Below are 144179 nucleotides of genomic sequence, written 5' to 3'. Positions count from 1 at the left end.
TTGAGCTGGGTTAAATAGTTAAAATTTTTGATGGTCGATCGTCGATCGAATCTCAAAAGTTGCTCTATTTTTAAGGCCTTTTTGGTGACGGCTGGTAATGCTGTTGCGAATTGTCTCAGACCCCGAATAGAGTCCGCAGAGTATCGCAGATTAGCCATTGTCGCCAGTCACATTGTCGTCAGTCTTTCCTAATTGCGGCGGCCGCGAATGAGGCCTGGTCTGGCGCGGATGTGGGAAGAGCCGCGAGACGCCGGACGTGATGGGTGGAAGACTGTCCAAGTGAGCCGTCACTCGTTGAGTCTTCTCTCCCCGATTGGTCCAGAGGGGAATGTGTGGGGAATCAACGTATAAATTGTCTCCAAACACCACCTTCCTCCATTCACTTATTAATAATCAATTCCACTTCTATATCCTGGGGGGAAGGACATGAAAGAAAAAACACAAGTACCATAGTGCTCTCTGCTTCTGAATTTATTATAAAAGCCCCTCCCCCTAAAAAGTTACACAGGAACAAAAATTGTCTCTGGACAGCCGCACTGTGAACAAATTGTTGCCTTTATTAAAAGAAGGACAGCACTACAAGTCATAGCAAAATAAAACCCGACTTCTGACGCGTTTCGCACTGAAACTAGTGCTTAGTCATAGCGAGAGTCCCCTAAAAAGTTACACTTACAAGAAATAACAATAAAAACAGCAAGTATCAAATCACCAGCTCATTCACCGCCAATCTAGACCCACGGCGCTTCGCCTGACATCACAGATAGGGCTCCTCCCTTCTAAACGTGTGTCGGCCTCTCATTGGCCTTCGTCAGTAGATGGGTGGGTCAAATGAGGTGAAACCTTATATGCCTGCCTGTTGCCTAGGCAACCCTTCAGGCATCACCACAGTGTGTGAGGACACGCCTTCTTCCTGTGACTACAAAGCTCACATTCATAGAGCTGGAGAGCGTGTCACCCGAATCTGCAAACCAGCAGGGCGCTCTCACTCGATCACACCGCTGAGCTCCGTGGTGATGTCTCGTTACAATCTAATCTCCACATGAGTGTGCGATGTATCGCCATATACATACAATAAAAGTCTAAAATAAAATGAAAAGATGTTCATATGTATATCTTTATCTACCGGGACAAATTCTATCTTTATTAGGACCTTGTTGTCCATTCATTAAAAATTATTATAGAAAACATAAATATGTATGAATCAATCACATATATGAAAAATCAATTGTACACCGATCCTAAAAAATAATAATAATATATAAAACTACGGCTTGTCCAGGATTTGAACACGGGACCTCTCGCACCCCGAGCGAGAATCGTACCCCTAGATCAATGAGCCGAGTTACCCCTCCCACATTTCATGCGCTTATATCACTTTATAAACATATTACAATCATTAATAAAATCTAATGTGAATGTCGATCGGCGGTGAGTGAGCTGGTGATCTTATACTTGCTGTTTTTATAGTAAGTGTGACTTTTTAGGGGGGGCTTTTATAATAAATTCAGAAGCAGAGAGCACTATGGTACTTGTGTTTTTTCTTTCATGTCCTTCCCCGGGATATAGAAGTGGAATTGATTATTAACCACTTAAGAGGCGAATTGCTATGCACATATTTTATGAATAGACCCCTAAATGTCAGGAGACGTTTATATAAAGATGGGAAGTATGGAGCAGATAAATGAATAGACATCCTAGCAATGTTATTACCAGGCTGCAGCTAGGGGGAGCTCTAATGTGTGAGCACAGCAGAGTGATCCCATCTAGCTCACATTAACCCTTTCACTGTCAGATGTTTTTGCACATTTTAGACCTGAAGATTAGATAAAACCCCCAAACATATATTATCTGATAGCAGAGGCCCTGGAGAATAAAATGGTGGTGATTGTTAAGGTGTTCCTCGTACACAAATTTCCCCTTAATATCCGGGTTTATTTTCTCCTTTCCCCCATTTTCTATGGTGTGATCTTTTCTACAATACTTTGTTATAATAATGTAACATGTTGTGTATTGTATTGTATGACTCCGCCTCCACATTCCAGACAAGTCATTTTCCTGACCAATCGCATTTCTACCTTTTTACTATTTCCTGATTCTATGACTGTAATCTGTTTAAAAGTAAAAATTATAATAAAAAAATGTATTGAAGAGAAAAAAAAGTTGTGTGTGTCGGTGGAATGGGAAGAATTGCTGGTGGTGTTGTCACCTGTCACAGCCGTCACACCTGGTTTCCCGGCCAATGCACCAGATAAATGTTGCAGCAAAACGGCTCTTTGAGTTCTGGGAAACCAGGAATGGACTCCGGACACGGACTCCAGGAAAACAAACCTTTTATTTCACCAGGGAAAGGAGCGACTCACGCCAGGATGCCAAGTGGCCTCTTCTAGGCGTTTACAACATATAGATTTCCTCTTGTATAGACATTCCTTGGAACTTCGTAAAACATCTAAAAGCTTGTTAGCGAGTGACATCTGCGGCTTCTCAGTTATCTGTCTAATTTATAGGGAAGAGCCGAAACACCCCCGGTTCGGTTTGCGGCAGAACATGCGAACTGGCAGTAAAACACTGCGTGAAAAATCAAAAGTGCTAGTTTAAAAGGCTAATATGCAAGTTATTGTCATAAAAAGTGTTTGGGGCCCCAGGTCCTGTCCCAGGGGACATGTGTCAAAGCAAAAAAAGTTTTAAAAACAACAGTTTTTTCATGGAGCAGTGATTATAATAGTGCTTAAAGTGAAACAATAAAAGTTATATATTCCTTTCAATTTCGTACCTGGGGGGTGTCTATAGTATGCCTGTAAAGTGGCACATTTTTTTTCCCGTGTTTAGAACTGTCCCGCAGCAAAATGACATTCCTAAAGGAAAATAATTTGTTTAAAACTACTTGTGGCTGTAATGTAATGTTTAAAAGTAGGGGGCCGCCTGTATCTACTATGCGGACTGCACTATATACTCTGCCGAAAATTGGGCCATAGGTGTTGGTGGTACCCGAACATGGTAACCCCTCACAGTTACTCTTGGTGGGCGCTGGAACGGGCCCTGCTGTGAAATATTAGATCAAAAATTTTAATTGCACGCCCCTGTTAAACAGGGGCAGAAAGTTGGGTCTTTGGCCGCGGTGGTGGTGCCACAACACTGTAACCCCTCACAGACACTCTTGTTGAGCACAGGAACGAGTCCTGCTATGAAATATTAGATCAAAAATTGTTATTACATGCCTCTGTTAAACAGGGGCAGATAAATTGGGCCTTAGGTAGTGGTACCTTGAACCAAAAATATTCATAGAAGCTAGCATCATCAAGATTGAGGAGGAATAGGATAGTCACTCAGCATAATAGGATAGTCACTCAGCATAGGCAGTCTTCAAGGGATCCCACATCCATCGAACAATCAATTGGTTACATCCGCATCAGGTGCTTGGTAGCTGGTGATCCAAGACTGATTCATTTTTTTTTTTTTTACAAATATCTATTTTATTTTCAATTAAAAAAAGACAGTTCCATGTCAAACCAACAATAATGATATAACAATAGTGTACCGATAAACATAACATATATATACATCACATCAATAGGTATCCACAAAGTCCAAAGTAAAATATCATACTCATATCTTATACCTATGGAAAATAAACAACCCTCTCCTATCTTCCTGAGATTGGGAGTCATCATAACGCTGGATACACTAAACACATGGGTCGCCTGCCTTATATAATTCTTTCCCTATATATCCCCCTAAAAAAAAAACGGGAAAAAGAGCCCCCCCCCCTAACTAAAAACATATATAGTCATACATATACCCATATATATCTAACTCTGTCCGCCGGAAGGTACAAAGACCCCGCCTACTCCACCACCCTATATCCTTGTTCTATTCAGTTCTCCTACATATTTGTTGCATTGTCGCGAAGAGTTTTCCCTCGTCAGAAGCGAGAAAGGCATTCCAAGGACCCCAGGTCCCGGAATATCTCTCTTGCTGATGGTGGGAGGAGAGCACCAGATCTTCCAATCTACTAATCTCCCTCACTCTACAGACCCACATCTGTATTGTTGTTGGTAATGTTGATTTCCACTTTAGTGGTATACAAGCTTTTGCAGCATCTAGAAGATGACAAATAATTGATTCCTTGTATGCCTTCTCCGACAGGTCATTAACATGTAAGAGGCAAAATGCTGGCTCTTCCGGTATTGTTGAGTCTGTGAAGCGTTGAAGAATTTTTAGGATCTCCCCCCAAAAACTTTTCAGCCTTGGACAGTCCCAAAAGATGTGTAACATGGTACCTTTCTCTTTCTGACATCTCCAGCACCGATCTGTGGTGTCGGGGAAGATTTTTTTTTTAGTTTTTATGGTGTTTTGTACCATCTAGAAAAAATATTATAGTTAGTTTCCTGTGTTTTAGCACATCTTGATGTTTCATGTATAAATGTAATCATCCTTTGTTGCTGTTCCAGGCTAAAAGTCTTCTCTAGCTCCCGTTCCCAATCCCGAATACACTTCAGCGAATGTGTTTCCGACTGCATATTTAGTAACCCACTAACGAAAGTGTATGGGATATTGCTACTCTACCACTACAGAGCTTTTCAAATGTAGTAAGGGGTCGGATGAACCGTCCTGGTTCTGGGAGGGACCTGAGAAATTGGGTAATCTGTAAAATTTAAGTTTGAATCTATTCCTTTGTTCAGTCAGTTCTCCTATTGTCAGCCAGGTCCCATTATGAATAAAGCTGGTTGCATGAATGCATCCCATATTAACTAACTGTCGATAGTTATTTCTTCACATCCTGGCTGAAATAGGGGGTTGCCTAGTACCGGATATAAGGGAGAGGTCATGGGAGCTCTCCCCAAAGTGGGCAGCAATGCCGCGCAAAGCCTGATCGTGTTGCCCACCAGGCAGGGAACATGGGTCATTTTGGAGGCGTGGTGGCGGAACAAGCTCCAACAATACTGAACCCTATCCTGCATCCTTCCCAGCTGCCCACAGAGTTACCCAGTGTGCCCTGAAGAAATGGTAACGTCCCTGTCCATGCTGGACCATGAGTCAGCAGTAATATGTACCTTACTGCTGACCGCCCTGTCCAACGAGGCCCAGACATTGCCTTCCACGTGCTGGTAGAGAAACCGGAATGGTCTTCCGTGAAAAGAAATGGCATTTGGGAACCTGCCACTGAGGTACCGCACATTCCAAAAATTCATGAAAGGCGGCAGAGTCTACCAGCTGAAAAGGCAGCAGTTGCAGTGCTAGCAATTTAGCCAAGCTAGCATTCAACCGCTGGGCATGTGGATGGCTGGGAGCGAACTTCTTTCTACGGTTTAGCAACAGGGGTAGGGAAATTTGCCTGCTACAATCGGATAGTGGTGTACTGCTAGCAGATTGGCTGCAAGGACTTGGGACACTTATTGCTATACCTTCATTCCTCTCAGTGCAGGTTTCTGAGGACTGGAGGTATACTGGGGTTTGAGATCCCAACTGATGAGGAGCAAGGAGAGGTCCGCCTTTTTTTATGTTGGTCTTTTTAGTGCTGTTGCCAATGGACTGCATGGGAGGTCGACATATGTCTGGTCAAGCATGTGGTGCCCAGGCGGCTGCTGTTCTTGCCACTCTTGATCCACTTCAGACAAAGGTTTCAAACAGCAACGGTGCGATCTTCTGCACACGTGTCAAAAAAGCCCACACCAAAGAACTTTTCAAAATACACGGGGAGTCAGCAGCACCCTGCACTTGCGAAGCTCTGCGGTGTAATGCAATAGGGTGACTGCCCTAAAGCTGCCACCTGGAGGGCATCCTGCCTAATTGGAGATGTGCCCCCCCTTCCCCTCCTCCTCTCTTCTATCAGGGACCCAATTAGAGTCAGTGACCTCATCATCCCTTCCCTCCTCGTCACTGGAGAAAACTTGGCAGTATGCTGAATCTGGGGGAACATGACTGCCAGTTTCTTGTCCTTCTTGGGCACCCCCTCTCTCTAGGCTCATGTTACTCTCTTCCTTAACCTGGGTACCATCATCAGAGCCTTCAAAACGCTGCGCATCCTCCTGCAGCATGTACCCAACACTGTGGTTGAACAGTTCGGGGGACTCCTCCGTGCATGATGGTGGGGCTAGGGAAGGAGTGACTGATGACATGGAGCCAATGGAATAGGCCGCTTTGGCAGCTGCATTGGCAGACAAACTACCATGAGCCTGGGTGACAGAGGATGAGGACGGCTTTGTTATCCATTCCATCAACTTTTCTGCATGTTCTGGCTCAATAACAAGGCCAGCTGCCGAAAAAAGGACAAGCATGCCCCACGGCCACTTGCTGAAGAGGATGCACCGTGTCCATGACCAGCACTGTTGGCTGTAGACACAGAGCCTGCTTGCCCCCTTTTAGTGGCCAGTGAGCGTCTGCCTCTCCTTGGTGGCCTTCCGGACATGATGTCAATTTTGTTTAGCAAAACCACACTACACTGTATTGTGTACGGTGTACACCACCAGAAAAGTAGTAGCAACTGCACTAGGTGTGCACTGTATTGTGTACTGTGTACACTGCCTGAAGTATATTAGAAAAAGTACATCAGGAATGGCCTGCAGTCAGGTATAGGCTACACTGGATGCAGAGTGTATATATACACACGAGACTGACATATATATATATATATATATATTGAATACACTGCAGATAACTAACTGAATCACCTGCCTGCTCAATCTAAATCACACTATCTCTTTGTCCACGCCAACAACACACTACACAGGGTCGACGTGCATGCAGCCTTATATAGTGTGGGGTGTGGACTTAGTCCCACTGAGCCATGATGGGCCAAAGGCACCCTGCCTTTGGCCAATTATGGCTCTCTTAGCTGATGGCGCTGGGATTGGCCAAAGCATGCGATCTCACAGTGCATTATGAGGCGTTACGTGGCAGTCGAATTTACACCCCATAATGTTAATATTTTGACAAAACGGGCGAACACCAGATGTTCAAGTCGAACTCATGTGGCATATAAAGCTCACAACACCCTTCTGGAACTCGGCTGGAATACTCTCCTTCCATTCTATCAGGGCATATGTGCAGTCTTCTTCAAACTCATGTTTCAGGTCCAAGAGGTAGGACCCCTTTTCCGGAGCGACCTTCCTCATCAACTGCCGCGCCTCCCTGTCAAACCACTGGACTCCTGGTAATCTCAGAACTATGGTTTGCTCTGGTCGACTCCCATACTCCTGACTCCACTGTGCGGCTGTGGCTGAGTCCATGGTCTCTTGCACTCTGGACGCATCAACTGAGATGGGGTATCTCATGGGACCTCCAAATGTAGCGGTACCCCCATGGGGGCTGCTGATTGACTCTCTTATCTCTGACACCTTGGGTTCCATTGTAAAATACCACGTTAGTAATGAGAAACTCAGACAAAGTCACTGAACCACTCAAAGAATGTTTACTATGGTAAAAGATAACACAACAGAATGGTACGATTAAACACTGAATGAATACAGGTTATGATTGACAGAGGTATTTGTTCAATACAATGATATCATACACTTGTACCCAGTAACAACCTGATGAGGGTATATGTGAACAGGTACACAGGGAGATAGATTTTCAATACCTTTTCACACATGTATTGAATACCTTCCCACTGAGGCCTCAGCACACAGACCAATGCACTAAGAGAATGCACAACAGTGAATACAGTAATACAATACAAGTTCTAACTATATCTCACTAAATGGCTCCCCCTAGGTTGCAGCTCAGAGCACTTCTCCAATGTAGAGCAGTAAGCTTTGTAAAGGAATAAAGTGGTGAATGTTCCTCAAGTTCCAGTTTGTCTTCAGCTAGCTTATTTTATACTGCAGTGTTGAGTTGTGTAATTCTTTGTCATCCAAGAGAAACAGAGGGAAAGCAATGACTGTAGAAATGCGAGGCTATGGATTCCTTAGCTGAAGAACTATTCTCACTTGTAATTCCTTTAATATGTGAGTAATACAGTACTGACCTTACAGCATGGGGGAAAGGAAAGCAAGGCCCCAAAGTCTGGTTGTAAGATGCTCAGGTGCAGCAGATCCACAGCCGTGGAACTACAGGTCTCAGCAGCAGTCTGTAGGAAAGAAACTCACTCAGCAATACTGCAGTCACTACTTAGATAGGCAGGTGCCCTCTCACCACTGTGGATCCCAGCTGGCTGGCAGACTCCGTCCGGAATCCCCTGCTGGTGCTTCCGTCAGTGAAGATGGCTCTACCATGCCGTGCTGCCACTCCAGATGGGCAGGAAGGCAGATGGCCCCAAACACTCCGAAGTGCAGGCCGATCCACCCGCTCGATTAGCAGGGCCGTCCACAAAGATCCCTTTGGGGGCAGTCAATCCGACTCTCCGCTGTAGGCCGCAGTCTCTCACTCCTGGTCACACAGACCTCCTGCTGGCAATTGAATGGCGTCCAGAGAGGCCAAAAACAGGCCACGCCTGTCCTTTTATCTCTCTACCCAACAGGCTGTTCTGTAACTTGGCATTGTGGGTCTGTGACCTGGCATTGTGGTTCTAGTAGTTCCCAGACTGATTTAACAACATGAGTCACTTCCTCATCAAACTATATATCCCACAATGCATAACTGTTTGCTTCTTAAAAAGAAGGAAGGTTCTGATAGAGTTCAGCGGTCACTAGAGGGAGACAAACCCTTACTTAAGGAACAATAAACTACTCAACATAATAACTTTAGTAGCAACCCCTGGCTACAAATGTCTTAGGGGAGGGGGGGGGGGCATACAGTTTTTTGTGCTTCTTTTAATATTTTGTTTACATTAACTGGCCAACCAGCAAATCCCCTGTATACAGCTGAATAAGCCTGGTGGGTGTACATCACTGGGTATTCAGACACTTGTGGTAACCAACCTCCTATCAACCAACCTGAGCAGGAAGCTGCCACATTTAGAGGCGGTAGTAATACTGCAGCCAGAAGTTGTAATTGGCTGAACACATATTTAGTTCATCCATTCGCCATCCACCTAAACAAGCCAAATTCTGTTCAAACATGGGTTCCGTCCAAACCCAGAGCTCTAGTTTTAGTGGTCTGTTTATTGGTCTCTTACAGTGGTGACCAATGGGAGAAGGACCCTCTTACATCTGTGGTCAGTGTAGTGGTCCCTTACATTGATGACCAATGACAGAAGGACTCCCTTATATCAGTGATCAGTGGATAAGGACATTCTTACATCATCATCGGTGGGAAGACTGCCCTCCTTGATGTCAGTTGTTAGAGAGACAAAAATTGTTCATTGCTCAAGGAACCCCTAGAACCCTTTGGAGGAACCCTGGCTGAGAAAGGCTGGACTAGACAGTAATATATTTCTCTCCCCCTTGGTGGGAGTGGAGATGACCCCATCTATAAGGATATACAGTACATACACACACAGCACAAGGCCGTGTTCACATTACAATGTTTTTTGGGACTGCAGTTCCTCTGAGATCCACAAGGTGGTGATCTCACTTCTACCATAGAGAAAGGAAATCTCTATGGAAGACAGGAAGTGTTGTCAGCTTCAGTTCTGGGTGAGAGGTGAGTCGGGAGAACAAAGAGGGAAGACATTGCTAGAAGACGCAGCAGAGGAGGTAATAAGGTCGTATCTGCTATTTACACCCAGTAACCCCGTCATGTCCGTCCTCTTCCTCCATAGTCACTGTGACGTCTTTTATCTCCAGCAGATGATGATACACACATATATAGTGTGGAGACCTAGATTAACCCCTTCAGGGGAAAAACATTCCCCATAGAGAATTCTCTTCATTTTGTCGAGGGGTCTGTATTAGAGACCCCTTGACATTTTGGGGCGGGGGGTTCTATAGACAAAGGGTTAGATGCGCCCAGACGCTAAAACCCATTACAAATGCTAAAAGGAATGTTCCTTTATGTGTAATCCCACTGGGGGTGGGGGCTGTTCTTACATGATAGAATCCCTCATATTACCCCCCATACACCCCCATCCTAATATTGTACAACCAGTACAGTCCAGATTATTCTCTCTTATCAATTATTGGTCTACAGGTAACCTGTATACATCACATGACCAATGAGGATGGAGGAGGCCCGGAGTGACATGACTGAGAGGATACTAAACCTCACCCTGGAGATCATGTACCTGCTGACCGGAGAGGTGAGGAGGATTCTGGGAGGTCACATAACACCACTCTTATCTCTATTAATAAAACACAGACCTGACCGGAGAGGTGAGGAGGATTCTGGGAGGTCACATGACATCACTCTTATCTCTATTAATAATACAGACCTGACCGGAGAGGTGAGGAGGATTCTGGGAGGTCACATGACATCACTCTTATCTCTCTTAATAAAACACATACCTGACCGGAGAGGTGAGGAGGATTCTGGGAGGTCACATGACATCACTCTTATCTCTATTAATAATACACAGACCTGACCGGAGAGGTGAGGAGGATTCTGGGAGGTCACATGACATCACTCTTATCTCTATTAATAATACACAGACCTGACCGGAGAGGTGAGGAGGATTCTAGGAGGTCACATAACATCACTCATCTCTATTAATAATACACAGACCTGACCGGAGAGGTGAGGAGGATTCTGGGATTCTAACATGATATTCCTATTGGTTCCTCTATACAGAGATTTCCTCTTGTGAAGTCAGGTGATCACATGACCATCACAGTGCTTCCATGTGACTCCCTAAAACCTGAGAGACACAACATGGAGAAGATTCTAGAAGTCACCAAGAAGATGATGGAGCTGCTGACAGGAGAGGTGAGGAGGATTCTGGGACATTATCCAGTAACAGACAAGGGGTGTGTCTGGATGGTGACTGTATCATTGTGTGTGTCAGGTTCCTATAAGGTGTCAGGATGTCACTGTCTATTTCCCTATGTAGGAGTATTTAGAAGGACACAAGGATCTCTACAAGGACGTCATGATGGAGAATCAGCCGCCCCTCACATCACCGGGTAAGAGGAGACTTTATTGTAAAGGAGAGAGCAGTACGGAGGCTCCACCTAGATCCCCCATCATCTGATAAACACATAGAAACAATGTATTCAGTCAGTGTGTGTGTTTCCTACAGATGGATCCAGTAATGGGAACCCACCAGAGAGATGTCCCTGTCCTCAGGATTCCCGGGATTCCACACAGGAAGGTCACACCATCCCCCACCATCATCAGGTAGATGAGGAACAATCACTGATAGTATCATTAGGATCTGTACATTATCTGCATTGTTACCATTGATGTCATTTTTATTCTATATTCAGAGTGGAGACCTGAGAGATCCTAAAGTTGAGGTTAAAGAAGAGATAAAGGAGGAGGATGATGAGGATGGGGTGATGGAGGAAGAACACACCATCCCCCACCATCATCAGGTAGATGAGGAACAATTATTGGTGGTTATGATTTATACACAGCATGTTTATTACAATGAATGTTTTATTCTATATTCAGAGTGGAAACCTCGGGGATGATAATATTGTTGTTAAAGAAGGGTATAAAGAGGAGGAGTATCGAGTGATGGAGGAGTTTTCAGAAGGACACAAGGATATGATGGAGCCACCTAATACCAGGAACCCACCAGAGAGATGTCCCCGTCCTCTGTATTCCCGGGATTCCACACAGGAAGGTCACACCATCCCCCACTGTTACAAGGTTGGTGGGGCGGAGCATCTAGAACATGGACTGGTGGAGATAATGTGTGGATTTTGTATGTAAGTTTATATCTTACAGATGATATTCTCTCTCATTCTCTTGGTTTAGAGTGGAGATCCAATCGATATAGAATTTGAGGTGAAATCAGAAGAAGAAGAGACGTATGTGAGGGATGATCAGCAGTCTATGGAGGAGGATGGAATAACGGGGACATTTATAGAGGAGGACACTCCTACAGAGATCAGCACAGGTGGGTCATTAACACTAAATCCATTCCTCCACCCATACTGCTCACTGATTGGTCCAGAGTAGGGCGGGGACTGGGTGATATCAGCCTGTAATCCCCTGGTCACTTTCCTGAGCTGTGTTCCCCGTCCTGTATTCCTGTATTTCTCTCGGATAATCTTCCTTCTCTGTGCTGCAGACACAATTTATGTCTCTAGACTGGATTTATGGAGATTCTGGGGTTCAGCTGGCAGCAAAATGTTGATTTTCACCATAGGGTTTGCTTGACCTAGACACCTGGGGTATGTACCTTGGGTCTTCTGCCCCATGCCCGGGTCTAGTGAGATCTCTGACAGAACAGTTCTCCCGGGTTACTTGCTCTGTTATTTGCTGGCTGTGCCGGGTGGAGGAATATGTCTGTATAGTCTCACACCCAAGTCACTGAGTGCAGTCTCAGGAGATGGGAGGCAGCGGTGTGGAACCTCTGCAACTTGTCTCATGTAAATATTTAAGTTTCCACTGATCACTGAATACCAATATTTTGAGTCCTGACCCTTACACTGTATAATTTATATTGTACATTACATATTCATGACCCCTGCACTATATATTCTATGTTGTACATTACATACTCCTGACCCCTGCACAATATGTACTCTATGTTGTACATTACATCATTCTGATACTATATAGTCCTATCTGTTGTATCTTATACAATATGTTGTACATTACATAGTCCTGACTTCTGCTCTCTCCCCTCTACCCACTGCTATATATACTGTGAACTTTTGGGGTTGTTTGGCTCTGCAGGATTAAGTGCGTAAACCGGTAACGTTGAACAAGAAGGTTTTTTTTTTGTGACCAAATCAAAAACAACACTTTCTTCAGCACAAAGGGAAAAACATTAAAGTAAAAGTCCGCTTGTCTCCAGCATAAACAAAAAAGTCTGTTTTTCTTCAGCACAGTAAAAAATCAAAACAAAGGCACATACGGTTTTAGGCAGAACTTCCAGTCCTTGCTGACCCTTTACCAGCGTCTCAGCAGTACACAGCTTCTGCAGACAGGTGCACTCCCATACACCTCCACACCCTCTATCCCCTCTATCAGCACTTCCTGTCTTTTAAGCTGATTTCCTGGAAGTTCTTAACCCCCTGTGTGCTTGGCAGCCAGTGGTCAGGAGAGCAGGCTCTTTGCCTCCCGAACGTCACTTTAGAGCCTCCGAAATTCTGGGCCCCAAATGACATTTTAACAAGGGCAGAGAGGATTGTAGGCCAGTCCTCTCTGGAACAAATTTTATTGCCCAGAATTTCTCACCCCCTCTGGGTGACCTCTTGAACCCTATACTATTGCCTTATAGGGACCACACTCCAAATATTGGCCCAACATAGCGTCCGTCCAGGACCCAACCCTGGCGTCCTGTACATATCCCCCCCCTGCCTCAACGCGGAGGTGTTGGAGGCACCACTCGACATCATACAGTGGACTCGGGAGAGGGCATCGGCATTCTGATGCTGTCTTCCGGGTCTGTGCTCTACCATGAAGTTGAACTCCTGAAGAGACAGAAACCACCTTGTTACCCTGGAATTGGTGTGCTTGTTCTGTCTCATCCACGTAAGAGGAGCATGGTCTGATATTACGCGAAACCTCCTTCCTAGGAGGAAATACCGTAGGGAGTCTAAAGCCCACTTGACGGCAAGACATTCGCGTTCCACCACCGCATAGTTTTTCTCAGCTGTACTATAAAATCCTTCGCAAAATCCGGAGCTAAAAGCACCGGATCCTGGCACAGTGCTGTCTTAAGCATTTGAAAAGTTTTTTCGGCCTCGGCATTCCATTTGATCATCACCGACTTTCGGCCTTTGGTGAGGTCAGTCAGCGGTGCCACAATGGTGGCAAAGAAAATGCTCTGACCTGTTTCTTGGTTAGAGGGCAGGGGCAGCCCTTTATGGCCTCTACCTTGCTCATTTGGGGCTTCACTAGCCCTCTACCTACAATGTATCATAGATACTTTGCTTTCTCCACCCCAACCGCACACTTCTCCGGATTAATGGTGAACCCTGCCCTTCTCAAGGAGTCTACCACTGCCTGAACCTGGGGAAGATGGGACTCCCAATCCGTGCTGAAAATGACTATGTTATCTAGGTAAACGGAGGCATACCGTTGGTGTGGACGCAAAGTTTTGTCCATGGCTCTTTGGAATGTGGCGGGGGCGGAGTGTAGACCACACAGCACTCTCTTATACTGGAAGTGGCCTTCCGGGGTAGAGAAAGCTGTTTTCTCCCTGGCCTCCTTGGTCAGGGGAATCTGCCAATACCCTTTTGTGAGGTCCAGTGATGTACCTGGCAGGACCCAATCTCTCAATCAGCTCAACTTCCCGTGGCATGGGGTATGCATCGAACTTGGAGACTTAGTTAAGTTTTCTAAAGTCGTTGCAGAAGCGGAAGGTACCATTGGGTTTGGTCACCAACACGATCGCACTGGACCACTCGCTCTGTGACTCTTCGATGGCCCCAAGTTCAAGCATCCTTTTAACCTCTCCAGACACTGCCATTTTGAGGTTCTGGGATACAGTAGAATTTAAGCCGGATTTTTACCTTGGGCTTGGTCACAATGTTATGCCCGATGACGTTGGTGAGCCCAGGCAACCCTGAAAACATGTCCCTATTTCTTTGCAGAAACTCTTTTACTTGCTGGCTTTGGGGCCTAGTTAGGGTAGCTGCAACCTGCACCAGGTCGATCCCTACATGGTCCCCTGACTACCGCCACCACCGCGGACACCGGTTCTCTGTCTCTCCAGAGCTTCAACAAATTTATGTGATAAATTTGGTAGGGTTTTCTTTTCCCTGCCTGGTGTACCTTATAGTTTACCTCACCCACTTTCTCCACTACTTCAAACGGACCTTGCCACTTGGCCAAGAACTTGCTCTCCACTGGGACAGCTATCCTGTCTCCTCCTTGGAACAGTCTCACTTTAGTCGACCGGTTATATTCTCTTCTTTGGGCATCCTGAGCCTTCTGCATGTGCTCCCTCACCAGCGGCATCACCTTAGCCACCCTTTCTCGCATTTGAGAAATATGCTCTACCACGGTTTTATGCGGTGAGGACTCACTTTCCCATGTTTCTATTACTAGATCAAGCAACCCCCGGGGCCTTCGTCCATACACTAGGTCAAACGGTGAGAAACCTGTGGATGCTTGTGGAACCTCCCGGATATCGCACAACAGGGCAGGGAGCAACATATCCCAATCCTTCCCGTCTTTCTGGTCCACTCTTTTTAACATGGACTTTAGAGTTTTATTAAACCTCTCAACTAGGCCATCGGTCTGCGGGTGATAGACAGACGTCCTTAACTGCTTAATTTGAAACAGTTTGCACAAGTCCGCCATCACCTTTGACATAAAAGGGGTGGCCTAGTCCGTTAGTATTTCTTTGGGGAACCCAGTTTGTGAGATCATTTGAAATAACTCCCGGGCAATGGCTTTAGAGGAAATTTTTCTCAACGGTACTGCTTCTGGATATCTAGTTGCATAGTCTGGAATGACCAATATGTATTGGTGCCCCCTTGCTGACTTTGCCAGGGGTCCCACAAGATCCATAGCGATCCGCTCAAATGGGATCTCAATAATTGGCAAGGGGGTTTCTATAGCGGGGCACTGGGGCAGTTAACTGGCAAATGGGACAGGATGCACAATATCTTTTAACCTCGGCCTTCTCCCCTGGCCAGTAAAACCGGTCGGTTATCCTGCCTCTGTTTTCTCCACCCCCAGGTGTCCTCCCAGTGCGTCATTGTGGGCTAGATCAAGGAGCATCCGCCTATACGGTTGAGGAACCAGCAACTGCTCTATGGGTTCTCCTTGGCTTTCAGCCACTCGATAGACTAGGTCCCCCCTCAACGCAAAATGAGGAAACCTCTGATCTGCACCTGGTATTTGTGAAACCCCATCAATGACAGAAACCTGCTCTTGAGTGTTGACCAAGGTAGGATCCTGTAATTGGGCGGTGCCAAATGCACCCCTGGATACATCCAGGTCTGGATGCACTGGCCTTGAGGATGTTTCCCCTTCACCCTCCTTAACCGGGGAGAGCTCCTCGTCATCCTCCCCCCAGCATGACTTGTAACGGGGAGACTCCCCCCCCCCCCAAAAGGTCAACTTGGTTTTTGAGATCTGAAACAGGACCATTATTATCCAAACTAACATCCTCTGCAATGTCATTATCAACAACAGGTATCGCCACATTAGAGCGGTGTGTTGTGGAGGTTTTAGGCCCGGACACCCCAGACTCTGTCCCTTCCAAGCCCAGTGTCCCCAGTTCTCCTGGCAGCCCTGTCTGTACCTGGTTCCATAAATAGTGGACAGTCCCGCCCCACTATAATGTCATTTATTAAACTGTTTACCACTCCAACCTCCTGTGTAACTGAGGTATGGCCATAGGAAACAGTCACCGGGACCAAGGGGTACTCCTTGGTGTCCCCATGGATACATACTACCTGTAGAGTCTTAGTTACTGTACCAAGCCTCCCAAGTACCCTGGCATGTAACAGTGTTACCATGCTACTGGAGTCCAGTAGAGCCCTGGCAGGAAGGTGGTTCACCCACACTTCACACTCAAACTGTCCGAAAGCTAGATCAAGATGCGTGGCACACGCTCTTTGCACATAAAAAGAGCTTCTTCGGGCAGTCCCGCAATCCATAGGCTCCTCCTGAAGCGGGCACTGTGCCCGTGTAAGCCCAACGCCAACACTGTATGTCCCCCATCTTTGGCACAGGAACCGACCTCCGTGGTTCTATGGCAGATGGTGTACCATCACCACTCGTTCCACCATTTGTGGACCTGACAACTTTTTCTGGCTGCAGCCATTTTTTAGCTAACTGTATTAGTTCATGCATTTGGGACCTGGGTGGTTGGTCGGGTTTGTACCGCCAGCGATGCACCCTCTGAGCCCGGACGGCTGTGGTTACCCCCAGAATGGCCTAGATCTCTGCCTTCAGTCGCTCATAGTCGCTGATGTGCTCAGATGGGAGGTCAAAATAGGCCTTTTGCGGGTCACCGGTGAGGAAAGGGGAGATAATGCCAGCCTATTGGTCAGGGGGCCACCCCTCTCTCTCTGCCATCCTTTCAAAGGTAGTAAGAAAGGCCTCTACGTCATCGCTGGGTGTTAATTTTTGTAAAAAATGGCTGGCTCTCAGGGACACTTGGTTGCCAGCGGCAACGACTGCTTGCTCTCGTCCCTGAGCCAGCTGCTGTACCGCCACCTGCAAGGCAGCCACCTGAGCTTGAGTGGATTCCTGCTGGGCCGTAAACTGGGCGGCTAGCAGCCGTGTGTTTTCCTGCTGTGCAGCTATAGCCTGTGCCAGGGCCTGCTGCTGACTTTACCCAAGACATGCCATAAGCACACTGTCTCTTTAAATGTCAGTTTTTAGTTTTAAACGTTTTTTGCGCCTGCAAATGCACTTTGCCCGCATTCTCCACCAGTTGTGAACTTTGGAGGTTGTTTAGCTCTGTGGAATTAAGTGCGTAAACCGGTAACGTTGAACAAAAAGGGTTTTTATTTGTGACCAAATCAAAAACAACACTTTCATCAGAACACAGGGGAAAAACATTAAAGTAAAAGTCTGCTTGTCTCCAGCATAAATAAAAAAGACTGTTTTTCTTCAGCACAGTAATAAATCAAAACAAAGGCACATACGGTTTTAGGCAGAACTTCCAGTCCATGCTGACCCTTTACCAGCTTCTCAGCAGTACACAGCTTCTGCAGACAGGTGCACTCCCGTACGCCTCCACACCCTCTATCAGCACTTCCTGTCTTTTAAGCTGATTTCCTGGAAGTTCTTAACCCCCTGTGTGCTTGACAGCCAGTGGTCAGGAGAGGAAGCTCTTTCCCTCCCGAACGTCACTTTAGAGCCTCCGAAATCCTGGGCCCCAAATGACATTTTAACAAGGGCAGAGAGGATTGTAGGCCAGTCCTCTCTGGAACAACTTTTATTGCCCAGAATTTCTCACCCCCTCTGGGTGATTTCCTGAACCCTATACTATTGCCTTATAGGGACCACACTCCAAATATTGGCCCAACATAGCGTCCGTCCAGGACCCAACCCTGGCGTCCTGTACAATACACATAATATGTATTTTCTTTTGTTACACCCATTTCCTACCAGCTGGACATTTTATATCTGGTCATTTGATTGGAGCACAGACTTTTACACAGCGATAATAATGTGATAACATTTTCAATCTTTGGAACATTACACAGAAAGTGATAATGAGGGGGAGGAGCCAATAACCCAATGATGGTGGTCTTCAGGATCAGTCCAGTCTTCATCTTAGTTGTTCTCCCCCCATCCTCATTTTCTGACCTCTAGTGGGGCTCAGCCCCGCTGTTATTCGTGACTAAATCATGGACTAAATAAGGAAGTGCAGGACTTCTTGTGTTGGGAAGATAGCAATGAGTGATAGAGGGGGTGGGGACACTCGTTCTATAATCCCCTTATCACTGTCACTCCTATAAAAGACAGTTCTCGTTGTTTCCTCACTCTCTGACTAAGGTCCATGACTAAAGAAATGATCTGGTAGGAGATCAGAGGACCCATTTACTAGTTACCTTGAGGGGGGAATTGTAAGATCCTCAGAGACAAAGCTGCCTGATGTGGGCGGAGTCCTGGTTTAGGGGAACCAATCAGCTCATGTCTAGTAATAATCTTTGTATTTCTATTTTAGTAGATGGACGGGAGATGAGGAAAACCTCAGAGGATTGTCTCACTTTGTCTCCAGACTGTAAAGTAGAAGATGAGGACATCACACAGTATAGTCCAGGAGAAAACCCGACTACCTCAAATGTCCATCCGGCACCACACAGTGTAGATGGACCATCGTATTCCTCTTATCCTGAGGAACCTCAGACTGTGAGGGACGGTGCCGGACCATCGTATTCCTCTTATCCTGAGGAACCTCAGACTGTGCGGGACGGTGCCGGACCATCGTATTCCTCTTATCCTGAGGAACCTTAGACTGTGCGGGACGGTGCCGGACCATCGTATTCCTCTTATCCTGAGGAACCTCAGACTGTGCAGGACGGTGCTGGACCAACGTATTCCTCTTATCCTGAGGAACCTCAGACTGTGCGGGACGGTGCCGGACCATCGTATTCCTCTTATCCTGAGGAACCTCAGACTGTGCGGGACGGTGCCGGACCATCGTATTCCTCTTATCCTGAGGAACCTAAGACTGTGCGGGACGGTGCCGGACCATCGTATTCCTCTTATCCTGAGGAACCTCAGACTGTGCGGGACGGTGCCGGACCATCGTATTCCTCTTATCCTGAGGAACCTCAGACTGTGCGGGACGGTGCCGGACCATCGTATTCCTCTTATCCTGAGGAACCTCAGACTGTGCGGGACGGTGCCGGACCATCGTATTCCTCTTATCCTGAGGAACCTCAGACTGTGCGGGACGGTGCCGGACCATCGTATTCCTCTTATCCTGAGGAACCTCAGACTGTGCGGGACAGTGCCGTCCTTCCAACAGAGAAGATGTTTTCCTGTACTGAGTGTGGGATGTGTTTCCGTTTTAAATCTGATCTTAATGTGCATACAAGATCTCACACGGGGGAGAAGCCGTATTCCTGTCCTGAGTGCGGGAAATGTTTTTCAGTGAAGTCCAGTCTTTCCAAACATCAGAGATCTCACACGGGGGAGAAGCCGTATAACTGCCCTGAGTGCGGGAAATGTTTTTTAGAGAAGTACTATCTTTACACACATCAGAGATTTCACACGGAGGAGAAGCCTTTTTCCTGTTCTGAGTGCGGAAAATGTTTTTTAATGAAGTCCAGTCTTTCCAGACATCACAGATCTCACACGGGGGAGAAGCCATATTCCTGTCCAGAGTGCGGGAAAGGTTTTTCAGATAGTTCCGTTCTTTCCAAACATCAGAGATCTCACACGGGGGAGAAGCCGTATTCCTGTCCTGAGTGTGGGAAATGTTTTTCACAGATTTCCAGTCTTTACACACATCAGAGATCTCACACGGGGGAGAAGCCTTTTTCCTGTCCTGAGTGTGGGAAATGTTTTTCAGTGAAGTCCAATCTTTCCAAACATCAGAGATCTCACACTGGGGAAAAGCCGTATTCCTGTCCTGAGTGTGGGAAAAGTTTTTCAGTGAAGTCCAATCTTTCCGCACATTAGAGATCTCACACGGGGGAGAAGCCGTATTCCTGTCCTGAGTGTGGGAAAAGTTTTTCATTGAAGTCCGAGCTTTCCATACATCAGAGAATACACACGGGGGAGAAGCCTTATTCCTGTTCTGAGTGCGGAAAATGTTTTTCAACAAAGTCCAAGCTTTCCACACATCAGAGATCTCACACGGGGGTGAAGCCATATTCCTGTCCTGAGTGAGGGAATTGTTCCTCACTGAAGTCCTGTCTTCCTGTACATCAGGGGTCCCACACAACCCCTCGAGGTGTATTAGTGAGTGCGGGAAATGTCTTGTATATGAATATTGCTGGACATGTGGGGAAGAAGCACACCCTGATATACACCTCAGATATACTCCATGGCTGATCTTCATCATGTAAGAAACAGTTGATAAGGAGATCAGAGATCACCAAAGACATGGATGAAGTGTTGTACCGTGTTGCCCATTGATAGCAGGAGAAAAATTAAAAATGGAGTCATTACCTCTCATTGGCTGAGTATATTTTGAGGTGGAAGATTTCACAAACACTTAGAGGTTTTTTTTTTTTTAAATAGTTGATCGTTTATGACCGGCATTCACCCAGCTGTGATGAATATTGGATGTATTTTATTTCATACTCTGATTTCCTTGACTCCATCTAGTGACCATAATGCAGTATTGCACTAATTGAGGTATTTCAGGAAAAATACCCGATTATGGCCACTAGATGGAGCTGATGATCATAGGAAATCACTGTGTTGGATCACAGCCAGAAATTGTAACAGCTGGATGAATGATTGTCACATTAGTCCAATAAATTCTTTGAAAAACAGTCTTATTTCCCTTCATCAGACATGTCTTCATACTAATACCTGAGATCATACTCATACACTTATCAGTACAGTACACACTGAAGGATAGAACTTCAATAAGACAACACTATTAGACTAACCATTGAATTAAAACAAGAAATACTATGTTTGGGCTTTAAATGGCGCTAAGTATAATAGCAATTATCTCCAGCTAGTGGCAAATGTAGTATTTTCTATTTTAAATCAATGGAAATTATTCGACCAGCAAATAGCCAATTAAACTCCATTTTCCCCTCATTCACACAGAAGGAATGTACATGTATTTTCACCCGGAAAATTGCTGTACAATTATTTATGACTAGACCCCTAAATGTCAGGAGACGTTTATATAAAGATGGGAAGTATGGAGCAGATAAATGAATAGACCTCCTAGCAATGTTATTACCAGGCTGCAGCTAGGGGGAGCTCTAATGATTAGAGTGTGACAACAGCAGCGTGATCCCATCTAGCTCACATTAACCCTTTCACTGCCAGAGCTGGTTTCCCATTATTTTTGCACACATGGGAAAATGCAGATTTTGGGCCTGAAGATTAGATAAAACCCCCAAACATATATTTTCTGAAAGCAGAGGCCCTGGAGAATAAAATGGTGGTAATTGTTAAGGTGTTCCTCGTACACAAATGTCACCTTCATATCCGGGTTTATTTTCTCCTTTCCCCCATTTTCTATGGTGTGATCTTTTCTACAATACTTTGTTATAATAATGGAACACGTTGTGTATTGTATTGTACACAAATTAATAATGACTCCGCCTCCACATTCCAGACACGTCATTTTCCTGACCAATCGGATTTCTTCCTTTACTATTCCCTGATTTTATGACTGCAATCTTGTTATAAGTAACATTATAATAAAAAGTTTATTGAATGAAGAAAAATAAAGAGTGTGTGTGGGTGTAATGATGAAAATCTGTGATATGAAACATTTCTCATCGGTGACACTATAAAAGTCTTTACAGGTCATCAGTTTAGAGTTCGGGGTCATTATTCTCACCATCTGCAGAGATCTGCCTTGTTCTGCACTAGGGAAATGCACATCTGTGCAAGACACATAGATAACAATTGTTTTCTATGTCTGGTTCACACCCAAACCCGTGTGTGATGTGCGGGGCGGAGCTGTGTGGGGTTATGCAGCATGTCTGCAGTTTTCCGCACCTAAACTGAAGGAAACTGACAGCGCCGCTCTGCACTCCATGTGAGAGGAGAGTCGTGTGTCCCCACAGATAAGAGAGGACAGCAGGAGGAATCATGGTGGACAGGAGCATGTGATCAGTGCGGTGGGGGAAGGGGGGCAATTATAAGAACTGATCTCCTGTGCGTCTCTCCCTGCAGCTGCTGAAAGCTGCTTCTCCTCCTCTCCCTCCTGCCGGCTTTCAGTGACTGCAGGGAGAGAAGCCAAGGAGATCAGTTCTTGTAATTGCCCCCCTCTTCCCCCACCACACAGATCACATGTTCATGTCCTCTATTTCATTCTTCCTGCTTGCCCCCCCCCCATGTGCCCCCCAAGCTGTCTTTCCCCTCCCGCCAGCTGCTGCAAACACACAGGGGGATGTTTCAGGATGGAGAGTCGGGGAAGGGCCATTATTCTCCCTGGCGGTATGATTCTTTCAGATTTTAGGTGCTGAAAGCGGTACCATTATTTTGCATGGAAATTTGGCGTTTTAGATTGCAGGCCTGTATTTCTTAGGAATATCTCGCCTAAATCTGTCCAAACCAGAGTCTAGTAGACGTCTCGGGTATGATAACGTTTGAAACACAAAATCATAAATTATAATAATTTAATAATAACAATACTTTTTATCCAATACATTTTAGTAAATAGCATATTCAAAAACTCTGGCCCGGATTCTTAAAACACTTACGCTGACGTATCTTCTGATATGCCGCGTAAGTGCACGGATGCGCCGTCGTATCTCTGCGCATGATTCTTGAAACAAGAAGTCTCCTACGCCGTCGTATCTTGGGCGCATATTTACGCTGGCCGCAAGGGGCGCTTCCATTGATTTACGCGTTGAATATGTAAATGAGCGAGATACGCCGATTCACGAACGTACTCACGCCCGTCGCAGTAATCTACGCCATTTACGCAAGTTATTCCACATAAAGCAGGTGTAAGTCATGTTAGGGTATGGGCCACGTAACAGCCGCTGTATTTTACGTTGTTTACGTAAGTCGTACGTGAATGGGGCTGGGCATAGGTTAGGTTCACGTCGTAGGCATTGAGCCGTCGTATCTTAGGGAGTATATGCAACGTGATTCTGAGCATGCGCCATTCGCTCGGCCCTTCATTTGCATGGCGTCACGCTTCATTTTAATAGATCACGCCCACCTCCTTCCTACTTTGAATTTGGCGCCGTAACTTAGGGAGCAAGTGCATTGTGAATACTGTTCTTTCCTCTCTGTTACGTCGGCGTAGCGCATATGAGATGCGCTACGCCCGCTCAAATTTCCGCCGCTCTACCTGAATCCGGGCCTCTGATTTTTTTGTGGTCAAACAAGGGTGCAATATTAGTTGTCGTATTGCTTCAGTAAACGTCTCGGGTATGGAAAATTGTAAAACAAGGTACAGCACAAAGTCCAACGTCACAGTCGGGACAATAGAAACGCGTTTCTTTTCGGATTTTTCCTTCTGTGTCGTCGCGCTTGGAGCAGCAAACCACACACATCCTTGTGGGTGCCGTCTTCTTTTCAGTGGGTGGAATGTGGTCCATAAAGTGACGACCAGTCAGTCGTTCCGGGTTCACAACACCAGCAGCCCGACGTCCAGATCGGTTTACAGCCGTTGGCGTTTGGTGCTTTAGAAACATGAGTTCTTCAACCTTCCACACAAAGTCAGCATGGACCATAGGCCTGTCACTCTTTTCATCAGAATGAAGGCATTCCACAGGCACTGTTCCAGAAGATGCCTGGAGATTATTTTATAATAATTTTTTTGTTGCTTCCTCATGGCTGGATAAAAGGTCATGGCCTGGTCAGCTCTGTCCACACCTCCCATAGTGTTGTAATCCAACACAACCTGTGGCTTCATCACATCCTTTCCACCTTTGGTGTGTACCATTACGGTCGAGGTGTTATGAATGGTACTCATAAGGCACAAGTCTTTTTTGTCCCGCCACCTCAGTGCCATCATTTTTCTTTTCTGCCAGGCAATAATTTCTACTGCTCCAAGCTTTTTATTGGCAAAGGTTGGCGGCATGTCACGCCGGTTAGGCCTCACGGTCCCATATGTGTCCATCTTGTTCAGTAGAAGGAACTCATAGAGTTCTGGGGACGTATAAAAATTGTTTGTGGTGACACAGTAGCCCTGTTTCAGCAATGGCTCAACCAAAGTGGTTCCCATTCCAAAACCGCTGAATCGCTGGCAGAATTTAGCACCTTTCCCGGTGTATAGGACCAAATTCCAGATGTACCCAGAGCTGGATTTACACAGCATTAATGACTTGATGCCAAATTGAGCGCGCTTTGATGCGATATATTGTATCCAGCTAAGTCTACCTTTGTAGGCCATAATGCCACTGAAAATCGCGAATCGTCTCTTACTAACACTGAATCAGCTAAAACAGCCCAAAGGATGGCGTCATCCGCATGGAACTTCCCCTTTATAGTGCCGTTGTACGTGTTGTACATCACCACGCTTTTCTAGAGAATTTTTTTTCACGATCGTGTGTAGGCAATGCCGTTTTAATGATCGGGTTGAAAAAAACGTAGTTTTTTCTAGACCCTTAAAAACGTCATTTTTTAGAACCCGAAAAATGGTCGTGTGTACACGGCATAAGACTTTCATCAATAGTAATGTCTCTCTCCGGAACATAGGTCTGCTGAAAATTATTCAAAATAAGTTGGTAAATCTCCCACATTTTCTTCAGTTTTGGAGCTGGATGAGAACTCTCATCAAAAACTTCATTATTTGCAAAGTGCAAATTTTTCATTATGAGTGAAAATTTATATTCCGACATAACGGTGCCAAAAAAAAGGAGTGGCCAGTAATTTGTTGGTTGTCCAATACCATTTCTGCAGAGGTTTCCCCACCACTCCCTGTAAAATTATAAGGCCGAGAAACTTCCAGATGTTCTCTCTGGTTACCGGTTCCCATTTTCTGCTCCTTGAAAATCGCTGATGGGTAGCAGCTTGTTGCTCCTGGTAGCGATTCGTCTCCAAAACTATTTTGGCGATAACTTCATCACTCAAAAAGAGCTCGAGGTATGCCAAGGGGTCGTCATCCTCAACATCCACTTTGATCCCCGGTGCTCCTGTAAACGGAAATCTTGGGGGCGCTATGTGCTCCGTACCGCAATCAATCGAGCACCAAGTCCGCACATTGCTGGGCACAGTCACAGGATCATCGCTGAAATCACTTTCTGCGTCTGATGACGAACTTCCCCACGAGTCGCTGTCACTCAACTCCTCTGCAAGCGATTCTGTATCGCTGTCGCTGTTTTCCAGCAGGTCATATAGCGATTTTGAGGTGGAGGCGCGCTTTTTTGATGCCATGGTCACTGTGCAGTTTACAGTCACAAAGTACAGTAAAACTGCAGACAGGGGCACCGGAGAAAGCACTGGGGGGCAATCTGAGGTCACGTTTTTTATTGTAATCCAATAGGATTACATTGTATCAGTGTGTTTTCACTTTATACGTTTAGAATTTTCCGCCGTTCTGCCCCCCTGCGTAGCGACGCTCGCAGGGAAGGGAATCAGGGGAACACTCAACCTTTTTCCTGAGGAAAAGTCTCTGCCACAGGCCCTCCTGGAATGGACTCGGAGAAACCTCTGCCACAGACCCTCCTGGAATGGACTCAGGGAGACGCCTCTGCCACAGACCCTCCTGGAATGGACTCAGGGAGACACCTCTGCCACAGACCCTCCTGGAAAGGACTTGGAGAAACCTCTGCCACAGGCCCTCCTGGAATGGACTCGAAGAAACCTCTGCCACAGGCCCTCCTGGAATGGACTCGGAGAAACCTCTGCCACAGACCCTCCTGGAATGGACTCGGAGAAACCTCTGCCACAGGCCCTCCTGGAATGGACTCGGAGAAACCTCTGCCACAGGCCCTCCTGGAATGGACTCGGAGACACCTCTGCCACAGGCCCTCCTGGAATGGACTCAGGGAGAGACCTCTGCCACAGACCCTCCTGGAATGGACTCAGGGAGAGACCTCTGCCACAGAACCTCCTGGAATGGACTCGGGGAGACACCTCTGCCACAGACCCTCCTGGAATGGACTCAGGGGGACACCTCTGCCACAGACCCTCCTGGAATGGACTCAGGGAGAGACCTCTGCCACAGACCCTCCTGGAATGGACTCAGGGAGAGACCTCTGCCACAGACCCTCCTGGAATGGACTCAGGGAGAGACCTCTGCCACAGACCCTCCTGGAATGGACTCAGGGAGAGACCTCTGCCACAGACCCTCCTGGAATGGACTCAGGGAGAGACCTCTGCCACAGACCCTCCTGGAATGGACTCAGGGAGAGACCTCTGCCACAGACCCTCCTGGAAAGGACTCAGGGAGAGACCTCTGCCACAGACCCTCCTGGAAAGGACTCAGGGAGAGACCTCTGCCACAGGCCCTCACTGATTTGCTTACGGAGATGATCCTCCTTGAAAGAATTACGCCTGGATCTCCTTCTTCTAGTTGCCCAGGTACCGACTGACAGGTGATCAATCCTTCAGTGTCCGGCTACCTTGATCCCCGGTGGTTTGTTGAGATCCTTTTGGATCACCAGCCTCTCATTGGCTCTCCTCAGATGGACTCCCCACCGAACAGCTATACTGCTTGGGATCTTCAGAAATGGGAAACCAGTCGACCACTGGGCCCCCGCCGCTGCTCAAATGTTCCGGACCAACATGGTCCCGGAACCAGGAACACCATGTGTCACACGCGCCCCGGCCAGGTAGGCCATAATGCCGGGGCGCCATGAATTGGTCACCCTAAAGGTGGGTGCCACACTGGAAGAAGACCCAGAACCAATGGCGTCTGTCCCATAAATACCCTCTCCCAGCATGCCCAGGGAGGAAACTCCCTCCTGATTGGCTGCTGGGAAAGAGCACCCAAGTCTCGACTCCACTGCTGCCACCTATCATCCTGGGGTGGAACAACACCCCAGCAAGAACAGAATGAGCCCACAGCACAGCCAAGCTGAGACAGAGACCCTGAACATTGTAATTCGGATCAGAGTCATTAGCACTCCGATCTCCCTCTAAATTCCAATATCACCGGTACTTGGAAGTGACCAGGCGCTACACGAGAGATGTTACTAAATGTCCTGATCCTATCAGTGTTTCTATCATTTCCCTCTGCCAGCCGTGGAATCTGATCTCTCTGCCAGTCCCATCCTCTCTGTTTTCCCAGACTAGCATGACATTTGGTGACAGGTGTGGGGGGAGGGGGAGGGGTGCAGAGAGGAAATAAGACGGGGGATGGGGGTGTAAAGCAGCAGCTGTCCATGGCAGAGAGGAGGAGGGACAGAGAACAGCTGTACAAAGTTCCCGACTCCAAAGCTGTGCAAGTGAAGTGTGTACAACATTTACCAGCTGATAGGAGGAGAGTCTCTGACACCGAGAATCACAGCAAAAACACACACACACACACACACACTAAATATATATACACACACTAACATATACACACACACTAACATACACACACACTAATATACACACACTAACATACACACACACACACACTAAATATATACACACACTAAATATATACACTCACACTAACATACACACACTAACTTATACACACACACTAATATACACACACTAACATACACACACACACTAAATATATACACACACTAAATATATACACTCACACTAACATACACACACTAACTTATATACACACACTAACATACACAAACACTAACATATACACACAATAAATATATACATACATACACACACTAACAAATACACACACTAACATATACACACTAATATACACACACACTAACATACACACTAATATATACACACACACACTAACATATACACACACACTAAATATACACAAACACACACACTAAAATGTACACACTAATATATACACAATAATATACACACACTAAATATACACACACTAACTTATACACACTAATATATACACACTAATACACACTAAATATACACACACACTAAATACACACACACACACTACATATATATATATACACACACATATACACACACTAAATATACACACTATGGGCCAGATTCACAAAGAGATACGACGGTGTATATACAGATACACCATCGTATCTCTGACTTACACTGGTCCTATCTATGCGCCTGGTTCATAGAATCAGATACGCATAGATAGGGCTAAGATCTGACAGTGTTACACTGTGTTACACTGTCAGATCTTTTTTTCAATTTAAAAATGGCGCCGGGGGCGTTCCCGCTGATTTACCTTGAATAATATGTAAATCAGCGAGATACGCAAATTCACGAACGTACGCGGACCCGACGCAGTCTTCTTACGAAGTTTCCGTAGCGGCTTTCCCGTCATATACTTACCCCTTCTTCTATCAGGCGCAGCCAATGTTAAGTATAGCCGGCGTTCCCGCGTCGAATTTGAATTTTCCTACGTCGTTTGCGTACGCCGATTCACGAACACGCGCGTCGCAAGTCCCGCTCACGTCGCAACCACTGACGTCCTAGTGACGTCAGTGGGAGCAATGCACGCCGGGAAATTCCCCGGACGCCGCATGCGTATTTAAATCGGCGCGGGAACGCGCCTGATTTAAATATGACACTCCCCTAGCCGCGGAATTTGAATTCCGCCGGGGGATTTAGGATCCGCCGTCGCAAGTTTGGAGGTAAGTGGTTTGTGAATTAGCCACTTGCCTCCTAAACTTGCGGGAGCGGATCTTAATTCACGTAGATCGAGCGGATCTATAGATCCGCTGAGCTACGTGAATCTGGCCCTATATATATATATACACACATATACACACACTAATATATAAACACACACTAACATATGAACACACATTAGGAATCATGGAGACATGAAAACATGTATTAATAGACTCTGTGACATCATTGAACAGGTTCTCTCTCCCCCCCTCTCTCTCTCTGTCTCTCTCTCCCCCCCTCTCTCTCTCTGTCTCTCTCTCTCTCCTCTCTCTCTCTCTCTCTCCTCATTTCCTTCTTCCTACAGCAGAAGCACATGTCTACACCGCCATGGTAAGTCACATCTTCCTAATCTCTCTTTTTATGTCTTATCACTCTCTTTTACTTGCACTAAACTCTTATTTTTACTTTTTGCATTGTACAGTGCCTTGAAAAAGTATTCATACCCCTTGAAATTCCATATTTTGTCATGTTACAACCAAAAACTTACATTTTTTGGGAATTTTATGCGATAGACCAGTGGTCTCCAAACTGCAGCCCGAGGGCCAGATACAGCCCTTTGCTTGCCTTTATCCGGCCCTTGGGGCAATATCCCTCCCACTGATACAAGACCCTATTCTGCTATCTGACAACAATGGAGAACCATTTTTCCCACTGACACAACTAATGGGGCAATATTCCTTCCTATGATACCAGCAATGGGGCACTATCCCCCCCCCCTAATAATATCTGATGTTTACTCCCACTGATGAAAGGAAAATTTCCAAAGTCCGGGCCTCCAAGAGTCTGAAGGACAATAAACCGGCCCTTTGTTTAGAATGTTTGGAGACCCCTGCGATAGACCAACACAAAGTGGCACATAATTGTGAAGTGGAAGGAAAATGATAAATGGTTTTATTTAAATTTTTTTACAAATACAGTAAATATGTGAAAAAAGTGTGGGGGGTACATTTGTATGGCGCCCCCCCGGGGTCAATACTTTGTAGAACCCCCTTTCACTGCAATTACAGCTGCAAGTCTTGTTGGGTATGTCTCTACTAGGGATGAGCTGAACACCCCCCGGTTCGAAATTTGTGTAAACACTGCTAAAGTCTATGGGACACGAACATGAAAAATCTAAAGTGCTCATTTTAAAGGCTTATATGCAAGGTATTATCATAAAACGTGTTTGGGGACCCGGGTCCTGTCCCAGGGGACATGTATCAATGCAATTTTTTTTTTAATTGCCATTTTTTCTGGAGCAGTGATTTTAATAATGCTTAACGTGAAACAATAAAAGTGAAATATTCCTTTAAATACAGTGCCTGGGGGGGATCGCCCTAGTCTGCCTGTAAAATAGCGCATCTTTTCCATGTTTATAACAGCACTGCAGCAAGATGACATTTCTAAAGGAAAAAATGTCATTTAAAATTGCTTGTGGCTGTAATGTATTGTCGGATCCCGGTGTCTTGTCACATTCGGCTCCCCATCACAGAATGCTCCGGAAGTGATGTTCCGTTGCCGCCATCTTGCTCCACCCCACACTCCTGCACAGTAATGATAAATACTGTATTTAAGCATATAAGCTCAGTTTTGTGTTGAAAATAGCGGTTAAATCTTAAACTCCGGTGGGTGTAACAAGATGTCCGCTTGCCCCCTTCTCACTCAATCATTACTGTGCAGGAGTGTGGGGTGTAGCAAGATGGCGGCGACGGAATGTCACTTCCGGAGCAATCTGTGATGGGGAGCCGAATGTGACAAGACACCAGCAATTAGGGCCAAAACAACTAATCGATTAATCGACAACTATTCGATTATGAAATTAATCGATTACCATTTTCATAATCGATTAATCGGCCAGTAACATAATGGGGTTAAAAAAAAAAAAATTGGCCCTTTATAGTACAAAAAGAGTAAATCGCTACTGTAAATATTACTTTCACTGTCCCACAGTAAAACAATTAACCCCTTACAGTAGCGATTATTTGCTCTTTTTGTACTAATTTTATTTTTTTAACCCCATTATGTTACTAAACATCTCAGGCCGGGGTCACATCTCTGTTTTTTGGTGCTTTTTGCAGAAACACACTACAGTTCAGTTACATGTTTTCCTATGGGACACGTTCACATCCAGGATTTTTTTTCAGCTGCTGCGTATTTGGAAAGGGGTGGGGACTTTTAACGCAAAATGGTGCTATTTCGTTTTTTTGGTTCAATATACTTCAATGGAGAAGCTGAAGAAAAGCATGTAATGTGTTTTTGTGGCAATTTGTGTTTTTTAATCTGCCCAACAACAAATTGGCAAAAAAAATGCAAATCACCGCAAAATTACTTTTTTTCTTTTTTTTAAACGTAATTATTCGATTAATCGATTAATCGAAACAATAATCGGCCAACTAATCGATTATGAAAATAATCGTTAGTTGCAGCCCTACCGGCAATATACATAAAAATCATTGAAAAAATAACTGCATGGGTCTGGTATAGATATTAAGGGGAACTTAATGCCAAAATAAAAAAAATGGTGAGGGGGTCCCCCAAAATCTATACCAGGCTCTTCAGGTCTGGTATGGATTTTATAGGGGGAGCCCTGCGCCAAATAAAAAAAATGGTGTGGGTCCCCCCCAAAATCCATACCGGACCCTTATGCGAGCATGCAACCTGGCAGGCTGCAGGAAAAAAGGGGGGGGGGGAATGCCCCAAAACTGAACCATACCCGGCCACATGCCCTCAACATGGGGAGGGTGCTTTGAGGCCCCCCTAAAGCACCTTTTCCCCATGTTGATGGGGACAAGGGCTTTATCCCCACAACCCTTGCCCGGTGGTTGTGGGGGTCTGCGGGCGGGGGGCTTATTGAAATCTGGTAGCCCTCTCTAACAAGGGGGCCCCTAGGTCCCGCCACCCCCCATGTGAATTGTACCATTGTACCAAAAAAGTGTCAAAAACGTTAAAATGACAGCAGACAGTTTTTGACAATTCCTTTATTAAAAAAAGTGTCCCGTGATGTCCATCCATCCGACAATCGCAAGAAAAAAAACACAGAAAAACTCCACCTCCATGGGAGGCGTCCTGCCGACTGCTGTCTTTTCGCTTTGACAGCTGTTATATTAGGCAGTCTGAGAAAGGACAAGGTGGAGGAAGAAGCAGATTCTTTGGGACACAAAGAATCTTCAGAAGTAGATCACAGAACATAGATTGTGGCCTTCTAAAAGGGAAGAAAGATGAAAGTATTCTCCAGAAAAGTTTTGACTGCATGAGAGGACCCAATACGTCACGCTGGCGATTTCTAATGCTGCGTACACACGATCGGAAATCCCGACAAGAAAAGTCCGATGTGAGCTTTTGGTCGGAAATTCAGACTGTGTGTAGGCTCCAATGGAGTTTTTCTGTCGGAATTTCCGCCCAGAATAATTTGAGAGCTGCTTCTAAAATTTTCCGACGGGAAAGGTTCTTGTTGGAAATTCCAATCGTCTGTATGCAATTCTGACGGAGAAAAATCCTATGCATGCTCGGAATCAAGTCGACGCATGCTCAGAAGCATTGAACTTAATTTTTCTCGGCTCGCCGCAGTGTTGTATGTCACCGCATTCTTGAGGGTCGGAATTTGCTGTGACCGTGTGTATGCAAGACAAGTTTGAGCCGAAATTCCGTCGGAAAAAAATCCACAGTTTTCTTGTCGGAATTTCCGATCGTCTGTACGCAGCACAAGGATTGCTGTTCTGTGTTGTTTCCTGGATGGATAGATCATCTTCCATTCTGATCCCAAATACAAGAGTAGAGGTTCCATGCATTGGTGTTTACACCACAAGCCTTTGTGACTCACTGGCCCGGATTCAGGTAGCTTTGCGCAGAAATTACGGAGGCACAGGGCAACGATTTTGCCCTGCGCCCCCGCAAATTTGCGCCGATGCCCTCGATTCACGGAGCAGTAGCTCCGTAAATTGCGAGGGCGCGCCGGCAAAATTGCGAGGGCGCGCCTGCAAAATTGCCCGGCGTAAGCTCGTGCAATTTAAATGATCCCGCAGGGGGCGGGAATCATTTAAATTAGGCGCGTTCCCGCGCCGATCGTAAAGCGCATGCGCCGTCGGGAAACTTTCCCGACGTGCATTGCGGCAAATGACGTCGCAAGGACGTCATTTGCTTCAAAGTGAACATGAATGGCGTCCAGCGCTATTCACGAATCACTTACGCAAACGACGTGAAATTCAAATTTCACGTCGCGGGAACGACGGCTATACTTTAGCATTGGCTGCCCCTACTATTAGAAGGGGCAGCCTTACGCTAAAGACGCCGTACGGAAACTCCGTACCTTGCGTACGCAGGGCTCGCGCACCATTGTGAATCGGTGGTAGTATGCAATTTGCATACTATACACTGATCACAATGGGAGCGCCCCCTAGCGGGCATCGCAAGAATGCAGCCTAAAATCTGCGTGGCATAAGAGCCTTATGCCACGCAGATTTTAGGCTGCAGTCGGCGTTACGATGTTCCTGAATCAGGAGCATTCGTAACGCCGGAGCAAGTAAGCAATTGCGCTGCGTAACCTATGGTTACGCAGGCGCAATTGCTCTCTGAATCCGGGCCACTGAGCATAAGCCCATTAGAGTCCTCTTACTCCGGAAAGCCTTTACACAACCGGTGGTGGTTCTAATGTTGTTTTGTCACTCAACATTGTTGTCACGTGGAAATACCTTTCCTTGTTCAGAAGTTATTTTCTCTTCACTACTCCTTTATGGGCTTTTTTCACATCGTATCAGCCTCTATATGATAGTATATGGACTTCTAGAACATCAGATGTCCTGTGATATTCATGTCACTTTTCCATATATATATATATATATATTGATTGTAGTGGTCATCCACATTCTACTTCATTGGTTTTGCATATTTACTTAACTTTTATATATACCAATTTTCCGACAGCTGTTATATAGCCAAGGGCGGGGCCACCCAGTGACATAAATGGTTGACCCACCCCCTCATGATGTCAGAAGGGGGAGGGGTCACCCAGTTACATCACCAAGTGGCCCCCCGCCCTTGGCTAAATAACAGCTGTCATCGCAAAAAGTTTGACGATGGCTGGACATCACGGGATACTTTTTATTTATTTTTATTTTTTAATAAAGGTATTTTCAAAGACTTTTTGCTGTCATCTTTACTTTTTTGACAATTTTTTGCTGAATGGGTAGGGGTACCATTCACATAGGGGGGAGCCAGGATCTGGGGGCCCCCTTGTTAATGGGGGTTTCCAGATTCCGATTATCCCCCTGCCCACAGATCCCCACAACCAAAGGCTAGGGTTGTTGGGATGAGACCCATGTCCCCATTACCATGGGGACAAGGTGCTTTGGGGGGACCCCAAGTCACCCTCTCTATGTTGAGAGCATGTGGCCTGGTACAGTTCAGGAGGGGCGCTCGCTCGTCCCCCTCCCTTCCTGTCCTCCAGGCTGCTTGCTTGGATAAGGGTTTTAAAATGAATACTTGAGCAAATTGGCACCCCATGTCCTGCTTTCTACACCTTGAACCCCATGTCCTGCACCCCTTGTCCTGTGCTTTTTACCCTGCACCATATGTCCTGTGTTCTGTACCACAGGTCCTGCTCCCCATGTTCTGCATTCTCTACCCTGTACCCTTCCCCCTGCTGCCCATGTCCCGCACCCTTCTCTAGTATCCTGCACCCCATCTCCTGCATTGTGAATCCTGTACCACATGTCCTGCATCCCTCTCTGGTACCCCGTTTACCTGCACTGAGCTATAGACTTCTGTTATTACCTGAGAGTTTGGTGAGCTTTCCCGAAAGTGCACCAAACCTGCAGAATATAATAATAGAAGTCTATTGCACTGCTTTGCACCCGTGGTGCAGGTAAACCGCAGGGCATCAGAGTAAAAGCAGCCTTAGGCCCCTTTCACACAGCCAATCCAACAGTCCGACCAATTGGACCCTCCATTCACCAGCAAAAAAAGTATAGTGGGCTGTGTCCATGTCTGCTCTGCATATGCAGAGCAGACACGGACATGCCATCCACCCACTCTATCGTTTATTGTGGCCCACGACCAGTTACCAAGTGGCTTAAGTGGCCCTCACTCTTCAAAAGGTTGGGCACCCCTGCTCTACCCTGTACCCTTCCACTGCATGCCATGTCCTGTGTTCTGCTCCCTTCTCCTGCATCCCACCCTTCCCCGGTACCCTGCACCCCCTGTCCTGGATTCTGCACAACTGCACCCTGTACGCCATGTCCTACATTCTGCACCTCACAGATTACTCACACATTACTTGCCCGGCCCCGGATGCTGACAAGCCACACTGCTCTAGAAATAACTTTTTTAGCTGGCTTATAGATTCAAAGCAAATTTGTCAAGCCCCGCCTTGAGTGACTTCCTCCCCTCCCCCCCATCTCCTTCATTATGTAAGTCATGCTGAGATAATCTCCCATTGCCTGAGCAATATTCTCATTTGTCTCTGAGCTCCTTCTTGCTATTCCTTGTCCTGCCTGTTGTTTCCTTGGATTGATTTTCTGTGTAGTGACCCCGGCTTCATCTCTTGGATGCGCTCGTCTGTTGCCTGTCCTGACCTTTATCCTGATTCCTGAATCTCCTCCTCATCTCTCCTCCATATCCTCTTACACAGCTTTTCTCCACACCTGCAGTGACCCTGGGGGGTGAAAACTTGGCACCAGCACTCAGCAAAATCCATCCTCTCCATTAGGAGGTCTGGAGAAAATTGTCTGGTGTGTACACTCGGTTCCTCCGCACGTCACCTGATCACATGAGGGCATTACATTCACAGATTCCTGACAGATTTCTGTATGGTAAAGGTCAAAGTTCACTCTTCAGTTTAGGAGAGGTAGGACACACCCAGGAACAATGATTTGGTTTGCACAGGAGCCTCATATAGAGGACCCCTCAAATCTCCCCATCCAGAGCCTATATGTCCTATGACATCACACTGACCTCACAGCTCCTCCTCCTAATGGCCCTCCATCCAGAGTCTATGGCCCGGATTCAGAAAGAATAGTCTAACTTAGGGCGCAAGTTCCGTATTCAGAAAGAACTTGCGCCGTAAGTTATGGCGGCGTAGTGTAAATGTGCCGGCGTAAGCTCGCATAATTCAAATTAGGTTGTCAGTGGGCGTGTTGTATGTTAATGTATTGTGACCCCACGTAAATGACGCGCCGAACGAACGGCGCATGCGCCGTCCGTGGACGTATGCCAGTGCGCATGCTCGAAATCACGCCGCAAATAGTCAATGCTTTCGACGTGAACGTAACTTACGCACAGCCCTATTCGCAAACGACTTACGCAAAAGACTTAAACAACGGAAAATTTGACGCTGTCCCGACGTCCATACTTAACATTGCCTGCGCCTCATATAGCAGGGGTAACGTTACGCCGGTCCGACGCCTTACGTAAATGACGCATATAGATACGCCGGGCGCAACTACGTTCGTGAATCGGCGTATCTACCTAATTTGCATACTTGACACGTAAATCTACGGAAGCGCAACCTAGCGGCCAGCGTAAATATGCAACTAAGATACGATGGCGTAAGAGACTTATGTCGGTCATATCTTAGCAAAATTCCGGCGTATCTTGTTTTCTGAATACAGAAAAAACATACGCCGGCGCAACCTAGAACTTACCCGGCGTATCAACAGATACGCCGACGTAAATTCTATCTGAATCCGGGTCTATATGTCGTATGACATCACACTGACCTCACAGCTCCTCCTCCTAATGGCCATCTATCTGTTTTTTTTTCTGATGCTCTTAGGATGTGGGCGGACCCTTGGCATCCTCACTAGCAAAGTGGGACTGTTGGTCCTACATTGTGTGTAATGACGTCAGAATACCTGAAACAAGCTTTTATCCTGCATAGTGTGGGGGTCCTGTGTGGGTAAATTATATCTCAGACTGAAGTGTGGCTTTAATAAAACAGAAACCTGAATGGTGAGGTGAGGAGGATTCTGGGAATATTGATTGATTTTACTATTTGTGTTCAGATCTAGAGTTTTCCTCCTGTGAAGTATGACCATCACATTGCCTCCACCTCCCTCCCTGATAGAATACAGAAATACAAAGAAGATTCTAGAAGTCACCAGAGAGATCATCAAACTGCTGACAGGAGAGGTGAGCGGTGCCGGGAAGGACGTCATGATGGACAATCAGCCGCCCCTCACATCACCGGGTAAGAGGAGACTTTATTGTAAAGGAGAGAGCAGTACGGAGGCTCCACCTAGATCCCCCATCATCTGATAAACACATAGAAACAATGTATTCAGTCAGTGTGTGTGTTTCCTACAGATGGATCCAGTAATGGGAACCCCCCAGAGAGATGTCCCCGTCCTCTGTATTCCCGGGATTCTACACAGGAAGGTCACACCATCCCCCACCATCATCAGGTAGATGAGGTACAATCACTGATAGTATCATTAGGATCTGTACATTATCTGCATTGTTACCATTGATGTCATTTTTATTCTATATTCAGAGTGGAAACCTGAGAGATCCTAAAGTTGAGGTTAAAGAAGAGATAAAAGAGGAGGATGTTGAGGATGGGGTGATGGAGGAAGAACACACCATCCCCCACCATCATCAGGTAGATGAGGAACAATTATTGGTGGTTCTGATTTATACACAAACATGTTTATTATAATGAATGTTTTATTCTATATTCAGAGTGGAAACCTCGGGGATGATAATATTGATATTAAAGAAGAGTATAAAGAGGAGGATGAGGAGTATGGAGTGATGGAGGAGTTTTCAGAAGGACACAAGGATATGATGGAGCCACCTAATACCAGGAACCCACCAGAGAGATGTCCCCGTCCTCTGTATTCCCGGGATTCCACACAGGAAGGTCACACCATCCCTCCTTATTTAAAGGTTGGTGGGACGGAACATCTAGACATGGACTTGTGGGGGGATGTGTGGATTTTATAGATGTGATTTCACAATAATAAAGATTATATCTTACAGATGATATTCTCTCTCATTCTCTTGGTTTAGAGTGGAGATCCAATCGATATAGAATTTGAGGTGAAATCAGAAGAAGAAGAGACGTATGTGAGGGATGATCAGCAGTCTATGGAGGACAATGGAATAACGGGGACATTTATAGAGGAGGACACTCCTACAGAGATCAGCACAGGTGGGTCATTAACACTAAATCCATTCCTCCACCCATACTGCTCACTGATTGGTCCAGAGTAGGGCGGGGACTGGGTGATATCAGCCTGTAATCCCCTGGTCACTTTCCTGAGCTGTGTTGCCCGTCCTGTATTCCTGTATTTCTCTCGGATAATCTTCCTTCTCTGTGCTGCAGACACAATTTATGTCTCTAGACTGGATTTATGGAGATTCTGGGGATCAGCTGGCAGCAAAAGGTTGATTTTCACCATAGGGTTTGCTTGACCTAGACACCTGGGGTATGTACCTTGGGTCTTCTGCCCCCATGCCCGGGTCTAGTGAGATCTCTAACAGAATAATTCTCCTGGGTTACTTGCTCTGTTATTTGCTGGCTGTGCCGGGTGGAGTTATATGTCTGTATAGTGTCACACCCAAGTCACTGAGTGCAGTCTCAGGAGATGGGAGGCAACGGGGTGGGATCTCTGCAACTTGTCTCCAGTAAACATTTCACCCAACACTGATTACTGAATACCAATATCATGAGTCCTGACCCCTGCACTATATACTCTATGTTGTACATTACATACTCCTGACCCCTGCACTATATACTCTATGTTGTACATTACATACTCCTGACCCCTGCACTATATACTCTATGTTGTACATTACATACTCCTGACCCCTGCACTATATACTCTTTATTATCTCTGAACAAGAACGGTTGGAGAGCCGGTTTAGGGCCAGGACACATTTGAGTAGATGCAATGACAATTGGCAGACTCTGAGGCCTCGTACAGACGACCGGATCTATCCGCTGGGATTGATCAGCGGATCAGTTTCAGCAGATAGATCCGGTCGTCTGTACGTCCGAGCGGACATTTCGCGGCGGATAAAAATCCAGCCGACGGATTCCCAGCGGAAATTTTTTTTGTAGCATGCTACAAAATCTATCCGCTGGGATCCAGTCCAGCGGACTGATCCGGTCGTCTGTACAGACTCACCGGATCAGTCCATCCGCTCCCATCCCTCGTATGCGTCGTAATGATTCGACGCATGCTTGGAAGTGTTTACCTTCCAGCGTTGCGGCGACGGCGCGACACGTGACCGCGGATGTTTTCCGCGTGGATTTTGATCCGATGGTGTGTACAAGCCATCGGATCAAAATCCGGAGGAGGAATGTCCGCTGGAAACGGTCCGGCGGAGGCCTGCCAGACACCACTTCTGTATAGGTAGGACTTCTGTCTCCTATGGTAACAAATCTTGTTACAGTCACTAACGCTAGTTCTACATAACTCTTGGTAACACAGAATAGTTCTCTTCTTCTCACACAGTCTCTCACTGTAGATCTTCTCTCCCTGAGCTCCCGGTCTCTCACTAGTAGGGATGAGCTTTATGTTCGGGTCGACAGAAAAAACAAACTCCTGCGCACGGGTGGATTGTCCAATGATTATTCAATATTCCGTATGGAAAATACCAGAAATGTCAAAACTAGTAACAGTGGCCTTGCTGCCCTTTATGGACGGGGACCATCCTAGCAGAGAACAAAAAAGAAGAGAAAGAAAGGCACACCAGCCTAGTGTGTTACTGTTGACAATTTAATAAAATAAAATGAAAATGGAAAACTACTCACAAGAGAAATAGTATGGTAAGCTTGTCAACAACAACGTGGTAGATACCCCTCGAGCCACACTCCAGATTAGGGGGGATAGAGGTGTGTCACTGCCGGCTGACGCGTTTCGAGGCGACAAGGACCTCTTCATCAGAGCCCAGCAGTCTCTCACTAGTAGGAATGAGCTTTATGTTTGGGTCGAACATGAGTTCCACTCGAACATTGGCTGTTCACCCGTTCATCGAAAAACTAACATTATGGGGCGTTCGCGCCAAATTCGAGCGCCGCGTCACGCAGATCGCAGTGCATTGCTGTGTGATGATTGGCCAAAGCATGCACTATGACCCGCATACTTTGGCCAATTCCAGCGCCGTCAGCAATGAGAGCCATAATTGGCCAAAGGCAGGGTGCCTTTGGCCAATCATGGCTCAGGGGGATTAAGTCCACGCCCCACACTATATAAGGCCGCATGCACATTCCCTACCCCTGTTGCTAAATTGTAGAAAGAAATTTGGTCCCAGCCATCCACATGCTCAGTGTCTGAATGCTAGCTTGGCTACTGCATCTGCACTGCAACTGCTGCCTTTTCAGCTGGTAGACTCTGCCCCCTTTTGTGAATTTGTGGAATGTGCGGTACCTCAGTGGCAGGTTCCAAAATGCCATTTCTTTTCACGGAAGACCATTCCGGTTCTCTACCAGCATGTGGAAGGCAATGTCCTAGCATCGTTGGACAGGGCAGTCAGCAGTAAGGTGCATATTACTGCTGACTCATGGTCCAGCAGGCATGGACAGCGACGTGACCTTTCTTTCACGGTGCACTGGGTAACTCTGCTGGCAGCTGGGAAGGATGCAGGACAGGGTGCAGTATTGTTGGAGCTTGTTCTGCCACCACACCTCCAAAATGCTAGTGGTGGCTCTCTCCTCCACTCCCTCCTCTTCTTCCTCTATGGCCTCTTCCTCTGCAGATTTGTCCTCCTGAACCAGCGATGCTCCGTAGAAGTTCAAGGGGCTACGCAAGCACTCAGGCAAAAAGATGCCATGTGGTGCTTAAGTTGGTCTGCTTTGGGGACAGGAGCCACACTGGGGCAGAGATTATGTCAGTATTGCAGGGGCAGGCTCAGAGGTGGTTGACGCCACGCCAGCTTCAGCCAGCAATGGTTGTAGGCACCAACCTCCTCTCTGCCCTCCGACATGGACATTTGACCCATGTGCCCTGTTTTCAGGAACTTTCCCAGAACTTATCCACCCTTCGCAGAGGGAGCAGAGGATGAAACATCTTTGGGAGGCCTTGCAGAAAGGTTTGTGCAATGCGTTTCCAGAGCCCGGGAGGTTACAATTTCCTGGTGCTGGACAACGTGTTGCTGAGGTTTCGTTCAATCACAGAAAGAGCGGTGGAGAAGGTGGCCGTCTGACCGATGCCTTCAGACAATTCTTCAGTCCGCAGCCCTAAGGTCTGATCGGTTCCAGCAACCGTCGCCAGTGTCTGAATAAAATGGTGCAGGAATATCTAGGGGCAAGGTCAGACTTGGAGACCTTTCCAACAGAAAATCCTCTGGGTTACTGGGTCTTGAGGATGGTCCGCTGGCCAGAGCTTGCACAATATGCAATTGAGCTACTGGCCTGTCCTGATCGCACATTCAGTGCTGCTGGAGGCTTTGTAACCGATCACAGAGTGCGCCTGTCCACATACTCTGTTGATCGGCTCACCTTCATAAAAATGAATCAGTCTTGGATCACCAGCTACCAAGCACCTGATGCTGATGTAACCAATTGATTTTTCTATGGATGTGGGATCCCTTGAAGACTGCCTATGCTGAGTGACTATCCTATTATGCTGAGTGACTATCCTATTCCTCCTCAATGTTCATGTTGATAGCTTCTAAGAATATTTTTGTTTCATGGCACTACCACCACTGCCTAAGGCCCAATTTTTCTGCCCCTGTTTACATGCCCCTGTTAATTACAATTTTTGATCTAATATTTCAAAGCCGGGCCTGTTCCTACACCCACCAAGTGTAACGGTGAGGGCTTACAGTGTTCTGGTACCACCAACACCTAAGGCACAATTTTCTGCAGAGTGTATAGTATATACAGGTGGTCCCCTACTTTCAAACATCCGACTTACAAACGACTCCTACTTACAAACGGAAGGAGACAACAGGAAGTGAGAGGAAATCCACCCCTAGGAAGGGAAATTCTTTCCTGTTATGCCTAGTACACACGAGAGGATTTATCCGCGGAAACGGTCCTCCGTTGTACTAACCAGGAGATCAAAATCCCAGCGGAATTCCGTCCGCGGTGACGCGTCGCGCCGTCACCGCGATGATGACGCGGCGACGTACGTGACGCGGTGATATAAGGACTTCCACGCATGCGTCGAATCATTACGACGCATGTGGGGGATGGATTTGGAAGGATTGATCCGGTGAGTCTGTACAGACCAGCGGATCAATCCGTTGGAATGGATTCCAGCGGATAGATTTCTTAGCATGTTAGGAAATTTTTATCCGCTGGAAATCCATCCCCGGGGACAAAAATCCGCGGAAACAGATCCCTTGGATTGTACACACCAGGGGATCTATCCGCTGAAACCGGTCAGCGGATCAATTTCAGCGGATCGATCCTCTCGTGTGTACGGGGCCTAAGAGTTGATATAGGAAAAAGGTGTCTCCTCTCCACTGATGCTTTATCACCAATCCTTGTTTCCCTAATAACCCCAAATTTTCTAAATCCAATTGTCATTGGGACAGAAAGTGAGGTGGAATCTTCTGAACACGGGGCACAGACAACAAAACAAATGTTACAGGGGTGATAACCCTTCCCTATGTTTTCCAAAAAGCTTAAAATTCCAAGTTCCAAATTACAAACAGATTCAACTTAACCACTTCCTTACTGGGCACATATACCCCTTCCTGACCAGGTGAAATTTCAGCTTCCGGCACTGCGTCGCTTTAACTGACAATTGCGCGGTCATGCGACGTGGCTCCCAAACAAAATTGACGTCCTTTTTTTCCCACAAATAGAGCTTTATTTTGGTGGTATTTGATCACCTCTGCGGTTTTTATTTTTTGCGCTATAAACAAAAATAGAGCGACAATTTTGAAAAAAAAAAAATATTTTTTACATGTTACTATAATAAATTGCCCAATTTTTTTAAAAAAAATAATGTTTTCTCAGTCTAGGCGATACGTATTATTCTACATATTTTTGTTAAAAAAAAAAAAAAAAAATCGCAAGAAGCGTCTGGTTTGCGCAAAAGTAATTGCGCTTACAAAATAGGGGACAGAATTATTATTTTTTATTATTTTTTTTACTACTAATGGCGGCGATCAGCATTTTTTTTCGTGACTGCGACATTATGGCGGAGACATCGGACACTTTTGACACATTTTTGGCGCCATTCACATTTATACAGCGATCAGTGCAATAAATATGCACTAATTACTGTATAAATGTGACTGGCATTGAAGGGGTTAACACTAGGGGGTGAGGAAGGGGTTAATGTGTACCCTGAATTGTGTTACTAACTGTGGGGGAAGGGGGGTGACTGGGGGAGGTGACCGATGCTGTGTCCCTATGTACAAGGGACACAGATCCGTCTCCTCTCTCCCCTGACAGGACGTGGAACTCTGTGTTTACACACAGAGCTCCACGTCTTGTCCCTGTAGCCGCCGATCGCGAGTCCCTGGCGGACATCGCGGCCGCCAGGCACTCGCATCGGCATCTCAGCGATGCGGCGAGCGCGCGCGCCTCCGCCGGGCGCGCGCCCGCGCCGCTGGCTGCGCGCGCAGGCCGTAAAAACACGGCCTCCCAGAGATGTAGAGCCACCCTGCGGCCGTACAAAGTCGTACGGCCGTCGGGAAGTGGTTAAGAACAAACCTCCAGTCCATGTCTTGTTTGTAACCCGGGGACCGCCTGTATACTGCTGTTCAGAGTATATAGAGCCTGCGGGCACTTTTGATTTTTCACGTTTGGGCCCCATAAACTTTAACGGTGTTCGAATGTTCGCACAAACTTTCGGTCCATTTGCTTGTTCTGCCGCAAACCGAACCGGGAGGTGTTAGGCTCCTCCCTACTCACTGGACTTCCAGATTCAGTGGCCACTGAATGTCCTGAGCTCTTCTACAGCTAACCCGCTGTATATTCCTCAAGCGTCACCCCCGCTGGGCCCCTGGCTTGGCACTTATTGATGCTCATCAAGCGTCACCCCGCTATCCTGCTGGGCCCCTGGCTGGACACTTACTGACAGAGGCGTTGCTAGGGGGGTGCAGGGGGGGTGACACCATCCAGATTTAAAAAAAACAAAATTATTTATTTTTTTAGCTGACATGTGGGGGCAGCTCCCCCCCACGACTGCAGTGATGAGCGCCGCGGAATCGGAGCGCCAAACACTACAGTACAAGAGGAGGGGGGTTGTGGGGTGACACCGCAGCACCATCCATCCCCTCCTCTTACAGCCACGGGCTGTTAGCGGTGCTCGGCAGTCGGCACACAAGCACAGCCCCCTCCTCTCTGTTTGTGTGTACAGAGGGGTAGGGGCCAAGGGGACCTTCTGTCCATGTGCCGTGGCACTGCCTGCGATGATCTGAGGTACTAAATGGGAAGGGGGGGTGTTTGCACCTGGGGGGATTTCACTGAAGGGGGGGTGTTTGCACTGAGGGGGGGGGGATTGTACTAAGGGGTGTTTGCACTGAAGGGGTTTTCACTAAGGGGGTTTGCACTGGGGGGGTTGTACTAAGGGGGGGTTGCACTAAGGGGGGTGTCTGCACTGAGGGGGTGTCTGCACTGAAGGGGGGGTCTGTGTAACATGCAGGGGTCCAGAGGTGCAGGTGGCTGTGTAATGTAAAAGGGTCCAGAGGTGCAGGGGGCTATGAGATGTAAGGGGGGCCAGTGATGCAGGGTGCTGTGTAATGTAAAGGGGTCCAGTGATGCAGGGGGCTGAGTAATGTAAAGGGGTCCAGTGATGCAGTGTGCTGTGTAATGTAAAGGGGTGCAGAGGGCTGTGTAGTGTAAAAGGGTCCAGAGGTGCAGGGGGCTATGCGATGTAAAGGGGTGCAGAGGTGCAGGCGGCTGTGTAATGTAAAAGGGGTGCAGCGATGCAGGGTGCTGTGTAATGTAAAAGGGTCCAGAGATGCAGGGTGCTATGAGATGTAAAGGGGTCCAGTGATGCAGGGTGCTGTGTAATGTAAAGGGGTCCAGTGATGCAGGGGGCTGTGTAATGTAAAGAGGTCCAGAGGTGCAGGGTGCTGTGTAATGTAAAGGGGCCCAGAGGTGCAGGGTGCTGTGTAATGTAAAAGGGTCCAGAGGTGAAGGGGCTGTGAGATGTAAAGGGGTCCAGTGATGCAGGGTGCTGTGTAATGTAAAGGGGTCCAGTGATGCAGGGTGCTGTGTAATGTAAAGGGGTCCAGTGATGCAGGGTGCTGTGTAATGTAAAGGGGTCCAGAGGTGCAGGGTGCTGTGTAATGTAAAGGGGTCCAGAGGTGCAGGGTGCTGTGTAATGTAAAGGGGCCCAGAGGTGCAGGGTGCTGTGTAATGTAAAGGGGTCCAGTGATGCAGGGTGCTGTGTAATGTAAAGGGGTCCAGTGATGCAGGGTGCTGTGTAATGTAAAGGGGTCCAGTGATGCAGGGTGCTGTGTAATGTAAAGGGGCCCAGAGGTGCAGGGTGCTGTGTAATGTAAACGGGTCCAGAGGTGAAGAGGCTGTGAGATGTAAAGGGGTCCAGTGATGCAGGGTGCTGTGTCATTTTAAAGGGGTCCAGTGATGCAGGGTACTGTGTAATTTTAAAGGGGTCCAGTGATGCAGGGGGCTGTGTAATGTAAAGGGGTCCAGTGATGCAGGGTGCTGTTTAATGTGAAGGGTTCCAGTGATGCAGGGGGCTGTGTAATGTAAAGGGGTCCAGTGATGCAGGGTGCTGTGTAATGTAAAGGGGTCCACTGATGCAGGGTGCTGTGTAATGTAAAGGGGTCCAGTGATGCAGGGTGCTGTGTAATGTAAAGGGGTCCAGTGATGCAGGGTGCTGTGTCATTTTAAAGGGGTCCAGTGATGCAGGGTACTGTGTAATTTTAAAGGGGTCCAGTGATGCAGGGGGCTGTGTAATGTAAAGGGGTCCAGTGATGCAGGGTGCTGTGTAATGTAAAGGGGTCCACTGATGCAGGGTGCTGTGTAATGTAAAGGGTTCCAGTGATGCAGGGTGCTGTGTAATGTAAAGGGGTCCAGTGATGCAGGGTGCTGTGTAATGTAAAGGGGTCCAGTCATGCAGGGGGCTGTGCAATGTAAAGGGGTCCAGTGATGCAAGGTGCTGTGTAATGTAAAGGGGTCTAGTGATGCAGGGTGCTATGTAATGTAAAGGGGTCCTGTGATGCAGGGTGCTGTGTAATGTAAAGGGGTCTAGTGATGCAGGGTGCTATGTAATGTAAAGGGGTCCAGTGATGCAGGGTGCTGTGCAATGTAAAGGGGTCCAGAGGTGCAGTTGTGGAGAGGGGTACACAGTAGTAACAAAAAGATATTGAAGGATGCAGAGGTATGCAGGGGGCACAGTGGGGTGTTTTTACATTTTAACGTGGGGGGAGTGCCAGATATTGGATCCGCCCCGGGTGCCAAATGCTCTAGGTACGCCCCTGGCCTATAGGCTCCTGAGATGTGAATTCTGGTTCTGGAGAAAGAGAGGTGGGGGGAGGGGACAAAGAAAAATGGAGAGAAAGAAGAAGGGATAGAACGAACAAGAAAGATGGATAGGGAGAGAGAGAAAAGGGGAAGAAAGGAGAACAGAGAGCAAACAGTAGGGTAAAAAATATTTGAAAAATGTTATTGGGGGGGGGGGGGGGTGGTGTGACACCATATTTTACCGTACCAGGTGACACCAACCTTAGTGACGCCACTGCTTACTGATGCTCAAGCGTCACCCCCATTATCCTGCTGGGCCCTTGGCTTGACACTTACTGATGCTCAAGCTTTGCCCCCGCTATCCTGCTGGTCCCCTGGCTTGGCACTTACTGATGCTCCTCAAGCGTCACCCCCGCTATCCTGCTGGGCCCCTGGCTTGACACTTACTGATCCTCAAGCATCACCCCCGCTATCCTGCTGGGCCCCTGGCTTGGCACCTGCTGAAGCTTTCCCACTTCTTTACTGTCCCAGGCTGGTGAGAAGATTGCTCTGGTACTGGCTCCAGCTTACTAACTGTAGTCTCCGGTAACAAGGTGGATGGTCCCTTAGTGGCGACAGCTTCCCCTCCACCTCCGACCACAACTGGTTCCCCGTTCGGCTGAATCTTTACTCTCAGTTGGAATCCAATCCTGCAGTCCCAACCCTACGCTGATTCTCTTGCTCCTGGATAGAACTCAGGCTTCTGGCCTAGCAACCCGGGCGACATAACACACGTCCACCCAGACAGCCGTCCAGGTGGCACAGAACCTTGATCACCTGACTCCACCCAAATAAATAGGCTCTCCCAGCAGGCCAAGGGACCAAAGAATCCCCTGCTAATTGGCTGAGGCACCCCATCCATTCATAATCCGACCTTGCTACACCCTTGTCTTTCTAGTGCCACCTAGTGACAGAAGAGAAAAGGTGCAGCCATCCAAAGTTAGAGAGGAATCAGTAGATCTCCTAACAATAAGCAAGGATAACTACCACCTGGTGAACTTAATTTTTTAGCCACCCTTCCTAAACACCAGAGTGCTACATGTTCATTACATACTCCTGACCCCTGCACTGTATACTCTATGTTGTACATTACATACTCCTGACCCCCGCACTATATACTCCATGTTGTACATTACATACTCCTGACCCCTGCACTATATACTCTATGTTGTACATTACATACTCCTGACCCCTGCACTATATACTCTATGTTGTACATTACATACTCCTGACCCGTCCTATAATCCCCTCATCACTGTCGCTCCTATAAAAGACAAAGTTCTCATTGTTTCCTCACTCTCTGACTAAGGTCCATGAATAAAGAAATGATCTGGTAGGAGATCAGAGGACCCATTTACTAGTTACCTTGAGGGGGAATTGTAAGATCCTCAGAGACAAAGCTGCCTGATGTGGGCGGAGTCCTGGTTTTGGAGAAGCTCATGTCTAGTAATAATCTTTGTATTTCTATTTTAGTAGATGGACGGGAGATGAGGAAAACCTCAGAGGATTGTCTCACTTTGTCTCCAGACTGTAAAGTAGAAGGTGAGGACATCACACAGTATAGTCCAGGAGAAAACCCGACTATCTCAAATGTCCATCCGACACCACACAGTGTAGATGGACCATCGTATTCCTCTTATCCTAAGGAACCTCAGACTGTGCGGGACGGTGCCGGACCATCGTATTCCTCTTATCCTGAGGAACCTCAGACTGTGCGGGATGGTGCCGGACCATCATATTCTTCTTATCCTGAGGAACCTCAGACTGTGAGGGATGGTGCCAGACCATCGTATTCCTCTTATCCTGAGGAACCTCAGACTGTGCGGGACGGTGCCGAACCATCGTATTCCTCTTATCCTGAGGAACCTCAGACTGTGCGGGACGGTGCCGAACCATCGTATTCCTCTTATCCTGAGGAACCTCAGACTATGTGGGATGGTGCCGGACCATCGTATTCCTCTTATCCTGAGGAACCTCAGACTGTGCGGGACGGTGCCGGACCATCGTATTCCTCTTATCCTGAGGAACCTCAGACTGTGCGGGACGGTGCCGGACCATCGTATTCCTCTTATCCTGAGGAACCTCAGACTGTGCGGGACGGTGCCGGACCATCGTATTCCTCTTATCCCGAGGAACCTCAGACTGTGCAGGATGGTGCCGTCCTTCCAACAGATAAAAAGTTTTTCTGTGCTGAGTGCGGGAAGTGTTTCAGTTTCAAAAGCAGTCTTTGTAAGCATAAAACATCTCACACAGGTGAGAAGCCGTATTCCTGTTCTGAGTGCGGGAAATGTTTTTCAGATAAGTACAGTCTTTCCACACATCAGAGATCTCACACTGGGGAGTGGCCTTTTTCCTGTTCTGAGTGCGGGAAATGTTTTTCAGATAAGTCCCATCTTTCCACACATCAGAGATCACACACGGGGGAGAAGCCTTTTTCCTGTTCTGTGTACGGGAAATGTTTTTCAAAGAAGGCCAATCTTTACAGACATCAGAGATCTCACACGGGGGAGAAGCCGTTTTCATGTCCTGAGTGCGGGAAATGTTTTTCAGAGAAGTCCAAGCTTTACAAACATCAGAGATCACACACGGGGGAGAAGCAGTATTCCTGTTCTGAGTGCGGGAAATGTTTTGCAAATAAGTCCAGTCTTTCCACACATCAGAGATCTCACACGGGGGGGAAGCCTTTTTGCTGTTCTGAGTGCGGTAAATGTTTTTCAAAGAAATCCCAGCTTTCCACACATCAGAGATCACACACGGGGGGGAAGCCTTTTTCCTGTTCCGAGTGCGAAAAATGTTTTTCAGATAAGTCCCATCTTTCCACACATCAGAGGTCTCACACAGGGGAGAAGCCTTTTTCCTGTTCTGAGTGCGGGAAATGTTTTTCATTGAAGGCCACTCTTTCCGCACATCAGAGATCACACACGGGGGAGAAGCCTTTTTCCTGTTCTGAGTGCAGGAAATGTTTTTCAGTGAAGTCCAGTCTTTCCACACATCAGAGATCTCACACGGGGGAGAAGCCGTTTTCATGTCTTGAGTGCGGGAAATGTTTTTCAGAGAAGTCCAATCTTTCCAGGCATCAGAGATCTCACACGGGGGAGAAGCAGTATTCCTGTTCTGAGTGCGGGAAATGTTTTGCAGAAAAGTCCAATCTTTCCACACATCAGAGATCTCACACGGGGGAGAAGCCGTATTCCTGTTCTGAGTGCGGGAAATGTTTTGCAGATAAGTCCAAGCTTTCCACACATCAGAGATCTCACACGGGGGAGAAGCCGTATTCCTGTTCTGAGTGTGGGAAATGTTTTTCACAGAAGTCCAGTGTTTCCACACATCAGAGATCTCACACGGTGGAGAAGCCTTTTTCCTGTTCTGAGTGCGGGGAATGTTTTTCAGTGAAGTCCAAGCTTTTCACACATCAGAGATCTCACACGGGGGAGAAGCCTTTTTCCTGTTCTGAGTGCGGGAAATGTTTTTCACAGAAGTCCAATCTTTCCATACATCAGAGATCTCACACGGGGGAGAAGCCTTTTTCCTGTTCTGAGTGCGGGAAATATTTTTCAGATAAGTCCAATCTTTCCACACATCAGAGATCACACACGGGGGAGAAGCCTTTTTCCTGTTCTGAGTGCGGGAAATGTTTTTCACAGAAGTCCAGTCTTTCCAGACATCAGAGATCACACACGGGGGAGAAGCCGTATTCCTGCCCTGAGTGAGGGAATTGTTCCTCACTGAAGTCCTGTCTTCCTGTACATCAGGGGTCCCACACAACCCTCGAGGTGTATTAGTGAGTGCGGGAAATGTCTTGTATGTGAATGTTGCTGGACATGTGGGGAAGAAGCACACCCTGATATACGGGTGAAACTCGAAAAATTAGAATATGGTACAAAAGTTCATTTATTTCACTAATGCAACTTAAAAGGCGAGACTAATATATGAGAGAGACTCGTTACATGCAAAGCAAGAGGGTTCAAGCCGTGATTTGTCATCATTGTGATGATTGTGGCTTCCAGCTCATGAAAACCCCAAATCCACAATCTCAGAAAATTCCAATATTCCATGCAATCAATAAAACACGGATTGTACAGAGAACGATATCGCACCTCTGAAAAGTAGAAGCTGCGTATTAATTGTGTGAAAATAGTGCAGCGCTGCGTATCTATAAATCTTATAGAAACAAATAATTATACATTCCATAAAACTATTTATGAAAAAAGAAATAAATGATAAAAAAACAGTTCATATGAAGGTTTCCAAAGCTGTCACCGCTGTGAAAAATCCGATTTAAATGGATCCAATATTCAGTGCGCACCCCCACCTGCTAAAATGCATGCTCACCTCAAGGGTGAGTATAAAACTCATAGACAGATCACTCCTCGTGTCCGATCACGATCCGTCCACTTTACCAATGGTAGTAATTCCTACAGTCTCCAGACTGCACCTCTGTGTGGGGAATCAATGTATAAATTGTCTCCAAACACCACCTTCCTCCATTCACTTATTAATAATCAATTCCACTTCTATATCCCGGGGGGAAGGACATGAAAGAAAAAACACAAGTACCATAGTGCTCTCTGCTTCTGAATTTATTATAAAAGACCACCCTAAAAAGTTACACAGGAAGAACAATTGTCTCTGGACAGCCGCACTCTGAACAAATTGTCGCCTTTATTAAAAGAAGGACAGCACTACAAGTCACAGCAAAATAAAACCTGACTTCTGACGCGTTTCGCACTGAAACTAGTGCTTAGTCATAGCGAGAGTCCCCTAAAAAGTTACACTTACAAGAAATAGCAATAAAAACAGCAAGTATCAAATCACCAGCTCATTCACCGCCGATCTAGACCCACGGCGCTTCGCCTGACATCACAGATAGGGCTCCTCCCTTCTAAACGCGTGTCGGCCTCTCATTGGCCTTCGTCAGTAGATGGGTGGGTCAAATGAGGTGAAACCTTATATACCTGCCTGTTGCCTAGGCAACCGTTCAGGCATCACCACAGTCTGTGAGGACACGCCCTCTTCCTGTGACTACAGAGCTCACATTCATAGAGCTGGAGAGCGTGTCACCCGAATCTGCAAACCAGCAGGGCGCTCTCACTCGATCACACCGCTGAGCTCCGTGGTAATGTCCCGTTACAATCTAATCTCCACATGAGTGTGCGATGTATCGCCATATACATACAATAAAAAAACAAGTCTAAAATAAAATGAAAAGATGTTCCTATGTGATAAAACCCGAGGGTTTCTAATGTTAAAATAGCGCAGCTTCTGCTGTTTAAAGGCTTTACTTTGCGTTCTGGATGAATGACGAATTGTGAGACAAATTTGTGAATTAACTTGAATAAAAACTGTGTTTTAATATACACACTATAAAGGATAATGTAACGGTAGGGCCCGTGGGACCCAGAGGCTCTTGAAGGGTGTGGGGTACTTCTGTTTCAGCCTCACCAATGACTCTTGTGTCTAGGGACATCCTATGTCCACTAGGGGCATAGGATGACTGAGAACTGATATCTCGGATTACATGAGATGGGACAGTAATGATAATCCACAATATATTCAGAATATCTTGAACTATTACTGGTTGTTGATTCTGAACTCAACAGGTTAATTGAAAGACGTCATCACCTTCAGCTACCTGGCTGTAGTATACGATAAAAGCTTGCTGTGATTGCATTCTATTGTCTATTGTGCTAATTAAGTCTGCTACTGTGGTGATGTGGATTGGAGCTTGGTAGACAGTCTGGCTTCTAAAGACCTTTTCATTGTGTGATGCTAATTAACACTGTTTTGTGTGAATTTCTATTGATGATAATGTGTGTTGTGAATTAGCACAGTCTAAAAGGTCAGATGTCTGACTTGCCAGCTGTAGGTAATTAGAATTGGAGTCAGAATGTCTGACTAAAGGAATGTGTATTGTATAAGCAGGTGTCCATCTTAAAAGATGTGTATTGAGGGGGGCTTGTTGGTACCCATTGTATGATGTTGTGGGTGTAGTTGAGTCATTGTTACTGACTGTATATAAAGAGCCTGATTTTCCCATTAAAGTATCTATCCGTTTGGAACCAGAGAACAGAGCTGTGTGTGTCTCGTAATTCTGGGGGAAATCCAATGGGTCCTGTCTGCCGGATTGTGGAGTGTCGATAAGCTGTCGTGGGTTGGTGGAATGGAATATCGTAAACGCCGTTAACCCCTGACCATTACAGATAATAAGTACAGTTACAGTACATTCATAGCTTCAAATAAAAGTTCAATACATGAAAGAAAGTTCTTGGAGAACATGTGATTTAAAGATGGCCGATTAGCCCTGTGTTTGCTGGAGAAAATTGTCTGTGTGCTTCTGAAGATGGGGGAAGGGTAGAAGAGAGGGAGAAGTTTTCCACCCAAGCTTTTTATAAACTTCAAGATCCTTTCTTTGACTTTCCCGCCGAAAAGTAAAGCGCTCCTCCTACATCACTCCCCAGAATGGAGGGGATGACGAGGAGGAATATGAGGCTTACCATAGGAAGTGGTCTATTTCCTAATTACTTACAGACACAGGAAATGGGGGAAGGGATTCATCTGCCTTCGAATGCAACTTTCAAACAGAACATCAGTCATATGAAATACCTTTTTTTTTTTTTTAAACATAAGATATTTACAAAATGAATAAATATGTCTTCACAGCTTCTAGAAATTGATAACTGGGTTCAAATGTCACATCAGGAGATTATTAACTCAAAGCCCAACATCCGTATCATTTATAGGAATTCATATTCTCAATAATATTTTATAACCAAATCAAATTTTAGATATTAAGAATATAACACTATGTATGTCTTTATCTTCGGGGACAAATTGTATCTTTATTAGGACCTTGTTGACCATTCATTAAAAATTATTATAGAAAACATAAATATGTATGAATCAATCACATATATGAAAAATCAATAGTACACCTAAAAATACCACATGTAACGGGAGGGCCCGTGGAATCCAGAAGCTCTTGCAAAGTATGAGCCAGGAAATAATGGACATATCTTGGATTGCTTTAACATGGGTCTGTAATCCACAATATATTCCAGGATATCTGTAAGAACTATTTACAGGTTGTTGATTCTGAACTCAACAGGTTAATTGAAAGAGTGACTCATTCAATGTGGGAACACCGACCGTTGGGTGTTAATGTCGTCTATTGTCATGTAAATGAATCTAGGATGGCCCTGAAAGAACCGGTCATTGTGTTGTGCTAATTGACACTGTATTGTGTGAAGTTCTATTGATGATACATGTGTATTGTGAGTTAAACAGACAGTCTAAAGGTCAGATGTCTGACTTATCAGCTGTAGTTAATTAGCTCATGCTAATTAAACCAAGAGCTGGTGCCAGAATGTCTACTAAAAAGATGTGTATTGGGCTCATTGTGTCGTGTTGTGGGTGGAGTTGAGTCAATGTTCATTTTTGGTTACTAACTGTATATAAGAGTCTGATTTTCTCATTAAAGAGTCTATTCGTTTTGAACCTCAAACAGAACTGTCTCTCGTTTCTGGGAGAATCCGTATGGGTCGTGTTAGCCGGATTGTGGAGTTTCGATAGCTGTCTTGGGTTCGGAATGGATTATCTTAAACGGCTTTAACTCCTGTCCCATTTGGGGTTCCGTTACACCACATTTGGCCATTAGATGGCACTAAGTACCATAGAATTGATCTCCATCTAGTGGCCAAATGCAATCATTTCCATTTTAAATTAATGGAAACCGTTTGACCAGCACAGCAAATATCCTAATAATATTCATCTTTCCCCCATTCACACAGAAGGAATGTACATGGACTTTCCCCGGGGGAATTGCTATGCACATATTTTATGAATAGACCCCTAAATGTTAGGAGACGTTTATATAAAGATGGGAAGTATGGAGCAGATAAATGAATAGACCTCCTAGCAATGTTATTACCAGGCTGCAGCTAGGGGGAGCTCTAATGTGTGAGCACAGCAGAGTGATCCCATCTAGCTCACATTAACCCTTTCACTGTCAGATGTTTTTGCATTATTTTGGGCCTGAAGATTAGATAAAACCCCCAAACATATATTATCTGATAGCAGAGGCCCTGGAGAATAAAATGGTGGTGATTGTTAAGGTGTTCCTGGTAATTTAGCTGTTAGTGAACATAATGAATACGAATTTATCCGAAGTTACGAATTACCCGAAATAACAAATGCTGCATCTAAACGAATGGAACGTAATGAATAATAACAAATAATAACAAAAAAAAATTCTTTGTTTCTGTAATAAAATTGTGTAAATGAGTAAGTTTTCTCCTTCACTGATGAGATGGCACTGGTGGGCACTGACAATGGGCACTGATAGGCAACACTGATGGGCACTGAAGGGTATATATGAGTGGCACTGATTGGCATATCCCTGGTGGTCCAGGGTAGCATACCTGGTAGGCATCCCTGGTGGTCCTGGGTGGGGGGCTGCACTGATAAACAATCAGCACAGACCCCCCTGTCGGGAGAGCAGCCGATTGGCTCTCCTCTACTCTCGTCTGTCAGATGCGAGTGAGAAAAAGTCAATAAACGTCTCTTTCTGTTGACGCTGTGATCAGCCGTGATTGGACACAGCTGATCATGTGGTAAAGAGCATTCATTAGAGGCTCTTTATCGAGATCGGTGTTGCGACGTGTCAGACTGACACACCACTACAGAGATCACCGGGCTGTGTACCCCGTATGGCAGGCGATCACAGCTTATCCTGCTGGACATCATATAATGGGCAGTCAGGATAACTGAACCACTTCCCGGCTGTCATTTTGCTATAGGCCGGGTGGGAAGTGGTTAAAAGTTAACCCTGAATAATGGGCCTAGAGTGCAGTGGTCAGGAGTATATCATATACAGGGGTCAGGAGTATATCATATACAGGGGTCAGCAGTATATCATATACAGAGGTCAGGAGTATATCATATACAGTGATCAGGAGTATATCATATACAGAGTTCAGGAGTATATCATATACAGGGGTCAGGAGTATGTCATATACAGAGGTCAGGAGTATATCATATACAGAGGTCAGGAGTATATCATATACAGAGGTCAGGAGTATATCATATACAGGGGTCAGGAGTATATCATATACAGGGGTCAGGAGTATGTCATATACAGGGGTCAGGAGTATATCATATACAGGGGTCAGGAGTATATCATATACAGGGGTCAGGAGTATATCATATACAGGGGTTAGGAGTATGTCATATACAGTGATCAGGAGTATATCATATACAGGGGTCAGGAGTATATCATATACAGTGGTCAGGAGTATATCATATACAGTGATCAGGAGTATATCATATACAGAGGTCAGGAGTATATCATATACAGGGGTCAGGAGTATATCATATACAGTGATCAGGAGTATATCATATACAGAGGTCAGGAGTATATCATATACAGGGGTCAGGAGTATATCATATACAGGGGTCAGCAGTATATCATATACAGGGGTCAGGAGTATATCATATACAGTGATCAGGAGTATATCATATACAGTGATCAGGAGTATATCATATACAGGGGTCAGGAGTATATCATATACAGAGGTCAGGAGTATATCATATACAGGGGTCAGGAGTATATCATATACAGTGATCAGGAGTATATCATATACAGAGGTCAGGAGTATGTCATATACAGTGATCAGGAGTATATCATATACAGGGGTCAGGAGTATATCATATACAGTGGTCAGGAGTATATCATATACAGAGGTCAGGAGTATATCATATACAGAGGTCAGGAGTATATCATATACAGGGGTCAGGAGTATATCATATACAGTGATCAGGAGTATATCATATACAGAGGTCAGGAGTATATCATATACAGGGGTCAGGAGTATATCATATACAGGGGTCAGCAGTATATCATATACAGGGGTCAGGAGTATATCATATACAGTGATCAGGAGTATATCATATACAGTGATCAGGAGTATATCATATACAGGGGTCAGGAGTATATCATATACAGAGGTCAGGAGTATATCATATACAGGGGTCAGGAGTATATCATATACAGTGATCAGGAGTATATCATATACAGAGGTCAGGAGTATATCATATACAGGGGTCAGGAGTATATCATATACAGGGGTCAGGAGTATATAATATACAGGGGTCAGGAGTATATCATATACAGAGGTCAGGAGTATATCATATACAGAGGTCAGGAGTATATCATATACAGAGGTCAGGAGTATATCATATACAGGGGTCAGGAGTATATCATATACAGAGGTCAGGAGTATATCATATACAGAGGTCAGGAGTATATCATATACAGAGGTCAGGAGTATATCATATACAGTGGTCAGGAGTATATCATATACAGGGGTCAGGAGTATATCATATACAGTGATCAGGAGTATATCATATACAGAGGTCAGGAGTATATCATATACAGAGGTCAGGAGTATATCATATACAGAGGTCAGGGTCTTCTACTGACAATAATTAGAGAGAAAAGTCTCTCCTGTACGGTTCTCTCCTTGACATATCGTAGAATGAAGCCGTATTGTTCTTTCAGTGTCATCATCCCGTGTTCTGTCCATTTCCACACCGACACCAACATCTCCTCCACCATCCCGCTGTATTTGTTGTCTCACCATGTTTCCAATGATGGAGATCCAGAGACTGACCGGAGTCTTCTCCGTGTCACCAGACCACCTCCTCCTCTACTATTGGGGTGCTGGGCCTTTCTATGACTACTCAGGACCCCCAACCTCTTCTATATGTAGCTCTACCCCCGAAGGAGCTGCTGGTTTAGATTTGGGCCTGCCGTTACCTTACTGTTCACCACACTCGTCCCAGGGGTCCCTCTTGAAGAGTTATTCACAAATGTCCGCACCAACACTTGATTTCTTTTTCTTCAAGGGTTTTATTAAACCAGGTTCATCAGAGGGGTGGAGCGATAGGGGAGATTCAGGTACCTTGCTTGTGGATCACGGGTACAGTCTTAGATCCATAGGACAAATCGGTTCCACACTGGATTCAGCAACTACCGGATAGGCCTCTCTCACTGACCTAGCAGCCGGTGCGAAGCTCGTTCAAAGTCTCTGCCACAGACTTGATGAGTGTCGTCGAGTCGTCACACAGTCCTCTGCCACAAGATCATGTAACCACACACACACTCTGCAAAGCTCCAAAGGAAGCACACAGTCCACGGTGCCAGGATCTTTCAGCCAGGCCGGCAGCACAGTGAGGTAAATTGGCCAGGATGCGTCCTCCAATTGAGCCCCCAATTGTTCGGCTTCTTCCCGCAGGCAAGACAGCACAGGTCCACCCCTGGACCAGTAGGCCCCAAAAACTCCTGGGCCTACTCTCAGTTGTGGAGCCTCAGGCGAGCAGGCCCCAAGACTGGACCTTGACTCCTGGTGACAGCGACACACGCAGTCAAGTGGAAAATGTGCAACACAGCAGAACTCGAACAGAAACCCACAATTTGGCATAATATTCTGAGCCAACTACAGCTCAGATAACTAAATTTACAAAATAGCGCCTACTCAACAGGAGCAGGGCGCTACATATAGGATTGTGAAGATTTCTATCCTATTTACTAAGAAGCTGAAGAAGATGTCCATGATGTAGATGAGGGTTACATATAGTATGAGCAGCATCACCCTTCACTCTGTCACCAAGACCTAGTCTGGCAATGCCCAGAATGTTACCAATTAGTCTCTGACCAATCTCACGGATGGAATTTCTCCTTATATCAGTGGTCAGTGTAGCGGTCCCTTACATTGGTGACCAATGGGAGAAGGACCCTCTTATATGTCATCAGTGGGAAGACTGCCCCCCTTACAGATCATTGATGTCAGTTGTTACTGAAAGACAGAAATTGTCCATTGCTCAAGGAACCCCTAGAACCCTTTGGAGGAACCCTGGCTGAGAAAGGCTGGACTAGGCAGTAATATATTTCTCTCCCCCTTGGTGGGAGTGGAGATGACCCATCTATAAGGATATACAGTACATACACACACAGCACAAGGCCGTGTTCAGACTATGGTGTGCTTTTATGAAAGTGAGATCAGTGGCGATCCCGATTCTCACCGCTGATCTCAGGTCATACCAGGGGAGGGGGGGGGGGACAGGGTGCAAATCTCCCCCCGGGCTGGTGACACTATGCACAGCCACCGGCCACCACTACCAAATGCTGTTTTTGCAGAGCAGGAATATGCCTGCTGGAGCTCTGTTAATACAGGTCACTGCCCCCGCTCACCTCCCACTGTGCAGCCGTGCCTGTGTCAGCTCCGAGGTAGATGGCTGCAGAGCTATGTCTCGTCTCACACATAGCTCAGCCTCAGCGCACACCAGCGCTGACATCCCCTTCTCTCTCTGCAAAGACACGAGGAGAGATAGAGCTCATATGCTCCTCCTTCTTCTGAGTCTGCCCCGCTCACACTCCCCGGGCATGTGTGGGCACTGGACAGGAAGTTTGAGCCCAAAAAAGCATCAAACCTCCATCCTGGTAAGCTCACCCTCTCTAGTCTCTCCTGGCTACCAGTGTATAAAAAAGGGTGCTCTGACTCTGATGTAAGGGGGGCCTCTGTGCGGACTCTGATGTAAGGGGGCCTCTGTGCGGACTCTGATGTAAGGGGGGCCTCTGTGCAGACTCTGATGTAAGGGGGGCCTCTGTGCAGACTCTGATGTAAGGGGGGTCTCTGTGCGGACTCTGATGTAAGGGGGGCCTCTGTGCGGACTCTGATGTAAGGGGGGCCTCTGTGCAGACTCTTGTGATCATGAAAAATCTTATACTGTTTTCCTCAATCTATAACTTTTCCACACTCTATGGGCCACTTGACTGGAGTTGCCCACCAGGCCTAAGGCTGCCAGCCCTCCCCTGGGTCATACACAGTTTATGAAGCTGAGGTAATCATGTTCTCTCCACCGATTATCTCAGCACAGTGAGAATCTGTAACTGACTGTCACAGAAACGGAAAGCAGTTTATGAAGGTGCGATCTCAGCACCTCACTGGCGATCTGTGACAGAATTCTCACTTTCTGATTCACCATCTCAGAGGTGGAGAATCCGAGAGAGAAGCCGAAGCTGGCTGAGTATTGTGGAGGAAGAAGGAAGTCTTTTGTCTTCCATGCTTCACACACAAGCAGCTATACAGTCAGATCCCATCTTCCCCCCAATACACCCCCCAAAATGAGCAGGTTAGGAATTTATAGTGTGTGTATATATGTGTGTGTGTGTGTTTATTTCTATGTGTATATATATATATATATATATATATATATATATATATATATATAAGTCTACCTGCATTAAAATGTTAAAATGCTATTAAAGTCATTTTTATATAATTTTTTATTTATTAGTAAAAAAAAATTGTAACCCCTAAAATATGGTTTTACCCATGGACTGTTCTATTACAGTTATACAGGGTTTATATTTGTATACTTTATTAAAATGTAATGATTATAAATGTATTTTTCATTGATATGAATGGTGTATAGCTGCATTACATATGTGGGATTCCATTCATTTCCTATACACCATTCACATGTAAATAGGCACATGTATGAGCTTTAAATATTGATAAAAACAATGTTTTTTAATAATTAGGTTAATGTATATTGTTTGGTGGGAATCTAACTTTATTATGTTATTAATATGTGGTGTATAATGTGTGCTGATTCGTGTTCAACTTTTTCTGTATTTTTCACTTCCTCATACTGTAATCCCGTTACATTACGCGAGATTACAGTGAGAGAAGCAGTTCTCAGGAGTTTCCAGTCGTTTGTAGATTGCTCCTCATCTCAACATGAGAATCGATCTACAAAGCTTCATAAACAGGCACTCAGAGGAGAGCGATCTCCCCTGAGAATGCCTGAGAACTGAATAGCAGTATTTTACCGCACTTTCACAAAAGGACACCTATGAGACGTTTCTCTGGGCTGCAGTTCCTCTGATCTCCACAAGATGGTGATCTCACTTCTACCATAGAGAGAAGAAGTCTCTATGGAAGACAGGAAATGATGTCAGGGACAGACAGGAAGTTCCGGGTGAGAGGTGAGTCGGGAGGAAGTAGTGAGGAGACATCTTTGGAATAGGCAGTAGATGAGGTAATAAGATCTTATCTTTTATTTACACCCATTAACCCCATCATGTCCGTCCTCTTCCTCCATAGTCACTGTGACGTCTTTTATCTCCAGCAGATGATAATACACACATATATAGTGTGGAGACCTAGATTAACCCCTTCAGGGTCAGAACATTCCCCCACTTACAGGGCCGGAACATTCTCTTCATTTCAGTTTATACTAACAGATTATACGATAATACGGGTTGGGTTTTTTTTTTTTTTAGAGGTGGACTTATGATACTTGTTTTTGATTTTATAATCTTTATGGAGGAGGAAATAACTATTCCTGATGTCTGTGAAGGTTCAACACAAGGGATGTGTCTGGATGATGACTTTATCTTTGTAAGTATCAGGTGATGTCACTGTCTATTTCCCTATGTAGGAGTATTTAGAAGGACACAAGGATCTCTACAAGGACGTCATGATGGACAATCAGCCGCCCCTCACATCACCGGGTAAGAGGAGACTTTATTGTAAAGGAGAGAGCAGTACGGAGGCTCCACCTAGATCCCCCATCATCTGATAAACACATAGAAACAATGTATTCAGTCAGTGTGTGTGTTTCCTACAGATGGATCCAGTAATGGGAACCCACCAGAGAGATGTCCCCGTCCTCTGTATTCCCGGGATTCCACACAGGAAGGTCACACCATCCCCCACCATCATCAGGTAAATGAGGAACAATTATTGGGGGTTATGATTTATACACAAACATGTTTATTATAATGAATGTTTTATTCTATATTCAGAGTGGAAACCTCGGGGATGATAATATTGATGTAAAAGAAGAGTATAAAGAGGAGGATGAGGAGTATGGAGTGATGGAGGAGTTTTCAGAAGGACACAAGGATATGATGGAGCCACCTAATACCAGGAACCCCCCAGAGAGATGTCCCCATCCTCTGTATTCCCGGGATTCCACACAGGAAGGTCACACCATCCCCCACTGTTACAAGGTCGGTGGGGCGGAGCATCTAGAACATGGACTGGTGGAGATGATGTGTGGATTTTGTATGTAAATTTATATCTTACAGATGATATTCTCTCTCATTCTCTTGGTTAGAGTGGAGATCCAATCGATATAGAATTTGAGGTGAAATCAGAAGAAGAAGAGACGTATGTGAGGGATGATCAGCAGTCTATGGAGGAGGATGGAATAACGGGGACATTTATAGAGGAGGACACTCCTACAGAGATCAGCACGGGTGGGTCATTAACCCTTTCATGCCTATGCCTATGTATGACATTTGGTGTTTACAAGTTAAAATCCATATTTTTGGCTAGAAAATTACTTAGAACCCCCAAACATTATATATATATTTTTAACAGAGAATCTAGAGAATAAAATGGCGATTGTTGCAATATTTTATGTCATACGGTATTTGTGCGGCGGTGTTTTAAACACAACTTTTTGGGAAAAATTTACTTTCATGAATTGTTGTTATGCCGAGTAAATAGATACCAAGCATGACACGCTTTATAATTGCACGCACTCGTGGAATGGCGACAAACTACGGTAACTAAAAATCTCCATAGGCGACGCTTTAATCTTTTTTTACGGTTACCAGGTTGGAGTTACAGAGTAGGCCTAGTGCTATAATTATTGCTCTCGCTCATACGATCGCGGCGATACCTCACATGTGTTATTTGAACACCGTTTTCATATGCGGGCGCGACTTCCGTATGCGCTTTCTTTGCTGCGCAAGCTCGCGGGGAGGGGGGCGCTTTAAAAAATTTTTTTTTTGTTTTCTTATTTATTTATTTATTTTTTCTAGTATTAAATTTTTTTTTTACATTTTGATCACTTTTATTGCTGTCACAAGGAATGTAAACATCCCTTGTGACAGCAATAGGTGGTGACAGGTACTCTTTATGGAGGGATCGGGGGTCTAAAAGACCCCCGAGCCCTCCTTTGCACTTCAAAGTATTCAGATCGCCGAAAACGGCGATTCTGAATACTGTGTACTTTTTTAAATCCGGTGCCATTGTCATCTGAGAAACCCGGAAGTGACGTCATGACGCCGCTTCCGTGGTTTCAATGCGGACACTGAATCAAAGCCGTTTACGGCTTTGTTTCAGAGCTCGCCGAGACGCTGGAGGCGCCGGATCGTGGATCGGGTCTCCCGGTGGGACGGGAGGCCCGGTCAGAGCGGCGAGAGGCGGCGGGAGGGGGGGGATGTCCCCTCCTGCTCCTCCGGCATAACAACCGAGCGGCTTTTAGCCGCATCGGTTGTTATGTTTGGAAAGCCGATCGCCCGCTCTAAACAACGGTACCGGGATGATGCCTGCGGCTGCAGGCATCATCCCGGTATAACCCCTGAAAGCCGAGGACGCATATATGCGATCCGTCGGCGTGAAAGGGTTAACACAAAATACATTCCTCCACCCATACTGCTCACTGATTGGCCCAGAGTAGGGCGGGGACTGGGTGATATCAGCCTGTAATCCCCTGGTCACTTTCCTGAGCTGTGTTCCCCGTCCTGTATTCCTGTATTTCTCTCGGATAATCTTCCTTCTCTGTGCTGCAGACACAATTTATGTCTCTAGACTGGATTTATGGAGATTCTGGGGTTCAGCAAAAGGTCAATTTTCACCATAGATGTTGCTCTACCTAGACACCTGGGGTATGTGCTTTGGGTCTTCTGCCCCATACCCGGGTCTAGCATGATCTCTGACAGAACAATTCTCCCAGGATTACTTGCTCCGTTGTCTGCTGGCTGTGCCGGGTGGAGGGATATGTCTGTATAGTCTCAGACCCAAGTCACTGAGTGCAGTCTCAGGAGATGGGAGGCAGCGCTGTGGGATCTCTGCAACTTCAAAATAGCCAAAGTGCGAGAAAGAAGTGATCCGCCTTCACCTATAGGTCACCAGAATAATAATGGATGGCTCCTTACCACACGGTGTTGACCAGATTACTTAAAATATGGTCAATCAGGCTTGTTTTAAATGAGGATCAGCAGGGTCTCATTGCCTCAGTGCCGGGAACGGGCACCAGCAACAGTAAGAGGCCATTTGGCATTGTAATTTTAACTTTCGTATATTAAATGGTTTTACACTATGGTGGTATCCCTTCTCCTTTCTTGGTACACCATTTGCTGCAATCGCTGACATTGGAATCCAATGAGACCCTGCTGATCCTCATTTAAAACAAGCCTGATTGACCATATTTTAAGTAATCTGGTCAACACCATGTGGTAAGGAGCCATCCATTATTATTCTGGTGACCTATAGGTGAAGACGGATCACTTCTTTCTCGCACTTTGGCTATTTTGAAGATTCACAAGCACTTTAGCATTTGCACTTTTCCCTGCGATTTGGGATTGGATTATTTGCATTTTGCACCTGGACTTGATACAACACTGGATCCATTTTGGTTGGGTAAAGTGAACTCCTGCGCTGTCTAAGAGGTGAGGGAGAGGGGGAAAAACTAAAAATACTGCTGCAAATATAAGGGTCTACCTCGATAGACTAAAGTGAAACAAAATATAACAAATAAATACTTGCGCTGTAGAGTATGGGAAAAGAAGTGAAGGTGGGTGATAAAGCTACAAGGTGACTAGTGGGGATAATATTATGTAACAATAATAAAAATAAAAATAATGAAAAGACAATCCTTGATAGAACACGGCACTCTAAAAACGTCCAGATCTGGCACAATCCTGCCGTGTATTGGTGTATTTCATCAAAAGTGAATCCAATCTCAAACGGTGCAAATATTGTATAAATGATAATGCAAAAAACACACACTCTTAAGGAAGAGACACGGAAAATAGTTCTAGAAAAAGTACATATAAGACCCTTGGATCCGGAGTATAGGTGGAATAGAGTAGTTGAGCCAACACCAAGATCACATGTATACACCTCTGGTGGACCCAGCTGCTCACCTCAAATTAACCACAATGTATTTGAATCAGCCTGGTCTGGATTGGTATAGTCCACAATTAGGTAGCAAATACAAATCTCCATCCGGTGTGTTACATGAAAAAACAAAGTGAAAAAACAACAAAAGGCTGATGGTGAAATAACGTCACAGAGGGGGCTGGTAATTGGGGTCTTGGCGAGTGGGAATGCACTCACATGTGGGTGAGAGATCTCAGGCTCGTATCCACGAGCACCGAACTCGTTAGTCCCTCTGTTTTTTTCCTCTATTTTTTCCTCCTGCTAGATCTTAGGAATCGTGGGCTAGCTGTTTGGTCTCCCCAAAGGTTCACAGTGTATGGAGATATCCCAGCTGGTATGGGCTTGTAGCAACTCCTATTCCTCTCTCAATACCTCAGATGGAACGCTCAGATGGCATGATGATGGGGGAGAAGTGAAAAAAACACACCCATAGTGTAACCCAGTCAGCGGTACAAACAGGTTTATTAAAAACAAAGTAAAAACTCACATAAAAACTCAGGAACTCTGCAACAATCCTACGAGTGGCGAACTCGTGTGTCTGTTCGTCAGATGCTGGAGTGTGTCCTGCCTGCCAATCCCGGATCCAAGGGTCTGCTATACTCCGGATCCAAGGGTCTTATATGTACTTTTTCTAGAACTATTTTCCGTGTCTCTTCCTTAAGAGTGTGTGTTTTTTGCATTATCATTTATACAATATCTGCACCGTTTGAGATTGGATTCACTTTTGATGAAATACACCAATACACGGCAGGATTGTGCCAGATCTGGACTTTTTTAGAGTGCCGTGTTCTATCAAGGATTGTCTTTTCATTATTTTTATTTTTATTATTGTTACATAATATTATCCCCACTAGTCACCTTGTAGCTTTATCACCCACCTTCACTGGATCCATTTTGCACTTAACTATTTATTTGCTGGACATTCTTTTAAATTATTATTTATTTATTTATTTTTTTCCACGGCATTTGGCACTATTGTACTTATAGAGTTTAGACTATAATCTGTTTGGTTTTTCACATAGATTTGGGTACACAGTTACACTGTGTACTACTCAAACGCACATTGTGACACGCATCCACTATTTTGATATAGCGCCCCTCACCTCACTATACAATATATGCAAGTCAGTCACCTGATTTTATTTGGGAGCAGCTTCACTCAGTCACTTGATTTATCAAGTATATAATTTAGTGTAATTCATTTGGCGCGAGATTTATTTTTCCTGTATACTGATTACTGAATACCAATATCATGAGTCCTAACCCATCACTATATACTCTGTTGTACATTACATACTCCTGACCCCTGTACGATATACTCTATGTTGTACATTACACACTCCTGACCCCTGCACTATATACTCTATGTTGTACATTACATACTCTTTATTATCTCTGAACAAGAACTGTTGGAGAGCCGGTTTAAGGCCAGGACACATTTGAGTAGATGCAATGACAATTGGCAGACTCCGAGACTTCTATAGGTAGACTGCTATACAGTAGAAGGCCTCCAGCCGGACACCACTTCTGTATAGGTAGGACCGCTGTCTCCTATGGTAACAAATCTTGTTACAGTCACTAACGGTAGCTCTACATAACTCTTGGTAACCCAGAATAGTTTTCTTCTTCTCACACAGTCTCTCACTGCAGATCTTCTCTCCCTGAGCTCCCAGTCTATCACTAGTAGGGATGAGCTTTATGTTCGGTTCGAACATGAGTTCCACTCTAACATTGGCTGTTCGCCCGTTCATCGAAAAACAAACATTATGGGGCGTTCGCGCCAAATTCGAGCGCCGCGTCATGCACCATAATGTACTGCGAGATCGCAGTGCATTGCTGTATGATGATTGGCCAAAGCATGCACTATGACCCTCATACTTTGGCCAATCCCAGCGCCGTCAGCTAAGAGAGCCATATTTGGCCAAAGGCAGGGTGCCTTTGGTCAATCATGGCTCAGGGGGACTAAGTCCATGCCCCACACTATATAAGGCCGTCTGCATGTCGGTGTAATTTAGATTGAGCAGGCAGGTGATTCAGTTAGCTGCAGTGTACTTATATATTTATATTTATATATTACAGTCTCCTACACACACATATATATATATATATATATATATATATATATATATATATATATATACACACACTGCATCCAGTGTAGCTAGATCTGACTGCAGGCCGTTCCTGGTGTACTTTTTCTAATATACTTTCAGGCAGGCAGGTGATTCAGTGAGCTGCAGTCCATTAAATTATATATATATATATATATATACATACACACAGTCTCCTACATATATATATCCACTGCATCCAGTCTAGCCAAGCCTATCTCCTTTTTTTTCGGCGTTGAGCCATAACATGCAGAAGAGTTGGTGGAGTGGATAACAAAGCCGTCCTCATCCTCTGTCACCCAGGCTCAGAGTAGTTTGCCTGCCAATGCAGCTGCCACAGCGGCCTATTCCATTGGCTCCATGTCATCAGTCACTCCTTCCCTAGCCCCACCATTATGCACGGAGGATGCTGCTGGAGGCTGCGCAGTGTTTTGAAGGCTCAGATGATGGTACCCAGGTTGAGGAAGGGAGTAACATGAGCCTAGGGAGAGGGGATGCCCAAGAAGGACAAGAAACTGGCAGTCATGTTCCCCCAGCTGCAGCATACTGCCAAGTTTGCTCCAGTGAGGAGGAGGGAGGGGGTGATGAGGTCACTGACTCCCCGCTGCTGACTCCCCACGTATTTTGAAAAGTTCTTTGGTGTGGGCCTTTTTTCACACATGTGCAACAGATCGCACCGTTGCTCTGTTTGCAACATATGTCTGAAGGGTATCAAGTGTGGCCAAAACAGCAACCGCTTGGGCACCACATGCTTGACCAGACATATGACGACCTCCCATGCAGTCTGTTGGCAAGCGTACCTAAAAGACCCACATGAAAGAAGAAGGCGGACCTCTCCTTGCTCCTCATCAGCTGGTATCTCCAACCCCACTATACCCTCAGTCCTCTCAGAAACCTGCACTGAGAGGAATGAAGGTGTAGAATAAGGTGTCCCAACATCCGATTGTAGCAGGCAAATTTCCCTACCCCTGTTGCTTAATCGTAGAAAGAAATTTGGTCCCAGCCATCCACATGCTCAGCGTTTGAATGCTAGCTTGGCTAAATTGCTAGCACTGCAACTGCTGCCTTTTCAGCTGGTAGACTCTGCCCCCTTTTGTGAATTTGTGGAATGTGCGGTACCTCAGTGGCATGTTCCCAAACGCCATTTCTTTTCACGGAAGACCATTCCGGCTCTCTACCAGCATGTGGAAGGCAATGTCTTGGCCTTGTTGGACAGAGCGAAAAATATGGAGTAATGCCTGGATCAACCGATTATAAATACCTTACAAAGAGGTAGTATATATAAATCTACATATAGTTCAGTGCATCTATCCAAGTCTCATTCACATAGAATACTATGTCAATGCAGTTCTGATGGTCTAGAATTTTTTTGCAAAAAAGTGAGAAAATAAAGTTCTCTCAAAGTAGACCAAAACAGACCACTATGGATGGTACAATGAACTTTAATCATAGAAAAACACACAGCAATAGTTCATCAAAAAGGGGTGGCAGATAGATGGGTTGGTTTACACAATTAAAAAATAAGACAACATTGTCTAATTCGTTTAAAAACAGGGGAATCGCAGCTGAGCCAGAGCTTGCACAATATGCAATTGAGCTACTGGTCTGTCCTGCATCCAACGCACATTCAGTGCTGCTGGTGGCTTTGTAACCGATCACAGAGTGCGCCTGTCCACAGACTCTGTTGATCGGCTCACCTTCATAAAAATGAATCAGTCTTGGATCACCAGCTACCAAGCACCTGATGCTGATGTAACCAATTGATTTTTCTATGGATGTGGGATCCCTTGAAGACTGCCTATGCTGAGTGACTATCCTATTATGCTGAGTGACTATCCTATTCCTCCTCAATGTTCATGTTGATAGCTTCTAAGAATATTTTTGTTTCAGGGCACTACCACCACTGCCTAAGGCCCAATTTTTCTGCCCCTGTGTACATGCCCCTGTTAATTACATTTTTTGATCTAATATTTCACAGCAGGGCCCGTTCCTGCACCCACCAAGAGTAACGGTGAGGACTTACTGTGTTCTGGTATCACCAACAGCTAAGGCACAATTTTCCCCTACTTTCAAACATCCGACTTACAAACGACTCCTACTTACAAACAGAAGGAGACAACAGGAAGTGAGAGGAAATCTACCCCTAGGAAGGGAAATTCTCTCCTGTAAGAGTTGATATGGGAAAAATGTGTCTCCTCTCCACTGATGCTTTATCACCAATCCTTGCTTCCCTAATAACCCCAAATTTTCTAAATCCAATTGTCATTGGGATAGAAAGTGAGGTGAAATCTTCTGAACACGGGGCACAGACAGCAAAACAAATGTTACAGGGGTGATAACCCTTCCCTATGTTTTCCAAAAAGCTTAAAATTCGATTTTTTTGGCTAGAGCTACACTTACAAAATGTACCTGTTCCAAATTACAAACAGATTCAACTTAAGAACAAACCTCCAGTCCCTGTCTTGTTTGTACCCCGGGGACCGCCTGTATACTGCTGTTCAGAGTATATAGAGTCTGCGGGCACTTTTGATTTTTCACGTTCAGGCCCCATAAACTTTAACAGTGTTCGAATGTTCGCACAAACTTTCGGTCCATGCGCTTGTTCTGCCGCGAACCGAACCGGGAGGTGTTAGGCTCCTCCCTACTCACTGGACTTCCAGATTCAGTTGCCACTAAATCTGCTGAGCTCTTCTACAGCTAACCCGCTGTATATTCCTCAAGCGTCACCCCTGCTATCCTGCTGGGCCCCTGGTTTGGCACTTACTGATGCTCCTCAAGCGTCACCCCCGCTATCCTGCTGGGCCCCTGGCTTGGCACTTACTGATGCTCCTCAAGTGTCACCCCCGCTATCCTGCTGAGCCCCTGGCTTGGCACCTGCTGAAGCTTTCCCACTTCTTCACTGTCCCAGGCTGGTGAGAAGATTGCTCTGGTACTGGCTCCAGCTTACTAACTGTAGTCTCCGGTAACAAGGTGGATGGTCCCTTGGTGGCGACAGCTTCCCCTCCACCTCCGACCACAACTGGTTCCCCGTTCGTCTGAACCTTTACTCTCGGTTGGAATCCAATCCTGCACTCCCAACCCTGCGCTGCTTCTCTTGCTCCTGAAAGGCCTCAGGCTTCCGGCCTAAGAACCCAGGCGACATAACACACGTCCACCCAGACAGCCGTCCAGGTGGCACAGAACCTCGATCACCTGACTCCACCAAAGTAGGCTCTCCCAGCAGGCCAAGGGACCAAAGAAACCCCTGCAAATTGGCTGAGGCACCCCATCCATTCATAATCCGACCTTGCTACACCCTTGTCTATCTAGTGACAGAAGAGAAAAGGTGCAGCCATCCAAAGTTAGAGAGAAATCAGTAGATCTCCTAACAATAAGCAAGGATAACTACCACCTGGTGAATTCAATTTATTCCTAAACACCAGGGTGCTACATGTTCATTACATACTCCTGACCCCTGCACTATATACTTATGCTGTATGTGACGGTATTGGTATGATATCCCCGTCAAACAGTCCCTTCTTCCCATAACGAAAATCACCCAATACTCCACAAGTAGGAGTCCATGGAATCGCCCCAAATAGCCACACATGAGTCCAGGCTTACTGCTAGAACAAGACAGCTTTTAATGGGTATAACACAGAGCTTATATGTGGTTACAACTGTTACAATGACAATCTCCGCCTCCCTCACACAGTGGGGGATCTTCAATACAGATCCTTTGAAATAAGGGTATCTCTTTGAACTAATCAGTATCTAGCCGGTTCGGCTCCGCTATGTTTAACCTGATCAGACACATTCCTTTAACAATTAACATTTAGAACAATACACACAAGAGAGTCAATTAACTCTTTGAAATAGGGAGCTGGCTGAGGAAGGGTCATTAACATATCAATAGTTTTAAACAAGCAGGGAGAATTACACTGAAGCATCCTTCACACTGTACATTACATACTCCTGACCCCTGCACTATATACTCTATGCTGTACATTACATACTCCTGACCCTCATCACTGTCACTCCTATAAAAGACAGTTCTCGTTGTTTCCTCACTCTCTGACTAAGGTCCATGAATAAAGAAATTATCTGGTAGGAGATCAGAGGAGTCATTTACTAGTTACCTTGAGGGGGGAATTGTAAGATCCTCAGAGACAAAGCTGCCTGATGTGGGCGGAGTCCTGGTTTAGGGGAACCAATCAGCTCATGTCTAGTAATAATCTTTGTATTTCTATTTTAGTAGATGGACGGGAGATGAGGAAAACCTCAGAGGATTGTCTCACTTTGTCTCCAGACTGTAAAGTAGAAGATGAGGACATCACACAGTATAGTCCAGGAGAAAACCCAACTACCTCAAATGTCCATGCGGCACCACACAGTGTAGATGGACCATTGTATTCCTTTTATCCTGAGGAACCTCAGACTGTGCGGGACGGTGCCGGACCATCGTATTCCTCTTATCCTGAGGAACCTCAGACTGTGCGGGACGGTGCCGGACCATCGTATTCCTCTTATCCTGAGGAACCTCAGACTGTGCGGGACGGTGCCGGACCATCGTATTCCTCTTATCCTGAGGAACCTCAGACTGTGCGGGATGGTGCCGGACCATCGTATTCCTCTTATCCTGAGGAACCTCAGACTGTGCGGGATGGTGCTGTCTTTCCAACACATAAGAGGTTTCCATGTCCTGAGTGCGGGAAATGTTTTTCAATTAAGTCCAAGCTTTTCAGACATCAGAGATCACACACGGGGGAGAAGCCTTTTTCCTGTTCTGAGTGCGGGAAATGTTTTTTACGGAATTCTTATCTTTCCACGCATCAGAGATTACACACAGGGGAAAAGCCGTATTCCTGTTCTGAGTGTGGGAAATGTTTTTTACAGAAATCCAATCTTTCCACACATAAGAGATCTCACACGGGGGAAAAGCCGTATTCCTGTCCTGAGTGCGGGAAATGTTTTTCACAGAAGTCCGATCTTACCAAACATCAGAGATCTCACACGGGGGAGAAGCCTTTTTCCTGTTCTGAGTGCGGGAAATGTTTTTCAGAGAAGTCCAGTCTTTCCATACATCAGAGATTACACACGGGGGAGAAGCCTTTTTCCTGTTCTGTGTGCGGGAAATGTTTTTCAGAGAAGTCCAAGCTTTCCACACATCAGAGATCTCACACGGGGGAGAAGCCTTTTTCCTGTCCTGAGTGCAGGAAATGTTTTTCACAGAAGGCCAGTCTTTCCACACATCAGAGATCACACACGGGGGAGAAGCCTTTTTCCTGTTCTGAGTGCGGGAAATGTTTTTCAGATAAGTCCTATCTTTCCAAACATCAGAGAGCACACACGGGGGAGAAGCCTTTTTCCTGTTCTGATTGCGGGAAATGTTTTTTAGATAAGTCCAGTCTTTCCAAACATCAGAGATCTCACACGGGGGAGAAGCCTTTTTCCTGTTCTGAGTGCGGGAAATGTTTTTCAGATCAGTCCTATCTTTCCAAACATCAGAGAGCACACACGGGGGAGAAGCCTTTTTCCTGTTCTGAGTGCGGGAAATGTTTTTCACAGAAGGCCAATCTTTCCACACATCAGAGATCTCACACGGGGGCAGTGGCGGCCCGTCCATAGGGGACGCCCGGGGCGCCACCCCCCCCTCCTGTAGGCAAAAAAAAATATGTCCTTTAAGAAAGTTAACTTAGGCGCCGGACACCAGTGCCCTAGGAAACACCACGTCAATGCAATCATGAGATTGCAGACATGGCGCTTCATTTTCGGGCTTTTTACCCGCCTTGCAAAGCGCCGATTAGCTTCCTGTGCATCCCTGTATCCACTATGGGCGCTGGGAGCATTGCTATAGCTGTTACTTGCGGGTTTCATCTTACAGACGAAAAGCGGAAGTGACATCACGTCGGCAGCTTCGTTCTTTGCACGGCCCGAGCGGAGCTGCAAAGAAGGTAAGAGAAGAGCTGGCCACCACCATGCCTCGTGTACTATGCAGTATGCAGATATCTGGATCCAAATCATCCGAGAACACTGTGTGGAGCTGAGTGAGAAAATCCCCAGCTACTGTATAACACCAGAACCAAGATCAATTCTGCCGGGTTCCCGGGGACACAGTTTGCAGTGCACTGAGGTGCTGTGTTATGAGAAGAGAATAGAGATGGATGACCAAGGCTGCCCGAGGTGTAAGACCACCAAATACAGCAACCCCTCCCTGAAACCGATGGTGGATGTGTGCGGACATACTCTGTAAGTGCAGACAGGATACTTTTACTGAGAGCACTGTCATCCATGCTGTGCTGTGTATACAGGGGCCCCTGACATCCATGCTGTGCTGTGTTCTCTAGGGGTCCCAGACATCCATGCTGTGTTGTGTGCACAGGGGCCCCTGACATCCATGCTGTGTGCACAGGGGCCCCTGACATCCATGCTGTGTACACAGGGGTCTCTGACATCCATGATGTGCTGTGTGCACAGGGGTCCCTGACATCGATGCTGTGCTGTGTACACAGGGGCCCCTGACATCCATTCTGCACTGTGTACATGGGGGGGACCCCTGGCATTCTGCACTGTGTACACGGGGGGCCTTGGCATTTAAAAAAAAATGTGTTAAAGGTGAACTTATTCTTTTCTCACTTACTGCAAATCGCTGTAGCTATACGTCATTATTTTGAATTTTTTTAAATACCATTGTTATGGTAGCAGCTAGCTTTTTTCGTTTTGTTTGCGCCCCCCAAAAATTTTGAGCACCAGCCGCCACTGCACGGGGGAGAAGCCATATTCCTGTCCTGAGTGAGGGAAATGTTCCTCACTGAAGTCCCGTCTTCCTGTACATCAGGGGTCCCACACAACCCTCGAGGTGTATTAGTGAGTGCGGGAAATGTCTTGTATATGAATGTTGGGAAGAAGCACACCCTGATATACACCTCAGATATACTCCATGGCTGATCTTCATCATGTAAGAAACACTTCATAAGGAGATCAGAGATCACCAAAGACATGGATGAAGTGTTGTACCGTGTTGGCCATTGATAGCAGGAGAAAAATAAAAATGGAGTCATTACCTCTCATTGGCTGAGTACATTTTGTGGTGGAAGATTTCACAGACATTTAGGGATCTATTATAAAACAAATTGTAGAATGAATGTGACACGCGTTCCTCCAATCATGACACATATTGGATCATCGGCTCCATCTAGTGGCAAAAATCTGTCACTGTGGTTTTAATACCGACCATTAACGTAAAACAGAAAATACCACATTTGGCCATTAGATGGCGCTAAGTACCATAGAAATTATCTCCATCTAGTGGCCAAATGCAATCATTTCTATTGTAAATGAATGGAAACCGTTCGACCAGCACAGCAAATATCCTAATAACATTCATCTTTCCTCACACAGAAGGAATGTACATGGACTTTCCCCGGGGGAATTGCTATGCCCATATTTTATGAATAGACCCCTAAATGTCAGGAGACGTTTATATAAAGATGGGAAGTATGGAGCAGATAAATGAATAGACCTCCTAGCAATGTTATTACCAGGCTGCAGCTAGGGGGAGCTCTAATGTGTGAGCACAGCAGAGTGATCCCATCTAGCTCACATTAACCCTTTCACTGTCAGATGTTTTTGTATTATTTTAGGCCTGAAGATTAGATAAAACCACCAAATATATATTATCTGATAGCAGAGGCCCTGGAGAATAAAATGGTGGTGATTGTTAAGGTGTTCCTCGTACAAAATTTTCTCCTTTTCCCCCATTTTCTGTGGTGTGATCTTTTCTACAATACTTTGTTATAATAATGTAACACGTTGTGTATTGTATTGTACGACTCCGCCTCCACATTCCAGACAAGTCATTTTCCTGACCAATCGCATTTCTACCTTTTTACTATTTCCTGATTCTATGACTGTAATCTGTTTAAAAGTAAAAATTATAATAAAAAAATGTATTGAAGAGAAAAAAAAGTTGTGTGTGTCGGTGGAATGAGAAGAATTGCTGGTGGTGTTGTCACCTGTCACAGCCGTCACACCTGGTTTCCCGGCCAATGCACCAGAGAAATGTTGCAGCAAAACGGCTCTTTGAGTTCTGGGAAACCAGGAATGGACTCCGGACACGGACTCCAGGAAAACAAACCTTTTATTTCACCAGGGAAAGGAGCGACTCACGCCAGGATGCCAAGTGGCCTCTTCTAGGCGTTTACAACATATAGATTTCCTCTTGTATAGACATTCCTTGGAACTTCGTAAAACATCTAAAAGCTTGTTAGCGAGTGACATCTGCGGCTTCTCAGTTATCTGTCTAATTTATCATCTACTAAGCTGTAGACATGTGCACTGACCAAACATTTCTTTGTTTTCCTTTCATTTGTTTCTTCGTTTTTCGGGTCATTAGTTATGATCGACATTCCTTAATTTGAGTAAATGTGAAAATCCGGAAATTCAAAATGTGAAAATCTGAAATAATAACTAACAAATTATCGGTATCGGAAATTTATTTTCAAATTTAGCTGTTAGTGAATGTAATGAATACGAATTTATCCAAAATAACGAATGCATCTAAAATAATGGACCGTAACGAATTAATAATAATAACAATCAGCCATGGGGGGCAGTCAGAGAATGGGGAGTATGATTCATTGGATTTATCGTTTGGATGTGATTTGGGGGATGTGGGTACTCCAGTGGGGCTAGTGCCTTTTAAATAGTGGCCTCGGACTGAGGTCTTATGTTATTTGGGAGTCTGCAGTGCTTTATGTGTGAACTGTCATCTGCACTGGTGGAATGTTTCTGTGATTTATTTATGAGCTGTGTACTTGCTGTGATTTTCTTTTCTGTTTAAAAAATTTTTTTTTGTTTTTCTCAATAAACATCTCTGATTTAAAAAAAAAATAATAATAACAAAACATTTTTCTTTGTTTTTATTATAACATTTTGAAACTGAGTACGTTTTCTCCTTCACTGATGGGCACTGATGGGTATATAGGAGTGGCACTGAGAAACGGCACTGATATGCATCACTGGGTATATATGAGTGGCATTGCTTATGAGCACTGATTGGCATATCCCTGGTGGTTCAGGGTGACACACCACAAGAGATCGCCACGCTGCGAACCCCCTAGGGCGACGATCGCCGCTTATCCTGCTGGACATTATATGATGCCCAATCAGGATAACTGAACCACTTCCTGACTGTCATTTTGCTATAGGCTGGGTGGGATGTGGTTAAATGTCTTCACAGGTCTTCAGGTTGAAGGTAACCCTGAATAATGGGCCTAGTGCAGGGGTCAGGAGTATATCAACTGCAGTGATAGGGAGTATATCATATACAGAGGTCAGGAGTATATCATATACAGAAGTCAGGAGTATATCATATACAGGGGTCAGGAGTATATCATATACAGAAGTCAGGAGTATATCATATACAGAGGTCAGGAGTATATCATATACAGTGATCAGGAGTATATCATATACAGGGGTCAGGAGTATATCATATACAGTGATCGGGAGTATATCATATACAGAGGTCAGGAGTATATCATATACAGGGGTCAGGAGTATATCATATACAGTGGTCAGGAGTATATCATATACAGAGGTCAGGAGTATATCATATACAGTGGTCAGGAGTATATCATATACAGGGGTCAGGAGTATATCATATACAGAGGTCAGGAGTATATCATATACAGAGGTTAGGAGTATATCATATACAGGGGTCAGTAGTATATCATATACAGTGGTCAGGAGTATATCATATACAGGGGTCAGGAGTATATCATATACAGAGGTTAGGAGTATATCATATACAGGGGTCAGGAGTATATCATATGCAGGGGTCAGGAGTATATCATATACAGAGGTCAGGAGTATATCATATACAGTGGTCAGGAGTATATCATATACAGAGGTCAGGAGTATATAATATACAGGGGTTGGGAGTATATCATATACAGGGATCAGGAGTATATCATATACAGAGGTTATTAGTATATCATATACAGGGGTCAGGAGTATATCATAGACAGGGGTCAGGAGTATATCATATACAGAGGTCGGGAGTATATCATATACAGTGGTCAGGAGTATATCATATACAGAGGTCAGGAGTATATCATATACAGAGGTCAGGAGTATATCATATACAGGGATCAGGAGTATATCACATTCTCCTTCACTGATGGGCACTGATGGGTATATAGGAGTGGCACTGAGAAACGGCACTGATATGCATCACTGGGTATATATGAGTGGCATTGCTTATGAGCACTGATTGGCATATCCCTGGTGGTTCAGGGTGACACACCACAAGAGATCGCCACGCTGCGAACCCCCTAGGGCGACGATCGCCGCTTATCCTGCTGGACATTATATGATGCCCAATCAGGATAACTGAACCACTTCCTGACTGTCATTTTGCTATAGGCTGGGTGGGATGTGGTTAAATGTCTTCACAGGTCTTCAGGTTGAAGGTAACCCTGAATAATGGGCCTAGTGCAGGGGTCAGGAGTATATCAACTGCAGTGATAGGGAGTATATCATATACAGAGGTCAGGAGTATATCATATACAGAAGTCAGGAGTATATCATATACAGAGGTCAGGAGTATATCATATACAGTGATCAGGAGTATATCATATACAGGGGTCAGGAGTATATCATATACAGTGATCGGGAGTATATCATATACAGAGGTCAGGAGTATATCATATACAGGGGTCAGGAGTATATCATATACAGTGGTCAGGAGTATATCATATACAGAGGTCAGGAGTATATCATATACAGTGGTCAGGAGTATATCATATACAGGGGTCAGGAGTATATCATATACAGAGGTCAGGAGTATATCATATACAGAGGTCAGGAGTATATCATATACAGAGGTCAGGAGTATATCATATACAGAGGTCAGGAGTATATCATATACAGTGGTCAGGAGTATATCATATACAGGGGTCAGTAGTATATCATATACAGTGGTCAGGAGTATATCATATACAGGGGTCAGGAGTATATCATATACAGAGGTTAGGAGTATATCATATACAGGGGTCAGGAGTATATCATATGCAGGGGTCAGGAGTATATCATATACAGAGGTCAGGAGTATATCATATACAGTGGTCAGGAGTATATCATATACAGAGGTCAGGAGTATATAATATACAGGGGTTGGGAGTATATCATATACAGGGATCAGGAGTATATCATATACAGAGGTTATTAGTATATCATATACAGGGGTCAGGAGTATATCATAGACAGGGGTCAGGAGTATATCATATACAGAGGTCGGGAGTATATCATATACAGTGGTCAGGAGTATATCATATACAGAGGTCAGGAGTATATCATATACAGAGGTCAGGAGTATATCATATACAGGGATCAGGAGTATATCATATACAGAGGTCAGGAGTATATCATATACAGTGGTCGGGAGTATATCATATACAGGGGTCAGGAGTATATCATATACAGAGGTCAGGAGTATATCATATACAGGGGTCAGGAGTATATCATATACAGGGGTCAGGAGTATATCATATACAGAGGTCAGGAGTATATCATAGACAGGGGTCAGGAGTATATCATATACAGAGGTCAGGAGTATATCATAGACAGAGGTCAGGAGTATATCATAGACAGAGGTCCGGGTCTTTTACTGACAATAATTAGAGAGAAAAGTCTCTCCTGTACGGTTCTCTCCTTGACATATCGTAGAATGAAGCCGTATTGTTCTTTCAGTGTCATCGAGTCCCTTGTTCTGTCCATTTCCACACTGACACCAACATCTCCTCCACCATCCCGCTGTATTTGTTGTCTCACCATGTTTCCAATGATGGAGATCCAGAGACTGACCGGAGTCTTCTTCTCCATGTCACCAGACCACCTCTTCCTCTACTATTGGGGTGCTGGGCCTTTCTATGACTACTCAGGACCCCCAACCTCTTCTATAGGATTGTGAAGATTTCTATCCTATTTACTAAGAAGCTGAAGAAGATGTCCATGATGTAGATGAGGTTTACATATAGTATGAGCAGCATCCCCCTTCACTCTGTCACCAAGACCTAGTCTGGCAATGCCCAGAATAATACCAATTAGTCTCTGACCAATCCCACGGTTTGGATGGAATTTCTCCTTTTCATTATTTCCAGGTGACCTTGAATTAGAGTTCCAATATCTCCCCTGTGTTCTGCAGACAGATATACATTTCTCGATGTCTTATGTTGTACAGATCCCTCATGTTCCCCGATACGAGCTCATACATTGGACTTGTTCAACTTTCCAACCAGGAGGGAATGGACTTGGCAAGATTCTCTCCCCATGTTGAGGGTATGTGGTTTGGTATGGTTCAGGAGGAGGCATGCTCACTCCCCACCCCCCACCCTTCCCTGGGCAGTCAGGCTGCATGCTCTAATAAGGGTCTAGTATGAATTTCTTGGTGGTGGGTGGTCCATACAGGTTTTTTATACTTTTATTAACATTACATTCACCGGCCAACCAGCAAATCCCCAGCTGACAGCTGAATAAGCCTGGTGGGTGTACATCACTGGGTGTTAGGACACTTGTGGCAACCAATCGCCTAAACAAGCCAAATTCTGTTCAAACCCAGAGCTCATTTTAAGTGGTCGCTTTATTGGTCCATTACATTGGTGACCAATGGGAGAAGGACCCCCTTATATCAGAGGTCAGTGGAGAAGGACATTCTTACATCGTCATCGGTGGGAAGACTGCCCCCTACAGATCATTGATGTCAGTTGTTACTGAGAGACAGAAATAGTCCATTGCTCAAGGAACCCCTAGAACCCTTTGGAGGATCCCTGGCTGAGAAAGTCTGGACTAGGCAGTAATATATTTCTCTCCCCCTTGGTGGGAGTGGAGATGACCCATCTATAAGGATATACAGTACCAGAGGCGGCTCTAGGCTGTGTGAGGCCTCAGACAAAACTTGGACATGAGGCCCCACTCACACCCATAATAGGAAAAATAATTCAAGTGATAAAATGTATAAATTACATATATAAAGAGCCGTAAATCCTTTGAACTATGAATTCACCGTTTCTAGAATTTTCTCTCACCAATTCTTCTTTAATCAAAGATCATTAAACATTGGATATGTATATATATATATTACACACACACACAAATATAGATACAATTTGTGCGGCTGCAACGAGCAACAAAACCCATATTTCTCCATTTTCATGAAGGTCAGGGTAATATAACCCGACCAGCACAGAGTTCCCCCTTACATCAGAGTCTGCAGGATTCCCCCTTACAGAGCAAGGGGACCTTTGATGTAAAGGGACTTTCTTGTAAAGGGGAACTCTGATGTAAGGGGGCTCTGGTGACCAGAGATCATCTTATATCAGAGTGTGCAGCATTCCCATTTACATTAGAGTTCCCCTTTATATCAGGGTCCACAGAGTTCCAAAGAGAACTATGATGTGGGGGGACTCTAGTGACCACAGACCACCTCCCGCAGAGTTAATGCATTAAGGACGGGGGGGTTACTGATATAAGGGGGAACCTTTATAGCAGTGCTCCCTTTCCTTACTGTATTCACTCCCCCCTTACATCACTAGTCATGTGCATTTCGTTTCCTTCCGAATCGAAATTCGGACGAATTTTTCATTATTCGGACATTCGGATGCATACGAATTCCCAAATTGCAATATTAATGAATTTACCGAATCCGAACGAACGTTTTCGATTCCGAATCGAAAACCCGTGGACGGAATTCGAATTTTTTTTTTTTTTTCGAATTACGATCGAATTTCGTCCGCGGGTTTTCGATTTGGAATTCGAAAAAAATATTTTTATTTTTTATTTTTTGGAATTCCAATCGAATTTCGTCCGCGGGTTTTCGATTTGGAATTCGAAATTTTTTTTTTTTTTCGAATTCCGATCGAATTTCGAAATTATATTCGAAGAGAGAATTTTCGAATTCGACCGGATTTTTCGAAATTCGGTCGAAAACGAACGAGTTCCGAAAACGAATTTAACACATGTAACGAACCTAACTTAACGAAATTAATTAAATAACGAATTAAAACGAAACGAAATTTTCCCTTTTGCACATGCCTATACATCACTGATCCCCCTCCATCTGGCCTCCTCTCAGGTGCACCGTGCAGGGCTCAGTCAGATGGTCCTCTCTGGACTTCAGCTTGGTGGCTCCTATATTCTTCTCTCCACAGTCCACACACGTCTGACTCCTCCCGTGACCCCTGTCCTGGCAGCACTCCCACTCTTGACTTCATGATACAGGAGATGGTCAGAAACTATACAGACATTCACCTGTGTCTAGTCCTAGGCACATCACCCCTGTCATCTCTGGTCTCCTCCCGGCATCTTCATGCCCCTCTGAGCACTCGCTGCATACACAGTACAGAATGCCAGGCACACACGGTGGGTGAGAAGGGAGATGTCAGCAGCACCCTCATTGGATACAGGGCTGCAGAGCCCTGTTGTGATGTAACATCTGATTGAGAGAGTGTGTGGTGGGCGGGGCAATGAGTGAAAGGGGAGCTTGGGGGAAGGCAGTTCTTGTTAGGACATTCGGCCCCGGAATTTCCTACAGCGAGTCCGGCCCGGGGTCACCAACCAGGGGACATTTTCTCCCACACATATGGTAGGCAAATTAGGTGGCCGCAATTCCCCTATAGGCGACCACCTAACTTTCCTAATTAGAGAGCCGCCTCTGTACAGTTCATACACACACAGCACAAGGCCGTGTTCAGACTATGAGACGTTTCTCTGGGCTGCAGTTCCTCTGATCTCCACAAGATGGTGATCTCACCTCTACCATAGAGAGAAGACATCTCTATGGAAGACAGGAAATGATGTCAGGGACAGACAGGAAGTTCCAGGTGAGAGGTGAGTCGGGAGGAAATAGAGAGGAGACATCGCTGGAAGAGGCAGCAGAGGAGGTAATAAGATCTTATCTTCTATTTACACCCAGTAACCCCGTCATGTCCGTCCTCTTCCTCCATAGTCACTGTGACGTCTTTTATCTCCAGCAGATGATAATACACACATATATAGTGTGGAAACCTAGATTAACCCCTTCAGGGTCAAAACATTCCCCCACTTACAAGGCCGGAACATTCTCTTCATTTCAGTTTATACTAACAGATTATACGATAATACGGGTTGGGTTTTTGTTTTTTTAGAGGTGGACTTATGATACATGTTTTTGATTTTATAATCTTTATGGAGGATGAAATAACTATTCCTGATGTCTGTGAAGGTTCAACACAAGGGATGTGTCTGGATGATGACTTTATCTTTGTAAGTATCAGGTGATGTCACTGTCTATTTCCCTATGTAGGAGTATTTAGAAGGACACAAGGATCTCTACAAGGACGTCATGATGGACAATCAGCCGCCCCTCACATCACCGGGTAAGAGGAGACTTTATTGTACAGGAGAGAGCAGTACGGAGGCTCCACCTAGACCCCCATCATCTGATAAACACATAGAAACAATGTATTCAGTCAGTGTGTGTGTTTCCTACAGATGGATCCAGTAATGGGAACCCACCAGAGAGATTTCCCCATCCTCTGTATTCCCGGGATTCCACACAGGAAGGTCACACCATCCCCCACCATCATCAGGTAGATGAGGAACAATCACTGATAGTATCATTAGGATCTGTACATTATCTGCATTGTTACCATTGATGTCATTTTTATTCTATATTCAGAGTGGAAACCTGAGAGATCCTAAAGTTGAAGTTAAAGAAGAGATAAAAGAGGAGGATGAGGATGGGGTGATGGAGGAGTCAGAGTCTCTAAAAGAACACAAAGATCTGTACCAGGACACCATGGTGGAGTCATCCAGCTACAGAAACCCACCAGAGAGATGTCCCCGTCCTCTGTATTCCCGGTATTCCACACAGGAAGGTCACACCATCCCTCACCATCATCAGGTAGATGAGTGACAATTATTGGTAGTTCTGATTTATACACAGCATGTTTGTTACAATGAATGTTCTATTATATATTCAGAGTGGAAACCTCGGGGATGATAATATTGATGTTAAAGAAGAATATAAAGAGGAGGATGAGGAGTATGGAGTGATGGAGGAGTTATCAGAAGGACACAAGGATATGATGGAGCCACATAATACCAGGAACCCACCAGAGAGATGTCCCCGTCCTCTGTATTCCAGGGATTCCACACCGGAAGGTCACACCATCCCTCCCTTTTGCAAGGTTGGTGGGACGGAGGTTATAAAACACACTTATACTGACAATTTGCGGATTTTCTGTATGATGTCACAATAATAAAGCTTATATCTTACAGATGATATTCTCTCTCATTCTCTTGGTTTAGAGTGGAGATCCAATCGATATAGAATTTGAGGTGAAATCAGAAGAAGAAGAGACGTATGTGAGGGATGATCAGCAGTCTATGGAGGAGGATGGAATAACGGGGACATTTATAGAGGAGGACACTCCTACAGAGATCAGCACAGGTGGGTCATTAACACTAAATCCATTCCTCCACCCATTCTGCTCACTGGTTGGTCCAGAGTAGGATGGGGACTGGGTGATATCAGCCTGTAATCCCCTGGTCACTTTCCTGAGCTGTGTTCCCCGTCCTGTATTCCTGTATTTCTCTCGGATAATCTTCCTTCTCTGTGCTGCAGACACAATTTATGTCTCTAGACTGGATTTATGGAGATTCTGGGGTTTAGCTGCCCGCAAAATGTTCTTACGCCCCCAAAATGTTCATGCCCCATACCCGGGTCTAGCATGATCTCTGACAGAACAATTCTCCCGGGTTACTTGCTCTGTTATTTGCTGGCTGTGCCGGGTGGAGGGAAATGTCTGTATAGTCTCAGACCCAAGTCACTGAGTGCAGTCTCAGGAGATGGGAGGCAGCGGTGCGGGATCTCTGCAACTTGTCTCATGTAAACATTTCATCTTCCACTGATTACTGAATACCAATATTATGAGTCCCGACCCTTACACCAGGGCTCAAAATTTCAAGTCCTGAGCTACTAGCCAGACCATAAGAGTTACCTGCCACCAGTTACCTAACCCAACCAGTATCCGCCCCTAAACACACCCTCATAAATTATCTCATGAAATAATACTTAAATGTTTTATGCAAAATTAGGTTACAAAAATAAATATTAACTACTTCTGAACCGCCGCACGCCGATATGTCGGCTGTTCGAAGAGGGATATCTTTGTTATGTCAGCAGCTAGCTGCCATAACCCCGGTATCCTCTTCTTCAGCGGGCGATCTGGTGTTCGATAATAGTGTTCTTTCATGTTGATTCGCCGCTAGATCACTTTTATCGGTGGTGGGAGAGGGCCCACCGAACTCCAGTGCCCTCCGACACTTACCAGAGTCGTCGGCAGCGGAGGCGATCAGGCCCTCTTCCGTGTGTGGTATGGAGACGATTGAGGGGAAGATGTCCCCCACCCGTCTCCATACCATTGCAGGGCGGAAGTGGTGTCAAAACCTCACTTCCACTTATAGCTCTTAAAGGAACATTTTTAAATTTATTTTTTATTGCATTTTAGTGTAAATATGAGATGTGAGGTCTTTTTGCCCCCAGATCTCATATATAAGAAGACCTCTCATGCTTTTTTCTATTACAAGGGATGTTTACATTCCTTGTAATAGGAATAAAAGTGACACAATTTTTGTTTATAAAAAGAACAGTGTAAAAATAAATGGTAAAATAAATAAGAGAAAAAAAAACATTTTAAACGCGCCCTGTCCCGCCTAGCTCAAGTGCAGAAGCGAACGCATACGTGAGTAGCGCCTGCATATGAAAATGGTGTTCAAACCACACATGTGAGGTATCGCTGCGATCGTTAGGGCGAGAGCAATAATTCTAGCCTTAGATCTTTTCTGAAAATTAAAACATGCAACCTGTAGAATTTTTTTAAACATCGCCTCTGGAAATTTTTAAGGGTTTGTCGCCATTCCACGAGCAGGCACAACATTGAAGCGTGACATGTTCAGTATCAATTTACTCGGCGTAACATTATCTTTCACAATATAAAAATAATTGGGCAACGTTTACTGTTGTCTTATTTTTTAATTCAAAAAGTGTAATTTTCCCCCAAAAAAAGTGCGCTTGTAAGACCGCTGCGCAAATACGGTGTGACAGAAAGTATTGCAATGACCGCCATTTTATTCTCTAGGGTGTTAGAAAAAAAGTACAGTGTTTGGGGTTCTAAGTAATTTTCTATCAAAACAGTGTAACAGCGATCGGTTCCGCAGGTCCTGCGGGCATGGTCAAGGAGCTTCGGACCGGATCATAAGTGAGCCGCGCTCGCGACCCACGGCTGGGCTCTTTAAGAGGATGTATATATACGTCCATGTGCCCAGCTGTGCCATTCTGTCGATGTGTATAGTCGTGCGGCAGTCCTTATGTGATTAATATACAAAAATATATACATTTGAAAACCAATCCTGGAAACAAGACATGATTATACAACTGCTTACTGCTGCAATACAAGATGTAATTGTAGCTATGAATTGCTACAAATTATAATGGCAACAACAATCCTACATGTTTCGGAGAGCATAAGAAGTTTTGTTCCCCTTTATGATATATATTTCCTTCTTCAGGGATTGAGTGAAAGTAAGCTTGTGTATTTCTAATAGAAAAAGGTACATTATTTAAGTATACCAAAAATGTGATTAAATTCTCAGTAGTATTACATATAACGGTTAATTTTCAGAGAGACTGGCAGTTACATATATAAATACTCACAAATCACATGTTCCTAACAATAAATGATGCACAGGTTTATAGCGGATGGGCGGTGTCAGATGTCTAATGGACCAATGGATAACAAACCAACCACTTGGTATAAAGACATGGGGATTTTTCCAATTAATGAGGTCTTGCTGCATTTAGTGATGAGGATACCTCCTTTCTGATTTTATCTGGATCTGAATGGAGAGCCGGCATGGACAGTGCCCCCAAGAGGTGGAGCTCACAAGAGCCACAAAAGAGGGGCGCAGATCTGAAAAATGTATATAGTATTGTAAAATGTATTGCAACAATGTGGGACATAAGACAAAAATGTGATCAGTACCCAAATACCAATCACTAAATAACTGTAAACCAATCACTAGTGATAAAACTAATAAATATATATATATAAATATATATAGTCCCATGTGACTAATTAATAAATAAATGAATAGTCCATAAAGTGATGTGATATTCAAACAAGATGCAATCTTCTTAAAAACTTCCACCCCACCTTCGCACTCGCCAGCTAAAATTGCCTCCCACTCTCGTGTTTGGCTCAGGAGCTTGTTAATTAGAACTCCAAAGGGTTAAACGACCATCCACTGTGTGTTTCAACTCAGGACAAAACGACCATCTAATATACAACTGTGTTTCAACTCGGGGTTTATCCATACATGTAAATAAGAAAAAGTGCTCCAATAGTGTAAAATAGTAACGACCAATTTATTAAAATTCACACAAACACTTCAATCATTACACTCACATGACAAACTTTAAAAACCAGATGGCTTGCGGTCACAGCAGGCCCGAGATATGTGCTCAATCAAGGTCTTTTGCCCCCTCCTGGATCCCAGACCGTGCTGATCGTATCCCGTGCTTAGCTGCGGTGTCTCACGTCAGTGTAGATTCCTGTCATGCAGCCACGCCCCCAACGTTTCGTCATGGCTACCTGTTCCACCACTCCCTCTCTTTTAGACAGAAATATCCTCAGACTCAAGCACAATGTATCTACATGGTTCATAGAGTTACAACATCACTGATTAAAGTGCATTGTACGGCATCATAAAATATTCCAATAAAAAAATTACAAATTGGACACTAATATAAGAGAACCTCCTAAATGACAAAATATACACAAATGGGAAGCTGTTAAATGTTCTTCAAAAGAGTATGTATATATTGGTAAATCAATTAGAAATACAGGGCTATACAGATGCACCTTATGCAAAAACGCATGTCGAAAATGCATAAGTCATGCAACATGTGCTCATCCCCTGCAATAGACAATAAATAGAAATTAGAAATGCAGGGCTATACTGATGCACCCTATGCAAAAAACGCATGTTGAAAAATGCATAAGTCATGCAACATGTGCTCATCCCCTGCAATAGACAATAAATATAAATAAATTAGAAATGCAGGGCTATACTGATGCACCCTATGCAAAAAACGCATGTCTAAAAATGCATAAGTCATGCAACATGTGCTCATCCCCTGCAATGGACAATAAATAAGAAATACAGGGCTATACTGATACACCCTATGCAAAAACGCATGTCGAAAATGCATAAGTCATTTTCGACATGCGTTTTTGCATAGGGTGTATGCAAAGGTAACAAAATACGGGGGGAGGGGGCGGGCAATGTAATGGCTAGAATGTATAAAAATCAAGTTGTCAGAACCATTGATGTATTTCAGCATAGTGCCTCCAAATACTGTCAGAATATTTATGCTGAAATATTATAATAGTATTGTATTCATGGAAATATGCAAATCTTTAAATTGGGAGATTTACAAGTCTTTTGATCCTTGCTAGTTTGAAGACAAGTAACACAAATAAATATTTAACCGGTTAAGCCCCAGACCTTTAGGCAGCTAAATGCCCAAGCCAGGTTTTGCGATTCGGCACTGCGTCGCTTTAACAGACAATTGCGCGGTCGTGCGACGTGGCTCCCAGACAAAATTGGCGTCCTTTTTTTCCCACAAATATAGCTTTCTTTTGGCGGTATTTGATCACCTCTCCGTTTTTTATTTTTTGCGCTATAAACAAAAATAGAGCGTAAATTTTGAAAAAAATGCAATATTTTTTACTTTTTGCTATAATAAATATCCCCCAAAAACATATATAAAAACATTTTTTCCCTCAGTTTAGGCCGATACGTATTCTTCTACCTATTTTTGGTAAAAAAAAATTGCAATAAGTGTTTATCGATTGGTTTGCGCAAAATTTATAGCGTTTACAAAATAGGGGATAGTTTTATTGCATTTTTATTATTATTTTTTTACTACTATTGGCGGCGATCAGCGTTTTTTTTTTTCGTGACTGCGACATTATGGCGGACACTTCGGACAATTTTGACACATTTTTGGGACCATTGTCATTTTCACAGCAAAAAATGCATTTAAATTGCATTGTTTATTGTGAAAATGACAGTTGCAGTTTGGGAGTTAACCACAGGGGGCGCTGTAGGAGTTAGGGTTCACCTAGTGTGTGTTTACAACTGTAGGGGGGTGTGGCTGTAGGACTGACGTCATCGATCGAGTCTCCCTATAAAAGGGATCACTCGATCGATGCAGCCGCCACAGTGAAGCACGGGGAAGCCGTGTTTACATACAGCTCTCCCCGTTCTTCAGCTCCGGGGAGTGATCGCGACGGGGCGGCTATAAATGAATAGCCGCGCCGTCGTCCCGGATCGCTCCCCGAGGTAAGCCGCACGCAGCAGGGGGGGTCCCGATCGGACCCCCGACCCGCTAGAAGGCAGGGACGTATATATACGCCCATCTGCCTGTACGTGCCATTCTGTGGACGTAAATAGGCGTGCGGCGGGCGTTAAGTGGTTAAAATATATATATTTATTAACTAAAGATGTAATGCAACATTTAAAATCAGGTATATTTTGTAATAAAACAAATAATTGATATACTTCTGCAATCAGAGATAAATGATGGTTAAATGTTCAGATAATATTTGCATTATAGGACAAGGTATATTCACAGTTCTTGCTTAAAGGAACACTAAAGGTTTGTTTTTTTATTAGATCAATTGATTGCTGTCAGCTAGAGCATTTAAATATCACTTACCTCGTTTTTCCTTTTGACCTCCAAAATACAGTAATCCAGGATTGAAAATGCCATTTCCTGTCTCTCCTCTTCTTGCTTTCCACCAGCATCTGAGCTGTTTTGCATGGTGGAAAGCAGAATGTGCTCACCCCCTCCCTATGACTACAGCCCTGCGTGAAAATGCTCTCTTATCCCTCACAGGCATGGAGGCTAAGCCTAATGGGAACTGTAGTTCCCATTAGGCCGTGATGTAGCAAGAATGAATGCGCACCGCAAACCAGGAAGTCAGTGAGAATAATGATTCAGGAGTGACGGAGGTGAATAAAACAGCTCAATGTCAACAGGTATCAAACTAGTTATAATGCAAAACATTACTTTTTACTTTATCAGCTACTGTCAGACTTTAATTTAAGAGGAAAATATTTTTGTCTTTACAACCCCTTTAAATCATCCTTGTATATTTAAAACCTGGTAACTTGTAAAATAACCTTCCGTGACTTCACGGCTTTATGTAAATACTCTTGTTTACATTGACACTGTTATCTCTTCTCAACACAAACAGATCTCCTGCTCACACTTCTTATACGTGTACAAACCCAATGTCATATTGTACACAGGCTTGACAATACAATCAAGCTTATTTTACATTTAGAGGGAATCTATTTTACACAGGCATCACATCAAAACCATTGTATAGATTTTGGCATTTAGCTGTTTAAAGACAAACAAAATTTGTGTGTGTCTCTTAATATTTGGATTATAATTATTTCATACTGCAGTTAAAAATAACATAATTCCAACATTTGCTTTGCCATATATTTAAATGGTTTTAGGTAATGTACTGTATATGCAAAAACAATTCCATTACCAAACAGGTAATAATAAATAAACAAATACGTTACCAGGTTCTGTCTGTTCGAGAAGCCTCCCGTAAGGTAATGAGGAGTCCCATAAGGACTCCTCTTCTAACCCCTACATGTTTGCGTTCAAGATCTCCCCCTTCCAGCCTCCTTCAGATGTAGACCCCCGAGAGAGATCTCTTCAAAGAGCGAGTGCCTCCCAGATATAGTTTCTCCTGCTATATTAGCTGCTACTTTTATCTTACTCCCAAAAGTGTGTGTGTGTGTGTCACAGCTACGTGACTGACGACCGCAAATGACGATGTTTTTAGTAGGTTGTCATAGCAACCAAATAAACACCATCTTGAATATTTAAGTATTTTTTACCACAAGAGGGCAGTAGCGTATTAGAAGTAATTTCTAATATTATTTCTACTTGAGTCAAAGATAATTTACGACATCCTGTGATTTAAGATTCACAAAATACCATTGTCAAAAACTGTCTAAGGCCCCGTACAGACGACCGAACATGTCTGCTGAAACTGTTCCGCGGACCAGTTTCAGCAGACATGTTCGGTCGTGTGTAGGCCCGAGCGGACAGGATTCCAGCGTACATTTGCCCGCCGGGCCTTTTTCCAGCGGACAAATATTTCTGAACATGTTTTAAAACATGCCCGCTGGAATCCTGTCCCTCGGACATGTTCGGTTGTCTGTACAGACCTACCGTACATGTCCGAGCGCCCGCCATCCCTCGCATGCGCCGAATGACCTCGACGCATGCGTGGAAGCATTGACCTTCCTGCGTCGCCGCGTCATCGTCACGGCGACGGCGCGGACACGTCACCGCGCTGTCTGTCCGCGCGGATTGTCTCTAATTTCTGTCTGATGGTGTGTACAACCATCAGACAGAAATCCCCGGGCAGACATGTACGCTGAAAACGGTCCGGCGGACTGTTTTCATCGTACATGTTTGCCCGTGTGTACAAGGCCTAACACGTGTCAAGTTCTTCAGTCATACCGGCGGCTGGTCTAGATTAATGTCTTGGGAAAGCCTATCCCATATATTGCTAATAGGTAATTAACATTCCTATTAGCTGAAATCATTTAGAATAACTTTTAACTTACGCTTGAAAAAATACAGCTCCTAATATCTTTCACACCAATACAGTGTGTGTGTGTATGTATATATGTGTATATATATATATATATATATATATATATATATATGCCTGCAGCTTTCTAGTAATGATAATATCTATGGGCCAGATTCACGTACAGCGGCGTATATTGAGTTGGGCGTAGCGCATCCCATTTGCACTACGCCAACGTAACATAGTGAGGCAAGTGCAGTATTCACAAAGCACTTGCTCCCTAAGTTACATCGGCGTAGCGCAAATGGGCCGGCGTAAGCCTGCCTAATTCAAAGTAGGCTGGTAGGGGGCTTGTTGTATTGAAATGAATCATGACCCCATGTAAATGAAGCGCCGATCGTACGGCGCTTGGCGCGCATGCTCAGTATCACGTCAAATTAACTCCCTAAGATACGCCGGCTCAATGCCTGTGACGTGAACGTAACCAACGCACAGCCCCATTCACGTACTACTTACGTAAACAACATAAAAAGATACGCTTGTTCCGACGTCCATACTTTGCATTACATACGCCTCATATAGCAGGGGTAACTTTACGCCGGACGTAAGCCTTATGTAAACGGCATGGCGGGCGCACCCAAGATACAATGGCGTACTAAGACTTTCGTCGGTCGGAACAAGCCATATTTCAGGCGTATCTAGTATTGAGAATAAGGCGCATAGATACGACGGCGCATCTCTACACTTACGCTGCGTATCTGTATATACGCCAGCGTAAGTGTTTTCTGAATCTGGCCCTATGTATTTACCCAGTTTATATATGAATTACTAATACCGATATATTGTAAATATATTTGAAAGAAACAATTTAAGATATATATATAATACGATAGCTTATTCTGAAATATTATTCTTTTAATGATACACAGATTGTGTTTGTGTACGTTGGTACAATCTTCTCTTATCTAATGAGTGTCAAACCTTTGAATTGATGGTCTGGGGAGTTTGGTATAACCAGACATCCATAGTCTCCTGTCAAGACATAAAATCATTGTCTATTCATGAGCTTATGAACTTAATTTCAACCCTAGAAGGAAAATGGCTGCTCTTCTGTTCATAATATATATGAACAGGAACAATATGAAAAATATACAATATGCGACTTTATATGTATTCTTTTAACCCCAAATATTCTGACAAAGTGTTCCTTCCTTACCTATTCAGAATGTTCCTCACAGACTAGTGCAGTAGTGATGACCATCCTGGCTGTGCAGCAATGATGTGCTGCACCTGTCAGGATTAAATACAATGTGGAGTAGGAGTGATTTAAGGTGCCAGCCAATCCCAAAAGTTTACATGTATAACATGTATGTTTGTTTTTAGAGCAGGTGTGACAGGCGAACCACCTGATAACAGGAGGTGCATCTGCACATTCCTGCATACATTCCGCCTGGGAAACCTGAACTCAAACGCGCCGGCTACTCGGCCGTCGCGGCGTCTGGCGCCACTGCCTCATGGGCACAGTGACGTCAGACGTCGATGGGGCCGCCGACACAGAAGGGGCAGCAACATGAGACAGATGGTAATGACTGAGCGTGCCCATGCACAGGAAGGAGCCCAAGCAGAGGCGCGCGTTGCCACACCTATGGGGGGATGCCTCCAACCTCAATGGGCAAGGGATATGGAGGCTCCCGTGTGCTGGGGAGATCTGACAAGCCACAGCATCAAGGGGCACATCCAGGCCGGGAAATCAGAACAGATCCATTGTTGAGTAGAATAAGATAAATTACAGAATAGAAAATAGAAAAAGGAAGCATGTATAATAATGAATGGAATCACCATCAATATAAAGCCTGTAATTGGATATAAAGCAGAGCAAAGACTGCAAATAAGAAAATATGATATTAGAGCATAATAAATTGTGCATATGGTCAGTGTAGTATACTAGCAAAACATCATATTAAATACAGAACATGTGAGTTGAATAATAATATAAAAATATATATGACAATGTGTATGGATAAACCTGTTCATACATGCACATACATATTAACAAAACAGTCTGATAAAACATGAACATTTTACTATTACTGACCGAGGGGGGAAGGGGGGAATGAGAAAAGGAGTAGACGGAGAAGGAAGAAAAGGAGTGAAAGGATGAAAAACATGGACTTCAATAAGTAACAACAAAAACCTGGGGAATGCCCAGGGAAAAACCAAGCCTACTTACCGACCAGCTTGCAGAAAACCAATTAACCTGTCTAACAGTATGCGTTACAGGGGTTTTGTCTGCACACATTTGCAAACGCATGCGTGAGCCACAGAGCTGCGCCAAGGCACCCTGTAATCTGTGGTCCTAACACTAAACAATGAGCGTCCTCACAGTGGAGGCACATGCATTTAAATGGATAGAAAGGTGCAGGTGAACTGAAGGGGAGCCACCCCTCCTTAAAGGTACAGGAGCACACCAAGCACCCAGCATGTAGCACAATGGCTGCAAAGGTGTTGGTGCACTGATGGACTAATATAAACACCACAGGTGAAGCATAAGCGTGTCCACCGCCCCCATCTATAGCTGGCCATAACAGTAAGTAGCATTGGAAGGCTAAAGCAGATAACAACAAAAACCTGGGGAATGCCCAGGGAAAAACCAAGCCTAAGTAAACCTATTGGTCTTTGTCAAATCCTCCTGTTGTATATCCAGGTAAGAAAGGTTTCAAGTAAATGCCTCATTGAGGCCAGGTGGACTCCTTTAGATTTGATATCCACCGAAGCTCCCGCTACAGGAGATATTTTTTCTAAATCTCTGCCTGGGGAGCTAGGGTATATATCATCCAATACCAAGACAGATATTTTGGGGTAAATACCTCCATGGGTTAGGGCGACATGTCTGCCTAAAGTAAAATCAGGGTTGGCGGTTTACATAGCCCTGATGTGGCGATAGAGTCGCTGCCATAATTTCTGTACATAGAAGCAATTACAACTGCACAGAATCGTGTACACCACTCCTGTAGTCTGACAATTGGAATAATGCTTAGGAACAAATTGCATATCATTGGGTAAGTAAATGTCCCTTCTGGTGTCCATATATTTGCAATATGAGCATGATCTGCATGGGTATGTTCCCATTATTTGACACGGATCACCTCTATTGGATCCTCGAAATTCGCTTTGAACCAATAAATCACAGACAGAGGTAGCCCGTCTGTAGGTGATTATTGGAGTAGGAGGTACAAAGGGACCTATCACAGGGTCTAACGTTAGGCGGTGCCAGTATTTTTTACAAGTTTTCAAAACTTGGGCATGATCATTATGTTGTAATTATTCTATGGCTTTCATTTGTGGTTTTTGCCTTTTTAGGGACTAACAGTTCATGCCTGTTGCTAGCGTTCACACGTTGAAAGGCCCTCTTGAGGCATTTATGGCTGAAGCCACGTTCAAGACGTTTTTTGAGGTTATTAGCCTCACGTTGAAAGTCCGAGTGGTTAGAGCAATTGCACTTAACACAGTCAGACATTCATCCAGAAGGGATTGAGAGCCATCCCAAATGACAAAGCTGTCATCTATGTACCTGTGCCATATAACGTGGCACAGGATAAATAGAGAGATCCTCATCACTGAAACTTGCATTCTCCCATTCGCCCAGGTACAGATTGGGGTAACCAGGGGCACAACAAGTGCCCCTGACTACGCCCTGTACCTGGAGGAATACACAACCATCAAATGAAAAAGTTCATAAGTGAAAACATAAAAATTCCACAACAGATCAGTAGCAGATACCAACAATGAGTGCACATCTGAAATTGTCGCTACATGTTTTGCCTTTTCTCTTTCTATGTATTATCTAGTTTGTTATTAGGACAAAAGGTAAGTCCTTTCGAAAGGACTGAAATTTCATCTGAAATGAGGTTGTGTGCTAAGAGATTAATAACATTAAGTTGTGAAGAGGGGAGTGGTGAATTTAAGGGGGGTATCTGAGATGGGGATGCCAAAGAGATCCCCTGATTCTTAGGAAAGAATATTGCAGGGATTTTAGGTGCTGGTTGAGGAGGCGGGGCTGTATGTGATGTTGAGCGGCGCCAGGAACCCAGCAATTTAAATGAAAGCTGTTACAGTGGGCTATCCCTGCTGTCTGATGATCGGCCAGCTCAACTCTTCTTCTCTCTTCCCCTGGCTGGGAGAACAGCTCCCGTTCAACCCCTGCCTGCCGGCGGTGCTCCCCTTCCTCCTCCCAGGCAGCCCACACTCGCCAGCCATCATTTTCCACTCGCAAAATGTGAGTAGGCGAGTAGAAAAATCTGAGGGCTGACTTACACTATATTATGTATATTGTACTTTACATACTCCTGATCCCTGCACTACCATGTTTCCCCGAAAATAAGCCTGGGTCTTATATTAATTTTGGCACCCAAAAACACACTAGGGCTTACTTTCGGGGTAGGGCTTGCCATTTAATCCTCAGTGTGAACAGAGTAAAAATGCTTACAAATTGCTAGAATCCTCACCACCACAGTACAATGTAATGTAAAAAGTATGTGTGTCTGCCATCTGTGCTGTGCCACATACCTTCCTATAGTGCAGTTCGGAGCTTCCGTGACCCCCCTCCCCGATCGTCTTCCCTGGCACAAGCATTGCAGAGGTAGGGAGCCAAGATCCCCGCTGAGAAGAGGAGAGCTGTGGGGATCAACTGAGTGCGGCTCTGCGCTTTCCGATGGTCCTCCTGTGCTCTCTTACCCACTCCAAGCTTTGCAGAGGGACGGGGGCCAGAGATCCCCCGCTGACAGTTGGCAGAAAAGAAGAGCTGTGGGGATCAACTGAGCGCGGCTCTGCGCTTTCCAATGGTCCTCCTGTGCTCTCTTACCCACTCCAAGCTTTGCAGAGGGAGGGGGGCCAGAGATTCCCCGCTGACAGTTGGCAGAAGAGAAGAGCTGTGGGGTTCAGCTCAGCGTGGCTCGGCACTTTCCGATGGCCCACATTAAATCTCTTACCTGCTCCAAGCCTTGCAGAGGGGGGGCCAAATTCCCCCGCTGACAGCTGGGAGAAGATGCGAGCTGCGGGAGGTCAGCTGAGCGGCGTTCTAAGAAGGCATCTCACTCAACTATACCACAGAAACACACCATCCACACAAAACACTACAATACAGAGGATTCCAGCAGTCCACAATCACTTCAAACTAGGGCTTATTTTCGGGGTAGGTCTTATATTGCAGTCCTTCCTGAAAATTGGGGTAGGTCTTATTTTCGGGGAAACACGGTATATATACTCTATGTTGTACATTACATACTCCTGATCCCTGCACTATATACTCTATGTTGTACATTACATCATTCTGATACTATAAAATCCTAACTGTTGTATCCTATATAATAAGTTGTACATTACATAGGCCTTGCTTTTTTTACACCCATATTTATTACCAGCTGGACATTGTGGGGCAGATCCACGTACCTCGGCGATTCTCTCTGCTGGGCGCAGCGTATCTAAGATACACTACGCCGCCGTAACTTTATTTTTTTTCAAATCCACAAAGAATTTGCGCCTTAAGTTACGGCGGCGTAGTGTATCTTTTGCGGCGTAAGGGCGCGGAATTCAAATGGAAGTGATGGGGGCGTGTTTTATGTAAATACGTCGTGACCCGACGTAAACAAAGTTTTTTCGAACTGCGCATGTGCCGTCCGTGGGGGTATCCCAGTGCGCATGCTCGAAATTAACCCGGAACAAGCGAATGCTTCCGATGGTGACGTCATTCTACGCAAATCCCTATTCGCGAACGACTTACGCAAACAACGTAAACATTTCTAGGCGGGAAGGACGGCCATACTTAACCACTTCCCGACCTCCTCATGTAGATATACGTCAGCAGAATGGCACGGACAGGCACATGTACGTACCTGTACGTCCTCTGCTAGACGTGGGTGGGGGGTCAGATCGGGACCCCCCCCCCCCCCCGGTACATGCGGAGGTCGGGTCCGCTCGGGGAGCGATCCGGGACGACGGCGCGGCTATTTGTTTTTAGCCGCTCCGTCGCGATCGCTCCCCGGAGCTGAAGAACGGGGAGAGCCGTGTGTAAACACGGCTTCCCCGTGCTTCACTGTGGCGGCGCATCGATCGGGTGATTCCCTTTATAGGGAAGACCCGATCGATGATGTCATTCCTACAGCCACATCCCCCTACACTAGTAAACACACACCCAGTGAACACTAAATGTTACAGCGCCCCCTGTGTTTAACTCCCAAACTGCAACTGTCATTTTCACAATAAAGAATGCAATTTAAATGCATTTTTTGCTGTGAAAATGACAATTGTCCCAAAAATGTGTCAAAATTGTCTGAAATGTCCGCCATAATGTCGCAGTCACGAAAAAAATCGCTGATCGCCGCCATTAGTAGTAAAAAAAAAAAAAAAATGCAAAAAAACTATCCCCTATTTTGTAAACGCTATAAATTTTGCGCAAACCAACCGATAAACGATTATTGCGTTTTTTTTTACCAAAAATAGGTAGAAGAATACGTATCTGCCTAAACTGAGGGAAAAAAATGTATATATGTTTTTGGGGGATATTTATTACAGCAAAAAGTAAAAAATATTGCATTTTTTTCAAAATTGTCGCTCTAATTTTGTTTATAGCGCAAAAAATTAAAACCGCAGAGGTGATCAAATACCACCAAAAGAAAGCTCTATTTGTGGGGAAAAAAGGACGCCAATTTTGTTTGGAGCCACGTCGAATGACCGCGCAATTGTCTGTTAAAGCGACGCAGTCCCGAACTGTAAAAACCCCTTGGGTCTTTAGGCAGCAATATGGTCCGGGGCTTAAGTGGTTAACATTGAGTACGCCTCATAACAGTAGCTTTAACTATACACCGGAAAAAGCCGAACGCAAACGACGTAAAAAAAATGCGCCGGGTGGACGTACGTTCGTGGATCGCCGTAACTAGCTAATTTGCATACTCGGCGCGGATTTCGACTGAAACGCCTCCTAGCGGCCACCGAAAAATGTCAGCTTAGATCCGACGGCGTACTAAGACGTACGCCTGTCGGATCGACCCGAGATGCAGTCGTATCTTGTTTTGTGGATACAAAACAAAGATACAACGCGGGAAATTTAAAATTACGCTGGCGTATCAATAGATACGCCAGCGTAATTCTTTTGTGGATCTGCCCCTTTATATCTGATGATTTGATTGGAGCACAGACTTTTACATGTTGATAATAATGTGATAACTTCTTCAAACTTTTGGAACCTTAAACAGAAAGTGATAATGAGGGAGGAGTCAATAACCCAATGATGGAGGTTTTCAGGATCAGTCCAGTCTTCATCCTCACTCTCTGACCTCTGGTGGCTGTTATTCATGACTAAATCATGGACTAAATTAGGAAGTGCAGGACTTCTTGTGTTGGGAAGATGGCAATGAGTGATAGAGGGGAGGGGACACTCGTCCTATAATCCCCTCATCACTGTCACTCCTATAAAAGACAGTTCTCATTGTTTCCTCACTCTCTGACTAAGGTCCATGAATAAAGAAATGACCTGGTAGGAGATCAGAGGACCCATTTACTAGTTACCTTGAGGGGGGAATTGTAAGATCCTCAGAGACAAAGCTGCCTGATGTGGGCGGAGTCCTGGTTTAGGGAAACCAATCGGCTCATGTCTAGTAATAATCTTTGTATTTCTATTTTGGTAGATGGACGGGAGATGAGGAAAACCGCAGAGGATTGTCTCACTTTGTCTCCCGACTGTAAAGTAGAAGATGAGGACATCACACAGTATAGTCCAGGAGAAAACCTGACTACCTCAAATGTCCATCCGGCACCACACAGTGTAGATGGACCATCGTATTCCTCTTATCCTGAGGAACCTCAGACTGTGAGGGACGGTGCCGGACCATCGTATTCCTCTTATCCTGAGGAACCTCAGACTGTGCGGGATGGTGCCGGACCATCGTATTCCTCTTATCCTGAGGAACCTCAGACTGTGCGGGACGGTGCCGGACCATCGTATTCCTCTTATCCTGAGGAACCTCAGACCGTGCGGGACGGTGCTGGACCATCGTATTCCTCTTATCCTGAGGAACCTCAGACTGTGCGGGATGGTGCCGGACCATCGTATTCCTCTTATCCTGAGGAACCTCAGACTGTGCGGGACGGTGCCGGACCATCGTGTTCCTCTTATCCTGAGGAACCTCAGACTGTGCAGGACGGTGCCGGACCATCGTGTTCCTCTTATCCTGAGGAACCTCAGACTGTGCGGGACGGTACCGTCCTTCCAACAGAGAAGAGCTTTTCCTGTACTGAGTGCGGGAAGTGTTTCCCTTCTAAATCTAATCTTAATGTTCATAAAAGATCTCACACGGGGGAGAAACCACATTCCTGCCCTGAGTGCAGGAAATGTTTTTCACAAAAGTCCAATCTTCACAGACATCAGAAATCTCACAAGGGGGAAATACTGTATTCCTGTTCTGAGTGCGAGAAATTTTTTGCACAAAAATCTGATCTAGTTGCACATCAGAGATCTCACATAGGGGAGAATCCATATTCCTGTTCTGAGTGCGGGAAATGCTTTTCACAGAAAGCCAATCTTTACAGACATCAAATTTCCCACACAGGAGAGAAGACATATTGCTGTCTTGAGTGTGGGAAATGTTTATCAGACAAGTTGAGTCTTTACAAACATCTGAGATCTCACACGGGGGAGAAACCATATTACTGTTCTGAGTGTGGGAAGTGTTTTTCACAGAAGTCTAGTCTTTACACACATCAGAGATCTCACACAGGAGAGAAACCGCATTCCTGTCCTGAGTGTGGGAAATGTTTTTCAGAGAAGTCCAATCTTTACACACATCAGAGATCACACTCACGGGGGCGAAGCCATATTCCTGTCCTGAGTGTGGGAAATGTTTTTCACATAAAGCCAGTCTTTCCACACATCGGAGATCTCACACGGGAGAGAAACCGCATTCCTGTCCTGAGTGTGGGAAATGTTTTTCAAAGAAGTCCAATCTTTCCACACATCAGAGATCTCACACGGGAGAGAAACCATATTCCTGTCCTGAGAGTGGGAAATGTTTTTCACATAAAGCCAGTCTTTCCACACATCAGAGATCTCACACGGGAGAGAAACCATATTCCTGTCCTGAGTGTGGGAAATGTTTTTCAAAGAAGTTCAATCTTTACACACATCAGAGATCACACACGGGGGAGAAGCCGTATTCCTGTCCTGAGTGTGGGAAATGTTTTTCAAAGAAGTCCAATCTTTACACACATCAGAGATCTCACAGGGGAGTGTCGGGAACTTGAACCGGACAGCTGGATAACTTCCACCAGGATCCTTTGGACACCCAAATGACACACACACGAGATGAGGTCAAAAACATGTCTGTTTATTAAGGAAAATGTCCCTTTGTTTTATACAAAATAAAGGAAGGATGGATTACAATACATTTAGGGGTTGGTTAAAAAGAAAAAGGGTGACAATTCTAAGGCCCCTTCCACACGGGGACGGATCCGCTTTCAGCGGGAGTTCCCTCTCTGCTCACTGAGCGGGGAGGGGCTTGTCCAGTGCCACTGTCTCCTATGTTACCCGATTTGATCCGCTATGGACGGATGGCGACGTATCATCATCCATCTGATTTTAGCGGATCGGATGTCAGCGGAAATGTCACCGCTGACATCCGATGCTCCATAGAGATGTATGGAGCGGCCGTTCAGGTCCGCCGGCAAAGCTTACAGGCGGATCTGAGCGGTCCGATTGTGTGAAAGGAGCCTAAGAAAAGATGTTTACCTCCATATGATGTTCAGTCTCATAATATTTTCGGTAAAAAGTACAGGTCAGGCCGTCCTCAGCCTGAGAAACCAGCCATGCCAATCTATTAGCCCAAACATATCTAGCAAGTAAACACATTCCAAGTCAAACTCAGATAATAGAAATAACATGGAAATATACAGAGCAGAAACAGCCTAGAGACAACATTAACCCTTCAATCCCCTCTTTTATCATGAATATGATCATTTCCTCCATATTACTTTGGAAATAAGCTTGACCAGTCTTTATCATCAGCTTTATTGATCATTCTGTTAATTTTTCTCTTTAAAGTACAAACCAAATAGCAATTGTACAGGACAAGTATGACCAAGTGGGGAGAAGGAAGTTTTCACCACCTCACTTCCTGTGGGTGACCAACCTGTGAACACATTATACCATGAATGACGGGAGTCTTGTGATAACTGAGTAGTGGTTGCTTCAAGTTTTCCTCTCATAATGGTAGTTTTTACGATTGCCTGATGTACTGTCAAATTATATGTCTTAAGATATTGCAAAGATGTCTTCTATTGTTTGAGTATTTCTACAATTGGGCCTATGGGCAATGAGAAATCACCCACTGGGAGTGCATCTGGTCTCCAGTAGATACTGTGGAAGTGTTCTGTGACTCTGAGGCCTCGTACACACGAGGGGACATGTCCGATGAAAACGGTCCGCGGACCGTTTTCATCGGACATGTCCGCTCAGAGATTTCGGTCTGATGGTTGTACACACCATCAAACCGAAATCCGCACGTACAGGATACGCGGTGACGTGGCCGCGCCGTCGCCCCGACCCTGGAAGGTCAATGCTTCCACGCATGCGTCGAATCACTTTGACGCATGCGAGGGCTTTCGGCCGAAAAGGACATGTCCGGTAAGTCATACAGACGACCGAACATGTCCGATGGACAGGCTTCCAGCGGACATGTTTCTTAGCATGCTAAGAAAAATTTGTCCGCTGGAAACCTGTCCGATCCGCCGGAAAATTGTCCGCGGACTAGTTTCAGCAAACATGTTCGGTCGTGTGTACGAGGCCTAACATATCATTTTTACCATGCCAATACAAAAGTGAAACATTGTGTATGCAGCCTGAAAAGGGCAAATGAGCATCCACTTCAGTGATGGTTACTCCTTCCTCCGTTGCCAGGCATACCTGCTGTGGGCCTACTTCTATAAATGCATTATAACCCTGTGGATATTAAGTCCAAGTACACATGTTAACATCTGGCTTGGATAATAGGCAGGGTTCAAACACAGGAGACCTATGTGTACAAATAAGACCTTTATCAGCTGTCTGGCAGTCATCCAAGCTATAAGTGTTGTTTGAACCTACAGCTATATAAGATCCATCATACCTTGGCTCCCACCATGCAACAGTATCAATGTTTACATCTGGTGTGAAGTCATATTGGAACAGGAAGGAGCCATCCCCAATCTGTTCTCACAAAGTTAGGAGCATGAAATTGTCCAAATGATGATGCTCTAAGAGTTCCCTTCACTGGAACTAAGAGGCCAAGCCCAACCCCTGAAAAACAAGCTCACGTCATAACACCCCTCCACCAAACGATTTGGACCAGTGCACAAGGCAAGGTCCATAAAGAGATGGATGAGTGAGTTTGGGGCGAAGAAACTTGACTGGCCTGCACAGAGTCCTGACATCACCACAACAGAACATGTTGGGGATGAATTAGAGCAGAACATGTGTCTTTTTAAATAATATGTTGGAATGCTTTGTAAGAATAATGACTATTAAGTATGTTTCTATAATCTTGCAGATAAAAATGTGACGTGTTGCCGTTATACACTGAAAGTAAAGCTGTGTTCTCTGTAAGGTTTTGTCACATTTTAGATTGTAAGCTCCTATGAGCAGGGCCCCTAAAATCCAATTGCTAAATGTAGCCCCATATATCCTGTCCAATTTTTTTGGAAGCTAGTAAATGAATGTACATTTTTTTTTCCTGCTGGCAAAATAAAAGTACATTATTGAGCTTTGTTGTGTTTTTTTCTCTTTTTTCTTTCTTTAGTTTTTAGTGGTGGTTTTGGGAAAGTGCAAAATGTTTTATATTTTATTATTTCTATATGTATTCGTGCACCAAAAAACGAATCTCGTCGCCCTGGTTCACATTGATGCTACTTTGAAATCGCGCTACTTCACTTGAAGTTGCACAATTTCAAAGCAGCAAGGTCAATGCGATTTCAGGTGCTACTTGATGGACATCTGTGTGGCTTCATACACAGATGTCTATTTTAGTCGCACCTGAAATTGGCAAAAGTATTGCAGGAACTACTTTTGCAAATCAGTGCGGCGCCACAAAATCGGTGTCACGTGGATTGGAACAGTGCCATTGCTGCCAACAGTCGTGCGATTTGATCTCTGAAATCGCATGACAAATCGCTCCAATGTAAGCCTAGGCTTCAGCACACCTGCAGGTAAATGATGAAGGTGGAATCTTTATAACGGCTGTGGAGAATTGCAGGTAATGAATCCAGCTGGAGGATAGGCAGTGTTGTATGTGTCAGCCCTCATTTACATTGCTGTGATTTGACAAATCGGTGGCAGTTGCACTGTTCTAATGGGTGTGACTTTGAAGTGGGTAATGATATCAGTGCAGAAACCTGCACAGATGTCTCGGCTGAATGATTTCCTCCCGCAGTCAGTGTGAAGCAGGGCTCAAACTGGGCCTTTGTCTTTGTGATTCACCTGCTGCTATCCCAGGGACACCATTTCTTATCGAACTCCCTTAAGTTTACCTTCTAATATCATTATATGTAGAAATACAGATTTGCATATCTGCAAATTAACAAAATAATAAACTTATAATCGTGGTTGCGATCAAAAATTTGCTCAAAAGAGTGTCCCGGAAATGAGTTGTTATAATCACCTGGAAGTTCCTGCGCTGGTCAGGATCTCCATCTAGGTGGACATGGCAAGGACTCTCTTTAGCAAAGAGGAGGTGCTGCTGATTTTCCGGGTAAGGGTAGGATATGTATTTGTGCTTACTCAATGTGGGGGGGAAGTGGCAGTTAGATTTGGTGTGGGGGTGGATGTGGCAGTTAGATTTGGTGTGGGGGTGGATGTGGTAGTTGGATTTGGTGTGGGGTGGATGTGGTAGTTGGATTTGGTGTGGGGATGGATATGGTAGTTGGATTTGGTGTGGATGTGATAGTTAGATTTGGTGGGGGTGGATGTGGTAGTTAGATTTGGTGTGGGGGTGAATGTGGTAGTTGGATTTGGTGTGGGGGTGGATGTGGTAGTTAGATTTGGTGGGGGTGGGTGTGGTAGTTGGATTTGGTGTGGGAAGTGGATGGGGTAGTTGGATTTGGTGTGGGGGGTTGGATTTGGTGTGAGGGTGGATGTGGTAGTTGGATTTGGTGTGGGGGGGTGGGTGTGGTAGTTGGATTTGGTGTGGGGGTGGGTATGGTAGTTAGATTTGGTGGGGGGGTGGATGTGGTAGTTGGATTTGGTGTGGGGGTGGGTATGGTAATTAGATTTGGTGGGGGGGTGGATGTGGTAGTTGGATTTGGTGTGGGGGTGGATGTGGTAGTTGGATTTGGTGTGGGGGTGGGTGTGGTAGTTGGATTTGGTGTGGGGGTGGGTGTGGTAGTTGGATTTGGGGTGGGTGTGGTAGTTGGATTGGGTGTGGGGGTGGGTGTGGTAGTTGGATTTGGGGTGGGGGTGGGTATGGTAGTTGGATTTGGTGGGGGTGGGGTTCATTGATTTGTTTGGCATCACCACACATTTTCTTCCGGCCCATGTGCACACATCACTTCCTGTATTTGTTCTGCTGATGTAAATCAGTAAGGGGGACTATACAAGTATAAATGAGATCTCCTTTCTAATAAAATATATATGACTTGAGTCACAGTTGGGAGACGTTTCCAGCAAATTTGGACCTCCGAGTTGCATGACAAGTTGCACCCCATGATTCTCAATGATAACCATTCATATCTGTGCTTCTTCAAGTTGCAACAACTTCATAGTAGTCCCTGTACTACTTTGGTGTGACTTTCATGTGACTTGAGGTACATGGGGTGCAATATTACACAGGCATTCCCAGAAGTTGGGCCCGAGTTGCAGCAGCAAAATAGTGTGACTTTCAGGTGGCAGCCGTGTGAATGAGATTCATGGATAATTCCTTTGAATTGGGCGCTATTCTCACTTCTGCATCCTGCAAGTGGGTCAGATTCCTCCCTGCACTACTTTGATGCGACCCGAGGTCCATATACCACAAGATTACACAGGCATTGGTCTCACAAGTACAAATGGGGCCTAATTCAAAGGTGTTATCAATGAATCTCATTGGGTTCCTTTCACACTTGGCTGACTTTTCATACAACTTGAGGTCCATAAATCCCCTTTCACACTTGTGCGATCTAAAAGACCAGCGATTTGGCAGTGCTTTTTCCTGAAAATTTGATGTGATTTGAAGCAATGCCAATGTGTAATCTTGAGGTCTATGGACACAGGAGTCACAGGACAAGTCGCACAAGTGTGAAAGGGGCCTTAGGACCGATTTACACTGCTGTGCTGTCCCGAAGTCAGATGTGATTTGCCCCGCACTGCAAACCACCTGCAATGTCAGTGTGATGCAAACTCAGCCATACAGATTGTATAGTTGAATTTGCATCGCATTCGGACCAAACTCGCACAGGACCCTTTTTTTGTTCCGCAGCAGAATCGGATCGCATTGGTGTTGTCTGAATTTGCATTTCGCTCTGCACTGATTTGGGGGTGTCATTAGCTTTCTACTGACACTCCCAGCAGTTCACATATGGCAGTGTGAACTGCCTGCGACTTGTATGCGATGTGGGAACCCACACTGGATTCGCAGGGTTCCTGCATCGCTCCAGTGTGAACACTCTACAGTCCATTTAACATGGTTTCCTATGGTATTAGTTCACATCTATGTGTTTGGCGGCCAGTGCATGGTCGGGGACTTTTTTCACGCGACTTGTGGGTAATAGATTTTTATTGAACCGCACCAGAAACGCAACTGTTGCATTTGTAATGTGATTTTTTATGTGTTTTGCGGGTTATTATTTTAACACTGTATATAGCTGTTTGCTAACTGGGGGGTAAGGATGAGCCGAACACCCCCCGTTCGGTTCGCACCAGAACCTTTGAACGGACCGAACGGTGCTCATTTTAAAGCCCAATATGCAAGTTATTGTCGTAAAACGGGTTTGAGAACCCAGGTCTGCCCCAGGGAACATGTATCAATGAAAAGTTTTAAAAACTGTATTTTTTTCTGGAGCAGTGATTTTAATGATGCTTAACCACTTCCCGACCCCCGCATGTACATATACGTCCACAATATGGCACGTACAGGCACATGGGCGTACAGGTACGTCCCCGCCTTACCTGGGTTCGGGGGTCCGATCGGGACCCCCTCCGGTACATGCGAGGGCCGGGAACGGTGTACGGGAGGTCCGGGAGGAGGGGGCGGCTATTGGTTTCCAGCCGTCCCCTCTCGATCTCCGTCAGCGAATGAGCTTCCAGCTGAGCCCTCCCTGCCTGTGTAACTGTAAACACAGGCAGGGAGGAAGTGACGTTTTCTCCCCTCTGGCGGTCTTTTCGTCCGGTTCCAGAGGAGAGAAGACGTCAGTACTGTGAGTTGCACCAACAGCACACTGACACAGCACACATAGGCACATAACCCCCCCCCGATCACCCCCCCAGCACCCCCAGATCACCCCCTGTCACAGTGTCACTGATTGCAGTGATCATTTATTTTCTGATCACTGCTTTTAGTGTCAGTGTGACAGAAAAAAGTGTCAGGGCAGTTAGGTTTAGGCCCCTTTAGGTCCAGGGTAGCCCCCTACCCCCCCCCCCAATAAAGGTTTAACCCCTGATTGCCCCTAAAGTTAACCCTTTCACCCCTATTGCCAGTGTCACTAAGCGATCGGTTTCTGATCGCTGTATTAGTGTCACTGTTGCCGCTAGGCAGTTAGTTTTTTTTGAGGTTCGCCGCCAGGTTTATATAGCGTTAGGTACCCCCATAAATAAAGGTTTTAACCCCTGATTGCCCCTAGAGTTAACCCTTTCACCCCTATTGCCAGTGTCACTAAACGATCGGTTTCTGATCGCTGTATTAGTGTCACTGTTGCCGCTAGGCAGTTAGTTTTTTTTGAGGTTCGCCGCCAGGTTTATATAGCGTTAGGTACCCCCATAAATAAAGGTTTTAACCCCTGATTGCCCCTAGAGTTAACCCTTTCACCCCTATTGCCAGTGTCACTAAACGATCGGTTTCTGATCGCTGTATTAGTGTCACTGTTGCCGCTAGGCAGTTAGTTTTTTTTGAGGTTCGCCGCCAGGTTTATATAGCGTTAGGTACCCCCATAAATAAAGGTTTTAACCCCTGATTGCCCCTAGAGTTAACCCTTTCACCACTGATCACTGTATAAGTGTCACTGGTGACGTGGTTAGCCAGTTAGTTATTTAGTTATTTTAGGTTCGCCACCAGGTTTTTAGAAAGCGTTAGGTACCCCCATATATTACCGAATAAAGGTTTTAACCCCCTGATTGCCCCCTAGTTAACCCTTTCACCAGTGATCACCGTATAAGTGTTACGGTTGACGCTGGTTGGTTAGTTTGCTGTTTATAGCATCAGAGCACCCGCCGTATATAACCCAATAGGTTTAACCCCCTGATCGCCCGGCGGGTGATATAAATTTAATTTTAGCGCCAGTCAGGGTCTGCGTCGCCCCAGGCAGCGTTAGGTTAGAGCCAGTACCGCTTACACCCACTCGCAAAGCATACACCCCCCTTAGTGGTATAGGATCTGAACGGATCGATACCTGATCTGATCAGATCTATACTAGCGTACCCAGCAGTTTAGGGTACCCAAAAACGCATTGTTAGCGGAATCAGCCCAGATACCCGCTAGCACCTGCGTTTTCCCCCTCTGCCCAGCCCAACCCACCCAAGTGCAGTATCGATCGATCACTGTCACTTACAAAACACAAGACACATAACTGCAGCGTTCGCAGAGACAGGCCTGATCCCTGCGATCGCTTACAGTTTTTTTTGAAGCGTTTTCTACATTTGCTTTTCTATAGTCAGGTGCTTTTTTTACCTGTGAATCCTTACCATTGTACCACTAAATTTAGAGTCCAAAATGGCAAACCGAAGGTACAATGATAAGCAGGCCTTGGAGTTCATGTGCATGTCAGATAGTGAAGAGGAGGAGGTCACGCATCTGACAGATTCTGGCTCAGAATATGAACCCATTTACGACAGCGGCTCCATGTCAGATAGCTCGCACGACGAAGTTGAGGTCCCTGCTAAGGCCAGGCGTACCCGATCCCATTCTGATGTTGTTGAGCAGCAAGAACCGCAGGACCCTCGTATGGAGCAGAGATCCAGTACTAGCGCCGCTATTCCTTCTGGTGAATTGGCAAGCACCAGCGGCCTAGTACACCCTGGTCGTTTATCCAGCACTGCAGTAACACTTGGTGACGTGGCGAGTCCCATAAGTGCAGTTGAAGCTGGCGATGTGGCAAGCACAAGTAGTGTCCCGCTGCCACCAAGAAGAAGACAGAGACAGGCCCGTCGTGCCCATAGTGCCCTTCCTGTAGAATTTGCCTATCCTGATTGGGTCCCCACCACTTCTACAGCACCTGTACTTCCCCCATTCACTGGCCAACCCGGTATTCAGGTGGATACAGTTGATTTTACGTCACTTGATTTTTATTCGCTGTATTTCACGGAAGATCTCTATAGATCTATTGTGGACCAGAGTAATTTATATGCTGGTACTTACATCGCCGCTAACCCCCAGTCTCGCCTTGCCAAACAATGGAAACCTCTCGAGGTTTCCGAATTTAAGACCTTTCTGGGCCTTACCCTCAACATGGGCATACACAAATTTCCGTCATTGCGGATGTATTGGTCCACACATCCCATTGACCATATGTACATTTTCTCTGCTCACATGGCCAGGAAACGATACGAGGCGATCCTGCGCTTCCTGCATTTCAGTGACAATGCACTTTGTCGTCCACGTGGAGACCCTGAATTTGACCGGCTCTACAAAATTCGGCCCCTCGTAAACCATTTCAACGAACGTTTTGCAGCCTTGTTTAATCCCCAGCAGGTTGTATGCGTTGATGAGTCCCTGATTAAATTTGCTGGCCGCTTGTCTTTCAAACAGTTCCTTCCCAGCAAGCGTGCCAGATACGGGGTCAAGCTCTATAAGCTCTGTGACAGGGCCACAGGCTACACATGGAGCTTTAGGGTTTACGAGGGAAAAGATAGTCAGGTAGAACCGGAAGGATGCCCAGATTACATGGGGAGCGCTGGCAAGATTGTTTGGGACTTGGTGTCACCCTTATTCGGAAAGGGGTACCATTTGTATGTGGACAATTTTTACAGCAGCGTGCCACTTTTTAGCCACTTATTTGATCAACAGATTGGAGCATGTGGCACCGTGCGACCTAATCGCCGGGGCTTCCCCCAGCGGCTTGTAGATGCCCGTGTTAGGCCGGGGGCGAGAGCCTGCTGCAGATGTAAAAATTTGCTCGCTGTGAAGTGGCGGGACAATAGGAATGTTTTCGTTCTTACCACCCTTCACGCAGACATGACAGTCCAAATTCGTACGGCGACTGGTGTTGTGGAGAAACCCCTCTGTATCCACGAATATAACCAAAACATGGGAGGGGTGGACCTCAACGACCAGTTAATGGCGCCGTATCATATTGCCCGTAAGACGAGACGCTGGTACAAAAAAGTGTCTCTACATTTATTTCAATTGGCTCTACTGAATGCTCATGTCGTATACAGAGCTTCAGGACGGAATGAATCCTTCCTTCAATTCCAGAGGGATATCATCACAGAACTCCTGTATCCAGGCGGTATTGTACCTCACCATCTCCTACCAAATGCAGTAAGCCGACTGCATGAGAGGCATTTTTCTTATGTCCTCCAGAGTACCCCTACCCAACGAGCCCCCCAAAGAAAATGTCGTGTCTGTACCAAGCGCGGATTTAGGCGTGACACCCGTTATTTTTGTCCCAAATGTCCTGGCAATCCTGGTCTTTGTATTGGTGAATGTTTTGAACGCTTCCACACACACGTTAATTATTAGTGTAGGGTGAAACATTTCACAGGCTAGGCACACTCACACAGGGTCTCCCAAGATGCCATCGCATTTTGAGAGACCCAAACCTGGAACCGAAAAGTTGAAGTTACAGTTCACAGTTACAAAAAAAAAAGTGTTAAAAAAAAAAAAAAAAAAGTAAAAAATAAAAACACACAAAAAAATATAAAATAAAAAAACCAAAAATAGTTGTCGTTTTATTGTTCTCTCCCTCTCTATTCTCTCTCTATTGTTCTGCTCTTTTTTACTGTATTCTATTCTGCAAAGTTTTATTGTTGTTATGTTTTTTCATGCTTGCTTTTCAGGTATGTAATTTATTTTACTGTTTTCAGGTACGCCATTCAGCTGTTGCGCGGACTTATTTATCTTGACAGCAACAGCGTTTGCTCCCACGATATATAAAGCCGCGACTCCAGTGCTGTAGGAGGTGATTTCACCACCACAGTTAAAAAAAAGAGCATATATGCCGAAGCATGCGGGCAGCAGGGGCGGAGGAGCGATTTTGCTCCTAATGCCGCGTACATACGGTTGACATTCCTACGGAGGCTTTCCCGTGGAAAAGTCTGACCATGTGTACACGGCATAGAAAAGTCCGACCGTGTGTACGCGGCATAGAAAAGTCCGACCGTATGCGGCATAACTTTTTTGCGGGAGGATGCCCCCATGCTTTGGCATATATATATTTTAGGCACAGGTTGCGTTAAAAAATGTTTTATTTTTTACTATGTTTTTTTATAGGTATTTGCTTTGCAGGTATGGTATGATCTTACTGTTATACTGGAATGTTACTTTGTTTTAATGTTAACCATCATTTGCTTAGCAGGTACGCCATTCAGTTGCAGTGCGGATTTATTTAGCGTGACAGCAACAGCGTTTGCTCCCACGATATATAAAGCCGCGACTCCAATGCTGTAGGAGGTGATTTCACCACTACAGTTCAAAAAAGAGCATATATGCCGGAGCATGGGGGCATTAGGGGCGGAGGAGCGATTTTGCTCCTAATGCCGCGTACATACGGTTGACATTCCTACGGAGGCTTTCCCGTGGAAAAGTCTGACCATGTGTACACGGCATAGAAAAGTCCGACCGTGTGTACGCGGCATAGAAAAGTCCGACCGTACGCGGCATAACTTTTTTGCGGGAGGATGCCCCCATGCTTTGGCATATATATATTTTAGGCACAGGTTGCGTTAAAAAATGTTTTATTTTTTACTATGTTTTTTTATAGGTATTTGCTTTGCAGGTATGGTATGATCTTACTGTTATACTGGAATGTTACTTTGTTTTAATGTTAACCATCATTTGCTTAGCAGGTACGCCATTCAGTTGCAGTGCGGATTTATTTAGCGTGACAGCAACAGCGTTTGCTCCCACGATATATAAAGCCGCGACTCCAATGCTGTAGGAGGTGATTTCACCACTACAGTTCAAAAAAGAGCATATATGCCGGAGCATGGGGGCATTAGGGGCGGAGGAGCGATTTTGCTCCTAATGCCGCGTACATACGGTTGACATTCCTACGGAGGCTTTCCTGTGGAAAAGTCTGACCATGTGTACACGGCATAGAAAAGTCCGACCGTGTGTACGCGGCATAGAAAAGTCCGACCGTACGCGGCATAACTTTTTTGCGGGAGGATGCCCCCATGCTTCGGCATATATAAATGGTGCATGTATGCCCATCATTAGAAGTGGGTGGATGAAGGGAGGTATTCTAATGGTGGGCATACCCACCGATCAATCTTTTTTTTGTTCAGCCAACAGACTGCATGAAAAAAAAAAAGATTACAATACATGTCCAACAAGAACCATCAACGTACTGGTATGTTGCAGGACTTTGAATGGTTATACCAGAATGATGCCTGCGGGTTTAGGCATCATCTTGGTATCATTCTTTTCAGCCAGCGGTCGGCTTTCATGTAAAAGCAGTCCTAGCGGCTAATTAGCCTCTAGACTGCTTTTACATTCAGTGGGAGGGAATGTCCCCCCCCCCAGATATAAACGGCGCCATTGAGAATATGGGAAAGCATTTTATCACACCGATCTTGGTGTGGTCAGATGCTTTGAGGGCAGAGGAAAGATCTAGGGTCTAATAGACCCCATTTAAAAAAAAAAAAGAGTACCTGTCACTAACTATTGCTATCATAAGGGATATTTACATTCCCTGAGATAACAATAAAAATGGTAAAAAAATAAATAAATGGAAGGAACAGTTAACAAATAAAATAAAAAAAGCGAAATAAATATATAAAAAAATAAAAAAATAAAAAAAAGCATCCCTGTCCCCCCCTGCTCTTGCGCAAAGACGAACGCAAGCGTCGGTCTGGAGTCATATGTAAACAGCAATTGCACCATGCATGTGAGGTATCACCGCGAAGGGCAGATCGAGGGCAGTCATTTTAGCAGTAGACCTACTCTGTAAATCTAATGTGGTAACCTGTAAAGGCTTTTAAAGGCTTTTAAAAATGTATGTAGTTTGTCGCCACTGCGCGTTTGTGCGCAATTTTAAAGTATGTCGTGTTTGGTATCCATGTACTCGGCCTAAGATCATAATTTTTATTTCATCAATAATTTGGGCAATATAGTGTGTTTTAGTGCTTTAAAATAAAAAAAGTCTATTTTTTCCCCAAAAAATGCGTTTGAAAAAACGCTGCGCAAATACTGTGTGGAAATTTTTTTTGCAACACCCACCATTTTAATCTGTAGGGCCTTTGCTTTAAAAACATATATAATGTTTGGGGGTTCAACTTTACTTTCTTGCAAAAAAATAATATGTTTTTATGTAAACAAACAGTGTCAGAAAGGGCTTTTTCTTCAAGTGGTTAGAAGAGTGGGTGATGTGTGACATAAGCTTCTAATTGTTGTGCATAAAATGCCAGGACAATTGACAACCCCCCCAAATGACCCCATTTTGGAAAGTAGACACCCCAAGCTATTTGCTGAGAGGCACCTTAAGTCCATGGAATATTTTAGATTTTGACCCAAGTTGCGGGAAATATAAATATATATATATATATATATTTTTTTTGCGCAAAGTTGTCACTAAATGATATATTGCTCAAACATGCCATGGGCATATGTAGAATTACACCCCAAAATACATTCTGCTGCTTCTCCTGAGTACGGGGATACCACATGTGTGAGACTTTTTGGGAGCCTAGCCGCGTACGGGACCCCAAAAACCAATCACCGCCTTCAGGCTTTCTAAGGGTGTAAATTTTTGATTTCACTCCTCACTACCTATCACAGTTTCGAAGGCCATAAAATGCCAAAATAGCACAAAAAAAACCCAAATGACCCCATTTTGGAAAGAAGACACCCCAAGGAAACTGCTGAGAGGCATGTTGAGTCCATTGATTTTTTTTTTTTTTGTCCAAAGTGATTGAATAATGAGAAAAAAAAAAAAAAAAGAAAAATGTGTCACTAAATGATATATTGCTCACACATGCCATGGTTATATGTGGAGTTGCACCCTAAAATACATTCTGCTGCTTCTCCTGAGTACGGGGATACCACATGTTTGGGACTTTTTGGGAGCCTAGCCGCGTACGGGACCCCGAAAACCAAGCACCGCCTTCAGCATTTCTAAGGGCGCAAATTTTTGATTTCACTCCTCACTACCTATCACAGTTTCGAAGGCCATAAAATGCCAAAATAGCACAAAAAAACCCCAAATGACCCCATTTTGGAAAGTAGACACCCCAAGCTATTTGCTGAGAGGCATGTTGAGTCCATGGAATATTTAATTGTTTTGCCCCAAGTGATTGAATCATGACCAAAAAAAATTAAAATAAAAAAATGTACAAAACATTGTCACTAAATGATATATTTCTCACACATGCCATGGTTATATGTGGAATTGCACCCCAAAATACATTCTGCTACTTCTCCTGAGTACGGGGATACCACATGTGTGGGACTTTTTGGGAGCCTAGCCGCGTATGAGACCCCGAAAACCAAGCACCGCCTTCAAGATTTCTAAGGACATAAATTTTTGATTTCACTCACACAAATCTTGAAGGCAGTGCTTGGTTTTCGGGGCCCCGTACGCGGCTAGGCTCCCAAAAAGTCCCACACATGTGGTATCCCCGTACTCAGGAGAAGCAGCAGAATGTATTTTGGGGTGCAATTCCACATATAACCGTGGCATGTGTGAGAAATATATCATTTAGTGACAACGTTTTGTATTTTTTTTTTTTGGTCATTATTCAGTGACTTGGGGCAAAAAAATTAAATATTCCATGGACTCAACATGCCTCTCAGCAAATAGCTTGGGGTGTCTACTTTCCAAAATGGGGTCATTTGGGGGGGTTTTGTGCTGTTTTGGCATTTTATTGCCTTCGAAACTGTGATAGGTAGTGAGGAGTGAAATCAAAAATGTATGCCCTTAGAAATCCTGAAGGCGGTGATTGGTTTTCGGGGTCCCGTACGCGGCTAGGCTCCCAAAAAGTCCCACACATGTGGTATCCCCGTACTCAGGAGAAGCAGCAGAATGTATTTTGGGGTGCAATTCCACATATGCCCATGGCATATGTGAGAAATATATCATTTAGTGACAACGTTTTGTAAAACATTTTTTTTTATTTTTTTTGGTCATTATTCAATCACTTAAGGCCATAAAATTAAATATTCCATGGACTCAACATGCCTCTCAGCAAATAGCTTGGGGTGTCTTCTTTCCAAAATGGGGTCATTTGGGGGGGTTGTGTGACATCTTGGCATTTTATGGCCTTCAAAACTGTGATAGGTAGTGATAGGTAGTGAGGAGTGAAATCAAAAATGTATGCCCTTAGAAATCTTGAAGGCGGTGCTTTGTTTTCGGGGCCCCGTATGCGGCTAGGCTCACAAAAAGTCCCACATATGTGGTATCCCCGTACTCGGGAGAAGCAGCAGAATGTATTTTGGGGTGCAATTCCACATATGCCCATGGCATATGTGAGAAATATATCATTTAGTGACAACGTTTTGTAAAAATTTTTTTTTTTTTTTTTTTGGTCATTATTCAATCACTTGGGGCCATAAAATTAAATATTCCATGGACTCAACATGCCTCTCAGCAAATAGCTTGGGGTGTCTTCTTTCCAAAATGGGGTCATTTGGGGGGGTTGTGTGACATCTTGGCATTTTATGGCCTTCAAAACTGTGATAGGTAGTGAGGAGTGAAATCAAAAATGTATGCCCTTAGAAATCTTGAAGGCGGTGCTTTGTTTTCGGGCCCCGTACGCGGCTAGGCTCACAAAAAGTCCCACATATGTGGTATCCCTGTACTCGGGAGAAGCAGCAGAATGTATTTTGGGGTGCAATTCCACATATAACTATGGCATGTGTGAGCAATATATCATTTAGTGACAACTTTGTGCAAAAAAAAATCAGTTTGTCATATTCCCGCAACTTGTGTCAAAATATAAAATATTCCATGGACTTGACATGCCTCTCAGCAAATAGCTTAGGGTGTCTACTTTTCAAAATGGGGTCATTTGGTTTTTTTTTTGCTATTTTGGCATTTTATGGCCTTCGAAACCTTGATAGGTAGTGAGGAGTGAAATCAAAAATTTGTGCCCTTAGAAATGCTGAAGGCGGTGCTTGGGTTTTGGGGCCCCGTATGCGGCTAGGCTCCCAAAAAGTCCCACACATGTGGTATCCCCGTACTCAGGAGAAGCAGCAGAATGTATTTTGGGGTGCAATTCCACATATAACCATGGCATGTGTGAGAAATATATCATTTAGTGACAACTTTTTGTAAACATTTTTTTTTTTTTTTTTTCGTCATTATTCAATCACTTGGGACAAAAAAATTAAATATTCAATGGACTCAACATGCCTCTCAGCAGTTTCCTTGGGGTGTCTACTTTCCAAAATGGGGTCATTTGGGGGGGTTTTGTACTGCCCTGCCATTTTAGCACCTCAAGAAATGAGATAGGCAGTCATAAAATAAAAGCTGTGTAAATTCCAGAAAATGTACCCTAGTTTGTAGACGCTATAACTTTTGCGAAAACCAATAAATATACGCTTATTGCGATTTTTTTTTACTAAAGACATGTGGCTGAATACATTTTGGCCTAAATGTTTGACTAAAATTGAGTTTATTCGTTTTTTTTTACTTTTTGTTATAAGAAAAATCATTTTTTTTCAAAATTTTCGGTCTTTTTGCGTTTATATCGCAAAAAATAAAAATCGCAGAGGCGATCAAATACCATCAAAATAAAGCTCTATTTGTGGGAAGAAAAGGACGCAAGTTTCGTTTCGGTACAACATTGCATGACCGCGCAATTACCAGTTAAAGCAGCGCATTGCCAAATTGTAAAAACACCTTGGGTCTTTAGACAGCGTATTGGTCCGGGGCTTAAGTGGTTAAAGTAAAAAAAAAAAAAAAAAAAAAAAATCCTTTAAATATCGTACCTGCTGGGTGTCTATAGTATGCCTGTGAGGTGGCACGTGTTTAGAACTGTCCCTGCACAAAATGAGATTACTATAAGAAAAAAGTAATTTAAAACGGCTTTAAAGGGTTTGTAAAGGATTTTTTATTTAATCTTAATAGCTTCCTTTACCTTAATGCAGTGCTGTTTTCATGTCCTCATTGTTCGTTTTTGCTCTCATGTTGCTATAATTCTTCTCTGATCTCCACACTTCCTGGTTGTCTGTTTCCTGATAACCACAGTCCTGGGAGCTTTCTCTCTGTGGTCACTAATCAAGGAGGTGTGATTACTGTGCGTCTAAAACCCCACAGCACCAATCAGTTTCGTTTTCCAAACCATCACTGCCCTGTATTGGCTCTGTGGCTCTGTACATCAGAAACCGGAAACAACATGCAAAAACGAAACTAGAAACTGCAAGTACATTATATGATTGATTTTTATCTATTTTTAATCATTTTTAAAACGAATCAGTTAACTATTATGTCTCTATACACTGTAAACAGTCATTTCAGCATAATTTTTTTTTATTTACAACTCCTTTAATGTAATGTCTGGTCCCTGCAATATGGATGAAAATCATTGAGAAAAATAGCATAGGTTTCCCCGCCCCCCTCCCCCCAGGTCATTATCAGCCTCTTTGGCCCTATATACTTTGAACAGCATTAAACAGGCGGTGCAAACAAGACAGGTACTGTAGGTTTGTTGTTAAGTAGAATCTGTTTGTAATTTTGAACTGGTACTTTTTTTAAAGTGTAGCTCCAGCCATAAAATCTTTTTTTAAGCTTTTCTGAAAACATAGAGAAGGGTTATCACCCCTGTAACATTTGTTTTGCTGTCTGCGCGCATCTGTTCAGAAGATTGCAATTCACTTTCTGTCCCAATGACAAATTATTTATTTATTTATTTTTTTGTGAAACAAGGATTGGTGATAAAGCATCAGTGGACAGGAGACACATTTTACAGAAGAGAATTTCCCTTCCTAGGGGTAGATTTCCTCTCACTTCCTGTTGTCTCCTTCCGTTTGCAAGTAGGCCTTTGTTGGTGGTGGTGGTGCTGGTGCCACAACTCTGTAAGCCCTCACAGTTTCTCTTGGTGGGCACAGAAATGGGCCCTGCTGTGAAATATTAGATCAAGAATTGTAATTTCACGCCCCCTTTAACAGGGGCAGAAATATTGGGCTTTAGCCACTGGTGGCGATGCCCAGAACCAACAATGTTCTGACTACCTATCAGCATGATCATTGAGGAGGAAAAGGATAGTCACTCAGCATAACAGGATAGTCACTCAGCATCAGCATAGACAGTCTTGAAGGGATCTGACATTTCAAAAAAAATATTCAGTTACATCAGCATCAGGTGCTTGGTAGCTTGGTAGCTGGTGGTGATCCAAGCCTGATTCATTTTTATGAAGGTCCGTCGATCGGCCGAGTCGGTGGAGAGGTGCACCCTGTGATCGGTTACAAAGCCTTCAGCAGCACTGAATGTGCATTCTGAAAGAACACTGGATGCAGGACAAGCCAGTAGCTAAATTGCGTACTGTGCAAGCTCTGGCCAGTGATCCATCCTCAAGACCCAGTAAGCCAGAGGATTTTCAGTTGGAAAGGTATTCCCGCACCATGTAAAACAGACGCTGGCGATGGTTGCTGGAACTGGTCATACCTTGGGGCTGCGGACTAAAAAATTGTCTGAACGCATCGGTCAGACGGCCACCTTCTCCACCGCTCCTTCTGTGATTGACCGAAACCTCAGCAACATGTTGTCCAGGACCAGGATTTTGTAACCTCCCAGTATCTGGAAACGCGTTGCACAGACCTTTCTGCAAGGCTTCCCGAAGAAGTTTCATCTTCTGCTCTCTCTGTGCTGGCAAGATAAGGTCCGCAACCTTATTCTTGTTTTTTTTTTCTTTTCGACTCAGAGAACACTAAACAGGGACATAATCAATTTTGCGTTCATACGCTGTCTCCATCCTGGTTCGCATCATGGTAGGAAATTACTTTTTTTTTTTACTCTTACTCTTAAACCTTACTCTTGTAACGTGGATCAAAGAGGGTTGCCAGCCAGTAATGATCCCTCTCCTTGATAACACGAATGCGAGGATCCTTCCGCAGGCTTTGCAGGATCAGGGAGGCCATACAATGTAGGTTTGCTGAGGCATTCGGTGCAGAGTCCTCTGGGTCACTGAGGACGACATGATTCGCAGCCACCTCGTCCCAGCCACGTACAAGTCCATGGGTTTCTTGGGACTGTAAGTGGTCCCTTGAAGACGGTGTCCTCATAATCACCTCCCTCCTCATCACTGTAGAAAACCTGGCAGTATGCTGCAGCTGGGGGAACATGACTGCCAGATTGTTGTCCTTCTTGGGCACCCCTCTCTCTGGGCTCACGTTACTGCCTTCCTCTAGCTGTGTACCATCATCGGAGCCTTCAAAACGCTGCACATCCCCATGCAGCATGTACCCAACACTGTGGTCAAACAGTTCAGGGGACTCCACAGGAGGACATGGTGGGGCAAGGGAAGGAGTGACTGATGCCATTGAGCAGAGGAAGAGGACGTGGCAGCTGATTTGCCAGAAAGTACCCTGAGCCTGGGTGAGAGAGGATGAAGAGGATGAGGGCGGCTTGGTCATCCACTCTACCAAATCTTATGCATGTTGCAGCACAACACGGGCAGCTGCTGAAAAAAAGGACGAGTGTGTCCTACGGCCACGTGCTAATGAGGATGCACCGTGTCCACGACCAGCACTGTTGCCTCTAGACGCAGAGCCTGCTTGCCCTCTTTTATCGGCTTGTGACTCTCTGCCTCTCCTTGTTGTTGTCCTTCCAGACATACTAATGGCCTGCAGAGGACACAGACAGTACACCACGTGAAAGTACTTGCAGCAATATACCCTGCCTGTAGTATTAATATGAGCAGATCTCTGTTTCTAGGAGTAAATATGAGAAACGCCAGCTTTACGTTAGGTGCACAATGTGCAGAGAACACGGACAGTACACACACCACGTAGCTTTAGGTGCACACTGCAGAGGACACAGACAGTACACCACGTGAGAAGACTGCAGCTAGCACAATCACCTGCCTGCCTGTCAGTAAATTAGGAAGAGCGGATCTAGCTAAACTATACAGTGTATAAATATATATACACAACAACTGGGATGCATATATATCCTCTACACACTGTAACTTTAACTGACCAGCCTGCCTGCTCTATCTACCTACAAAAAATGACACTCTCTCTGTGTCTGTCTTCTCTTAACCACCGCAACACACTACACAAGGCCAACTTGCAGGCGGCCTTTTATAGTGTGGGGCGTGTACTAAACCCCCTGAGCCATAATTGGCCAAAGCCACCCTGGCTTTGGCCAATTATGGCTCTCCGTTTTTTGCAAGCTGTGATTGGCCAAGCATGCAGGTCATAGTGCATGCTTGGCCAATCGTCAGTCAAAAATGAACTGCGGTGCTGCAGTGAATTATGGGCTGTGACATGCCACTCGAATTTGGCATGAACGGCCTGTAACGTTCGTAGTTCGACTCACGTTCAACTCGAACACAAAGCTCATCCCTACTGTCCACCATGATTCCTCCTGCTGTCCTCTCTTATCTGTGGGGACACACGACTCTCCTCTTACATGGAGTGCAGAGCGGCGCTGTCAGTTTCCTTCAGTTTAGGTGCGGAAAACTGCAGACATGCTGCATAACCCCACACAGCTCCGCCCCGCACATCACACACGGGTTTGGGTGTGAACCAGACATAGAAAACAATTGTTATCTATGTGTCTTGCACAGATGTGCATTTCCCTAGTGCAGAACAAGGCAGATCTCTGCAGATGGTGAGAATAATGACCCCGAACTCTAAACTGATGACCTGTAAAGACTTTTATAGTGTCACCGATGAGAAATGTTTCATATCACAGATTTTCATCATTACACCCACACACACTCTTTATTTTTCTTCATTCAATAAACTTTTTATTATAATGTTACTTATAACAAGATTGCAGTCATAAAATCAGGGAATAGTAAAGGAAGAAATCCGATTGGTCAGGAAAATGACGTGTCTGGGATGTGGAGGCGGAGTCGTACAATACAATACACAACGTGTTACATTATTATAACAAAGTATTGTAGAAAAGATCACACCATAGAAAATGGGGGAAAGGAGAAAATAAACCCAGATATGAAGGAGACATTTGTGTACGAGGAACACCTTAACAATTACCACCATTTTATTCTCCAGGGCCTCTGCTTTCAGAAAATATATGTTTGGGGGTTTTATCTAATCTTCAGGCCCAAAATCTGCATTTTACCATGTGTGCAAAAATAATGGAAAACCAGCTCTGGCAGTGAAAGGGTTAATGTGAGCTAGATGGGATCACTCTGCTGTGGTCACACTCTAATCATTAGAGCTCCCCCTAGCTGCAGCCTGGTAATAACATTGCTAGGAGGTCTATTCATTTATCTGCTACATACTTCCCATCTTTATATAAACGTCTCCTGACATTTAGGGGTCTAGTCATAAATAATTGTACAGCAATTTTCCGGGTGAAAATACATGTACATTCCTTCTGTGTGAATGAGGGAAAATGGAGTTTAATTGGCTATTTGCTGGTCGAATAATTTCCATTGATTTAAAATAGAAAATACTACATTTGCCACTAGCTGGAGATAATTGCTATTATACTTAGCGCCATCTAAAGTCCAAACATAGTATTTCTCATTTTAATTCAATGGTTAGTCTAATAGTGTTGTCTTATTGAAGTTCTATCCTTCAGTGTGTACTGTACTGATAAGTGTATGAGTATGATCTCAGGTATTAGTATGAAGACATGTCTGATGAAGGGAAATAAGACGTCTGTTTTTCAAAGAATTTATTGGACTAATGTGACAATCATTCATCCAGCTGTTACAATTTCTGGCTGTGATCTAACACAGTGATTTCCTATGATCATCAGCTCCATCTAGTGGCCATAATCGGGTATTTTTCCTGAAATACCTCAATTAGTGCAATACTGCATTATGGTCACTAGATGAAGTCAAGGAAATCAGAGTATGGCATAAAATACGGCCAATATTCATCACAGCTGGGCGAATGCCGGTCATAACCATTTTATTTTTTTAAACAGACCTCTAAGTGTTTGTGAAATCTTCCACCACAAAATGTACTCAGCCAATGAGAGGGAATGACTCCATTTTTATTTTTCTCCTGCTATCAATGGCCAACACGGTACAACACTTCATCCATGTCTTTGGTGATCTCTGATCTCCTTATGAACTGTTTCTTACATGATGAAGATCAGCCATGGAGTATATCTGAGGTGTATATCAGGAGGTGCTTCTTCCCCACATGAGAGCTGTGATGTCCAGCAACATTCATATACAAGACATTTCCCGCACTCACTAATACACCTCAAGGGTTGTGTGGGACCCCTGATGTACAGGAAGACAGGACTTCAGTGAGGAACAATTCCCTCACTCAGGACAGGAATGCGTCTTCTCCCCCATGTGAAATCTCTGATGTCTGTAAAGACTGGACTTCAATGAAAAACATTTCCCGCACTCAGGACAGGAATACAGCTTCTCCCCCGTGTGAGATCTCTGATGTGTGGAAAGATTGGACTTCACTGAAAAACATTTCCCGCACTCAGGACAGGAATACGGCTTTTCCCCCGTGTGAGATCTCTGATGTGTGGAAAGACTGGACTTATCTGAAAAACATTTCCAGCACTCAGGGCAGTTATACGGCTTCTCCCCCGTGTGAGATCTCTGATGTTTTGAAAAACCGGACCTTTCTGCAAAACATTTCCCGCACTCTGGACATGAATACGGCTTCTCCCCCGTGTGAGATCTCTGATGTGTGTAAAGACTGGACTTTTGTGAAAAACATTTCCCACACTCAGGGCAGTTATACGGCTTCTCCCCCGTGTGAGATCTCTGATGTTTGGAAAGACCGGAACTATCTGAAAAACCTTTCCCGCACTCTGGACAGGAATATGGCTTCTCCCCCGTGTGAGATCTCTGATGTCTGGAAAGACTGGACTTCATTAAAAAACATTTTCCGCACTCAGAACAGGAAAAAGGCTTCTCCTCCGTGTGAAATCTCTGATGTGTGTAAAGATAGTGCTTCTCTAAAAAACATTTCCCGCACTCAGGGCAGTTATACGGCTTCTCCCCCGTGTGAGATCTCTGATGTTTGGAAAGACTGGACTTCACTGAAAAACATTTCCCACACTCAGGACAGGAATACGGCTTCTCCCCCGTGTGAGATCTTGTATGCACATTAAGATCAGATTTAAAACGGAAACACTTCCCACACTCAGTACAGGAAAACATCTTCTCTGTTGGAAGGACGGCACTGTCCCGCACAGTCTGAGGTTCCTCAGGATAAGAGGAATACGATGGTCCGGCACCGTCCCGCACAGTCTGAGGTTCCTCAGGATAAGAGGAATACGATGGTCCGGCACCGTCCCGCACAGTCTGAGGTTCCTCAGGATAAGAGGAATACGATGGTCCGGCACCGTCCCGCACAGTCTGAGGTTCCTCAGGATAAGAGGAATACGATGGTCCATCTACACTGTGTGGTGCCGGATGGACATTTGAGGTAGTCAGGTTTTCTCCTGGACTATACTGTGTGATGTCCTCATCTTCTACTTTACAGTCTGGAGACAAAGTGAGACAATCCTCTGAGGTTTTCCTCATCTCCCGTCCATCTACTAAAATAGAAATACAAAGATTATTACTAGACATGAGCTGATTGGTTCCCCTAAACCAGGACTCCGCCCACATCAGGCAGCTTTGTCTCTGAGGATCTTACAATTCCCCCCTCAAGGTAACTAGTAAATGGCTCCTCTGATCTCCTACCAGATCATTTCTTTATTCATGGACCTTAGTCAGTGAGTGAGGAAACAACGAGAACTGTCTTTTATAGGAGTGACAGTGATGAGGGGATTATAGGACGAGTGTCCCCACCCCCTCTATCACTCATTGCTATCTTCCCAACACAAGAAGTCCTGCACTTCCTTATTTAGTCCATGATTTAGTCACGAATAACAGCGGGGCTGAGCCCCACTAGAGGTCAGAAAATGAGGATGGGGGGAGAACAACCAAGATGAAGACTGGACTGATCCTGAAGACCACCATCATTGGGTTATTGACTCCTCCCCCTCATTATCACTTTCTGTGTAATGTTCCAAAGATTGAAAATTTTATCACATTATTATCGCTGTGTAAAAGTCTGTGCTCCAATCAAATGACCAGATATAAAATGTCCAGCTGGTAGGAAATGGGTGTAACAAAAGAAAATACATATTATGTGTATTGTACAGGACGCCAGGGTTGGGTCCTGGACGGACGCTATGTTGGGCCAATATTTGGAGTGTGGTCCCTATAAGGCAATAGTATAGGGTTCAGGAAATCACCCAGAGGGGGTGAGAAATTCTGGGCAATAAAAGTTGTTCCAGAGAAGACTGGCCTACAACCCTCTCTGCCCTTGTTAAAATGTCATTTGGGGCCCAGGATTTCGGAGGCTCTAAAGTGACGTTCGGGAGGGAAAGAGCCTCCTCTCCTGACCACTGGCTGTCAAGCCCACAGGGGGTTAAGAACTTCCAGGAAATCAGCTTAAAAGACAGGAAGTGCTGATAGAGGGTGTGGAGGAGTATGGGAGTGCACCTGTCTGCAGAAGCTGTGTACTGCTGAGAAGCTGGTAAAGGGTCAGCAAGGACTGGAAGTTCTGCCTAAAACCGTATGTGCCTTTGTTTTGATTTATTACTGTGCTGAAGAAAAACAGTATTTTTTATTTATGCTGGAGACAAGCAGACTTTTACTTTAATGTTTTTCCCCTGTGTTCTGAAGAAAGTGTTGTTTTTGATTTGGTCACAAATAAAAACCCTTTTTGTTCAACGTTACCGGTTTACGCACTTAATTCCACAGAGCTAAACAACCTCCAAAGTTCACAACTGGTGGAGAATGCGGGCAAAGTGCATTTGCAGGCGCAAAAAAACATTTAAATCTAAAAACTGACATTTAAAGAGACAGTGTGCTTATGGCATGTCTTGGGTAAAGTCAGCAACAGGCCCTGGCACAGGCTATAGCTGCACAGCAGGAAAACACACGGCTGCTAGCCGCCCAGTTTACGGCCCAGCAGGAATCCACTCAAGCTCAGGTGGCTGCCTTGCAGGAGGCGGTACAGCAGCTGGCTCAGGGACGAGAGCAAGCAGTCGTTGCCGCTGGCAACCAAGTGTCCCTGAGAGCCAGCCATTTTTTACAAAAATTAACACCCAGCGATGACGTAGAGGCCTTTCTTACTACCTTTGAAAGGATGGCAGAGAGAGAGGGGTGGCCCCGTGACCAATGGGCTGGCATTATCTCCCCTTTCCTCACCGGTGACCCGCAAAAGGCCTATTTTGACCTCCCATCTGAGCACATCAGCGACTATGAGCGACTGAAGGCAGAGATCTAGGCCATTCTGGGGGTAACCACAGCCGTCCGGGCTCAGAGGGTGCATCGCTGGCGGTACAAACCCGACCAACCACCCAGGTCCCAAATGCATGAACTAATACAGTTAGCTAAAAAATGGCTGCAGTGCGCATGCGCGGGTTCACGAGGACGGAGGTGTTCTGAAGGAGCTCCGCACCCCCCCCCCCGGCCAACGACAGCTAAAACTAGCACAGGCAGCAGCTCTCCGTCGCCGGGAACAGCACGATCGGTGTCCCGCGGCGGTAATGAACAGGAGGACGAGAGGACAACCCAAAAAAGGGCAGAAATATCAGGCTAAGTCCCACGGAACGGGGCCCTCCCCTGGTAACAAGCCGCAATCCAAGATGGCGCCGGGTCGCGTCGATACACGAGGCAGCCAGGCCTCCAAGACGCAGAAATCTCAGCAGGAGGATGAGGAGATCCTGGCTGACCATCCCTGGGATCCCTTCTCCTCTCAGTCGTCGGGAGAACAAGAGGCTGAGCTGCAGGGTGAGTCTTCCTCACAGCCCCAATCCCCTGCCACATATAGAGGCATGCAGGACATGGCTGATTCACCTATGTCATCCATGGACAGAAATATGGCAGAGCTGACAGAGGTTGTGTTTAGTCAATCTAGCCTAAATGCCCTGACACCTCAACCACCAACATATTCTGGGGATGCAGTTCTGCTAGCTCGCTTCTCAGCAATGCTGCAACAGGAGCTGTCTAAAGCATGCACATTGATTACCACAGACCTCAAAAGAGACATTCATGGCTTGGGAGAGCGATTTGAGATAATTGAAACCAAAGTGGATAGTACTGTCAGAAAGGTTAACCAAAACTCAAATATGATTGCTGACCTTCAAGATAGGTTGGAGGAGGCTTATAGTAAGATCGAAGATTTGGAGAACCGCTCTCGCAGGGAGAATGTGCGCATACGTGGTCTCCCAGAAAATCACACTGACTTAGAAGGAGCCATGAGAGATTTGATGAAAGACCTGATCCCTGACATTAAAGCACATCATATGGAAATCGACCGCATTCATCGGGCCCAAGGAAGGACGGCCTCCCGCGTGATATTATAGTCAAGCCGCACTACTACAGTATCAAGGAACGGCTGATGCTAGCAGCTCGCAATAGACAGGATCTGTCACTGTACGGAGCTCAGATTCAACTCTTCACTGACCTAGCTCCTTCAACGGTGCAAAAACGCAGGAGCCTGAAACCTCTGCTACAGCAGCTTGTTCGTAAACAGATAAAATACCGTTGGGCTTTCCCCTTTCGGCTGTCGTTCTCATATCAGGGACGATCCCATTCCTTCACAAAGTTTTCAGAAGGCGAAGATCTTTTACTGGGTCTTGGTATCATCACTCAGGATTCAAATGCCTCCGCCTCACGTCAGGAGCATCGACCCGTCTCTCCACTGTGGCAAAACCGACGAAACTCGCAGAAGGCTGGATCTTCTCAGATGACCAGAAAGCGGACGTAACTACCCCCTCACTCGGGGTGAGCAGATGCCTTTTTCTATTGACTGAAATTTTGTCCACTGATGCCCACGGCCCGGACTTAGTCACCCTGACAGCGCGGGAAGCGCACAGTTCCAGTTCTACTCGGACCGTTACGTTGAAGATTTTTGATTTTCGACTCCAAATTTTGCGAGGAAGACTGAGGAGAGATAAGAAGTTTTATTTTACTGTATTCTTTTTATTTTTTTTTATATTTTTATATTTTCTCCTCTGGTTCCGGTCCATTTTTGGTTACTTGTTTTTTTTTTTTTGTTTGTTTTTTTTCTCTACACGGACACATAACTGTTCGGGTTCAATTGCATCGGAAGAATGTTCTATATATTTTTTATATGTTATTGGCCTGTATTTTTGGACTTAGTAGGTTGGTTTGGGGGGGCTATCCATGCCACCCAGTTGCGAGACTACTTCTCCTCTTCGGAGGGGGGTACCCTTGCTAATACAGATCCGGATGTTGTATCCGGTTGGGGCTAATCCCCATAATGTTGTATCCTATCTCAGGTCGCCTGTAAATAATTTTGCAGGCCTATGGTCGAACGAATGTATTTTGCTCTTTTACCTATATCTTTTCTTTTCTTTCCTCTATGGCTCTACCCTTCCCCCCCCCCCCCGAGTTCCGGCTCCGTGCTCCACTGTGCCCGCTTGGTCCGGATCCCGGATCGTGCCGAAGTTACATCTTGATGGGGCCTCATGTTGGTTCTGGTTGACACAAGGTAAGAGTGATCTGCCCTACCACGATGGCCAGTAGTTTTCCCACAGACTATTCAATTATCACCCATAATGTACATGGATTTAATTCCCCCATTAAAAGAACTAAGGCCTTTCAATTCTATCAAAAACAAAAAGCAGATGTCCTCTTGTTGCAGGAGACCCATTTCTCTAAATCTTCAGCCCCTAGGTACCTAAATGTAAAATACCCACAATTTTACTTGGCTAGCGGACCTACCAAACGGGGAGGGGGTGACGATCTGCTTGTCCAAGCGGACTCCCTTCACTCCCCTCACAGTGGTGAGAGATAGGGGAGGCAGATATGTTATGGTGGCGGGTCGCCTCCATGACCAGTTGGTCTCCTTTATATCCTATTACGCCCCAAATACGGGACAGACGGAATTCTTCAGCAAAATGCTCAGAATTTTGATGCCTAAGATATTAGGACAGGTGATTATGGGAGGAGACAGCAATATCCCGCTAGACAGAATAATGGACAAATCTGACCCAGCCAGACCGATTCTCAGACGACCACCGACCGGTAGCAGTAAGGTTGCGCGTCTACTCCATTTATATGATTTGATTGACGCGTGGAGGGAATGTAATCCCACGGTTAGAGACTATACACACTTCTCCCAGGTACATCACACGTATTCGCGGATCGACCACGTTTTAGTGCGCACACCCTTGCTCCCGTACATGACGTCGGTTAGGATACTGTCGACCCCATGGTCAGATCATTCTCCAATTAAACTTTCATTGAAAGGACTGTGGTCTAAACCTGGTCCTTCTCCATGGAGACTTAACCCTAGTTTATTAAACGACCCCTTACTGTACACAGAGATTGAAAAGGAGCTACAGGAGTACTTCAGAAATAACAAGGCATCAGACACCTCCCCTACCATTAATTGGGGGGCACACAAAGTCACGGTACGGGGTAAACTGATTCAATTGGCTGCTAGGGAAAAGAGAAACCGGGAACAGACAGTGCGGCAGTTAGAAGTTGACCTGGACCACCTGTTAGATGAACAGCGCAGAAACCCCCAGACCGACATTAGACGTAAAATTGACGATGCACGGTTGGCACTTAATCTAAGTCTGACCACCCAAGCAGAAAAGCATATTAGCTGGTCTAAGCATAAATTCTATACAATGGGTGATAAACCCACCACCATGTTAGCTAGGAAGTTAGTGCCCAGACAATATGTTTCAACGTTACCTAAATTGCGATTACCCTCAGGTCACCCCACTCAGAACCCCGAATCCATTCTCAGGGAATTTCAAAAATTCTATGCCACTCTATATAGCTCTCCCGCTAGCTACAAGTCCTCCAAAGCGGAACAGTTTTTTCACGACATGCAACTGCCCCGACTTACCCAGGCCCACATGGACTTAATGCACGGGGAATTTACAGAGGCGGAAATTAAATTGGCCATAAAAACTATTCATCTAGGGGGGCGTGGTCAAGAGCCGCATGGAGTGAGACGTGCTGTGTGAGAGCTCCGCTCGTGACGAATCCTTTTTACCAAATCCTGGGGTAATTCCACCTACAACCCGACCATAGACTTACTCACCCCCTTCTTCAACAGCTTGGGATCGCTATGTCGCCCCCCAAAAAGACGGGAGCCCTCGCCAAACTTGACAAAAGTCGCCATGGTGATCGTGACCTGGGGGAGGAAGATGGCGCCGCTGCGCTCCCTGATGGTGCGGACCGTCCCTCCGGCGATACTGCCCGAGTTCTGGAAGCCATCGCCGCCTGCCAAACGTCCCTCACCTCCAAGATTGAGGAGGTGAAGGTCGACATCTCGCACATCCGCCATGATATGCACAAATTGCGGGTGTCGGAGACGGAGCGCCGGCTCGAGCACGTGGAGGATGGCCTGCACCCGCTTCAGGTTACGGTCGAACACCTGCAACACCAACTGCATGCGGTACTCTCCAAGCAGGACGACATGGAGAACCGCCTTCGCAGGTGTAACCTGCGCTTCGTGGGGCTCCCGGGGGGATCGGAGGGAGTGGACCCCCCCACTTACCTAGAGAACCTGCTGGTCAAGACCTTTGGTAGGGAGGCCTTCTCTTCCACATTCGTTGTGGAGCGCGCCCACCGTCTTGCTGCCAAGCCCCCTCCTGAAGGTGCGCCGCCGAGGACACTCATCGCCAAGCTCCTCAACTATCGGGACCGAGACGCCATCCTCAGGCTCACCCGTGAGAAAGGTAACATTCCCCTTGGCAACACGACGGTTGCTGTATACCCGGACTTTTCCTCGGAGGTGCAGAAGAAGCGGGCGTGCTTCACGGAGGCCAAGCGACAGCTCCGTGTTCATCACTTGCCATACGCCATGCTCTTCCCTGCGCGACTCAGGGTCGTATGTGACGGCAAAGCGCAATTCTACGAAGATCCTCAGGCTGTCCTGTCCTGGCTGGAGCGGCGTGATGGAGCCGGTACGTCCCGGGACTGACATCCTGACCACTGCTGTTTCCTTCCCGACCCTTGATGATCCGTTGGCTGACTATGCACTCACCCACGCTATCGCTGCCAGCACTGCAGGAAATCGCTAACTGTAAGTTGGAGGCACTGCCTCCGGGCCTTCCCTTCCCCTTCTTTGATTTATGTTTATCCCCCACCTGGACTTGAGGGGGGGCTCCCCCCCATTTATTCTCTTTGAATACCCCCAGACATTGTTCCCCTGCTTTGTGTCACGGGCGGCTCACCCGCACCGGTATCCCAGTTGAGCGGATACCCCCCTCCACAGGTGTGCGCTCTGCAGTTTGGTCGCCCCCCTGCCCGCGCTGGTTGCCCTGAACTTTGGGCACTGTCACCGCCACTGGCAACCATCGCAAAGCCGAAGTTTCCCTGGCCGGCCCCTGCCCTCAGACATTTGGTGGGAGGTGGGGTGTTATACCTGCTATGTCGGTCCAGTGTTAAAGCAGGTCATGTTTTCTCTGTTAACCAAAGTACCGTTTTTATTTTACAATTGCAATTTTTTCTTTTTCTTTCTAATTCAATGTCAAGGTGTCATACGAGTGCTACTGTATGTTTTGTTCCGCTGCTGTGTGGGGTCTGTGGGTCTTGGTGTGCGGGGTGGGTCTCCCATCTCCTCGGGCGGGGCACTGCTTGTGCCCTCGGAGGATATGTGACCCCCAGCCTGCACCCCATTACCGTTTCCTATGGGCGTGCCCTGGATCTGGTGTCGCCCCCCTGTCCCTTGGGGGGACGGCTCCGGTCCTTTAATTATCACACCTACTCATGGCGTCCCTCAAGATTGTAACCTGGAACGTCCGGGGTCTGGGCGACCGTGCTAAACGGACGGCAGTCCTTTCTCATTTGAAGTCCCAACATGCTGATATCTCAATTTTAGTAGAGACACATCTAGCGGGTCAGAAACAACTGTGCCTCAAAAAAGCATGGGTGGGTTGGGTCTACCAGGCCCCTCACACTTCCAATTCCCGGGGAGTTGCGGTGCTTGTAGCAAGGTCGCAACAATTCCAACTTCACACATTGCAATCTGATCCTCAGGGTCGCTATTTGTTTTTACACGCCACTATTGGAGGTCTCGAAGTGCTCCTCCTCGCCTACTATGTCCCCCCCCCTTTCAGTTTGAGGTGTTGCAGCGAGGGGTGACCTTCATGGCCCTACACCCGTCTGTTCCCGCTGTATGGGCGGGCGATTTCAACATGGTCATCTCCCCGTCCCAGGACAGATTGGGTTCGAGTGTCCCAGAGGATTCCCTACCGAGGATCACTAGGTTTGGTAGGTTTCTGACCGAATTTGCCCTAACGATACCTGGCGACACAAACATCCGTCACTACTTAAATTTTCCTGCTTCACTCCTGCTCGGGCAGTGTTGTCCCGAATAGACCTTATCTTGGTGACTCCTCCCCTCCTCCCTCACCTTCTCGATGTAGGCTTTGACACTAGGACACTCTCCGATCACTCCCCATACTGGATCAAGCTTAGACTTCCGTCGCCCCCTGTGACCCAGAATTGGCGCCTGAACCCGTTCTGGCTGAGTGTTCTCCCGGACCTGGACTCTATCGGGTCTGAGTGGGATCGCTTCTTCACCACGAACGATGGTTCAGCCTCGGTGGGGTCGGTGTGGGAGGCGTTCAAGCTACATGTTCGCTTGATTCTTTCCTCCCGCATCAACAGACACAAGGCCTCCTCGAAACTGCTAATCCGCCAGGCGGAGGAGCGGCTCGATGCCCTTGAGAGTACCTTCCAGGCTGACCCATCGGAAACCAATGCCTCTCAACTGCGCCTACAGACCAGGCTGACGGACCACCTACACCTCGAAAAGGCGCGCCAAGGTATTTTCTTTAGTAAGCAACGCACATATGAGCATGGTGAGCGGGCTGGGCGACTTCTTGCCTATATGGCTCACCTTGATCATAAGCCCCCCGTGATTGTATCCCTCCGGTCGGCGTCCGGGGCCCTGCTCTCGGACCCGGATAGTGTGGCAGAGGAGTTTAGGTCCTTTTACTCTGATCTGTACACATCAACTGCACGACACTCCGTGGAGGAGCTAACCGCCTTGTCCCCGACCCTTGTCCCCAGGCTTTGTGCACTGTACAACCATGCCTTTGAAACAGGCGTTCTCCCCTCCTCCAGTGAGGCCCTTATTGTCCTGATTCCGAAGCCTGGCAAGGACCCCCTGCTGCCTGAATCCTACCGACCCATTTCACTCCTCCAATTGGATGTGAAAATCCTTGCTAAAATCCTCGCCCTGCGCCTTAACAAGGTCATTTCAAGCCTAGTGCACCCCAACCAAACGGGTTTCATGCCCAATAAGAACACAGCCTTCAACCTCCGTAGGTTGCACATGAATCTCCAGGCTCAGCATGCGGACGTGGGCTCCAGAGTGGTAGTTAGCCTAGACGCCGCCAAGGCCTTCGACTCGGTCGAATGGACCTACCTATGGGAGTGCCTTGGTAGGTTTGGATTCGGTCCCCAGTTTATTAAATGGCTCCAACTCCTTTACCAGGCCCCTACGGCGCGTATTAGAGTCAATGGTAGGACCTCCTCCCCCTTCTCCTTGTCCCGAGGTACTCGACAGGGCTGCCCAGTCTCGCCTATGCTCTATGCTCTTGCAGTGGAACCGCTCTGCATAGCTCTGCGCCACCACCCCGGGATCGCTGGGCTACGCTGCGGTCGGGTTACTGAGCTTCTCAGTCTCTACGCCGACGATATGCTCCTGTACCTCTCGGATGCGGGCCCCTCGCTCCAGATGGCTCTCCAACTCATAACACAATTCGGGAAATTCTCAGGATTACAAATAAATTGGACCAAGTCCCATATCCTTCCCCTGGATTTAGGCCCCCCTACCGCCGATCAGGCGGCCCTCCCCTTAGTGAGAACGGATGTCATCAAATATCTGGGTGTCCACATTACCAGATCTCCCTCTGACTATATACGCCTCAATATCAAACCCTTGTTCACTACCCTTAAGTCCAAGACACAAACATGGTCCCGTCTACCCCTAGGAGTTATGGGTCGCATAAGTCTTGTTAAGATGATTCTCCTTCCGAAGCTGCTCTATGCCTTTTGGCATGCCCCGCTGTACATCCCCCCCCCGCATTTTCAAAGCCATGGAGTCCATCCTCAATTCATTCATCTGGGGCCCCTCGCGACATAAATTGTCCTGGCGGGTGCTAAAATGCCCAACCAGTCAGGGTGGTACGTCGGTCCCGGACCTTTTCCTCTACTACATTGCATCCCAACTTTCCCACTTTTATTATTTTCACCACTCTGACAGGGAGCGCTACTTGGCCATGGTGTGCTCTAAGGCCCCCGGCTTGGTCTCACATCCCTTTCAGATTCTGTTCTGCGAGCCTCGCGATTTCCGGCGGGCGGGTGACAGACAGCAACTGCTTTTCCATCATCGCAAAATTTGGCAAATCGCCATGACTGTCGGCGAGGCGCCGTCTCCGCACTCACACACGCCCCTATGGGACAACCCTCGATTACCCGAGCTGGCCACAATCCCTGACCACGGTATCTGGATCAAGAGTGGAGTTATATACCTCACACAGGTCGTTGCCCTCGCCTCGGTTAGGTCCTTCCAATCCCTTAAGGAAACCCACACCCTAGCTAACCACATGCTCTTCCGTTACCTCCAACTTCGCCATGCACTAGTCACACAGTTTAGTTCCGACATCCCTGCGCTCGAGACCCCGTTACCTGTAGACATCATACTGGGCTCTGACCCTAAGAAACTCATTTCCCAATTCTATTCCTACCTACTAGTGCCTTCGGCGACCGCCACTCTCCAGCAGGTAAAGTCCCGTTGGGAGCCTGATCTGGGGGTGGTGTCGGCGGAGGACTGGGACGAGGCCCTTATTAATTGCAGACTAGTTTCTCCCAAAATCTCAGACCGTCTCACCCAACTATACATCCTACATCGTTCATACCTGACACCTCATCGAATCGCAAAGTTTAGACCGGGCAGTGAGCCCAACTGCCCAGGCTGTGGCTGTTCCAACGCCTCCTTTTATCACCTCCTCTGGGAATGCCCCTGTGTGCAAGGTTTCTGGACGCAGGTGGTCCAGTTCCTTCACGACCGTATGGGGTCACCATTGTCCCTATGCCCCCGCCAATGCTTACTCGGGCTTCTTTCACTGTCTGAGGCCGAGAAATACCTCAACATCTTTCTACAAGAGACGTTGTTCCTTGCCAGGCTTCAGATAGCTAGAACCTGGATGAGGGGACCACCCCCTACCCTGCAACAATGGATTAGAGCTGTTAAGGCAACCCTACCCTTTAAAAAACTGCTATATGTCCACAGGGGCTGCCCCAATAAATATTACAAAGTATGGGACAGGTGGTTGGGGGAGGCCTCCGCCTGTGCTACTCCTGATGAGTAGGGCTCCGTGCTCCTGTCCATCGGCCTACAACTGTGCATTTTTCCACATGTATTACCTTGCATATGTAGCTCACTATTTCCTTGTTGTGTCCGTCATGTGTGTATACCTGATATTGCATTGTATCCTTGCTTGTGGTGCATGTTGCACCGATTATTAATATGTCTGTAATCCTTTCTCTTTATGCTCAATAAATGTCGTTTTTGATTTAAAAAAAAAAAAAAACTATTCATCCATCTAAAGCTCCGGGACCGGACGGCTTTACAGGCCATTACTATAGGAAATATAATGAGATTCTTGTACCACACCTGTGTTCCTATTTTAACGACTTGAGGAGGGGAAACACTATCCCTAATCACGAAAATGTAGCGTATCTCCATGTTATACCAAAACCGGGTCGAGATCATGGAGATTGCGCCAACTATCGCCCAATCTCCCTGATCAATACAGATCTCAAGATAATGACGAAGGTGTTAGCATTCAGATTAAATACGTTTCTTTCCAATTACATCCATCCAGATCAGGCTGGTTTCATCCCCAATCGTCAGGCATCGGATCAGACTCGTAGAATTATAAATTTAATTTCAGCAATTCAGTCGGACTGGGACGGGAAAGGTCCCAGGCGGGGAATGCTGCTTTCGTTGGACGTTCAGAAAGCGTTTGACTCCCTCTCGTGGGAATATTTATTCGATGTACTGCACCCTTTCGGCTTCGGCGAGCGCTTTCTGGTCCTCCTACGAACACTGTATGATTCTCCCTCGGCATCTTTGAGACTGCGGGGATATTCATCCCCACCATTCGATATTAGAAGGGGAACAAGGCAGGGATGTCCATTGTCACCGCTGCTATTCGCCCTAGCAATAGAGCCGTTGGCAATCAAGATCCGGTCGAGTCCAGATGTCAGGGGCATGGTTTGCGGTGAAGATGAGCATAAGTGCTTGCTCTTTGCTGACAACCTTTTATTGGCGTTGTCATCACCTATTACTTCCCTTCCTAACCTATACGCGATTTTACATCCATTTTCGGAAATATCGGGTCTGCAAATTAACCACGACAAATCGAGGGCACTTAATATTTCGTTACCGAAACCTATTCAGGAGACTCTTGAACGATCACACCAGTTTAAGTGGGAATTAGAGGCTCTTCCTTACCTCGGTGTAAATTTGACTTTGTCTATTCAAACGTTATATAGACGGAACTACCCAGCCCTATTTAAACGCCTAACAGACGATTTAGCCAGATGGCAGATTCACCCTCCTTCGTGGTTCGGCAGATTGCACTCAATAAAAATGAATGTAGTACCAAAGGTTCTATATTTGTTTCGCACCTTGCCTGTGTCACTAGTTCGATCGGACCTCCACGCGTTCCAAAAAAAGGTTTTTCAGTTCATCTGGGGTGATAAGAGGCCTAGGGTGAATAAAGGAACTATGTACACTCCAAAGCAAAAAGGAGGCTTGGGAGTGCCTGATCTTATTAAATATTTCTATGCGGCCCAGTTGGCCCAACTCACGAGGCATCACTCTCAAAAACCCAACGCAATATGGATGACTATGGAATCCTATTCCTGTCGCCCTGAATTGATCTCCCACATTATGTGGCTACCTATGAAGGACAGACCGATCATACTGTGTCCCACTCTTTCCTTCTCCTTGGGAATTTGGGACAGGCTCTCGAGGTCAAAGAAATTTAAGTCCCCTCACAACCCATTAGCCCCCTTGTTGGGGAATAGAGATTTCACCCCGGGCCTCTCTCCCTTTGGGTTTAATTGGTGGACAAACAAGGGTCTTATACGAATAGCTGATATGTGCGATCACAAAGGGATATTGTCAGAAAGAACACTAGTTGAGAAATATAGAATGCCAGCGACTGAACATTTCAGGTATACGCAACTCTATCATTTTTTGCAAGCTGTAGCTCGTAAAGGGGATCTAACCACTATGACTTCTATGGAATATGTATGTAAGCAATATGACAAAATAAGAGGCCATATTTCTGCTATATATTCTATTCTATCGTATACCTCTAACAAGCTGAGCTATATGCTCCAGTTGGAACAGGATCTCCAGGAGACGTTTGAGATTGATGAATGGCACAGGCTGTCGGAGTCAGCTTCTCGCTCAATCATGAATACCTCCATTATAGAGGCTAACTACAAGGTCTTGCTGAGATGGTATATGGTCCCGGCTAGACTGGCCGCTTTTGTGCCGGGTGCCTCTCGGGAATGCTTTCGGGGATGTGGCCAGACGGGTTCCACCTACCATATGTGGTGGACCTGCCCCAGGGTTCGGAGGTTCTGGATCAGGGTCTATAATTTCATCTATTCCCTGACCCAGATTAATTTGGTGAAATCTGCTAAACATGCGCTCCTGGGGGGTAAGGTACATGACGGTTCTGGCTCCCAGAGACGACTGGTGTCATTCATATTCACCTCAGCGAAAATAACTATAGCGAGAAATTGGAAGTCAGCGGCCTTGACATTTGATCAGCTTATATATAAACTGTACTGGCTTATGCTGAATGAGAGGCTAACGGCAATTACACAAGATAGGATGAAGCAGTTTTTACGGAGTCTGGGACCCATGGATCCGCTACTTGACAGGTGATCCTGGATCAAGCAGTCTTTAGGTTAATATTGTGGAATATTTATGGAGCACGGAGCCTCAACTTCCCCCCCTCCCTTTTATTACTATTCTTAGTCTTCCTTATCTCACTGTTTTCTTATTTGTCATTCCCCCCACGGGATTGAACCTTCTATTTCTGTACCTCCTTCTTTCCTTTTACACATTGGATGTATTGCTAAGTAATGTCTATTTTGCTTGCGACATACTGTGATGTTTCGTGTGCTAGAGGAGGTTATATCCTCAAAAGGCAATGGCACTTTGTGTTGCGATTCAGCTTGCTAAACCGTTTCTTAAGAATGATATTACTTTTGTATGTTTTATCCCCCCCCTTTTTTTCTTTGAAAAAATTAATAAACACTATTGGAAAATAAAAAATGGCTGCAGCCAGAAAAGTTGTCAGGTCCACAAATGGTGGAACGAGTGGTGATGGTCTGGTACCTACGGTCCCTGCCAGATGACCTACAGCGCTGGGTAAGCCATGGAAACCCTACAAACACTGACCAGCTGGTCGAGCTGGTCAAACGGTACACCGTGGTGGAGGTCCTGCTTGGGCCTGCCACCAAGGACACCCAGACCAGCCACCGCCCCGAGGAGAGAAGCCTTGCCGGACGTTGGAATCCGCAGGTCTACACCATCTGCCATAGAACCACGGAGGTCGGTTCCTGTGCCAAAGATGGGGGACATACAGTGTTGGCGTTGTCGGTCCTGGGGGCATACCCGGGCACAGTGCCCGCTTCAGGAGGAGCCTATGGATTGCGGGACTGCCCGAAGAAGCTCTTTTTATGTGCAAAGAGCGTGTGCCACGCATCTTGATCTAGCTTTCGGACAGTTTGAGTGTGAAGTGTGGGTGAACCACCTTCCTGCCAGGGCTCTACTGGACTCCAGTAGCATGGTAACACTGTTACATGCCAGGGTACTTGGGAGGCTTGGTCCAGTAACTAAGACTCTACAGGTAGTATGTATCCATGGGGACACCAAGGAGTACCCCTTGGTCCCGGTGACTGTTTCCTATGGCCATACCTCAGTTACACAGGAGGTTGGAGTGGTAAACAGTTTAATAAATTACATTATAGTGGGGCGGGACTGTCCACTATTTATGGAACCAGGTACAGACAGGGCTGCCAGGAGAACTGGGGACACTGGGCTTGGAAGGGACAGAGTCTGGGGTGTCCGGGCCTAAAACCTCCACAACACACCCCTCTAATGTAGCGATACCTGTTGTTGATAATGACATTGCAGAGGATGTTAGTTTGGATAATAATGGTCCTGTTTCAGATCTCAAAAACCAAGTTGACCTCTGGGGGGAGGGGGGGGGGGGTCTCCCCGTTACAAGTCATGCTGGGGGGGGAGGATGACGAGGAGCTCTCCCCGGTTGAGGAGGGTGAAGGGGAAACATCCTCAAGGCCAGTGCATCCAGACCTGGATGTATCCAGGGGTGCATTTGGCACCGCCCAATTACAGGATCCTACCTTGGTCAACACTCAAGAGCAGGTTTCTGTCATTGATGGGGTTTCACAAATACCAGGTGCAGATCAGAGGTTTCCTCATTTTGCGTTGAGGGGGGACCTAGTCTATCGAGTGGCTGAAAGCCAAGGGGAACCCATAGAGCAGTTGCTGGTTCCTAAACCGTATAGGCGGATGCTCCTTGATCTAGCCCACAATGACGCACTGGGAGGACACCTGGGGGTGGAGAAAACAGAGGCAGGATAACCGACCGGTTTTACTGGCCAGGGGAGAAGGCCGAGGTTAAAAGATATTGTGCATCCTGTCCCATTTGCCAGTTAACTGCCCCAGTGCCCCGCTATAGAAACCCCCTTGCCAATTATTGAGATCCCATTTGAGCGGATCGCTATGGATCTTGTGGGGCCCCTGGCAAAGTCAGCAAGGGGGCACCAATACATATTGGTCATTCCAGACTATGCAACTAGATATCCAGAAGCAGTACCTTTGAGAAAAGTTTCCTCTAAAGCCATTGCCCGGGAGTTATTTCAAATGATCTCACAAACTGGGTTCCCCAAAGAAATACTAACGGACTAGGCCACCCCTTTTATGTCAAAGGTGATGGCGGACTTGTGCAAACTGTTTCAAATTAAGCAGTTAAGGACGTCTGTCTATCACTCGCAGACCGATGGCCTAGTTGAGAGGTTTAATAAAACTCTAAAGTCCATGTTAAAAAGAGTGGACCAGAAAGACGGGAAGGATTGGGATATGTTACTCCCTGCCCTGTTGTGCGATATCCGGGAGGTTCCACAAGCATCCACGGGTTTCTCACCGTTTGACCTAGTGTATGGACGAAGGCCCCAGGGGTTGCTTGATCTAGTAATAGAAACATGGGAAAGTGGAGGTCCAATGTACAGATTAGAACACAGTCTGTCGATGAGATCACAGGGCTCACAGGTCATGTCGTGCGCGCGCACGTGAGGACGTGAGTCGCGCTCTTGGGTGAGGAGGAAGGAGCATGGAAGAAACAGGAGACAGGACGGATCGTAGCATGTGAGAGAGTGGATGCCCTCCATGCACCCGCCGCACGTTGCTTCCTACCGACATCCCACGGAGCCGCCGGGATCCCCCCCGCCGTGCCGCACTGAGAGCGCTGTCGGCGCTGTCTCATATGCTCTGCAGTGCCGCAGCGGGAAGTCGGGTCTCGGACGGTAAGCCAGGGGGACACTGCAAGCGGAACGGAGCGGGCTGTGTATTGGGAGGATAGCGCCCACCGCCCACAACATCTCCGTTCAAATGCACACCCACACATGTGAGTATATGGAGCTGGCGGCACGCTGAGCTCCAAAGGAAAAGCCTGCACCCTCCCCCCTCCCCCAGTGGATACAGGACGCAAGGTATTTTTCTTTTTCCTTTACTCTTTAAAAAACGAGGAAAAATGCTTAAAACTATGTTGCAGAAGATTCGGAAGGATGGTAAGCGGCAACTTCTGTGGACATAAGGCGCTGTGCTAAGAGAGATACACTTGGTCGATTTGTAAAGCTCTGTAAAGCTTCCCTTTTTTCTGTTTTGTATCCTACATTTTACTTGTCTTCTCTCAGTTGGATAGGTCATGTCCTTCATGAGAGTGAAATAAGGTCATTGGTTGTACTGAGAAAAAAGCCTTATAAGATCTGACGGTACATAGGACTCTCTACAATACCTGATCAGGAGGACCCAATAACTGGGGGAGTGGGAACCTAAGGACAAACAGCCGCATGTCTAGAGTGACCCTGATTAGAGGGGTAGACAGGGACACTTTAACTGACAGACTGAACCTAACTGGCTAAACAGAGCAAAATACATCATAAGTGGGAAAAGTCAGTTAACAGGCAATACTGTAATTTTACATAAATACACGATCTCAATACCTGTACTCAGCAGGGCCTACCCCTCCGTTTTTCCTATTCGCACCCCCTCCTTTTTTTTTTTTTTTTTTTTTTCCTTTCTGAGGGGGGGTCCTTGGGAGCCCCACGGTCTGGACCCCCCTCCGCCCCCTCAAAAGTCTCACACTACCCCAGGCCTCATAGACTATGCTCCTAGCAGACCTAGATAAATATACTTTTTGAAGTATACTGGGTGATATTTCAAAACCACGGTTAAACACTTGAAAAGGGGAGGAAAATCATTGAGGAAAAGAGGGAGGTAAAACAAAGGAGAAAAGTAAAAATCCTGAAAACCGATCTGAAAATTTGTTCAGGACCACAAATAGATTGGAACTCGGGTCAAAACCAGAAAAGAAATTCAAACATTTAAAAAAAGGAAGAAAATTTTTTTTTTTCCCTTTTTTTTTTTTGCCTAGACGCCTTTCACCCCTCCCCGCCCTGCAGGCTACACGTGTTATCACATCAATATTAAGTCCTGGTTTTCCTTTCTTTTTGGAAACAAAGGGTCAAGCTGGGGAAGAGAATCAGGAGGAAAGAATCCAACATGAGTAGAATGATAAGTAGATCAACAAAGGGGGGCCCCCCCACTACCCCAAGAAATATAACAGCTACAAGCTCAATAAGGCCCTTCGTGACCAGTGGAGAAAGCCCGCAGGCTCTCGGAGCTCAGGGGACAACAAAGCAACAACAAGGTAACAAAATAAAAAAGAATGAAAATAAGAAGCCCCAGAGTGAAATCTCCGGAGAAATCTCTCTGGAATCAAGAGAGGAGGTGCCTATGGGTAGCGGACTGGAAAGCAGTAGGATAGACGCACAGTCCCCCTCAAAGGGTGAAATGGCAGAGATGTTGCTAAAGCTGGAAAATGCGATAAAGGGGGAAATACAGAACTTGCGGACAGATTTGGGTTACATGCTCGTCAGAATAGAATCAGCAGAGGAGCAAATTGAGAAACAAGCCCAAGAATCAAATGTACTAAAAATTCAGATCGATCAGATTCAATCACAACAGAGGCTTATCCTTTATAAATTAGAAGACCAGGAAAACAGAAACCGCAGACAAAATCTGAGGATAAAATCAATACCAGAGAAGAGGGGGGAGGATCTCAGGGTAATAATGCAGATGATATTTAAGCCTGTACTGAAAAGAACAGCAGACAATCCTATCATGATCGAAAGGGTACATCGTGTGGGAAATCCGAAAAGAGCACCATCCGAGCTAACAAGAGATGTTATAATAAGGTTTCGATTCTATGAAGATAAAGAAGAAATATGGAAAAAACTGAGGGGGCAACCCCCGATAGTTTTCGAAGGGGTAGAAATCCGGATCTTTACCGATGTGGCCCCAGAAACCTTGGCGAGGAGATGGTTGTTAAAACCACTCCTAAAACAGTTGATTGATCTAAATATTAAATACAACTGGGGATTCCCTGCGTGTTTAATTGGGACTAGAGAGGGAAGAACAGCGATCTTGAGATTTCCAGAGGATTTAAGTGAATTTTGCAGGAAATTGGATATTCCGGTCCCCGACTTGCCGGGATGGGTGTAGGGGGGGGATGGGAGGGAGGGAGGGGGTTTTCCTTTTCAGGGATCCCCCCCTCTCCCTCTCTGTCCACCCGGTCCCGATTTAAACTGCAACATGCCTCTCTGGAGTCCTCCTTTGAGGACGTACCTCCCCTGTGTTTTTGTTTCTTTTTGTTTTTTGGGCATCGGGCGGATACGGAGAGGATGATTGCAGCTAGTCCTCCACCCCCTCTCTCTAAAGGGGGGGGGGTGGAGGAAAAATCCTAAACCTCACCCAGAGCGAACTGAACCAAGGAAGGGTAATTGGTTCAGAGGTCTTTAAAAGGCCAATTGGGAGGGTGGGAGGGGGGGAGGAAAGAGGGGGACGGGATGAGATCAAACGGGGGGGGTGGGAGGAGGCGGGAGGGAGGAGGGAGGGGGGAGGGTGGAAGGAAGGGAAGAAGGGAGGGGGAGGGAAGGGAGGGAGGGGGGAAGATATCCTATCTCACCAAAACAATCGGAAGAAACTGTAACCAACAATCAAGATGCCGGTAATTAAATGCCTATCTTATAACGTAAAAGGCCTCAATAGTCCATCAAAGAGGCATAAGGTACTAAAGGAACTAAAGAGGTATAGATCAGATGTAGTCCTCCTACAAGAAACCCATCTTACATTAGGATCAAACATAAAGCTATATTCCCCTGACTTCCCCACATGGTACTATGGTGACACCATCACTAAAAGGGCCAGAGGGGTAGCAATCGGGATAGCTAAGGGGATTAGGTTTGTGTTAACAGACCGATTGACAGACCCAGAAGGGAGATTCCTCTTTTTAAGGGGAAAACTAGAGGAGGAGGAATATACTCTTGTAAACATATATGCACCGAATACCTCCCCGATGAAATACCTCCAGGGAATCCTGGGGAAACTAAAAGACTTCAGTAGGGGAAAGATAATATTGGGAGGAGATTTAAACTTCTGTATGGACACAAAGGCCGATAAAACACATCAGACATTAGAAACTCAAGAAAGGCAATTAAGAAAGGTAAAGGGTAGTCTACATAGAAGTCAATTAGTAGACACATGGAGGATCTTTAACCCAAGCAAACAAGATTATACATTTTACTCCCATGTACACGAGAGCTACTCCCGGATCGATCACATTTTCATTGAGCATAGAATGTTAGATGCGGTAGTCGAGACAAAAATAGAGACCATGACGATTTCCGATCATGCTCCAATTAGCATATCCATAAATATCATAGGCAATCAAAGGACCTATCTAAATTGGAGACTAAATGAGAAACTACTAATAGAAGAGAAAAGTTTAATGAGGGTTAAAAAAGAATTAGAGGAATATTTTAAGATAAATAAGACAGATGAAATTTCGGCAGCAACATTATGGGATGCCCATAAGGCGGTGATTAGAGGGGTGTTAATCTCCGAAGGGGCAAGGAGGAAAAAAGAAATGAACAGTAAAAAGGAAAAATTAGTAGAGGAGATCTTCAATTTAGAACTAACACATAAGAAAAATGGTAAACAACGAGATATTTATTTGGACCTAGTTAATAAGCGGAACGAACTTAAAGAACTTATCGATCGGGAAACAAGAAGGGAATTTAACTTAGTGGCAAGGGAGAGATATAGGTGGGGAAATAAAACAAGCAAACATCTGGCTCGGATGGTACAAAAAAAGAAATCAAGGAACTATATAGATAAAATCCAAAACGAAAAAGGAGAGGTCTTGCACACAACAAAAGATATTGCTGAAACATTTAGATTATACTACGAAAAATTATACTCAGTAGAACAAAAAAACTGGCAAAAAGGGGAGAAAGACAATAAAATCTCAGCATTCTTAGAAGAAGCAAGGTTATCAAAAGTCAGTCAAATAGACGCAGAGGGGATGGACAGGCAAATAACGGAAAACGAAATTAAAGTAGCATTATCAAGCTCTGCCTCAGGTAAAAGCCCGGGGCCAGACGGCTTTACAGTAATGTATTACAAAAAATTTAAGGAGATACTTCTGCCAAGGCTATGCCAGTACTTTAATGGGCTTGGAAAGGAGTACGAACTAAGTAAAGAGGCATCAGAGGCAACTATCACCGTTATCCCTAAGGAAGGGAAGGACATCGGAAATTGTTCAGGATACCGGCCGATATCTCTGCTCAATACAGATTTAAAACTATTTGCAAAGGTATTGGCCGGGAGAGTTAAACAGGAAATGGCGAAATTGGTGTACCCGGACCAGACGGGTTTTATCCAGGGAAGAGAGGGGAGAGACAATGGGGTTAGAACACTGTTAATCCTCCGGAAAATGAAGGCGGCGAGGTCCCCAGGCCTACTCCTGTCGATAGACGCAGAAAAAGCGTTTGACAGGGTAGACTGGGGACTCATGTTGCTCACCCTGAAGGAAATGGGGTTTGGACAGAGGATGATGGAGTGGATTGGCACCCTCTACAGGTCCCCCACGGCCAAAATAAAAATAAATGGAAGTCTCTCTCAAACCTTCTTAATGAGAAACGGTACAAGGCAAGGGTGCCCTCTATCGCCATTACTGTTCGTGCTCGCATTGGAACCCCTGCTGGCTAGGATCAGAAACTCTCAAAAAATAAAAGGGGTTAAAATAGGAGAGGAAGAACATAAACTTGCAGCTTTTGCAGACGACGTCCTCTTCTATTTAATGGAACCCAAAACATCAATCCCAAACCTTCTAAACCTATGTAGCGAATACGGAGAAATCTCAAACTTTAAATTAAACATCACAAAAACGGAGATTATGAGTATAAACATAAGCAAGATAGAAGAGCAACTCCTAAAAACGAAGTACAAATTTGCTTGGGTTAAAGAACTTAAATACCTAGGAATACGGCTAGCAAAATCTACTAGGGAGATGTATACGATAAATTTTATCCCCTTATTAAATGAAATTAAGACAGAAACAAAAAGGGTGGAAAACAGGGCAATATCATGGTTAGGACGAATTAATTTCTGCAAAATGGTTATTCTACCAAAAATTTTATATAAATTCCAGATGATCCCCATTGCCCTCCCCGGGACATTTCTCTCGGCCCTTAGAAAATTAATAATGAATTATATATGGAGAAATAAGAAACACAGGATAGCACTTCAGACCCTAAAACAACCAAAAAAAAAGGGCGGATTAGCGGTCCCCGATGTCAAGAGATATTATGAGGCGGTGATATTAACAAGAGTGGTGGAGTGGGCCAGAGCTAGTAAAGAAAAAAGGTGGGTTAGTGTAGAAAATGAATTATCACAGGCAAGGTTAGATAAGATAATTTGGAACCCTCCCCAATTTAGGACAATAGATAAAAACGCACACGAGATAACTAAAAATGCACTTAAAGTTTGGGACACGGTCTATAAAAAAATTGTGAAAGAGTACAATTCACCCCTTATATCACTAAAGAATAATGATTATTTTGCACCAGGTAAAACACAAGTGGGGGGAAATTGGATTAAAATGGACACTATACAATTAAGGGATATAATGAAAGAAGGGCACATTTTAACACTACAGGAGCTGAAATTAAGAAACTCTTTCCTGGAAATTAATGAATGGAGATATCGGCAACTAAACCATTTTATCCAAGACCTTCCACACCCACTGAGGTCGGGAGATCAGTTATTGGAATTGGAAAAAATATGCTCTACAAAAAACGCCAGAGGATCTACCTCGGGACTATATAAGATGTTACTGAAGATGGAAGAGCAGAACATACCCCCATTCATTAAAAAATGGGAAAGGGAACTAGGAACACATCGGGATAGGATCACAATAGAGAAAATACTGACCCTGACACACTCCTCCGCGGTAGATAGCCGCACAGCAGAGATGTGTTTTAAATGCATAGCTGGATGGTACATGACAC

This window comes from Rana temporaria (genome assembly GCF_905171775.1).
Source record: "Rana temporaria chromosome 4 unlocalized genomic scaffold, aRanTem1.1 chr4p, whole genome shotgun sequence".
NCBI lineage: Eukaryota > Metazoa > Chordata > Amphibia > Anura > Ranidae > Rana > Rana temporaria.
The sequence above is the reverse complement of the archived record's forward strand: the minus strand, read 5'-3'. Positions refer to the sequence as shown.